The 121473-nt window shown below is 43.5% G+C and overlaps 4 protein-coding genes across 14 annotated transcripts; all 4 read left to right on the top strand.

Annotated features, from left to right (window-relative positions):
- Positions 1-1853: 1853 nt before the first annotated feature.
- LOC109676046 (uncharacterized) lies at positions 1854-9978 on the top strand. Of its 4 annotated transcripts, none has more exons than XM_074058540.1 (4): positions 1854-2103; positions 2649-2687; positions 6146-6230; positions 7750-9978. In XM_074058540.1, exons 3-4 carry the CDS (start codon positions 6197-6199, stop codon positions 9279-9281), a joined length of 1566 nt encoding a protein of 521 aa, XP_073914641.1. In that variant the 5' UTR covers positions 1854-2103; positions 2649-2687; positions 6146-6196; the 3' UTR covers positions 9282-9978. The 4 variants fall into 4 exon arrangements, with proteins under 4 accessions (XP_073914641.1, XP_073914639.1, XP_073914640.1 ...); XM_074058538.1 differs by having other exon boundaries at positions 2649-2717; XM_074058539.1 differs by having other exon boundaries at positions 1855-2103; positions 6104-6230.
- Positions 9979-36727: 26749 nt separating this feature from the next.
- LOC109674637 (uncharacterized) lies at positions 36728-50770 on the top strand. Of its 3 annotated transcripts, none has more exons than XM_074058536.1 (3): positions 36728-36875; positions 46162-46285; positions 47530-50770. In XM_074058536.1, the coding sequence occupies exons 2-3, from the start codon at positions 46255-46257 to the stop codon at positions 50046-50048; spliced, it is 2550 nt and encodes an 849-aa protein (XP_073914637.1). In that variant the 5' UTR covers positions 36728-36875; positions 46162-46254; the 3' UTR covers positions 50049-50770. The 3 variants fall into 3 exon arrangements, with proteins under 3 accessions (XP_073914637.1, XP_020007165.1, XP_073914638.1); XM_020151576.2 differs by lacking the exon at positions 36728-36875 and adding an exon at positions 37064-37258; XM_074058537.1 differs by lacking the exons at positions 36728-36875; positions 46162-46285 and adding an exon at positions 37065-37258.
- A 32371-nt stretch (positions 50771-83141) lies between these two features.
- LOC109674635 (zinc finger protein 772-like) lies at positions 83142-87935 on the top strand. The gene is made up of 5 exons (XM_074058535.1): positions 83142-83382; positions 83825-83863; positions 86363-86489; positions 87398-87426; positions 87826-87935. Exons 2-5 carry the CDS (start codon positions 83831-83833, stop codon positions 87895-87897), a joined length of 261 nt encoding a protein of 86 aa, XP_073914636.1. The 5' UTR covers positions 83142-83382; positions 83825-83830; the 3' UTR covers positions 87898-87935.
- Positions 87936-92039: 4104 nt separating this feature from the next.
- On the top strand, positions 92040-115191 carry LOC109674636 (uncharacterized). 6 transcript variants are annotated; one of them, XM_074058530.1, is made up of 9 exons: positions 92040-92227; positions 92578-92647; positions 92727-92917; positions 95965-96047; positions 96668-100121; positions 100626-100664; positions 104990-105097; positions 111523-111649; positions 113170-115191. In XM_074058530.1, exons 5-9 carry the CDS (start codon positions 100089-100091, stop codon positions 114693-114695), a joined length of 1833 nt encoding a protein of 610 aa, XP_073914631.1. In that variant the 5' UTR covers positions 92040-92227; positions 92578-92647; positions 92727-92917; positions 95965-96047; positions 96668-100088; the 3' UTR covers positions 114696-115191. The 6 variants fall into 6 exon arrangements, with proteins under 6 accessions (XP_073914631.1, XP_073914633.1, XP_020007164.1 ...); XM_074058533.1 differs by lacking the exon at positions 92040-92227 and adding an exon at positions 92251-92404; XM_074058532.1 differs by lacking the exon at positions 92578-92647.
- The last annotated feature ends 6282 nt before the right edge of the window (positions 115192-121473 follow it).

Here is a 121473-nt window from a genome sequence, read left to right as displayed (position 1 = left end):
TCAATGTGACTGGCAGAAAGAACAGCAAAACCATTAAGTTTTAAAATAAATCGTGGATTCCAGATGTCCAATAGAAACAGAGCTCTTCTTCTCTAAGATGTACTTCAGAGTCTAATTCCTCTCTGTTCCTCTAAACGTTTTATCTCACAGGCCTCATCATGTGTATTCAAGAGAACCCCAGGACATCCAGAGAATCCTGCTGGTGCAGGTGATAAAGTACAACTTAACTTTGACCTTTCTGCTTTCATTTGCTGTCCTGTTAACCACTAAGTGAGACAGGCACCTTGAGGGGAAAACTCCTATATTAAGGGACCTTCAAAATATCTGTGCAGATAGAGGACATAATGATATGTACTGAAAGCTTCAGACTAATGGGAGGTGGAGAGACTGGGTAAGGAAGAGTAAAAGAAAGAGTTGAACTGACCAAAGTAAAGCATATTCACAGCTGGGATACAGTGAGAAACCCCTTTGAACTTTGACTCTGGAATTAAGAATGAAAGTAAAGAATGTAAAACAGGTACAGTGTGGGATGGAGTATTTGTGGGAAGGGGGTAGTGAATGGGGAAGATTAAGATGAAGCAATAGGGTTCATCAGCTTCATATACATAAAGAAAAGAGAACAGTGAAACCTCTTGTAATTGTTTTAAGTGGAACAGGGAAGGGATGGGGGAGGGAGATAGAGGGGGCAACTTAACCAATGTACATTGTAAGGCTATTCAGAATTGACACACCAAATCTCTCCCTGTACAATGAAATACGCTAATGAAAATGAAAAAAATCCCCCCAAAAGTCTTTTTTCAGCTAAAATTTCCAGAGGAAAACTGAGCATGCCCAGAAGTGTTCCAGTCCTTGATCTTTGCAATGAGTTGAGTACACCTTGAAGTGTTTCTGTTGGACAACTCTATGTCACTTGTTGAGTATGCCCAAAATTGTTTCTGTCCACCACTTTAACTTTTCAAGCATATGTTCATGAGTTTGAGCTAAGATTCCCCAAGTGTGAAAGTGTGTTTTCCATAGGTCCTTCTTTACTGCCACTTAAAAGGAGCATATTGAAGAATGTACTTCCTCTTGGAGCATGGGCAGGAATTTGTCCACCTGCAAAATGCCTTCTTATATGAATATGTGTATTTCCCCCAAATAAAATCTCCATACTTCCTTTGTTTGCAGAGGGCATTGCTTTGGAAATAGTTTTCCTACTCTCCTTATCTGCGACAGGTACTAAGTCTATCTCAACTTTTATTTCATAGCTTGGCTCGCACCAAAATGAAATCAACTGACACAAGCACAGCCTGTGGGATGGAGGGCACGGGGTGGGGGTGGGATGCGAGGGCTGCTTCTGACCCCTGGGCACGGTGCTGCAGGCCTCCAGATCAAGGGCATGAATTGAGTAGGCCAGAAAGATACTCTTAGATCCATCCATAACTCCTCCTTCCGCCCACAAGTAGAGGCTCCCCAGGGCTTGGTCAGTGCTCTGAAACCTGACAAATGAAGACTGTCCCCAGAATGTCCCCTTCCTGTCTTCAAACACCTACAGTACAACCACCTGATCCAACGGGCATGAAGAGCATGAAGAGGTTGGCAGAAGACAGCCTTGCTACTACTGGACTCCAGGCACCACAGTATAGAGCACCTTCACCTGAGAACTCTGGACTTTAAAAAAAAAGAGAGGAGAGAGAGGGAGGAGAAGGGGGAGAGGGGAGGAGGAGGGGGAGGAAGAGGAGGGGAGCAGGAGGGGGAGGGGGAGGAGGAGGTGGAGGGAGAGGGAAAGAACTACATTACCCACAATGCAGCGAGCCGAATGGCAAAAGATTGAGCCAATGAGTCAGAGAATAGCCCTTTCCGTTCTCTGAAAACAGCTTCGAGGCGGGACTTCCGGCGTTGCTCCTCCTTGGTCTTTTATAGCTGGTCTTGGTTTTCTCCACACTTTCAGAGTTTTACTGAACTAGGTACTGGGATCAAGGTAATGAGGATGCGCAGACTTAAAAGAACGTCATCCCCTCTACTCACCGGCTGGTTTTAGTTACAGTGACAGTGGCGGGGGCCATGCCCTGGTCCCCGCTGCGCTAGCAGAGTACGATGGCTGCTGCCTCATTGAGGCACCGGGTAAGTGTCGGGTTCCTTGGGCTTCACCTGGGTCCTAGAGCCGGATGAGAAGCCTGATCGTGTCACTAGAGTAGAGATGCCTGTGTGGAGAACAGTGCCCAGCTCGTGGGTGGCCCCCATTTCTGACACCCGGTGTGATGAGGTGTGGGGCAGTGGGACATGCAGGGGACTGGTTAGTTTGGGCTCTGGAGCCGGGAGCATTGACCCCACCATGGCAAGGTGAGGAATTCCACCACTGTCCTCAGGCTCCCGGAGCTGGAGCCGTGGAGGCTATGATGGAGGAAGAACGTGGTCTGGGTTAGGCTGTTCAAGTTTTCCAAATGCTGCACAGAGTTAGAGCAGCCTGGAAGGGGGTGACACCGAGGCCCAGGAAGAGTGAGTCCTTGTGTCACATCCACAAGTGGAAAGAATTAGTGCTGAGGACTGAGTTCTGGAGAGAATCCAGGCATCGTGATGTCACTTAGCTCCAGGCTGGGCAGGGGGCAGAGGGGCCTGGGCCCACGCAGCCCCAACATGGTCACTGTGTCACCTCTTTCTTCCCACAGGTTCCCATGACTACAGCCGCGCTTACAAATGGTACTCAGGTGAGTGGAAGATGTTCCAGGGCCTCACAGGTGAGACACCACTCTGTTTATGAAATTGTGTTAAGATTTCCTGACATTCTTTTGCTACACTGGCCTAGGGACTGTGAAGAAAAAAAAAAAAAAACAGGCTGGAGGTTATATGAAATGGTTTCTATTGCAAGTCTTAGTAACCAGTGGATGAGAGGTGAAAGGTTTCCCCAGCATAGGTCCCAGAATGTGAAAATGCTGGAATATGAGACTGAATTTTGTTAGCAACCACATTTCCTTCCTATCTCATAGTAAATTTGAGCAGTGGGCAGAAATCAGGCCTGGAATGTTAGGTGTCTGTTCTGGAGATATGGGAGGTTTGGAAAAGATGAGGAAGGTGATTCGACCAGAGACCACAGGAAGGAGAACAGACTATGAGTATGAGCAAAGGGGCAGAAAGTCCAGGGAAGAGGCAGTTACAATAGTCCAGGACACTTAGTCTACTCTTTAGAAAACTAGAGTAATAAGTGACACATGTTATCCCAGCATTCCTTTGCCAGATCTTAAGTTCAGAGCCAGTCTGGGCTATGTAGCAAGTTCAAGGTCAACCTGAGATAAATAGTAGGACCCTATCTCAAGAGAAAAAGAATATTACTTATAATGCTTATAGTTTTTGTGTCACAGAGAAAACTGTGTATGGGTTTGTGTATACACAGGATTTTTTTCGTTAGATATGTTGAGAAACAGAAATATGCAAAGTTAGGCTTTTATTTCTCTAATCCTTACTTCTCCAAGTTCAGATCAGTAGTTTAGTTTCAGCTTGGTGTGTTGAAACATTTGTTTGTGAGTAACCCCATGTCAATTTATAATGTGATCATTTGGTGCTCAGTGCAGGACCTTAATCCAAACCAGTGGCCTCTTATGATTGTTATTTAACACCAGATTTTCTGATTTTGAGAGGTTGTCAAGGATGACTCTGAGTTTTGTAGGTATTAGGAGTTGGGTTTAGAAGCTCCATCCATTGACATGACAAAGTCACTAGTACCAACTGTTGGACTGAAGACACGCATGGAAGAATAAACAGGAAGCAGCTCAACATCAGCACAGACTTTATTCGGGAAAGAGAGCCTGTGGAGAGGGTCTCCAGCAAGAGAGATAGAGCCCACTGCCCTGTACAGGCTTGGAGTAGATACAGGGGAAGCTGGTGGAAAAGTAACAGGAAGGTCACTGGGTAGGAAAATGTTCTTGTGGGTTACTATGGAGTGCTATTGCTGAGCAACCAAGGAAGATAAATTGTGGTTAGGTCACTTGTCTGCTCAACTGTCCTTGATGCCCACCTGGAGATAAAGGTTAACGACTGTCCTTTTGTCAGTCTTTGGGATCAGGTGGGGAGTTTCCAATAAGCCACCTGCACCAGTGAGGGGGACAGGTCCTAGCATGGCTGCCCTTACTGATAACCCTAACACCAGCAACTTTCACTGAGGATACCAAAAGCTTAGATTTTTACCAGCTTAAGAGTATGAACATTTCCAAGAAGCATTAATGGAAACATGAGGAGAGCAGCTCCTCCTGTATGGCAGACCTGGCCATACAGGTCTGGAACTCTGGAACAGACTTCATGATGGAGATACTCAAAAGGTGGTGGCCAGTGTTTGCCTTGGGGTGTATCTGTAGATACCAATAAGGAAGGGTAATCCTAATCAGGGGATAATTATGCTTTTAGCAATCTTGAAAGGGAAGTGTGGCCAAATGGGTTTCAATTAGAGTGCCTAGATGGGGTAGAACCCATCACAAAAACAGGTATGTGACAGACATGGCATGGTACGTTGTAGGAGACATGATAGTCTGGCAGGTTCCAGTCCTTTCAAAGGATGAGTAGCATGACATAGAAACAGAAGCCTGGTACAGCAAGATGCCACTGAAACCACAGATATTGGTTCTATTCACTCTGCTACAGACTTACCGGAATTTTGTTGTGACTCTCCATGTGTCTGAGAAATTTCACCATGGTGGGAATTAGAGGTACAAGTAGTCACCTGAGAGACTCACTTGCCTCTGATGCAATGCCACCAGGGACAGGACTCAAAATGAAGATTAGGAAGTGAGGAAGGCTGCAACTGGTAAAAGGCATTAAGTGCATTACTGGTGAGAGACATGGGTGTCTGGGATCCACAGATGGTTCTTTTTGAGGAATGTAACTTCAAGGGACAGAGTCAGGCAAGGTGGCCTTCAGAGCAGTGTGCAGTTTCCTCTGGCAGTGGGAACTACTGTGACCTGTTTGAATGTGCCAACTATACTCTGGATCCCTCGTGCTGGGGTGTGGGGAGTGGATTAGGAGAAGCCTATGAGAACCTGACATAAGCACAGCTGTGTGAAATAATCAGCAGGCTGAGTTTGGCATGGCCCCAGCTGCAGAAGAGAGCGAGAGCAAAATGCAGCACAACTGCTTTTCCTAAGATGTTTACATTCGGAGAAGTAGGATCGCAGGTTTCTTTTCTTACCATGTCATGCCCCTCCCTGAGAACTGTTGCTCCACCTACTTGTTTATAAAAGACTTGCTGAAGGAGGAGGATGGATGGATTGATGGATTAATTGGCTGGCTGCTGCTGATGAAAATGACACTGCTGCTGCTGTGTGTCTGCAAGCCTGAGCACCAAGACTTTAAGAGAGATTAAAGAAAACCTGGGACAGTGTGAGTCTAAGGAAAGAGACTTTAAAGAATAGAAAAGAAGCAAGGTTTTAAAGAATAGTAAAGAAGGAAGGCCTTAAGAAATAGAAAAGAAAAGAAGTAAAAGAAGAGTTAATAGAGGAACAAAGTAACGAGGCTATTGTGCTTCTCCATTCAAGCGCCCAGCACACCTGATCCCAACTTTGTGCATGTCTGTCTTCTATCGTTTGTCCTTTCTGCATCTCCAGTCACCCCCAGTTAGGTCAGTAGAACAAGAGCTCATGAGAAAGCTCGCAACACTGGGGAGAATAGGAAGGGTAGAGAAGTACCTATACTGTGGGACAGGATGTTGGAAGTAGCAGTGGAAGTGTTTTGAGAGAGGAGTGTCCAAAATGTGATGTGCACCTAAAGAGAGCATGTGAAATGATTGTCCTATAGCCTTTCTTTTGTCAATATGAAAGTAAAAGGGCAGCCCAAATTAGATTATATCTGTGAGTACCATCTGGAAGACCCTTGGGCAACTGTCTAACAACAGTGAATGCAGCCCTACAGGCAAGGTCCAAAAGTTAGATGGTGTCTCCTTGCTTATTCACTTGTCATTACAGTGGGAGGAAACTGTGATCAAATATACCACAAGGAGAGACTTGGCATCAAGGGGACTGCAGCCTGGGGAGGGTGGCACACAGGGTAAGCAGATAATAGGTACAGAGAGATAGACTGGGTCAACTTGGAATTTTAGGGGGAAAGCTGATCATAGGATGTTCTTTTCCCACAATGGCAGGCCTGTGCGACCTTTGAGGATGTGGTCATTTTCTTCTTCCAGGAGTAGAGGGACTTCCTTAATGCAACTCAGAGGTTCTTGTATCTTAATGTGATGCTGGAGAACTTTGCACTTACAACCTTCATAGGTAAGACTGTCACACCCGAGTCCTTGTCTCTACCTTCTTTTCCCCAGAGGTTACTTCACCCCTTCCACTACTAGTCCTTTGTCTATGCTAATTCTCCACTTTTTAGCATGTGTGATGTGGGTGCTACTGCTGACCTATGTGCACTGTCCTGAGCAGCCCTAATTGCTGCTGCTCTAATGGGTGCAGGCAAGGATTTGGGAAGATGTCTGGCAGTCAGCCCAATGGATCTCCCCTTCCTTATGCTTACACTTTCCCTGAGTGGGTGACTGTGCAGATCCATGACATCATTTGCACCTAGTTCTTCCCTTTTCCTCTCCTGGATATTTCCTCACAGTTGCCTATTTTAAGGGATTCCAGGCATTGTGATTGAGGTCCCCATTGACCACTTTCCAAACCCTCCTTCCAGTCTTCTTTGTAACATTAGTTTTCTGTTCTCTGGTCTCTTGTGACCTGAGTTGCTCACTTGTGAGGGTCACTTGTGAGGGGTCACCTGCCCTTTCTCATAAGACTCAGTTGATGTACCCCTCAGAAACTACAAGTAGGGTACATAAAGAATCCTGGTTCTTCATAGGATAGACATGGTAAAATGATCTCAAAAAAGACCTATTCCAATTACAGGGCACCAGTGGGAGGTCACCACATCCTGTGTCCTTATTGTTTTAGTGCAAATGTCACTGAACACATCTCATTTCTACCTTCTCATCCACATACTTGACATTTTCTGACTTGTCATATCATCTGTGCATCTGGACTTTGGCTGCTCTCAATCTTTCTGGTCTCTATATATCACTATATCTAATCCACTGTGCCTTCTGCAAGCTTCTCCAGCACCAACCCACACCTAACGTGTTTTGAGGATGCACATAAATATTCCTAAGCTCAAGTTCAAGTCTGTTTTCTTGGGCCTGGATTCAACCATCATCTACCCAGCATGCACTGGTCCCCAACTGATAAGTTTTTACTAAAATAAATAAACAAATAATAAAAATTGTGTGGTAAGCTTGGAATTTCATAGCAGTTCATGGATAATTTTACCATAAAGGGGCAGTACTGAAAGACTGTTTGCAGAGGCGTGGAAACACTGCCTTCCTCTGTGTATTACAGCTCATCCTTGTGTGTTTGTCTGATGAGGTTTGCCAGATTCCATTGTCTTTTAAAGACCCAGTGCAGGTTAGAGGCATAGCTCAAGTTGTAGAGTATCTGCCTCATAAGTGCAAAGTCCTGAGTTCAAATCCCAGTACTGCCAAAAACAAAACAACAACAAAAAAACCTTAAAAATCCAATGCTATGATGCAACCCCTTTGGCAAAATGACCCCTGCATCTACAACTGTCAAACAATACTGTGGGGCTAGTTGTTAACTCAGTGGTAAAGTGCATGCCTAACATGTGCAAGGTCCACAGTTTTATCCCCAGCACCGACAGTAAACAAAACAATCCAATGAACCTTTTCTTTGGTGGGACTTGCTCCCCAGCTCACCACAGTTTACATGCTTTTCATAATGATTTCTATGATTTCAGGTTGTAGACACAGAGTAGAAGATAAAGAGGCATCTGTGAGGAGTGTGTCTGTGGAAGGTGTGTCATACTTGAAACCTACAAATGCAGGTGCATCCATCCAAAAGACTCATCCCTGTAATATCTGTGTCCCAATCTTGAAAGACATTTTGTACCTGGCTGATCCAGCTGTTCAGAAACTATCCTTGCTTGGGGAGTGTGAAAGCCTTCCCCAGAAGCAGAACTGGGCAGAGACTTCCATATTCAGGAGGAACATGGGCAGGACTTCATTTTTGAAGAGTTATAAGTTTTGTGTTTCAGGGAAGTCCTTCAATTGTGATGACCTGTGGAAGGATTTCCCAGGGTTACTGGAACTTCTCCAGCCCCTGAACATTCCAAAAGGTGAGGAGCCAGACAACTCTGAGTTTGGGAAGGACTTTCACTATGAACACAGAAAAGATTCCAGCAACAAAACTATGGCTTTTCATAAATCAAGAGTCTACACTCAAAAAAATATTTCTGAAGGTAGCAAGTCTGAGAAAGTGTTCCATAGTAAGCACTTACTTGCTCAACACCAAAGACTCTACATAGTAGAAAGGCCTTATAAGTGTAAAGAATGTGGGAAATCCTTTAAGCAAGTCCGTGCTCTTACTGTACACCAAAAAGTTCACACTGTAGAAAGGCCTTATGAGTGTAGAGAATGTGATAAGTCATTTAAGCGAGGAGATGCCCTTACTGTACGCCAGAGTGTTCACACTGGAGAAAGGCCATATATGTGTGGTGAATGTGGGAGATCATTTACTCGGCGTGCCCACCTCATTAGTCACAGTGGAATTCATACTGGAGTAAAGTCTTATGAGTGCAATGAATGTGGGAAAACCTTTAGGCAAAAGTCTGTTCTCCTTAGACATCAGGTAGTCCACAATGGAGAAAGACCTTATGAGTGTTTAGAATGTGGAAAATCCTTCAAGCAAGGACGTGACCTTACTGTCCACCAGAGAGTCCACACTGGAGAAAGGCCTTATGAGTGTAGAGAATCTGGCAAATCCTTTAAGCAAAAAGATGCCCTTACTGTACACCAGAGAGTCCACACTGGAGAAAGACCTTACATATGTGGTGAATGTGGGAAATCTTTTACTCAACATGCCAATCTTATTGGGCATTCCAGAATTCATACAGGAGAAAAGTCTTATGAATGCAATGAGTGTGGGAAAGCCTTTAGGTATAAAGCCAATGTTGTTCATCACCAGGAAACTCACAAGGGAAAAAGGCCTTATGAGTGTGGCCAGTGTGGGAAAGGTTTTAACCAAAGAGCTTACCTCATTATACACAGGAGAGTTCACACTGGAGAAAGGCCTTATGAGTGTGAAAAATGTGGAAAAGTCTTTGGGCATAAAACAAGTATTATTCGTCATAAGAAAGTTCACAGTGAGAAAGAGCCTGTAAATGTGTTCAGTGTGGGAAATACTTTTGCCAAAGAATGCCCCTCATTACATATGAAGCAATTCACACTGGAGAAAGACCTTATGAAAACAGCAAATGTCAGAAATGATTAGAAAACACTCTGATTTCTTTCAACACTGAAACTGTTACACCATAGAAAGGCCCAATGAAGGTAGCAATTATGGGAAACCTTTCAATCCAAAGTCTAACCTTATTAAATAGCAGAAAGTTCTACTTGGAAAGAGCCTTAAACCTGAAGGGAATGTGCTTTCTATGGCATATTCAGGCTACAGAGTCTTTTATGATCCATCTCCCTGAAGTTGAACTGCACATTTCCAAATGTTAATGGGTAAGAATCGCATGAGTTCAGTCACAGGATGAGGCTACAGGAACTGCTCTGTGCACTCTGAACTTTTCAGAGCTTTTGACACAGTGAGATCATTGCCATACTCTTAAAAAGAAGCCATCAGTCTGTACCATCTTTCACAGTGGGCAAAAGCCACCCTTACGAGCTGATGCAAGGCACATAGGCTTCTGCTGTCTCATTCTCTGGTGCAAATCTTATGTACCTTGAGCCATTAGGGTAACTTTATTCTGTTTGATCTGTGACCATGCATGGTATAACCTCATTAGGGCCAAAGGAACTTCACCTGGTTCTGGTGAAGGACTGCAAGGAAAGCCAAGTATCTTTGTGGAAGTTGTTGGTGTCACCTGACAGTTGTAGTTGACATTTCCAGCCCCCAAGTCACTAACTGGTAACTGCCTGTCTCACATTGCTGTTTGTACACGAATAAATTCCTTACTGATGAATCCACTTTGAATAATGCTGATTCTTGTAATTAGGCTCTTTTTGTATGAGGGAATTGACAATTTTTAATGGAAACCCCAACAATATATACCTCTTAGGGAGAGCATAATGGCAGAGAGTAGTTCTTGCTTCAGATTCCACACAATGTGGATTGCTGTGTTAAACTTCCAGTGAAACAATGCAGGGCTTTCTAATTCTAATTTGTTACCTGGAAGCTTCCATATTTTACAAAACCAGAGGTTACCTGAAGAGTGATCAGATGTTGTGACAAGCTATATTGACTTGGGAAATAGCATGAATATTTTCCATTTCTTGGAGCACATATATAATGGCAGGACTTTTGAGAGAGCATTTCACCAGATTATAGCAAAAGACATGGTCTAATGTCCCTAATTCCACTACTTCCAATAGCACTTCTCTATGGGTAAATTCTTAACACGTGGGTCATTGAAGGATATCAAAGATCCAAACTGTAGTTTGGTTGAGGATGCTGATATTGGAGTCCCCATGGGATTGAAACACCCCATATTGTTTCTAGTCATACAGTTAGTATCAGATGTTCTATGGCAGTATGACACAAGATTTGGGGACCTGGACTAGGGAGGAAGTATGCACATCCTTTGTGTTGACACTTACTACTTTGGGACAACAGGATTGATATTTACCTTCTTTTAAACCTAAGGTTAACATTACATATTTAAACAATTGTTAAAACTTGCTAAGTTGCCAGCACTCATGTACAATTAGAAAACATCCTTAATGTATATTAAACCAGGAATGTATTAATATCTTTCATTACTAAATACTGAAAAAAAACTGAAATTATTTCTGCAGAAGATTCATCCTGGCAATGATAACTTCACAGCAGGCTGACATTACTCAGCTCACATTTCAAAAACAATGGAAAGAAGATCCATGCTGGTGTTAGAGTATGATCTTGCCCTATACCTGTCCTCGAGTCACAGGGTTCACTTTGGATTATATTTAATAAGATGAACAACCAAAAAAAACCCAGATGTCCCATGACTGATGAATGGATTGCATCATGGAATCCACACACAATGGAATTTTATTCAGCCATAAGAATGAAATGTTGTTTGCAGGAAAGTGGACGGAACTGAAGAACTTCATTGTAAGCAAAGTAAGCCATGCTCAAAAAGTCACAGGTCACATGCTTTCCCTCATATGTGGAAGCTATACCTATAAGTTAAATGTCTACATAAATACATATAGGATCATATTTATATGTACATATGCATTTATATATAGTGAGAGAGAACAAGATTGTATTAGGTCTGTCTGAGGGGACAATGGGAGGCAGGAAAGGGAAAGAAATGTTAAGAGAGTGAAATATAGTGAAACAACTCATCAATATACAAATGTAATGTATCATAAGCTGCTGAATATTAGAGGAGCATGGTGATAAAAAGTAATAAAGGGTTATTTTGATTAAACCACGATATATACAGGCCTGAAGTACCAAGGTGAAACTCCCTTGGAATATCAACATACACTTAAAAATTTTAAAAAGAAGGATGGGAGGGTAAAATAAGTCTTTTCTAGGGATGGATACCAGTGGAAGGGGGTGGGCATAGGAAAGGGTGAATGAATGGAATGTAGTGGATATATTTTGTATTCATCTATGAAAATAGAAGAATGAAACCTGTTGGAATTGTTCTAAGAAGGGAGGAGGACAAGGGAGAAAGAAGGGGGAAGAGGGAGAATGATGGAGGGGAGAATCTAAGATATATTGTAAGCACATATATAAATATCACAATGTATCCCCTGTACAACCATTATATGCTAATAAAAATAAATTTAAAAATATGAACTGCATACAAAGATTACAACAATTATAAAGACAAAAAATGGTCCTATTGTGTGGTCTCAACAATAAACTCAAAGTCTATGACAAACAGGGGCTCAGATGAGCTGTTTATAAATACTTTAGATTAGGTACAGTTATATTGAAAGTCAATTTATCTGAAATCTTCCAAAAAAAGTTTCTGTTAATCCACAAATGTTGCTTGTTACTATTTAACATCCCTGTTAAGTGTGTGTGTTGAATTACTTATTAGCCAAGGGTAGCAGCTGCTCCTTACCATTTCTCCTTAAGGATTTAACTGTCTTCAACTCGCTTTTTTTGACCATTCTTGACAATTCTGTTGGTAGTGATTTTCCTGCTATTAACTATTTTACTGGAAGTTGATATAGATTTGAAGTTGACCATCCACTGCCATCAAATGATGTGGAAGAGAATGAAGTGAAGCCCCAGTGACACAGTGACACAAATGAAGTAAATGCTGTACCACAGGAAGGGAATCCACCTCAAAAATGGAACTCCACTGAAAGCAGAGATAAACTAGCCCACACCTAGGCTTCTGCTTCCTTGAAGAAGGTGCAATGGTCACTGGTCCTACCCCACCTGGACATAACAAATCCCATTGCCAGAGGGTCACTGAAGAAACAGCATAAAGCCTGTGACTGGTAGAGTGCTTGGCCTCCACGAGCTGCCTGCTGACTGCAGCTGTGGGTGTTTGCTACCAGCTGGGGTTGAGAGCTCTGAGCACAGGAACTGGGAATCATGTAATCTCTCCAACCCTCCTTCCCACAGGGCAATGAACTGCATGAGTGTGGTCTGAGAGCACCTGAGTCCCTCAGCTTTCTCCTACCAGTACAGAATTCAAATCTCTCTTTGATCTCTGTCTCTTTGCTTTCCCCACTTTCTGACACATTTGGGGGACACCCCTATGCCTGCATGCTTGCTGCCTCAGAGGGGAACAAAAAGTGGGCCACTGCAGCAAATGGAAACCTTCCTGGTCCACAAACGGGAGAGCTCTGTGAAGCCAGCAGCAGGTCCAATATACAAAGAAGGGAAGCTTCTAAAGTGAAAGCAGCACAGAAGCAGACTTGATTAGCCCCACCCTCATGCCACATACAAGAACAACCTATACATAAGGAGCTAAAAGAGACTTCAACTAGTATGTCCCTGAGCACATGGGCAAAAGTTTGGTTACTGAGCTATCCCTCAGTCCAGTGGTGAGAAACTATACTTCAACCCTGCCATTACACAGTCCTGTCTGAACACTGAAAACACATCAGTTGAAAGACTACAGATTAAAATCTCCAAGCAATGACTTGGCCTCCAGTGTGCAAAACCAATGAAGAAACATAAAAAATATGAAAAATGAAAGCAACATGTCTCCTCCAAAAGTCAACAATGCCACAGTAATGGACACTAAGGATAGTTAAGTAGATGAAAACCCAGACAAAGAATTTAAAAGAATGATTATGAGACATTGTTTTAACTTAGTGGTATATGAAATTTTTCTGTTATGTATTCTGTTAATCAAATATTTATAATAATCATAATTTTTTTTCTCCTCCACCATTCTTTCTAAGGATTGGATTTGCAAGGAACTACAAATTTGTGTGTCAGGGAAGCCCTTCAATTGTGAAGAACACTGGAAGGATTTCTCAGCTTTTTAAATTTTTCTATACCCCCAGTTCATTGCTAAAGATGAGAAATGAAATAACTCTGATTTGGTGAGGCCTCCCACCATGGGAAAAATGATTACAAGTGCATTAGGTGCAAAGAATATTCCAGCCATAAAAATATGGCTTTTCATAACCTGAGTCTAAATTGGAAAAACTTTTATGATTATATGAAGTATTGGAAAGTATTCCATGCCTGGTAGGGTTCTCAGGCCTGTAATCCCAGCTACTCAGGAGGCAGACAGGATGGCATTCCATTGATAGCCCTGTTCAAAAGTGAGAGATCCTATCTGAAAAGCAATGTAAAGGGAAATATCTGTGTTATGGCTCAAGTGCTAGACTTCATGTCTAGCAAGAAAGAAGTCCTGAATTCAATCCTCAATACTAGAAAAAACTTCCACTTGATCAGCACCAGAGTCCACACTGAATAAACGTCTAAATGGTGTAGAGAATGTGGCAAACCATTTAAGAAAAGAAATTACCTTACTGTACACCACAGAGTTCACACTAGAGAATAGATGGTGCATATGGGAAACCTACTCAACATACCAATCGTGTTGGTTCCTGCAGAATTCATAATGGTGAAAAGTCTTATGAACACAGTGAACAATATATCCAATATTGTTCAAAACCAGCAGACTCACACAGAGAAAGGCAGTATCAATGTGGCCAGTGTGGGAAAGGCTTTAATAACAGAGCTTATCTCATTATACATGAGAGTTTACACTAGAGAAAAGCCTTTTAAGTGTGAAGAATGTGAGAAAGTCTTTGGGCACAAAATGAGTATTATTTGTCACCAGAAATCTCACAATGAGGAAATCCTATATATGTGGTCAGTGTGGGAAGTGCTTTAGATAAAGTGTTCACCTCTATACATAGAAGAGAGACCAAGCTGCAAAAAGGACTTGTGACTGCAGCGTATGTCAGAAATCTTTTTACACAACATTCTGGTCTCCTTCAACTGCAAAATATCAAACCATACGTGCCTCATGAAGGCAATAATTATAGCAAAGCTTTCAGCCCAAGATTCAACCATTCATCAGCAGAAAGGCCCTGCTTGGGAATTACCTTATATCTGGAAAATCTGGGGTTTTTTTTCTGTATATCCACATTAAAGAGACTTTGTTAAGGATCCATCTGCCTGAAATTGAACTGAAAATGTCAAAATGTTTAGTGAGTGAGACTGAAGGCTGGAAAGAGTAAAATAGTCCAATATAAGAAATGGATGTTTCATCAACAGGAATGACACCAAGCAAGATGTCTTTGTAAACTTGACTGGCATTAAAAAAATGAACACTAGGAAGCACCTTCAAAGAGAGTGGAGTTTGATGTTGAAGGTGAAAATGGTGGAGACAAAAAGTGTTACAGAGCTTGGTAGAATTCTGGTTCCAGGTAATAAATTTGCAAAGATCACAATCATTATAGGCACTACCCATTTTATGGGATTCTTCCACAAGAGTACCATCAAAATAGAATAAAGAGACTGGGAGAACGAGTGAGGGATCAGATGGCCAAGCCCCCAAATCCTATGCTCTACTGTTGTCAAGGTGTCTTTGTCTTTTGTGTTTCTACATGTGGAGGAATGAAGGTTGCTGGCCACAGTATTTCAAGACACCAGTGCAGGAACAGCTGACAGAGGTGCTGACAACCAAGGTAGACCAATGATACAGAATGTATATCAGGGTTATAAAACAATTCCACAGAAGCCCATCTTTTAAAAAGACTCCCTAGATAGGTAGAAATGAAGAGGATAAAGAAACCTTAGATGGCAGAAGGTCAAAGGTCATGTTTTCCCCTATTTGTGGAAGCTAGACCTATATACATAAAAACATGTATAATCTTAAAAGAGAAAGAACATGATTTTTTTAGTGGGTCTGTCTGAGAGGACTACAGGGAGGCAGAAGAGGGACAGAGAATGTTACAGACTGAAAAATATAGAAACACTGCATCTGTGTATAAAGATAATATAACACAATGCACTGTAAGTTGTTGAATAATAAGAGAACAGGGCAATAGAGAAAGAGTAATGAGTGGTTAATCTGGTTTAATTAAGATATAAGCAAATATGTAATCTTAAAGCATGATATATACATGTCTGAAATATCCAAGCAAACCCTCCTTGAACTATCAATATACACTTAACAAAATGAAGGACAGGAAGGTAAAACAGGTCCTGTCTTGGGGTGGATATTAGTGACGGGGGGGGGGGGGGCAGTAATAAGGAGAACATGAAGGAGGGTGGATGAAACCTGTTGAAATTGTTCTTGTCTTTGCAGTACTGGGGCTTGAACTCAGGGCTTTCAACTTGAGCCACTCCACCAGCCCATTTTGTGAAGGGATTTTTTTGAGATAGTGTCTCGAGAACTATTTTCCCAGGCTGGCTTCAAACTGTCATCCTCCTGATCTCTGCCTCCTGAGTAGCTAGGATTACATGTGTGAGCCATCGGCACCCAGCTGAAATTGTTCTAAGAAGGGGGGAAGGTGATGAGAAAACAATGGAAGGAACGACTTTAATTAAGATATATTGTAAGCACATATGTAAATTTCACAATGTATCCCCCTGTACAACTATTCTATGCTAATAAAAAAAATTTTTTTGAGAAAACCTGAGATGAGGCTCAAGCTCATTGTACTGCTGCAACTTGAGTTCTCAACATGTATTCCCAGAACACTTTAAATCACAAAACAAAGAGTTAAAAGCAACAGATTCACCAGCTTAGAGTTAGTCCACCCCTGGACACCCTCAGGGGGGAAAAAAAAGAATTAAAAGGATAGAGACCTCAACCGTCTTTTCTGTTTTTTTCTCTTACTGCAGCAAAAAATTAAATAAATAAAAACAATGCCTTCAGACACTCCCTATCTTTTCATAAAAAATATATGTATGTCTCACAGGATATATATAGAGGGACAAAAATCTACCTCATCGGGAGTTCCCAACCACATCTTCGCAGGGGTCCTCATTCTGGTCATGCAAGCCCTCTTGATAGAGTTGTTTTTAAATTATAAGCCTTCAGCTGGTAGAGGAGAACCAGGTACCTGGGTCACAAGGCAAACAGGCAACTCAAAACAAATAGATAAAAAATTGAACAGGGGGCACTCCAGTGGGGTGGCTGTACCTAAATGACTTCCCCACAACCTTAGCCAAAGGTGGCAGTGGTGGAAGAGCATGGGACAGAGGGACACTCTCTCCCATGTACAGGATTTCCTCACCTAGGGATGTCTAGGTAAAAGGAGAAAACCTCTGTTAAGTTGATCAATTTTCCCTTGATTACTTTTTAGATGGGGAATCAAGCTTCAAGTATCCCAGAAGGATACCCCCTGCCTTCTTATTACAATATTAATTTTAATGAAAGCAACTCAAATTTTACTACACCAAGCCCTGGCCACAGTATCCTCTGGGAGATGGGGGAAAATGGCCAGAAGGAGGGAGCATTAATTATAATACCCTTCTTCAATTAGCTATATTCTGTAAAAAGGAGGGAAAGTAGATTGAAGTCCCATATATTCAACTTTTCTTTTTCCTAAGAGACCACCCAAAATGGCTGAACAAATGCAGGCTAGATACCCAGACCATGGTGACCCTTTACAAAAAGCCCCCAAACTCCCTTGAGGAACCAGAACCAAAAAAAAAAGAAAAAAACATCTAATGCCCAAGGGCCCCCAATAATGTCAAAGGGGACCTACCCTGTGACAGAAATCAAATCTCCAGTGGAGCAACAGGGGAAATATCCCACCCTGAGGAGACTGGTTGATGCCTCATCAGTTCCCCCTCTACCCCGTTTCTCAGCTATGTTGCAACCCGACATCATCCCACAGGACTCTACCCCCTCCAGTTAATTCCTGGAAGGGATAGGACTCCAGTTTCTTTTAGATTAAGTGAACTTAGGTAATAAAGGATTTAGGAGATTACACAGAAAACTCAGATCAGTACATCCAGGCATCCAGAGAAGTCAGCCAAAACTTTGAACTGAGCCAGAAGGATGTAATGCTATTGTTAAATCAGACGCTTACTTCTCTGGAGAAACAGTGAGTACGAGATAAGTCAGCTGCAGCTGGGGATGATTATCACTTAGATAAATGTAACCCTACAGGTCTATCTCAGACTGGGCCTTCAGAGGAGGAGGAGGGGGAGGGAAAAGAAAGACAAAGATACTGGATATCTAAAAGGGAACCCTGATTCCCAATTGTGGCAGGAGATCTGGCAGATCCTAAGTGGGTCTCTGAAGTTGACAAGGATGAGTGGACCCATAACCACTTCATCCACAGTATTCTTGAGGGTCTAAAGAGAGCAAAGATAAAACCCCTTAATTACTCCCAAATCACAGATGTACAAGGACCCTTAGAAACCCCAGTAGCTTTTCTACAGAGACTTAACAATGCTTTACAAAAGCATACCAACTTTGTACCGGAGTCACAGGAAGAGGAGATTGTCCCAAAAGATAAATTTCTAACACAGTCAACCCCAGATATTCATAGAAAACTTCAGAAACTGGTGGCTGAAGGTAGCAGAGATCTACACCAATTGGTCTGTGTAGCACATCCATATACTATAATAGGGACTTAGAAAAAGAAAAAAAGAGGCCTAGAGAGGAAAAAGAGAAAGGATAAAAGGCAGGAGATTGATCACAGCACTCAGACAGGCTCCCCGAGGGCAGAGTCCAAACCTGAGGACATGCTTTTAACATGGACAGGCATTTTAGAAGGAAGTGCCCCTGGAGGAAGCCACCTCCAGGACCCTGCACCATTTGCCAGGGAAATCATTGGAAGGCACACAGCCTCCCACCCAATGACAGTCCTAGGGCCTCTCATCCAGGCTCCTGTAACCACAATAAAAGCAGAGGAGCCCCAGGCAATACTTACTTTTGAAAAGCACAAGGTCATCTTCCTTATTAATACTAGAGCCAGAATTGCAGCTATTCCTTTCTCTCCCGGACCCAGGTCCTCCAAGAAAATTACTGTTCAGGGCATGTCAAGCCTCTAGCCTGCTCCTGGGGAGATTTCCACTTCTGTCACTCCTTTTTAATTGTCCCAGAAACCCCTACCCATCTGTTAGGGCAAGACCTTCTATCTAAATTAGGGGTACAGCTCCTTTTACCCCCCAGGAGAGTACATTTGCTTGCCCCTGATAGAGTAACAAGTAGACCTTATGGTGTGGATGGATGGACATATGGGCATGAACAGTGGTCCCAGTCCTCATTCATTTCAAGGACCCCTCTTGGTTTCCCCATCAAAAGCAATACCTTTAAGACTGGAAGTTAAGGACAGGCTAATTCCCATAATCAAAGACTTAAAGAGAAAAGGACTGCTAATAGAATGCTCCAGCCCATATAATACTCTTATTCTTGGTGTCACAAAGGAAACTAATAAATGGAGGCTAGTCCAAGATCTCCACCTGATCAATGACACAGTAGTGCCTCTCTACCCTTTTGTTCCAAATCCCTATATGCTTTTAGCACAAATTCCTCCAGGTACTACTTACTACTCTGTCCTGGATTTAAAAGATACCTTCTTTTGCATTCCCTTACACCCTAAAAGTCAACCTATCTTTGCCTTTGAGGACCATGCAAGAAAGTCTGGACAGATCACTTGGACTGTCCTCCCCCAGGGATTCAGAGGCAGCCCCCACCTCTTTGAGTTAGCTCTAACCCAAGACTTGGCAGAATGGCAATATCCACAAGCTACTCTGCTACAATATGTAGATGAACTCCTGCTCTGTGGACCAAATGAGCCTGTCATTTCATGAGCCACCGAGTCCTTACTAAACTTCTTAGCAGATAGAGGTTATAAAATCTCTAAAGAAAAAGCCCAATTGTGTCAGTCTAGGGATACATATTTAGGTCTTGTCCTGAAGATAGAAATGAGGTCTCTAGGAAAAGACAGAATCCGTCCAATCCTGATGTTTCCTCTACCTGAAACTCTAAAGCAACTGAGGGCCTTTTTGGGGGGTCACAGGATACTATAGAATTTGGATCCTGGGATATGCAGACCTAGTCAGGCCCTTATATCAAATCCTTAAGGAAGCACAGAAGGATACCCAGCCCTTTACTGAATGGGATGACAAGTCAGAAAATGCATTCCACTGGTTAAAGAAGGCTCTTATGACAGCTCCCACCCTGGGTCTCCCAGTATAAGACAAGTTTCAATTATATGTCTATGAAAAGGGAGGACTGGCCTTGGTTGTGGTAACTCCACTCCGGGGCATCACTCCCCAGCCTTGTCAATATTGGAGCCAGCATCTCAGCTATTCCTTTCTCTCCCAGACCCAGGTCCTCCAAGAAAATAACTGTTTGAGACATATCAGGACAGCCTCCAGAGGGTTATTTCACTCAGCCTTTAGCCTGCTCCTGGGGAGATTTCCATTTCTGTCACTCCTTTTTAATTGTCCCAGAAACCCCTACTCCTCTGCTAGGGCAAGACCTTCTATCTAAATTGGGGGTACAGCTCCTTTTACCCCCAGGAGAGTACTTTTGCCTGCTCCTAATAGAGGAACAAGTAGACCCCAAAGTGTGGATGGATGGACACACTGTGGGATGGGCACGAACAGCTGCTCCAGTCCTAATTCATCTCAAGGACCCCTCCTGGTTTCCCCATCAAAACAATATCCTTTAAAGTCAGAAGTTAAGGAGGGGCTAATTCCCATAATCAATTCTTAAAGAGTCAGGGACTGCTTATAGAATGCTCCAGCCCATATAATACTCCTATTCTTGGTGTCAGGAAGGGACCTAACAAATGGAGGCTAGTCCAGGATCTCTGCCTGATCAACGAGGCAGTAGTGCCTCTCCACCCTGTAGTTCCAAATCCCTATATGCTTTTAGCCCAAATAACTCCAGGTACTGCTTCTACTCTGTCCTGGACTTAAAGTACACCTTCTTTTACATTCCCTTACATCCTAAAAGTCAACTTATCTTTGCTTTTGAGGATCCCACATGAAAGTCTGGACAGGTCACCTAGACTGTCCTCACCCAGGGATTCAGAGACAGCCCCCATCTCTTTGGGTTGGCTCTAACCCAAGACTTGGCAGAGTGGCAATATCCACAAGCTACTCTGCTACAATATGTAGATGACCTCCTCCTCTGTGGACCAACTGAGCTTGTCATTTCATGAGCCACTGAATCCTTACTAAATTTCATAGCAGATAGAGGATCTGAAATCTGGAAAGAAAAAGCCCAATTGTGTCAGTCTGGGGTTACATATTTAGTTCTTGTCCTGGAGAAGGAAATGAGGGCTCTAGGAGAAGATAGAATCCATCTGACCCTGATGTTTCCTCTACCTAAAACTCTAAAACAATTGAGAGCCTTTTTGGGAGGTGACAGGATATTGTAGAAGTTGGATCCTGGGATATGCAGACCTAGCCAGGCCCTTATATCAAATCCTTAAGGAAGCACAGAAGGATCCCCAGTTCTTTATTGAATGGGATGACAAGTCAGAATATGCATTCCACCAGTTAAAAAAGGCCCTTATGACAGCTCCTGCCCTGGGTCTCCTGGTACAGGACAAGTTTGAATTATATGTTTATGAAAAGGTAGGACTGCCCTTGGGAGTGGTGACTCAGCTCTGTGGCATCACTCCCCAGACAGTGGGCTACTTAAGTAAAGAATTAGATTGGGTAGCCAAAGGATGGCCAGGATATCTTTGAGCAGTCACTGCAGTTAGTCTTCTAGTGCCTGAAGCTCAAAAACTGATCCTAAACCAGCCCCCCGGAGGACCTAACGGAAATTTTAAACTCAAAAGAGAGGTTACTCTAATAGTTTTAGAGATAACAACATTGATTACAGCCCTCACTGGAATCAGCTATGGGGTGATTGCCAATTGTGTAACTGCAAAAAAAACTAAGCAACATTGTAGAGGGTACCTCAAACCAGGTAGGTCTTGCCATTAAGGACATCCAAAGGTCTTTGCCATCCCTTGTCTGTATGGTCATGGACCACTGTCTGGCTCTAGATTTTCTTTTGGCTAAACAAGGAGGGGTATGTGTCATTGCCAATACTTCCTGTTGCATATATATAAACACTTCAAGCATCATAGAGGAACATGCAAACTAAATTCTCCAACAGGCTAAGTGGATCTGGGAACAGTCTCTCAAAACTCGGGTTTCTACCCAGGTATGGGACCAAATACAATCCTGGCTCCCCTCCACGACATGGTTCCTACCCTTTCTGGGGCCTAGAGTTGCCATTATTCTCTTACTTGTGCTTGGGTCTTGCATTTTAAACTTACTTGTCAAGTTTGTTTCCTTTTGCCTAGAATCCATCAAACTACAAATGACCCTGGTTGAGATGAAAATGCAGTCCCCTCTAACTCCTCTCTCGTGGTCAGCCCTGATGCTGGAGGCCCCTTCACCACTCCCCTCCCCATCAACAGGAAGCAGTTACAGAATAGACTTCATTCTTATCCCTAAGAACAGTTAGGGTGATCATTGATAGGGGGGACTTGAAGGACAGGCTTCAGGAGGCCCCAAAAGGTGATAATTGACCAAGAAACTTCTCCTTCCCTGGAAACATCTGCCTGCACCTGAGAGAAATCTCCACCTTTCAGCAATACAAAATGGCTATAAAACCCAATTTCCAACCTGACCCAAGAGACCACCAGTTTTCAGGTCCCGCTGCATGCCCCATGCAGCCTTTCTCTTCTCTTCTCTTCTCTTCTCTACAAATAAATCTGACCTCTGCTGCTACAGTCCACCTGTGCTTTCATTCTCATAGTGGACCCAAGAACCCTGAACACCCAAAAATTCCTGCATGTCATCTGTGCATCAAGCCCACTTTCTTTGACGGTGTACAGTGGTAGTGACTGAACTCAGGGCCTGGCCCAAGCTAAGCAAGTACTCTGCCAATGAGCTTCATATAAAGTACAGTCAAATTTTAGAGATTCAGAATAATAGTTTCTATGTTACAAAGGTGTGTTTGTGTTTATTGAAATGTACCAAGGTTGTTTTTTTCTTTTTTGCCATACTTCAGATTGAACTCAGGGCCTCACACATACTAAGCAAATGTTCTATCATTCAGCTACAATACCAGCTCACTGCAGGATTTGTTTAAATTAGGTACAGTATGGCACATAAATAAAGGCATGATTGACACAAAGCAAGTTCTCACTCAAAGGTCCCTCACGACAGGACTAAATCCAATCATCACAGGACCACATTTGTCAGTAGGTCAGGAAGCAAAGGAGGATAAAGAAGTTCACAGTCAGAACCTATTTCTAAGTTTTTTTCCTCAGGGAATGGGCAAGGCACGGCATGTGAGTTGATTAAAGATGGTGTAGCTCCAATAATTTCTGTAGGTTCTAACATGTAAGAGTTTTCCCTTTTCCAACTCCTTTTACATCTTGATAGTAAATTTCTGACCAAGTAGCAACATGACAATTTCTATTATAACCCCTAGAACTAGCCAAACATGGTCAAGCAGGAAGGGGGACACAGAATTATTCACACAGATGGCATTTTTCTGGGAAGGTTATGAATATACCAACTCTTTTTATTCCACCTGACACTCTCCATTTTAAGAAATCATCTCACTTCTGCTTGCTGGGGTCTGATTTGTGAGCTGTCTCTGGGTTGCCTCTCTTCATTGTACATTAAGTAAAGCCCTGAATCTTTCCACCAGTAACGTCATGTGGATATGTTTAAGAATAGAGATTTGGCTCTGAGAAAACTGAGTAACAGATGGAGCGATGAGGCAGGAGCCACAGACCCCACTCCCCACCCTGGCCCACAGGATCACCAGTTTCTGAGTCCCCCTGCATTCCCCAATATGCAGTCTTTCTCTTCTCTTTTCTCCAACTAAATTCTCTACAATTAAAATCTTTCCAACTTCTGCTGTTAGAGTCTGTCTGTGCTTTCATTCTCAGAGCAGGCTCAAGAACCCTCAGCACCTGAAATTCCTGCACGTGTCATCCATGCATCATATTTGGTGATGCACGAAGGGACCAGCCATCACCTGAGGTCAGTATAGGTTGTGCCAAACTGGGAAAGACTGCCTAGGAATGTGACCGTGAGTGTCCAGCACTCTGGTGGAGTCTGTTTTCCAGGAGAGACCCCCAACCATAGCCTAGCTAAGGTGGAACTCTCAGGTCAACATTTTCTCCCTCTCCCTCTGTCTTGTTAAGGAGGGTTTCTTCCCTGGGAAACTGAGGAAAAGCTCCGAGCCCAATACGGCTATATGGCAGGCAATCTGAGGAAATGCAGAGGCCAGGCAGGAGTTTATACTGCACTGCCAATGCTACGTGGGTGGAACTCGACTTCAGTGCACCAAGGCTTTTTCCTTTTTCCTTTCCTTAAATGCTAACTCTCTCTTTCAAGATCTGACCAGCTTAAGGAGAGGTCCGAAAACAGCCGGTGGAAAGGAAAGTTTGTCTTCAAGCCACAAAAGGTGTTCTGGCCGGGGCACTCCCTGGTGTCACCCAAAGGCTGGAGACACAACTTCCTGACCCACCCTGAAGCCCCAAAGATGGCTAAGTCTCGGACCTCCAGCCATTGCCGCAGCAAACAGACAATCAGATCTCTTACACTTCCTTCATGGTTTCCATGGCCCAAGAGTGAGGTCACCTCTTGCTTCCAGTGCTCCAGTACTGCCTTTGGGCAGGATCAACCTGGACAGCAGGGATGATCAATAATCCCTCATGCATTGAGCCTGGAAACTCTCTTTTTCCCCAACCCTCAGCCTTTCTTTCCCCTTTCCCAGGCAGTTCAGGATGAGTGTCCCCCTCCCCACTTTGCTTTAATTGCAGTGAGCTTCTTTCTTTAGAGAGTTTGGGAAAAATCCCTACAAGCACCAGAAAGTGATAGTCTCCAATTTAGGCTTAACTGTCTTTGTCAAGCATCAGGTTTTCTGGTTAAACAGGTTCCACAGCCTGCCCTCAGGTTGGGGGGGGAGTTAAAAGGCAAAAACCGCAGGTCTCAGTTTTGCCCCTTACCAGAGCAAAAGCCTCCAGATGCTCCTCTCTCTCCTTTCATAGAAAGCATATATGCCTCACAGGATATATAGGGAGACAAAAGTCTACATCATCAGGAGTCCCCATCCATGCCTCTAAAGGGGTCCTCCTTCTGGCCATGCAAGCCCTCTTGGTTACTTTGATAGAGTTATTTTTTAATTACAAGCGTTCAGCTGGTAGAGGAGAACTAGGCCTACCTGAGTCGCAGGGCAAACAGGCAAGTCAAAATAGATGAGAGATTGGTCAAAGATCATCTCAGGGGGGTGGGTGCAACTGAGATATCTATCTGTAAATTCTCCATGACTCTACCCATGAGTGGCAGTGGAAGGAGCAAGGGAGAGTGGGACGCCCTCTCCCACTAGAGTTTCTCCTCATTTGGGGATGCTTAGATAAAAGGAGAAACCTCTGTTAAGGTGACCAATTTTCCCTTGTTTCCCTTTTTAAATGGGAAATCAAGCCTCAAGGATCCAGGAAGGATTCCCCCTTGCCTGATTATTAAAACATTGGAAAGATCTTGATCCAGAAAGCCTTCAGCAAAAGTGACTCAGGTTTTACTGCACCCAGGCTTGGCCACAGTATCCTCTGGGAGATGAGGAAAGATGGCCAGAAGGAGGGAGCATTAATTATAATACCATTCTTCAATTAGATATGTTCTGTAAAAAGGAGGGAAAGTGGACCTAAGTGCCATATGTTCAATTGTTCTTTTTCCTAAGAGACCACCCAGAATGGCTAAACAAATGCAGGCTAGATACCCAGACCATGGTGACCCTTTGCAAAAAGCCCCCAAACTCCCTTGAACCAAAAAACCCATCTAATGCTTCATCAGTTCCCCCTCTCCCCCCTTACCCAGCTACCTCACACACTAGACATTGTCTGACAGGACTCTACCCCCTCCAGTTAATTCCTGGAGGGGACAGAGCTCATGTTCCTTTTACAGTGAGTGAACTTAAAGAAATAAAAAAGGATTTAGGAAATTACACAGAAAACCCAGATCAGTACATCCAGGCGTTTAGAGAAGTCAGCCAAAAATTTGAACTGAGCTGGAAAGATGTAATGCTATTGCTATCTCAGACCCTCACTTCTCTAGAGAAACAGCAGGTACTAGATCAGGCAGTCACAGCTGGAGACAATCATCACTTAGATAAAAGCAGCCCTACTACAGCCCTGTCTGGGCCCTCACTGGAGGAGGAGGGGTAGGGAGAAGGAAGACAAAGACACTGATTACCTAAAAGGGAACCTCGATTCCCAATTCCAACAGGAGATCAGGCAGTGCCTAGGTATTACCCTAAATGGGACCCTGAAAATGATAAGGATGAATGGTGTTGTAACCATTACATCCACTGCATTCTTGAGAAAGGAGAGCCAAGGTAAAGCCTCTTAATTACTCCCAAGTTATAGCTGTACAGCAAGGACCCTTAGAAACTCCAGTAGCTTTCCTACAGAGACTTAAGAATGCTTTACAAAAGCATACCAACATTGTACCAGAGTCACAGGAAGAGGAAATCATTCTAAAAGATAAATTTCTAACACATCCAGAACCAGATATCTGTAAAAAGCTTCAGAAATTGGTGGCTGATGGGAGCAGAGATCTAGACCAATTGGTCCATGTACCCATATCTGTATACTATAACGGGGACTTAGAAAAAGAAGGGAAGGACCTGGAAAAGGAAAAGAGAAAGGATAAGCGGCAGTAGGCTCTGATCGCAGTGCTCAGAGAGGCTCCCCTGGGGCAAAGTCCAGACCCCAGGACATGCTTTCAATGTGGACAAGCAGGCCATTTTAGGAGGGAGTGCCCCTGGAGAAAGCTACTTCCAGGACCCTGCTCCATTTGTCAGGGAAAACATTGGAAGGCACACTATCCCCAGTTCTCAGGGGAACCGAGATCAGAGACTCCCACCCAATGACAGGTCCTGGGGCCTCCCATACAGGCTTTGCAACCACCATAAAAGCAGAAGAGCCCCAAATTAAGCACAAGGTCAGCCTCCTTATCAATACTGGAGCCAGCATCTCAGCTATTCCTTTCCCTCCTGGACCCAGGTCCTCCAAGGAAATTACTGTTAGTAGCATATCAGGCCAGCCTCTAGAGCGTTATTTCACTCAGCCTTTAGCCTGCTCCTGGGGAGATTTCCATTTCTGTCACTCCTTTTTAATTGTCCCAGAAACCCCTACTCCTCTGCTAGGGCAAGACCTTCTATCTAAATTGGGGGTACAGCTCCTTTTACCCCCAGGAGAGTAATTTAGCTTGTCCTTAATTGAAGAACAAGTAGACCCCACAGTGTGGATGGATGGACACACCGCGGGACGGGCACGAACAGCTGCCCCAGTCTTAATTCATCTCAAGGACTCCTCCTAGTTTCCCCACCAAAAACAATATCCTTTAAAGTCAGAAGTTAAGGAGGGGCTAATTCCCATAATCAAAGACTTAAAGAGACAGGGACTGTTAATAGAACGCTCCAGCCCATATAATACTCCTATTCTCAGTATCAGGAAGGGACCTAACAAATGGAGCCTAGTCCAGGATCTCCGCCTGATCAACAAAGCAGTAGAGCCTCTCCACCCTGTAGTTCCAAATCCCTATAAGCTTTTAGCACAAATTCCTCCAGGTACTACTTACTACTCTGTCCTGGATTTAAAAGATACCTTCTTTTGCATTCCCTGACACCCTAAAAGTCAACCTATCTTTGCCTTTGAGGACCATGCAAGAAAGTCTGGACAGATCACTTGGACTGTCCTCCCCCAGGGATTCAGAGGCAGCCCCCACCTCTTTGGGTTAGCTCTAACCCAAGACTTGGCAGAATGGCAATATCCACAAGCTACTCTGCTACAATATGTAGATGAACTCCTGCTCTGTGGACCAAATGAGCCTGTCATTTCATGAGCCACCGAGTCCTTACTAAACTTCTTAGCAGATAGAGGTTATAAAATCTCTTTTTCTATTGAAAAAGCCCAATTGTGTCAATCTAGGGATACATATTTAGGTCTTGTCCTGGAGATAGAAATTAGGTCTCTAGGAAAAGACAGAATCCATCCAATCCTGGTGTTTCCTCTACCTAAAACTCTAAAGCAACTGAGGGCCTTTTTGGGGGTCACAGGATACTATAGAATTTGGATCCTGGGATATGCAGACCTAGTCAGGCCCTTATATCAAATCCTTAAGGAAGCACAGAAGGATACCCAGCCCTTTACTGAATGGGATGACAAGTCAGAAAATGCATTCCACAGGTAAAAGAAGGCTCTTATGACAGCTCCTGCCCTGGGTCTCCCAGTACAAGACAAGTTTCAATTATATGTCTATGAAAAGGGAGGACTGGCCTTGGTTGTGGTAACTCCACTCCTGGGCATCACTCCCCAGCCAGTGGGTTACTTAAGCAAAGAGTTAGATCAGGTAGCCAAAGGATGGCCACAGAAAGCCTTCTAGTGCTTGAAGCTCAGAAACTTATCCTAAACCGCCCCCTAATGGTTTATACCCCACATGACTGAGGGGGAGTTTTAAACTCAAAAGGAGAACTTTGGCTACCTGACAGCCGTCTATTTAAATATCAGGCCCAGCTTCTGGGAGGGACAGAAATAACTTTAAGGACCTGTCAGAGCCTAAATCCTGCATCACTTCTACCAGAGGCAGAGGGAAATCCTGAGCACTTGTGTGAGGAGGTACTTATGGAAAATTATGCTGCCCAACCTGACTTATCTGATCACCCCTTAAAAAAACCCAGATCTAGAATTATACACTGATGGCAGTGTCAAGAATGGTGTCAGGCATGTAGGGCTTGCAGTTGTGACAGAATTTGGCATCCTCAAATCAGGTCCTCTTCCTCCTAATACAAGTGCTCAACTTGCAGAATTAGTGGCCCTAACAGAAGCCCTAAGACTGTCAAAAGAACAGAGAGTCAACATCTATACAGATTCTAAGTATGCCTTCCTGATCCTACATGCTCATGCAGTCATTTGAAAGAAAAGAGAAATACTAACTACAATAGGAGCTGCTTCCCATAGAAATAAGAGGGAGATTCCAAGATGGCAGCTAGAGGGAGGAAGCAGAAAGTGAGCCTCCTATGGTGAAATCTTGGAGAGATGCCTGAGACACACTTTTCAGGCACAATCATTGAGAAAAGTCATAACTTTGACCCCTCCACACCTCCTGCTGGCGCAGAGAATCTCCACTTCATGTTAAACAGAGAAACAAGGAGGGCCCCTGGGCCCCCAGTCGCCAGTGCCCAGACGGCTTGGGAAGACGCGGACCAGGTGAGCTTCGTGGTACCACAGTACTCCCACAGACAAGCCTGGGCCAGAGCAGCATAGCCCCCTGGACAGACTGACCTCCACCCCAGGGAAAAAAGAGAAACTGAGTAATAAGCAATAAGAACAAATAAGACACAAGGGAAAGAGGGTGGGGCGCACTGAGCGCCAATGAATGGGGGAAGGGAATCCTTCCCAGGACTGTAAATAAACAAGCCGGGCGGGCCGGAGAGCCTCTGGCTGGAACGGGGCAACCAGGAGTGGGAAAGCTGGTGAGAGTGGCGGAGGGAGGGAAGACCCACTTCCCATGTGAGCTGTAAACAAACATGGCAGCTGGCAGGAGCAGCAGCATTGCCCAGTAACCAGGAGCAGGAAAGCTTGTGAAAGTGGAGGTGGGAGGAAAACTCCACAGGAGAGGGGGGAAGACCCACCTCCCACATGAACTGTAAATAAACACACAGGTCTGACAACGCAGGTGCATTGTCACCTTTCCCAGTGCTTGGAAAGGGGAAAGCTTGTAGCAAAGGCTCATGCACAGAAGAATTCTGAGCAAACAAAGCCTGCGGGGCCAGGTGAATGCTAATCTCACCCCAGAGATCTGCATAAATAACGCCTCCAGCAACAGCAGGCTGACAACAGCAGGCAGGCAAGCCACAGTTGCAGAAATCATTCTCAGAACTGTCTCCAGACTCATTTTTTTTCTTTGTCTCCCTACCTTTGATGAGAGAACAACCGAATTACGCCTGCAAGCTGAAAAACGTACTGAAACTGTATTGCATTTGAACTTGGGACACTTGGTGGGGTTATTTTTGTGCGTGTGTGTGTAGTTTTGTTCTTCTTTATGCGTCCCCTTTGATGAGACAACTGCAGAACAACATCTGAGGCACCATCCCAAGGATTGGAGACTGTGATTTCACTGCATTTGAACTTGGTGGTTTTTTGGTTTTTTGGGTTTTTGTAATTTTCTATTTTTTCATTTTATTTTAATATATTTTTATAAATAGATTTTTCTTTCATTTGCTTATTTTTTATTTTTATACTTACCTTTATTTTTTTATTTTTGATTTTCAATCCTCTCTCTGTCTCTCTAATGTCTGTTCAGCTTACTGTTGATTAGTACACTAAAGCTCCCTGTTTATACCTTTGAAATCTTCTTGTCTGACACCCTGTTCTGTTTTCTCCCTCCAGTCTGTGTATTTGTTTTTCCCATTTCTTTAACTTCTTGCTTTCCATCTCAGCTCACCCTTCCATTCTAAATATTACCATTGTTATTATTACAAGCTAGAAAATACTTAATTGCACACAGTACAGGGACAGTAACAACACCAAAGACAATGACGGGAAGACAGAAAAAACAGGGAAAACAGTTTCCCCACAGCAAAAAATTAGTACAGGAACCAGAGGGGAATGAAGAAAACAGGTACTCAGATCCAGACTCCACAAAATGAAGATAAACTATGCCAAAGTACCCAATGAAGCCCACAAGAATAATTTAAAAGAAGACATACTACAGGTACTCAATGAGAATTTTATAGAGATGATACTGGATAGAGTTAACCAAAATGTACAGGAGACACTCAAGAAATTCCAAGACAACAAAAATAGAGAATTTGAAAAAACAAAAGAAGAAATAAAGGAAACCATAGAAGCACTGTATAAACACCAAAGTGAAAGAGAGAACACGATGAATAAACAGATAAATGAACTCAGGACAAAAACACACAACATTAAAGAGGAAAACAGCCAGGATATGGAAAACCTCAGAAAAAAGAATGAAACAGAACTGCAAAACAAAATGGAAGGCCAATCTAGCAGAATAGAACAAACAGAAGACAGAATCTCAGAACTTGAAGATGAAATGGTAATTAAAGGAAAAACCAAAGAACTATTAATTAAACAACTCAAGACCTGTGAAAAGAAAATGCAAGAACTCACCGACTCCATCAAAAGAGCAAACTTGAGAATCATGGGCATCGAAGAAGGAAAGAGGTGCAAGTGAAGGGAATTCATAATATATTTAACAAAATAATAATGGAAAATTTCCCAAATCTAGAGAAAGATATACCCATACAGATGCAAGAGGCCTCCAGGACACCAAACAGACCAGATCAAATAGAACTACTCCACGACATATCATCATTAAAACAACAAGTTCAGAAACTAAGGAAAGAATATTGAAGGCTGTAAGAGAGTAAGAGAGAAAAAACAAGTAACATACAAAGGTAAACCCATCAAAATCACAGCAGACTTCTCAACAGAAACATTAAAAGCAAGAAGACTGTGGGGTGAGGTCTTCCAGGCACTGAATGAAAATACTTTCAACCCCAGTATACTCTACCCAGCAAAACTATCATTCAAAATAGATGGAGCAATAAAAGTCTTCCATGATAAGCAGAAACTAAAACAATATGTGACCACAAAGCCACCACTACAAAGGATTCTTCAAGGGATTCTGCACACAGAAAGTGAAACCCAACTTAACCATGAAAAGACAGGCAGCACCAAACCACAGGAAAAGAAAAAGCAAGACAGTAGAGAGTAACCTCAACTTAGGTACATACAATCAAACCTTCAAACAACTAAGACAACTAAATGACGGGAGTCACCACATACCTATCAGTACTAACACTTAATTTTAATGGACTTAATTCACCCCTCAAAAGGCACTGCTTGACGAAATGGATTAAAAAGGAAGATCCAACAATTTGTTGCTTACAGGAGACCCATCTCACCAACAGAAATAAGCAGAGGCTTAGGATGAAAGGCAGGAAGAAGACTTACCAAGCCAATGGCCCCCGAAAACAGGCAGGAGTAGCAATACTTATCTCTGACAAAGTAGACTTCAAACCTACATTGATCAAACGAGATAAAGGACATTCCATACTAATAAAAGGGGAAATAGACCACAAGGAAATAATAATCATCAACCTGTATGCACCCAATGTCAACGCACCCAATTTCATCAAACATACCCTGAAAGACCTAAAAGCATATATAAACACCAACACAGTGGTTGTGGGAGACTTTAACACCCCATTATCATCAATAGATAGGTCATCCAAACAAAAAATCAATAAAGAAATCCAAGATCTAAAATATACAATAGATCAAATGGACCTAATAGATGTCTACAGAACATTTCATCCATCTTCTACACAATATACATTCTTCTCAGGAGCCCATGGAACCTTCTCCAAAATAGATCATATCCTAGGGCACAAAGCAAGCCTCAGCAAATATAAGAAAATAGAAATTATACCGTGCATACTATCTGATCACAATGCAGTAAAAGTAGAACTCAACAACAAAAGTAAAGACAAAAAAACATGCAAACAGCTGGAAACTAAATAACTCATTACTTAATGAACAATGGGTCATCGATAAAATAAAAGAGGAAATTAAAAAGTTCCTTGAAGTCAATGAAAATGAAAACACAACCTACCGGAACCTGTGGGACACAGCTAAGGCAGTCCTGAGAGGAAAGTTTATAGCCATGAGTGCATATATTAAAAAGATTGAAAGATCCCAAATCAATGACCTAATGATACATCTAAAACTCCTAGAAGAACAAGAACAAGCAAATCCCAAAACAAATAGGAGAGAAATAATAAAAATAAGAGCTGAAATCAATGAAATAGAAACCAAAAAAACCATACAAAGAATTAATGAAACAAAAAGGTGGTTCTTTGAAAAAATAAACAACATTGATAGACCCCTGGCAAACCTGACTTAAATGAGGAGAGAAAAAACCCAAATTAGTAGAATCGGGAATGCAAAAGGGGAGATAACAACAAACACCATGGAAGTCCAGGAAATCATCAGAGACTACTTTGAGAACCTATATTCAAATAAATTTGAAAATTTTAAAGAAATGGACAGATTTCTAGATACATATGATCATCCAAAACTGAACCAAGAGGAAATTAATCACCTGAATAGATCTATAACACAAAATGAAATTGAAGCAGCAATCAAGAGCCTCCCCAAAAAGAAAAGTCCAGGACCTGATGGATTCTCTGCTGAATTCTATCAGACCTTTAAAGAAGAACTGATATCAACTCTCCTTAAACTGCTGCATGAAATAGAAAGGGAAGGAAAACTGCCAAACACATTTTATGAAGCCAGTATTACACTTATCCCAAAACCAGGCAAAGACACCTCCAAGAAGGAGAACTATAGGCCAATCTCCTTAATGAACATTGACACAAAAATCCTCAACAATATAATGGCAAACCGAATTCAACAACGCATCAAAAAGATTATTCACCACGACCAAGTAGGCTTCATCCCAGAGATGCAGGGGTGGTTCAACATACGAAAATCAATAAACGTAATAAACCACATTAACAGAAGCAAAGACAAAATCACTTGATCATCTCAATAGATGCAGAAAAAGCCTTTGATAAGTTCCAACACCATTTCATGATAAAAGCTCTAAGAAAACAGGAATAGAAGGAAAGTACCTCAACATTATAAAAGCTATATATGACAAACCTACAGCCAGCATTATACTTAACGGAGAAAAACTGAAATCATTCCTTCTAAAATCAGGAACCAGACAAGGATGCCCACTATCTTCCCTATTCAACATAGTACTGGAATTTCTAGCCAGAGCAATTAGGCACGAAGAAGGAGTAAAAGGAATACAAATAGGTAAAGAAACTCTCAAAATATCCTTATTTTCAGACGACATGATCCTATACCTTAAAGACCCAAAAAATTTACTCAGAAGCTTCTAGACATCATCAATAGCTATAGCAAGGTAGCGGGATATAAAATCAACATAGAAAAATCATTAGCATTTCTATACACTAATAATGAGCAAACTGAAAAAGAATACATGAAAATAATTCCATTTACAATAGCCTCAAAAAAAATGAAATACCTAGGTATAAACCTAACAAAAGATGTGAACGACCTCTACAAGGAAAACTATACACTTCTGAAGAAAGAGAATGAGGAAACCTATAGAAAGTGGAGAGATCTCCCATGCTCATGGATTGGTAGAATCAACATAGTAAAAATGTCTATACTCCCTAAAGTAATCTACATGTTTAATGCAATTCCCATCAAAATTCCAATGACATTTATTAAAGAGATCAAAAAATCTACCATGAAATTTATATGGAAACACAGGAAGCCACAAATAGCCAAGGCAATACTCAGTCAAAAGAACAATGCTGGAGGTATCACGATACCTGACTTCAAAGTATATTACAAAGCAGTAGGAATAAAAACAGCATGGTACTGGCACAAAAACAGACATGAAGACCAATGGAACAGAATAGAGGAGCCAGATATGAAGCCACACAACTATAACCAACTTGTCTTTGACAAAGGAGCTAAAAATATATGATGGAGATATAGCAGCCTCTTCAACAAAAACTGCTGGGAAAACTGGTTTGCAGTCTGCAAAAAACTGAAACTAGATCCATGTATATCAACACCAAGATTAACTCAAAATGGATCAAGGATCTTAATATCAGACCACAAATTCTAAAGTTGATACAGGAAAGAGTAGGAAATATTCTGGAATTAGTAGGTATAGGTAAGAACTTTCTCAACGAAACCCCAGCAGCACAGCAACTAAGAGGTAGCATAGATAAATGGGAACGCATAAAACTAAAAAGCTTCTGTTCATCAAAAGAAATGGTCTCTAAACTGAAGAGAACACCCACAGAGTGGGAGAAAATATTTGCCAGCTATACATCAGACAAAGGACTGATAACCAGAATATATAGGGAACTTAAAAAACTAAATTCTCCCAAAACTAATGAACCAATAAAGAAATGGGCATGTGAACTAAACAGAACTTTCTCAAAAGAAGAAATTCAAATGGCCAGAAAACACATGAAAAAATGCTCACCATCTCTAGCAATAAAGGAAATGCAAATTAAAACCACGCTAAGATTCCACCACACCCCTGTTAGAATAGCCATCAGCAGCAGCACCACCAACAACAGGTGTTGGCGAGGATGCGGGGAAAAAGGAACCCTCTTACACTGTTGGTGGTGTTTCCACTCTGGAAAAAAATTTGGAGGCTACTTAAAAAGCTAGACATTGATCTACCATTTGATCCAGCAATACCACTCTTGGGGATATACCCAAAAGACACTGACACAGGTTACTCCAGAGGCACCTGCACACCCATGTTTATTGCAGCACTATTCACGATAGCCAAGTTATGGAAACAGCCAAGATGCCACACCACTGACGAATGGATTAAGAAAATGTGGTATCTATACACAATGGAATTCTATGCAGCCATGGAGATTAACAAAATGTTATCATTCGCTGGTAAATGGATGGAATTGGAGAACATCATTCTCAGTGAGGTTAGCCTGGCCCAAAAGACCAAAAATCGTATGTTCTCCCTCATATGTGGACATTAGATCAAGGGCAAACACAACAATGGGATTGGACTTTGAGCACATGATAAAAGCGAGAGCACACAAGGGAGGGGTGAGGATAGGTAAGACACCTAAAAAATTAGCTAGCATTTGTTGTCCTTAACGCAGAGAAACTAAAGGAGATACCTTAAAAGCAACTGAGGCCAATAGGAAAAGGGGACCAGGAACTAGAGAAAAGGTAAGATCAAAAAGAATTAATCTAGAAGGTAACACATATGCACAGGAAATCAATGTGAGTCAATGCCCTGTATAGCTATCCTTTTCTCAACCAGCAAAAACCCTTGTTCCTTCCTGTTATCACTTATACTCTCTCTACAACAAAATTAGAGATAAGGGCAAAATAGTTTCTGCTGGGTATTGAGGGGGTGGGGGCAGAGGGAGGGGGCGGAGTGGGTGGTAAGGGAGGGGGTGGGGGCAGGGGGGAGAAATGACCCAAGCCTTGTATGCACATATGAATAATAAAAGGAAAAAAAAAAGAAAGAAAGAAGAGAGGTTACTTTAATAGTTTTAGGGAAAACAGCATTAGTTGCAATCCTTGCTGGAATCAGTTATGGGGTGATTGCCAATCATGTAATTGCAAAAAACCTAACCAAAGTGGTAGAAGACACCTCAAACCAGGTAGGCCTTGCTGTTAAATGACATGCAAAGGTCTTTGTTGTCCCTTGCCTATATGGTCATGGACCACCGCCTGGCCCTAGATTTTCTTTTGGCCAAACAAGGGGGGGTATGTGCCATTGCCAATACCTCCTGTTGCACATATATAAACACTTCAGGCATTGTAGAGGAATGTGCAGATTACATTCTCCAACAGGCTAAATGGCTCCAAGAGCAATCTCCTGAAACTCAGGTTTCTACACAGGTATGGGAACAAATAAAATCCTCGCTTCCCTCCAGGTCTTGGTTCCTACCCTTTCTGGGGCCTATAGTTGCCATTATTCTCTTGCTTGTGTTTGGGCCTTGCATTTTAAACTTACTTGTCAAGTTTGCTTGTTCTCGCCTGGAATCCATCAAACTACAAATGCCTCTGGTGGAGATGAAATCGACCTACTACCTTGGTCCCCTTGACAACCTGTCTCATGGTGAGCTCTGAAGCTGCAGGCCCCTTCATCACCCAGTCAGCAGGAAGCAGTTACTGAATAGACTTCATTGTCTCTATTCCTAACAGCAGTTAGGGTGACCATTGAGAGGGGGGAATGACTGAAGGAGGGACTGCTGGAGGTCCCAAAAGGTGATAAGTGGTCTGGGAGACACTTCTCCTCCCTAGGAAACTTTCATTTGCATATGAAAGACATCTCAGCAATCAGGCAATGCAAAAAGGCTATAGAACTCCACTCTCCACCCTGGCCCACAGGATCACCGGTTTCTGGGTCCCCCTGCATTCCCCAATATGCAGTCTTTCTCTTCTCTTTTCTCCAACTAAATTCTCTACAAATAAAATCTTTCCGACCTCTGCTGTTAGAGTCTGTCTGTGCTTTCATTCTCAGAGCAGGCTCAAGAACCTTGAGCACCTGAAATTCCTGCACATGTCATCTGTGCATCAACTCCTGTGCCTGTCACATAGAAGAGTTGTCCAAGACAACAGGAAGGCTCCCCAGAGAGGAAGAGCCCCCTGATTCCCAGAAGGGCACGTATCTTTCAGGGGCAACAAAGATGGCGGCAACCCAGAGAGCTAGAATGGCTTGCCTGGTTCATGTTTTCCAGATACCCACTTTCCACTTTTCCTCCTGGAGCAACGGACTCACTTCCACCACAGAGTTGTTGCGGCGGGGCGCCGGGGCATATTCTGAGCTGCACGCAAAACCCAGAACCTTACTGCTCAAGACCAGGTAACAGTGGGGCTCCGGAGTAGAATCCCAGCCTATGCATTCCGACTATTGGGATGTGGCGTGCCCTGACTCAGCCATTGACCTCCACAAACTACACTACCCACAAAGCCCCACGCCAAGTGACAAAAGAATGAGCCAATGAGCAGAGAAAGGCAACTTCCGGAATTGAAGCAGAAAACTAGGACGGGACTTCCGGAATTACTCTAATTATATTCAGTTGCTATAGGGTCGTTTCTCATCTTCTGAGCTTTAAGAGAGCGTAATAAAAGGACCCTCCTGCTGCTCACCCGCTGGTCTCAGGTTTGGAGGTGGAGGCCTTACCGGGGTCCCCACAACAACTTCCGAGTGCGATGGCGATGGCCACTCTAAAGCACCAGGCTGAGGTAACTGCTGCGTCACCTGGTCGCGTTCATCCCAGAACCCTGTGAAAGGGCCTGCTTACCTTGCTAAAGTTGTGACGGGGGTGTCCCCAATTTCTGACATCCGTCGTTGTAAGTTGTGGACAGTGTGGTAGGGGACTGGTTTGTTTGGGCTCTGGAGCCGGGAGCATTGGCCCCTCCATTGAAAGGTGAGGAATTCCACCACTGTCCTCAGGCTCCGGGTGCCCTGGAGGCTGTGATGGAGGAGGAACGGGGTCTGGGTTAGGCTCTTCAAGTTTTCCAAACGCTGCACAGAGTTAGAGCAGCCTGGAAGGGGGTGACACCGAGGCCCAGGAAGAGTGAGTCCTTGTGTCACATCCACAGGTGGAAAGAGTCAGCGCTGAGGACTGAGTTCTGAAGAGAATTCAGGCATCGTGACGTCACTTAGCTCCAGGCAGGGCAGAGGGCAGGGGGGCCTGGGCCCACGAAGCCCCTACAAAGGGGCCTAACCTAGACTGGAAGGAGGGATGGGGGGTTGTTTCTATTACAGCTTTTAACAACCAGTGGGAGATGAGAATTTACCCCAGGCCTAAGTACACATATGTGAGGTGTTGTGGGAGTTTTTCTAGCTGAGATACTTAGCAAGTAGCAACATTTTATTGTGCCAGCACAGACTCAGCGGACTCGTGTCCAAAGGCTGAGCCCCAAGAACAAAGGGGTCTCACTTTATATGCCCTTGCAAGCAGGTTACAGAAGCAAAAAGCAAGGTCTAATGCATATATGGTTATATTTAATTTTATTGGCTACTTTACCCTAGTGCTATGTGACTTTCCCCTCCCTGGTGCTACATGACCTATCTCATGTTCAGATTTCTCAGGTTTTATCTCTGCTATGCCATCCCTACCTCCCTGCTACTTTCTCAGGACTCAGGCCTAGACTGTTTCTTCTGATCCTCCTCCCTGCTACATTAGTACCCTCTTTGATGCTTGGACCCACTTAGGGTCAAAGACCATCATCTTAATTTATGGGTTTGTCTTTTTATAACATCATTACATGTAAGGCCATTTATCATCTTTTTCTCAAGTCCAGTGGTCTTCCATGTTGATCCCCCCTCCCCCAACATAGCATGAAGTGACATTTAGTGTCTGAGCTGTAGACTCAGCCAGTGAGAGGAATACTCATGGGTGACAGTTACTAATTTGAGGTATATCAGACTGTCAGGGTCAAGACCCTTTTTATCTGTGTTTATATTAATTACTTTTTCCCGTGTTTAATCAGATGGCTTAAGTACAGTGAAATTTATAGGGTTACAGGTGCCACAGGTGTAGTTAGGGGCAGCTTCCCTTTGTGGAGGAGGGCTGTGTGTTTTGTCCTTTGTTAAACCAGATCAGTAACAATAAATACTAATTATGCATCCTGTTCAAAAGAGACAGAAAAGAGCAAATAAAAACCTTTCACTGAGCCCAGTCAGCAAGGCAGTTTCTGCCAAGCCTATGGTGAAGACTAGGGTGAGAACTACAGCAGCAGATACAGAAGGGGTGACGATGCATTACAGTGAGATAACTGGGGTGGAAAACACCAGTTTGTCCTGTTGGAGAGTTGACTCCTCAGGCTTCTGCCATGCATAGACTTCCAGTGGTGACTAGCACAGGGCTGTCATTCCATTGTTTTTGGTCCCTTGTTTGCTGGGAAGTAGAGTCCTGGCGGGGGAGGGCACTCAGGTTCTGGAGGGTGATCCTGCATGGTGAAGCTGGATCAGGGATGCACTCCCACTCAAGAGAAGCTGGCTTGACTCAACTGTGGTGGATCCAAAGGGCAATCACTGCTACTTTAACTATGGTGGGAGTAGAGAAGATAACAACAAAAGGGCACCTCCAGTGTGGTTTTAATGGTTGGGTATTTTATTTTATGTATTTTTTTTACCCAATGTCTTTTTTTTTAACTGAGTAGAATTACTATGGCAACAATATACTGTCAAGTGTATATGTCCAAGAAAACTCATTGTTTAAAAAAAGTTAAAACCACCATCTTTAAGTATCAAAGGACATGTTTAGAGCCAGTAAAAATAATTATTTTGTCTCTAAGTAGAAGACCCTGTCCAAAAATGTGAGTTTGTGTCTGGAAGGGCTTTAACGCCAGATAGCCACACATGCATAAAAACCATTTCTTTAATCCTCTAGGCCTTGGTTATTTTTGAGAGGTCTGGCACCAGTGACTCCGTTTGAACTTTGATGGCATTCCCCCCTTTGTCTCCAAACTGCTTGTCTCTGAGCAGTCTTTTCTGAAGATCTGTTTTCCATCCAAGTGCTAACTGAGCCTGACCCTGCTTAGCTTTTGAGACCAGACGAGATAGGGCACGTTCAGGGTTATATGGCCTTAGACTGAAGATCTTTCTTGATTGGTCATCGTCAGGATTTGCTTTTTCCTGGATTTTGTTTGTTTGATTGGTCTTGGTCCCACGAGGGAATAAAAAGTAGATCAGGTGGGAGTCAGTGCCAACTAGACTCTTTTTGCCAAATTTAAGCAAGAAAGAGGCTTAGAAGGAGTGGCTCTTAGGCAGTGGGCTTCTAAACAAGGACAATATAAAACAAAATCTAACAAAAGCAGATGTCTAAGCCAACTTGGGTGACACATAAGTAGTTATTAGAGTCATTTTTTTTTAAGGACTTGATTGTAAATGTCCCAGAAGGATCAGGACTGTAATGACAAAAACTTAAGAGCCATGGTTAAAATTCTGATGGAAAATTTAGCAACTAATAGAACAGTATATCAGTACTACTAACTTTTTGTTACCGTGCTTATCTAAATTTTGCATTTTAGAAGGCTTGATATACTTGAAAAACATAAATATATTTAATATACAGCAACCAGCAATAGCATCACAGTTCTATAGAGGTTATATGTACATATTAGTTTAGTTGTTTTTGAAGTAAAACCTTAGATTTTTTTCATCATTTGGGGGAAACAGTGTCAGTGACCACAAATGCCCAGTCACAGACACATATAGGGTACCAACTGTATTAGAATCTCCCAAGACAACAGTTGTTTAACCATGAGTCATCTAGAAAGTTTTATATAAACTGTTAGAAAATAAGAGGTATGGAAGAGGCAGAGAGATGGCTCAAACATCAGTACAGGGTTTATTGTTTAGGCAGGAGCCCTGTGGAGTGGGACCCCAGCAAGAGAGCTAGAGCCCATTGCCATACACAGGCTTGGGCTAGATATAGGGGGCTAGTGGAAAAGTGTCAGGAAGGTCACTAAGGGATATTGTTGCTGTGCAACCAAGAAAGATAAGATAAGTTGGTCACTGTCCAACTGTCCTTGGCATCTATCCAGGAAGATAAAGGTAAGCAATCTGAAGGGGGAGGAGGTCCAGGCCTAACATGGCTGTCTTTATTGTTAACCCCAACATAAACCAACTCCTAAGTGAACATAACTCAGTTACCTTGATAGTTAAAACCCTGACAAAAATCACCAGCGTACACAGGTAAATATTTATGGGGACTAAGTATGGAGTTAGGAAACACAGTGGCCAGGAATCATGGCTCAGATATTGATAAGGGATTATCAATCCCTTGGGATCTACATCCCAGATTGTTGACATTAACATATGACTCATGACATACAACAGTATAGCACCAACTTGTAGTCAGTGGAGCCCCCTTCCCCCTAAAATAACAGGCCCAATCTGGACATCCCAGGCCAAATATTTCCTCTATCCAATATGTGGAAGGAGTAGGACTAACTCCTTCACTCTGTTGAGTCCAATAAAAACTGGATGTCTTGACTTCCAGTGTAGTTTTTTTTTTTTTTTTTTTTTATAAATCCTATCTGGACAGTGCATTTTGACTTTACATAAGTAAATTTGTTTTAACTCTCACATTAGTGTAGCAGTATTCCCTGTGCTCAGTAGCCTCTTGTTTTTCTGTGTTTTAATAAACTCATGTTGTCTTGCCAAATTTGTGGATTAGCCTGTTGCACCAAAAATTCCCTGATAGTTATCTTGACAAAACAAAAACCACTTTAAGACAATTTTTTTGTAAATGTTATCAAGAACAACACCATATTTTAAAGATAGCCTTGTTATTATGAGCTTAGAGAATCAAGTTTTTAGCTTAACATTAGTACATTAAATTTTGACCTTATAAAACCTTTAATGTAACTCTTAGATTTTAGTTAACTTAATCACTTACATAAGCATCTATAAGCTCCATCTTTTATGACAATTTACTCTGTACCTTTATGACAACTTACTTTGTATCCCCTGGAGGAGCTTGTATTTATCCAAAAGTATTTTTTATTCTTTTATTTTTAAAAATCATATCTTCAATATCATGTTACTTGTTGAAGTTAACTTATAAAACCTTTTAGCTTAGAACCTTATATTTGTATGGGGGAAAAAAACAGAAAGAAAGGAACCTTTAAATTATTTTTTGTATAAAAACAATTTATAGAAAGTCCATTTGTTAATAGGCCCCTGTATTATAAGAGAGAATTAAATTCCAGATTGTAATTATGACAGTATGAAATATGTGAAGATCATTTCTTTACCCAAATTCCAAGATTTTTGTTGCAGGCTGTGGCCTCCCCCTTTTTCTTCCCACCCCCCTCTCTGGTCTAAGCCAGAGTGTTAACCCCTGAATGCCTGCATCTTAGTGAGACCTGATTGAAATGACTTTGATAACCTGTTTTCTTAAAAGTAGCAATAGAACAGAGTAATAACTTCTACATTGACTCTATAATAAGAACCATTCTTAAGATGTTTAAATATTTATGTGTAAAAAGCCTAAGCAGTTTATAATAGAGATCTTTAAAATAAATACCCTGGGGTTTTTTTGTTGTTGTTGTTACCTTGAGTAGCATGTTAACCTTATAGCAGCATTTTAAGAACCATTTTGAAGATGTTTACATACACATACACACTGTGAGCATACCATTAAATGGATGCATAATCTGTCCAGCCATTAGCAAGGGAAACATAAGCATCTCATGACTGTCTCAATATCAGACTAACCTTACTGCACCAACCTTTTGGAACAGTCTCTTTTTTTCCAGCAACAGTCAAAGTTGCTCCTTTTCTTTTTACCCTTTAAGGTAGGTTCTCCCTGTTTATACTCCCTAGAAGTAAAGATGCCAACAAGTTCAGTATTTCTGGCATATTTTAATAATCCTAAGTTGTTTTTTATTTACTTTTTATTTTTAAGACATAAAAACTCAAGGAGTGTATTAAACTTTTTATCCTTTTCTGTCTCTAAACATTTTTTTTCTCTCTCTCCCCTCCTTTTTTCTCCTCTCTCTTTCTCCCCTGTCTCTCATTTCACCCATGAAGACCTCATCCCAATTTTGTTTCCATTTCATTTCCCTCTCTCTACATTCACAACCCTTCTGCAACATTCCTTTTCTTTCAGTCTGACCAGATCCTATGTATCAGAAGTCCATCCTTCATGTGTTAATTTTTGTAAGAGCTCAGTTAGTGCTGAGCCTCAGTCCTCCTTCAGGGTTCGCATTTTGAGTGGAGATGTACAAAGTGGGGTACCAAAGCTACCCATCAAGACTGAAAGACTCTGATTTCTCCTCAGTCTGCCTAATAAATTGCTACCTGAACTTAAATAAACAACAAAGTCTGGTCTTTGAAGACCAATTTTAGCCTCTTGGCTTTTCCCATTCTCCTGGGTGTTAGGGTTTTTTTTTTTTTTTTTTCACAATTACTCTGTAAACTTCATTAATCACAGTTTTATCTAGTGACCCTTCCAGAGGCCATCCTACACCAAAGGAAGGCCAATCTACTTCACAAAGAACTGTTAGCTGGGCTGGTGGAATGGCTCAAATGGTAAGAGCACCTGCCTAGCAAGCATGAGGCCATGAGTTCAAACTCCAGTACACACACACACACACACACACACACACACAAAAGAACCTTTAGCTTGTTAGGAGTTAATTTAACTCCATAGTCTCCATTAAATCCCTTTTTAAAGTTACTAATCATATACTCCAAAGGAGTGCTTTTACTCTGATTTCCACCCATCTCCCGGAACCAGACAGGAAGACAGACACAGCGGGAGGGAACTCCTCACTCACTTCTCAGCTGGGCTGTGTCTCAGCTCGCATTTTCATATACTCTCATACAACACCATACTTCCATACCACTCCCTGAACCTGAGACATGATTTCACCCCAAAAATGGCAGTTACTAAGATGTCCCATTGGGAGGTGATCAGTCTCCCCTTCTGCCTCCAGGGGCAGGTCTGAATTTGAACCTGGGTTCTTACCAGTCTGGTGAGTGGTGCTTCCCTTCCCTTGCTGGTTCCTGTGCCTCACTGGGTTCCGTTGTGCATCCAAGGCCCTCACCCAACTCACCAGAAGGATGTATCTCCCTCTGGTTATTGGCACCTGGTGGGATCTCCTCCTGGCAGTCTGGGGTGGGGGGGTGGGATGCAACCTGGTGACAAGGGAGGTGATAACTCACCATCTCCACAATCCCAGATAACAAGCCCCCAAGAAATGTTGCGGGAGTTTTCTAGCTGAGATACGGGACTCTTGAGGCAATTAGCAGGAAGCAACGTTTTATTGTGCCAGCACAGATTCAGCAGACTCATGTCCAAAGGCTCAGCCCTGAGAACAAAGGGGTCTCACCTATATACCCTTGCAAGCAGGTTACAGAAGCAAAAAGCAAAGTCTAATGCATATATGGTTATATTTAATTTTATTGGCTACTTTACCCTAGTGCTATGTGACTTTCCCCTCCCTGGTGCTACGTGACCCATCTCATGTTCAGATTTCTCAGGTTTTATCTCTGCTATGCCATCCCTACCTCCCTGCTACTTTCTCAGGACTCAGGCCTAGACTTTTTTTTCTGATCCTCCTCCCTGCTACAGAGGTTGCAGGAATGCAGCTCAGTTTGCTTAGAGGTCACAGGTTTTCTGTCTTTCTCATCAGAAATTGGAGCCATGGGTAGAAATCAAGACTGAGATATTCAGGTATTTATCCTGGAGGTGATGGGAGCAATGGGAAGTTTGGAACAGAGGAGGAAGGTGATTTGACTAGCTCTGTTTAGGCTCCCCCACTGCATCAAGGAGAACATACCGTGAATAAGAATGAGGAGACAATCCAGGCAAAAAGCAGCTGATGATTGCTGTGGCTGCCAAAGAAGCAAAAGTTGTGGTTGGGTTCTGGATTTATTTTTCATTAGGATTGTCTGGATTTTCCTATTTGAGGGCCAGAGAAAGGTAGAAAAGTTGACTGAGTTTAAGTTTTTGGTTTTACCAACTGAAAAAATAGAAGCTCAACAAACTGGATTTTAATGTTGGCAAGAGCATCAATTTTTATGGAAATAACAGGGAGTTTGTTTTGGCCATCTTACAAATGGGATATAATGTAGGGCATGGAGGCTTATGTCTACAGACATGACTTTAGAGGTAGAGGCAGGAGGATCAGGAATTAGAGGTTAACCTGGGCTACAGTGAAAAACCCTATTTCAGAGCTGGGCACCTGTAATCCTAGCTACTCAGAAGGTAGATATCAGGAGGATCACAGTTCAAAGCCAGTCTGGACAAATAGTTCCTGAGATCCTATCTTGAAAAACCCATCACAAAAAGAGGGCTGGTGGAGTGACTCATGGTGTAGGCCCTGAGTTCAAACTCCAATACCACAAAGAAAAAGTAACTCAGAAAAAAAGAGATTTACCAAACAGTGGTTGTAGAGATAATCAGTTTTTAGATGGCCCAACAGATTTGGGACTCTGGGAAGAAGTAAACATGGAGATAATAACAGAGGTGATGGGTGATGTATATCTTGAGTTACAGTGAGGGAAAAGAATTATTGGGTTTTTTGTTTTGTTTTGTTTTTTTGGCTCTACTGGGGCTTGAACTCAGTGTCAGGGGCTGGCGCTCTACCGCTTGAGCCACTTGGCCAGCCCTTTTTGTGTTGGGTTATTTTCAAGATAGGGTCTCTGGAACTATTTCCCTGGGCTGGCTTCGAACCAGTCTCTGCATCCCAAGTAGCTAAGATAGAGTAATTGTAGGAAGATAATACTGTGTCCAATACCACTGTTCATTCACCACCCTGGCTCCCCAGCATTTACAGTGAGTATAGGAATGTGGGGAATTTGAGTCATACTGGTAGACTGACTCTTGGGCACAAGTAGAATGGTCACTAGGTCTGGATTGCAGGTCCACTAATGATGGGCATTAGATTGTGGTAACAGAGAGGAGTGCAGTGACTGCTGCTGGTGAGACTACATTAAGTGCAGCACAGATGGAGGGATGCCATGGGTGTCTGATTCCCCATGTGGTTTTTTGTGGCTGATACTGGAACAAGATACGGAATCAGACAAGGAGGTCTTCATACAGGATAGATGCTGCCTCTGACATGAGGAACTATCAGGAGGTCTGGGTAGAAATGGATTCTGCTTAAGTTTGCCAGGTTCCCTCTGGATGCCTTGTGCTAATTAATTTGGTTAGACTATGGAGATACATGTTGTGTGGAGCAGATGATTGGGGAGACTGTGGGAGTGAGTGTGAGAGAGAGATGTGGTTGATCCAAGAAAATATGGAAATGTATGAAGAAAAGGGGACTGTGAGTTTATTATGTGCATGCACTGATATTGAGGACATAAGGGTAAAGGGTGAGCTCATATTTGGTTTTTTATTGGAGACACAATCTATGAAGCCCTAAGATAATTGGCTAACAAAAGTAGTAGTCCATTATTGAGAGCTCCATTACAGGGTTCCTCTTGACCCATCTATCTCTTGGTGCTATAGGGGACATAGTTACACTGGAATTTGATGAGAGAGTTGAACTTTAGTGGCACTGGTTCTCATATCTTACATGCAAGATAGGGAGGAAAGTGAGCCAAGTATGTGTAGGTGCCAAACTTGAGTCCCCAAGAGAGAAGTTGATCAGTGAATGATGTGTTTGCTTCATGACAGGGCTGTGTGACCTTTGAAGATGTGGCCATTTACTTCTCTCAGGAAGAGTGGGAAATCCTTGATGAGGCTCAGAGGCTCCTGTACCTTTATGTGATGCTGGAGAGCTTTGCACTTACGTCATTGGGTAAGGTCCTTGAACCCAACTCTGTGTCTTGTTTTCTGACTTCTTTTCCATAGATGCTATTCTACCATTCCACAGTCTATAGGCCCTGTGACTTCTGCACTTTCTTGCCATGTGTGTTATGTGTGCCAGCACTGAGCTGTGCACTCTGCCCAGCGCTGCCTAACATCTGGTACCCCAAAGATTGTGGACAGATATGGATAGCTATTGTCTTGAATCACCTGATGGATCTCATTTGCCCTGACTTGGGCAAATAACTGTGTTCACATCCATGAAACCTTTGGACTAAGTTTTGTCCGCATGTAGTTGATCCTTCCTTACAGCTCTGTCTGTCAAGAATCCAGGCATCTCATAATCATTACTCATGTGTACTATAGACTTTTTTGCCAGAGCCTGCTTCTGGGCTTTTTTGCAGTACTAATTTTCTTTCTAATGATCTTTAATGTATTGAGGTGTTCTGAGCCACTACTGATTGCTTACATATCCTGGTTTTCTTTAAGGCTTTCATCCTTCAGTTCCCATGTTTTTGGACAAATGGAGGTGTTAGGTGACTCCTGGTTCTTTGGTTGAATGGACTGAGCAAGATGGTCTGAGGGAAGCCCTGGCCTTTATATGTCACAGCTAGGGGAGAGCAAGACTCTAGGGTTGTATTCAAATCATTTCATGAACCTGCAGTTGTACTATGGTGTTTTGGTGTGTCAGTAGCCATGTCTCATTTCTTTTCTTCACCATACTTGATACTTGGCTGACATGTCATTTAATCTGTGGCTTCTGGCTCCAGGCTATGCCCTAACTTTGTGGTCTCTGAGCATCATTTGTGCCTTTGCACCCCCAATGTTTTTCATAGTATATGGATATTCTGTAATATTTGTCAGCACAGTTGAGGTTGTTTTCCTGAGAAAGTACTCAGTCTATTACACAGCATGCAGTAGTAATCAACCAGCATGTTTTTACTAAAGGTTGTTGAGTTTGGGGGACTTCATGGTAGGACATTATTAATAGTACCTTGAAGTTGCTACAACTTCAGGCTGTTTGTTGGTAACCCTGTCTTATCAGCAATGTGGGTGCTCATCCTTGTGTCCTCCATCTGGTGAGGTCATCCAGATTCCAGCATCTTTAGAAGCCCAATATTGTGAAGTAAACCCTTGTGTCAGTTGATCTCTGCTTCCACATCCTCTAAACAATTCTTTGGGGTGAGGGTATAGCTCATATTCTACATGTATTCATCATCTGTTTTCTGATTTCAGGTTGTGGACAAAGAGGAGAGGCTCAGGAGGCATCTTTGCAGAGTCTTTCTGTGGAAGGAGTGTCACACTTGAACACTAAAGCACGTCCATCCACCCAGAAGACTCACCCCCATGAGATCTGTGCCACAGGCTTGGAAGACATTTTGAACCTGACAGCTCCAGCTGTGCTGAAGCAGTTCTTAGTTGGGGTATGTGCAAGGCTTCCCCAGCACCAGAAACATCCCAGTGCAGAGAAACACTTGATGAGGGACGTGCACAAGAAACCATTTGAGGAGAGCTATGAATTTTGTGTGTCAGGGAAGACTCTTAATTGTCTAGAACTTTGGGAGGATTTTCCAGTTTTTTTTGATTTTCTGAAGCCCCAGTTTATTCATACAGATAAGAAGCCAAGCAACAAGTGCAGAGAAGAGTCCAGCCACAAAAATATGTCTTTTCATAACATTTTAACTTATCCTAGGAAAAATCTGCATGCATATAGTATGAATCTGAAACTGTTCCATGATGAATACTCACCTGTTCAGCAACAGAGTCTCCATAGTGTAGAAAGGCCTTATGAGTGTAGAGAATGTGGCAAGTCCTTCAAGCTCAGACATACCCTTAGTGTACATCAGAGAATCCACACTGGAGAAAAGCCATATGAGTGTACAGAATGTGGCAAATCATTTTGTTACAAAAGTTCCCTTACTCTACATCAGAGAATCCACACAGGAGAAAGGCCTTATCAGTGTAGCGAGTGTGGAAAATCCTTTGCAGGAATGTGTGCCCTTAAGGCACACCATCGGGTCCATTCCGTAGAAAGACCTTATGAGTGTAGAGAATGTGGCAAGTCCTTTAAGCAAATACAAACCCTTAGTGTACACCAGAGAATCCACACTGGAGAAAGGCCTTATGAGTGCACTGAATGTGACCAATCATTTCATCAAAGGCGTTCCCTTATTCTCCACCAGAAATTCCACACGGGAGAAAGGCCTTATCAGTGTGGAGAATGTGGGAAATTATTTGCACGAGATGATAGCCTGAGTACACACCAGAGAAGACACACTGGAGAAAAGCCTTATGAGTGTAGAGAATGTGAGAAATCCTTTGCAGGAATATGTTCCCTTAAGAATCACCAGCGTGTGCATACTGTAGAAAGATCTTATGAGTGTAGAGAATGTGGTAAATCCTTTAAGCAAGTACAAACCCTTAGTGTACACCAGAGACTCCACACTGGAGAAAGGCCCTATGAATGTACTGAATGTGGCAAATCATTTCATCAAAGACGTTCCCTTATTCTACACCAGAAAATCCACACAGGAGAAAGGCCTTATCAGTGTGGAGAATGTGGAAAATCATTTGTGCGAGGTGCTAGCCTGAGTATGCACCAGAGAATCCACACAGGAGAACGGCCTTATGAGTGTAGACAATGTGGGAAAACATTTAGACAAGGAAGTGCTCTTCATAGACACCAGAAAACTCACACTGGAGAAAGGCCTTATGAGTGTAGAGATTGTAGCAAATCCTTCAAGACAAAAGATGCCCTTAATGTACACAATAGTGTTCACACTGGAGAAAGGCCTTATTGTTGTGATCACTGTGGAAAATCTTTTAGTCGACGTGCCAACCTAATTAGTCACTGCAGAATTCATAGCGAAGAAATATCTTATGGATGCTATGCATATGGGAATATCTTGAAGCAGAATTCTGCTATCAGTGGACAACAGGTGGTTTATTCTGGTAAAAAGCCTTATCAATGTAGAGAATGTGGGAAATCGTTTTGGCATGTAGGTGCCCTTAATGTACATCATAGAGTCCACACTGGTGAAAGGCCTTATGAGTGTAAAGAATGTGGGAAATCATTTAAGGTAATAGGCACTCTTACTGTACATCAAAGAGTCCATACTGGTGAAAAGCCTTATAAGTGTTTAGAATGTGGGAAATCTTTTAGGCAAATGACTGCTCTTAGAGGACACAAGAGAATTCACACTGGAGAAAGGCCTTATGTTTGCAGAGAATGTGACAAATCCTTTAGGACAAAAAATGCACTTAATGTACACCAGCGCCTTCACACTGGAGATCGGCGTTTTAAGTGTGAAAAATGTGGAAAATCTTTCATTCAACGTGCCTCCCTTATTAGTCACTGCAGAATTCATACTGGAGAAGAGTCTTATGAATCCTATGAGTATGGGGAAACATTGAGGCAAAATTCTATTGTCAGTAGATGCCAGGTAATTAACAATGGAAAAAGTCCTTATCAGTGTAGAGAATGTGGGAAATACTTTGCACGACCAGCCTACCTTAATGCACATAAGAAAGTTCATAGTAAAGTAAGGCCTCACGAGTGTAGAGACTGTGGAAAATCATTTAAACTACGACACACTCTTACTATACACCAGAGAGTCCATACTGGTGAAAGACCTTATAAATGTATAAAATGTGGGAAATCTTTTAAGCAAATAGGTGCCCATAAAACACACCAGAAAATTCACAGTAGAGATGGTCTTATGAATTTAGAGTGTGTGGTAAATCACCCAAGCTAGGAGATGAACTTTTTGTCCCCCAGAGAATCTGTACTGGAGAAGGACTTACAGATGCAGAAAATGGGCCAAACCTTTACACCACTCTGTGGTCTCCACCAAAAGTATCACACCAAAGAAACTTCCCATGAATGAGGCAATTGTGGGAAGTTTTTGGGTCCCACCTTTTTGAGCAGCAGAATGTCTCTTGCTTGAGAAAAGCCCTAGATGTGAAAGGAAAGTGATTTTTTATGCAGTATATTTGCACTAGAGAACCTTTAAGATTCCCTCTGCCTGAAGTTGAGCAACCTATTTCCAAATGTCTAGTGGCTGAGGTGCCCCATGAATCCAGGCACAGGATATGGCTCACATGCATGTTCTTCACATTCTGCATTTTCCAATGCACTTGCTGAATTTTCTTACTGGAGTCATCCTCCTCAACCACCTTGCACAGTGGTACCCAGCTACACTGTCAAATTACATATATTTGTTCTCTCCTTCCTGGAAGGAAATCTTGAGTCACCTTAGCCATTAGCACAACTTTGTTCTGCTTTTGATAGATCATGTCATAAGAAAAACTCCATTAGGGTCACAGGGACTCAATTCAACTGAAGGCTTGCAAGGAAAACTTAACCTCTTCATTAAAGTCACTTGTCTTACATAACATAGCCTCTAGTTCACTGATAACCTTCTGCCTCACATTTCTTTTGTTTGTACAATAATAAAGGCCTTATCGTTGAATCTACTTTGATGGTTTGTTGTTACTGTAACTGTTGTTTGACATTATATAGAATTATGTTCTTTTCATATGAGGAGATGTATCATTTTTATGAGACACCCCCCCCAACAATATGTACCTCAATAGGAAGATCATAATGACGGATCCTTTTCCTGATTTTCCCCAATGTAGGTGGCTTCCTAAGACCTCCAATAAAACAATCCTCGAGTTTCTGGTCCTAATTTGTAGGCTGGAAGCTTCTGTATTGCATGGTACCAGAGTTTACATGAGAAGGGATCAGTTGTTAACAGGGACGCAGACTCTGAAAATAGCGTGAATCTATTCATTTATCAGAGCAGATGTCACAACACCAAGTACTTTTGAGAGGGGTGCTTTCCCCAGATCATAGAGCATATGGCCTAATGCCCATAATTCTACATCACAATAGCATTGCACTGTATAACAAGTTAACACATGGCCCTTTGGAGGATGTTAGAGATCCAAATGTATCACCAGGCCTAAAGATGCATGTATTGGAGTCAAGATGGAATTGCTGAACTTGGTAGTCACTCACAAGTATTTTTTCTCATATTGTATGTATCATGTTCTGTAACAGTATGACACATGCATTGGGTACCTGGATTTGGAGCAAGTGTGCACCTCCTTAGTGTTTTTACTACCTTGAGAAAAGGGAAATGATATTTAATATCTCTAAAATCCATTATCCTAATCTACAGGGTAGATGAGTTGACGTTTACAGTAATGGATTTTGTGTGGTCGTCCAGCCTCATATCCCATAGCAAAGCACAGTAATTGTTTTCATGTGCTCAGATTTCAGGTGTCACCAATATTTTGCTTAGTTTGGGAGTAGCTATACTCATTATTCTACTACCCGTCTTGAAATTCAGACTGGATGTTGAAGTATTTTCTCTTCACAGCACTCATTTCCTGTTTCTTTTATCATCAACGTGGCATTTGGTTCCCAAACTAGATACCATTCACTCACTGTAGCATGGAGCATTGCTTTGAATGATAAAGAGGCCTCTCACATGATCTCTGCCCATTCAAACAATCAATAGTTGATCATGACTTAAGACAGCTTTCAGGATATGAGGTGACTACTGCCTCTGAATCTCTGTGTGAAGCTTGTTCTGAACTCCCTGGGGCCTGGTTGTTTCTGACTTGCATCAAGATATAGTGTGGATCAAGCAGGTGAGCTCTGCACCACAAATTTAAACATCCAGCTGGCATCTAATGTGATCATTTTTGCAGTATGGGATTTGAACTCAGAGCTACATACTTGCTAGTCAGGCAGTCTCTGAATTGAGCCACGTCCTCACCCCTTTTTTTGTGTTGGATGTTTTCAAGATGGGGTATCACAAACTATATGCCTGGGCTGGCTTTGAACTACGATCCTCCTTATCTCTACCTCCTGAGTAGCTAAGAATATAGGAATGAGCCACCAGTGCCTGGCTCAGTCATCTTTCAATTGCTCTGTCTGTAGCTGACTGGTGGGAAATGAGAGGTTGAGAAGTTGCACACACACCCTTCACTTCCACATCTTTTTTAACAGAAACTTTACTTGGACAAACCTGGGCGCTTAGCACTGGGAAATGTGGCTCTGCTGTGTGCTGTAGGAAATTGAGTAAGTGGGCTGGATTGCTTGACTTCAATCTAGTCAGTTTACTTTGTTGGGAATGTGGTGCTTGTGAATTGAACCCAGGACACAAGCTAGGGAAGTGTGTTACCACTGGTCTTCACTTCTAGCCCAGCCTACTATTTAGAGAATCAGAGCGATGATTTCTGTGATGAAGTGGTGTGTGTTTCTTAAAATGTACCAAGGTTTTTAAAATTTTTGTCAGGCTGGGAATTGAGCCCAGGACCTCCCACCTGCTAAGCAAATGTTCTCCTATTCACTTCCTCTACCTGCTTAGGTCTGTAGGGCTGATCTGTTAGCTATCTACCAATTGCGTCCCTACACCACCCCCTAACACACACACACACACACACACACACACACACACACACACACACACACACACACACAGGTGTGGTTCTGACTGTGGTCTGAAGTGATAGAGTGGCGATTTGACTGAGAAAATTGGGTAACAGAGAAGGCTGGAGTCACATACTGCAGTCGGGGAGCTTCAGCATCTCTAAGTTGGATTTAAGGACACTTCACCAGGGCTGAGTCTCCCTCAGCCCTGTTGATTTTAACCCGCAGCATCCATGGGCCTCCTGTGCCTGTCACAGAAAGGGGCAGACCAGTACTTTAAGAAGGCTTCCAAACAGGACAAATTCCTGATTCTCAGATGGATATGCAGTGCTTAAGGACGACATGGACGGCAGCGACCCTGACTGCCCAACAGGATCCCCCTGGCCTATTAGGCTCCAGATGCTTTTTCCACCTTTCCTCCTGGAGCAAAGGACTACTCACTCCTGCCACAGAGTTGGTGCAGGCGGGGCGCCAGGGCGCTGAACCTTGAGCCTTCCTGCTCAAGACCAGGTACCAGGGGAGCTCTAAAACAGTCGCGCCATGGAAGTCCATCCATTGGGGGGTGTGGAACACCCGAGAGGCGGCCATTGATGTCCACGAACTATGTTACCCACAATACTATGAGCCGAATGAGAGCTAACTGAACCAACAAGCAAACAGCTTCCGCGTTTGGAAAACATCTGAGGGGCGGGACTTCCGGCATCGCTTCCTCTCAGTAAAAAGAGCTGGGCTACGGTCTTTTCTCGCCTTCAGAGCTTTAGGAAAATCGGGAGAGAATCAGCTGACAAGAACGGTCAGGCGCGATTAAAGGGTCTTCCCTGCTATCCACTGATTGGTCTGAGGGACAGGGACGGCGATGCCAGGGTCCCCGCTCCAGCTTCACACTGCGATGATGACGACTGCCCTGAGGTGCTCTGTCCCCAGGGTTCCATCCATCCCAGAGCTCTGTGAGGGGCCTGCTTATGTCACAAGGTAGTGAAAGGGGAGGTCCATTTCTGACACCTGTCGTGATGAGTTGTGGACAGTGTGACAGTTGGCCTCTGAAGCCGGAGCATTGGCCCCTCCATGGAAAGGTGAGGAATTCCACCACTGACCTCAGGCTCCCGGAGCCCTGGAGGCTGTGATGGAGGAGGAACGGGGTCTGGGTTAGGCTGCTCAAGTTTTCCAAACGCTGCACAGAGTTACAGCAGCCTGGAAGGCGGTGACACCGAGGCCCAAGAAGAGTGAGTCCTTGTGTCACATCCACAGGTGGAAAGAGTCAGCACTGAGGACTGAGTTCTGGAGAGAATCCAGGCATCGTGACGTCACTTAGCTCCAGGCCGGGCAGGGGGCAGGGGGCCTGGGCCCACGAAGCCCCACCATGGTCACTGTGTCACCTCCTGCTTCCCACAGGTTCCCATGACTACAGCAGCGCTTATGGACGGCACCCAGCTGAGTGGAGTTTGTTCCAGGACCTCATGGGTGTGACTCCACACTTTGTCTCTGGACTTGTGACCTAAGAATCTTTGCCTGCCACTCTTCCACTCTGTGAGCCTGGCGACCCTAAAGAAACCACAAGCCAAGGGATGTAATCCCAGGCTAGTTAGTTAACAGAATGGTTTCTCCTGCAATTTGTAGCAGCTAGAGGAATGAGATAAAAAGTTACCCCAGGTGAAAAATTTGTAATACGAGGATAAACTTGATCATGGATCATAGGTTTCCTTCCCTCTCATGGGAAATTAGAGATGTGTGCATAAATCATGCCAGGATGGAAGGGGAAATTTTAACTATGATATATTGTAAGAACTTTTATAAATGTCACAATGTACCTCCAGCACAACAATAATTTTAAATCAGGCCTGAGATAATAGGTGTCTATTCTGGAGGTGATGGGAGCAATGAGGGATTTGGAAGGTGATTTGACCACATCTTATCAGACTCCCAGGGACTCCAGCAAGGTGAACACCATGAGCATGAACAAAGACAGAAATTTCAGGCAGGAGGCTTCTGTAATAGTCCAGGTGACAGCCAGTAGAGGCAAAATTGTGGTTGGGTTCTGGGTTTGCTTTCATTAGGGAAGCCAGGGTGATCTTTTTTGAAAAACAAAGGTAGAAAAGTTGAGTGATTCTAAATTTTTGGCATTAGCATTTGGGAAGATGCAAGCTCCAATAACTAGATGTTAAAGTTGACGATAGTATTAGCTTTCCTGGGAATAACAAGGATTTTGTTTTGTCCATTATAGGAATGAGATACAATGAAGGGCATGGAGGCTCATGCCTGCTATCCTAGAACTTGGGTGGTACAGGGGGGATCAGGAGTTGGAGACCAGCTTGGGCTACTGTCAGAGACCCTGTTTCAAACAAAACGAAACAAAACAAAACAGATTTTCTTTTGTTTTGAAAGTTTTAGTAATGATTTATTTTAGAATAGGATAAAATAGGGAGACATACAAGGGGGGGAGCAGTGAGAAATATTTCCTGCCCCACAATCAGGAAATGAGAGTAAAGACTCTAGACAGAGATTTTTCAAAGAGTGTTCGTAGAGATACACAGTTTTTAGGTGAACAACAGAACAGGAACTCTGGAGAGAATTAAGCATAGAGATGCCTACAAAGGTGGTGGTTGATTTTTGCCCGCAGTACATCTAAAATTAAAATTATTTTCCTTTATTCCTTCCTTCCTTCTTTCCTTCCTTCCTTCTTTTCTTTCTTTCATCTTTCCTTTTTTGTTTTTCTAAAATGGGTTCTTGTTACCCTGCCCAAGCTGATCTTGAATTCATGAGGTCATGTGGTCATCCCACTTCAGCCTCCCTATGGCTCAGACTATAGACAGGTGCCACCATGCACAGCAGAATCCTGGTGTTGGTAGTAATGCCATTTGAAGCCCAAGAAAGCAAGGGTGGGGTCTAGGACTGGGTCTTACACTTGAGCTTCTTCTGGAAGGAGTCAGTGGGCATCACAAAGGCATCCCAGGGAACAATATGAGAAAGTGGATGATCTGGCAGGTGGCTAAACTTCCATAGGAAGAATGGATATTAGTCAGAAATAGACACTTAGAATAATTGAGGCAAGATAACAGTGTTTCTAAAACTAGTATCTGTTCACCAGGCTTTGGGCTCCCCAGCATTTAGGAGTGATTGTTGGAATGTCTGGGAGTTTTGGTCATACTGGTGGCTTCGCTCTTGGGCATAAGAGGTCACATGAAATGATCACTACATGTGGAGTGCAGGTCCACTAGCAACAGGCATTTGGATCATGGTTATAGAAAGAAAGGCTGTGACTGATGCTGATGAAAGGACATTAAGTGCAGCAAAAATGGAGGGATGCCATGGGTATCTGTGATTTCCCAGGTGTTTGTTGGTGACTGATGCTGAAACAAGACACCAAGTCAGGCAGGGAGGCCTTCAAAAAGGGTGATGGATACTGCTCTGACACTAGGAACTATCAGAAGTCTTAGTAGGAATAGATTCTGTTTCATCCAAGCTCTCTCTGGATGACTTGTGCTAATTAATAAGGGAAGACTATGGAGATGCCTGTTGTGTAGGGCAATGGATGAGGATGCTATAGGAGTGAGAGTGTTGGAGGGAGATGTGTTCCAACAAAGTACATGGAGATGTGCAGAGAGAGGGGATGGTACTGGCATGGAGGGTGAAGGATGAGCTCATATTTGGTTGTTTATTCGAAGCACAATCTGGGGAACACTAGGAAAATTGGCTGGCAAAAGTATTATTGTGAGCCTTTTAGTTACATGGCTACTCTTGGCTCACCTGTCTCTTGCTGCTGTGGGAGGACACAATAGTACTGATACATGATGAGAGAGCTGAGCCTCGGCGTCACTAGTTTTCATATCTCCTCACCTGCAAGACAGGGAGGAGACTTATCTCCTGAGCAAAGAAGGATGTGTAGGTGGTGAACTTGAAATCCCAGAAGAAAACTTAAGCATTGCATGATGTGGCCCCATCATGACAAGGCCTTGTGACCTTTGAAGATGTGGCCATTTACTTCTCCTCAGAAGAATGAGGGTTCCTTGATGAGGCCCACAGGCTGCTGTACTTTTATGAGATGCTGGAGAGCTTTGCACTTGAGATCTCACTAGGCAAGATCCTTGAACTTACTCTGTGTCCTGTCTTCTGACTATCTTCTTTTCCACAGACACCACTCTACCATTTTACAGCCAGTCTATAGGCTCTGCATCTTGTCTACTTTGTTGCCCTGTGTGCTGTGGGTGCCAGTACTGAGATGTGTGTTCTGCCCAGAGCAAACATCTGCTGCCCCAAAGATATCATAGACAGAGTCAGGTGGCTGGAGTCTTGAGCCACCCAATGAATCTCACATGCCTTCCCCATACCTTGGGCAGGTGACTGTGTTCACATCCATGAAATCTTTGGACTAAGTTTTGTCCCCTCATAGCTGACCCTTCCTCATAGCTCTGTCAAGAATTGCAGGCATTTCATAATCAATACTCATATGGACTATGGACTGTTTTGCCAGAGCCTGCTTCCAGGCTTTTCTGCAATACTAACTTTCTTTCTAATGATCTTTAGTGTATTGAGGTGTTCTGAGTCCCTGTTTATTGCTCATCTACCCTGTCTGTTTTTAAGGCTTTTCTCCTTCAGTTCCTATGTAATTGGACAAATGGGGATGTCAGGTGACTCCTGCTTCTTTCATTGGGTGATAGACCTTCGACTATCTTTTAGCTGAGGAGGAGAAGCATTTAGTTCTTTAGCAATCCTTTCTGCCAGGTCTACAAAAAGATTTTTTCCTATTGTTGGGAGGTTTAATCCTCTGCCTAATTCACTTCTGATTAGCAGCTGGCCAATCAGTGTGCTGTCTCTCTAACAAGTTGTTCCCGAGCTAGGTCCTGGACTCCCCCACTATCAGAGCTCCCCAATATCCCAAATAAATCCAGCAGACCCATTCTCCCTGCTTTCTGTGACAAATGTAGCCTTACTCCAGTAAGGGACACATCCAGTATTGCCTATCAGCAACCTCGCAAACCTGAGGAGTGTACAAGCAGATGTAACATCTGACCTGTTGGCGGGCGTATGATACAAAGTATGGCTGTGCGGAGGTCCCAACTAAGTTTCTCTTGTAACATTCAGTATATATGAGGGAAGCCTCTCAAGGACCAAACCAAAAGGTAAGAGTCCAAGTATGTAGAGGAAAACAGGAGTGTGTCCCATGTTCAAGCTTCCACCATGCATAGACTAGTCAGCTTTCAGAGTGACTAGAGCAGGCTATAGTCCCACCATTTGTGGTCCCCTGCTGTCTCCTGGGGAGCAGAGTCCTGCCGGGGAAGGGTGCAGGCATTCTGGAAGGTGATCTTGCATGGTGAGGCTAGGTCAGGGATGCATTCCCATTCAAGAGAGGCTGGCTTTACTCAGCTTGATCCAAGGAGCAATCTCTGCAACTTTAGCTGCTGAGAGAGTAGATGAAATAACAACAAAAGGACCCCTCCAATGAGGTTTTAACAGTTAGACATTCCATTCCTTTACCCAAACAGCATCCTCTGGCCTGTAAGGGTGAGTGGAATTTGTTAGGCTGACAGGAAGTCTCTCCTGGACCAGTCATTGATCTTTGAGAGCATCAACCCGAGGGCCTGCATCTGTTGCATCAAGGTGAGGTCACCTATTTCTTTGAGGTCCCCTGTATGCCCTTGATTAAGAGGGGTGGGTGTCCATAAAGGACTTCAAAAGTGAAAGCCCTGTCCGCTTTGTGGGACTAGACCTAATCCTCAGTCATGCTATGGATAGTAATTGATCCCACTGCAGATGGGTCTTCTGACAGTATTCCCAACTGTAATTTTAGGGTTCTACTTTTGTGTTCCATTTTTCCTGAACTGTGGGGGAGGTAGACTGTATGCAACTTCCAGGTGATTCCTAAGCCTTAACTACCAGCTCTACCACCCTGGCCACAAAGGTTGGCCCATTATCTGACCCAAAAGACACAGGTTTTCCAAACTGAGGGATGATTTCCTTTAGCAGACATCTGGCCACCTCCTGGGCCTTTTCAGTCCATGTGAGGAGGGCTTTCACCCATCCTGAGAAGGTGCAGATGAACAACCAACAAATATTTGCATCCTCGAACTTGTCACATTTCGGTGAAGTCCACAATCAAGTTTTCAAAAGGAGTTCCCCCAATGCTCTGCACCTGGGGAGGCACCTTTGGCCTTGCCTGGGACTGTTTTTAGCACATAGGCTACATTTTTCACATACTGCCTTACTTATGCTGGAGAGTTTGGGGACATAAAAGTACTAGGCCAGGGTAGTCTCAAAGGCTGTTCACCCTGAATGAGTTCTTTTGTGGAAATGCTTGACAAACGTAGGAGCCAGCAACTCAGTTATGGCAATGTGGCCATCAACAAACTTCCACCATCTGTCCAGTAGAAAATTTCCCTCTTTAGTCTTAAACCAAGCCTGCTCTTGTTCTGTGTGCTATGGGTCCCATTCAGCTAGGACATGGGACATGGGAACAAGACAGTCAGGGCTGGTCCCCTTGTGAGGGCCACTGGTTTGGTTCCCTGTCAGCTTTCTGGTTTCCCCAAGTAATTGTTGCATCTCCCTTTTGGTGCCTTCTGCAGTATATAACTATCACCTGTTTAGGGACCCATACAGCATCTAGCTGTTTGAGGATGTTCTGCCCATACCTGATACTTTTTCCTCTCGTTATAATATAATGAGTCTATTCTCTTTATATAAAGCCCCATGGACATGAATGGTTGTGAAGGCATAGTTAAAGTCAGTGTAGATGTTTACCTGTACTCCTGCAGTGAGCTGGAGTGCCTGCATAAGGGCAACAAGTTCTGTCTTTTGTGCAGAAGTTCCAACTGGCAGTGGGTGAGCCTCAATGACTGAGTCCAGAGTTACCACCACATACCCAGCAAAGCATGTGCAGTCCTGGACAAAGCTGCTGCCATCTGTGAAATATTCAATGTCAGATAGCCGATAGTCTGATTGGTTAAATCTGGCTGGCTCAAGAAAATTTCATCCATAACCTCTAAGCTCTGGGGAGGCCCAAATCAACTGGCAATAGGGTGGCCAGGTTTAGAGTCTTAACAACCTCCAGTCAGATCCGTGGGTTTTCACACAGCATACTCTGGTATTTGACCATCCTAGAGTTGGTCAGCCAATAATTTCCCTTGTACTCCATGAGAGTCAGGATGGAGTGGGGAACCTGACAGTAAGTTCTTGCCCTAGGATAAGCTTGTTTGCTTCTGCAACCAGGGCGGAAGTGGCTGCTAGGGTGTGCAGGCAAGGTAGCCAGCCTTGGGAGACAGCATCAAGTTGTTTTGACAAGAAAGCCACTGGACAGTGCCAGGAGCCTGGTTGCTGCATCAAGACCACAATAGCTGTCCCCTTTCACTCATGGACATACAGGAAAAATGGCTTCATCACATCTGGCAGGTCTGGAGTGGGGGCATTTGTGAGTGCCCTCTTGATTTCTTTAAAGGCTTTCTCTTGTTCTTCCCCCTATACTAAGTATTCCCATTCTCCCTCCTTTGTGGCTTCATAGAGAGGTCTGGCCAAGAGGGAGTAGTTAAGGATCCAGATTTGGCAGAAACCTGCAGCTCCAAAAACTCTCTAATTTGCTGGTGGGTCTAAGGGGCTGGGATAGAACAGACAGCCTGTTTCCTCTCAGGGCTGAGACTGTGTTGCCCCTGGGATAGGTGAAAGCTGAGGCACTTGACAGTGCTTTGACAAATCTGGGCACTTTCCCTAAAGACTGTATTCTTCTTTCTGTTAAAGAGAAAGGAGGAGGAGAGTCCCTTCCATACAGTCCTCCTGAGTTGGTCCAGCCAGCAGGAGATCATCTACATACTGAAGGAGTGTACAGCCATGCTGGTAGGCTGAGAAGCTTTGAGAGGTTGGATGCAAAGGCAGTTCTGAAAATAGTGGGTGAATTTTTGAAACCCTGTGGCAATCAAGTGCAAGTTAGTTGCTCCTTTTCTCCATTATTGGGATTTACCCACTGGAAGGCAAAAATTGGCTGGCTGTGGGGCTAGGTGGATGCAAAAAAATGCATCCTTAAGATCTAGGCAAGTAAATAACTTTGCCTTGTCTGGGACAAGGCCTAAAAGTGTGTATGGATCTGGGACTATGGGGTGCAATGTGACAGTTGCTGAATTTACTGCCTGGAGGTCCTGAACTGGCCTGAAATCCTCAATCCCTGTTTTCTGGACTGGTAATAAGGGGGTATTCCAGGATGACTGGCAAGGTTGGAGGATCCCATATTTTAAGAGCCTGTCAAAGTGTTTTTGAATTCCAACCTGGCCTTTGTGGGGGATGAAGTATTACATTTGGCTGACAGGAATGGCTTCTGGCTTTAGTTCCACCACTACTGGGGGCACAGTTTGGGTGAAGCTGGGGGGTTATCCTCAGCCCATACACCTGGAATCTTGAAAGGAAGCTCAGGAATCTCAGGAGGCCTTTCCTCAGGGGCATAGAGCCACCATTCCTCTTGTTGTGCAATTATGAGGATTAGGGTTTTTGCCTCAGGTCCTCTCAACTTTAAGGCTGCTGTACCATTCAAATCAAAAGTTATCTGTACCCACAGTTTGTCCCTGTTCATCAGACTCATGGGGCAATCAGGAAGATAAAGAACACGTGCCTTACTTCATGACTCCCAAGATTGCATTTTCTGGACAGTAAGAAGGGGTGGCATGCCAGGTCCCCTGTGGTCCTGATAATAGTTGTATGCTCTTGGAGATAGAGCTCACTGGTTGGGTCACAATAGAATGTTCAGCACCTGAGTCCATCATGAGATCAATGGGATGGCCCCTTATTTTCATTTGGACCACAGGCTCCTGGGGTTCCAATAGAATGGAGTGCAGTCTGTCCTCTTCTTCCTTGTAGCCTTTCAGGCCTGCCAGTCTGACAATGTTTTCCTCATAGAGACCAGCCTCCCTGCAAACAGGCTTATACTTTCCCTTAATAATTTGGCCTCTGCCTCTGGCCTGGGGAGCCTTCTGGGAATCCCTGGCCCATTGGAGACATTCATTTTTCCAGTGCCCTTCCTGATGACAGTAGGCACATTGATTTCACCATAGTTCCTCCCTAGGGCAGGGGCATTCTGGGGGCACTGATCACTGACTGCAGTTATTGCCTCTGCCTGTGCCTGGATTAGCTCTTTGGGACCCACCTGACTGTTCAGGAAGGGCTTCTGCAAGGAGGTCCACTTTCCTTTTCATCTTCCTGCCAGCCTCCCATTTAGCCTCCTGATCTCAATTAACAAAGACCTTTGTGGCCACCTCCAGAAGCTTACTGGCATTCATTCTAGGGAATCCCTCCAATTTTTGCAATTTTTGCCTTATGTCTCCCTGGTACTGGCCAACAAAAATAGCATTAATCACCCACTGGTTTTCAGTGGCCTCCAGGTTAAAGGAGGTGTACAAATGGAAGGCCTCATACAAACGCACATAAAACTGGTTGGGATTCTCATCCAGCCCTTGGAGGACCTCTGATGTTTTGCTCATGTTTATGGCCTTTTTCCCTCCTGCCTTCATGCCCCCTGAAAGTGCCTCCTGATATCTCTCATTAGGGTCCCAGTGGGGTCCTCCTCAGGGAACTGAGCCTGAGCATAGACTTGGGCACTTAAAGTGTTGACAGGGGCATGATCCTTCAACCACCTTAGAGCCACCAACTTATACAGAATCACTTTTCAGTATTAAATAGTGTCAGAAGAAGCTGTTGATAGTCTGTCCAGGTGGGTTTGTGAGTCTGGATCATAGAATGCAACAAATCAATCAGAGCCTGAGGTTTTTCTGTGAAGGAGTGGGTGTGTTGCATCCAGTTTAGGAGGTCTGTGGTGGTAATGGGCTGGTAGATGAATGTTCACCCTTCTCTTTGTATTTGATAGTCCTGGTCATAATACATTGGGCCTTGGACTTCCCTCAGGGGTATTTTCAGGGCAGTGTGAGTCTGAGGTGAGGAAGTGCCCTCATGCAGACTGGTTTGGTGCCCCCAATTGAATGGGGGATGTGGGGTGAGCACTGGCAACTCGGAGTGGGTATGAGGTGTCAGGAGAGTTGAGGCTACAGAAGCTTCCAGGCTAGATTTTACAGGTGAGCTTTCCCATTAGATGTCAGAGGCAAGGGTGTGGAACTGGGTGTCAGTGGCTGAGGTAGATGAAATGGCACATAGGGCAGTGGCATTTCCTCAGGTTCCTTGGCTAGTATTGACTCCTTTGTTTTGTCTCTACACTTGTAAGTTGCAGCCACCTAGCTACTATAATCCTACAGGCCTTTTCCAGACCAAGGCCTTAGCCATGTGGGCCAGCTGATGACAGAATCCTGCCAGCAGTCGATAAAGGGAAACTGATATGGGTGCTCAGGATTCCCTACAATTGCCCTATAAACTTCATTAACCACAATTTTGTCTAGTGACCTTTCCAGGGGCCACCCTACACTAAAAGTGGGCCAATCTACTTCATGAGGGGCCTTAAGCTTGGTAGGAGTTAACTTACTCCATAGTCTCTTTTAAATCCCTTTTTTAAGTGTTAAACATACACTCCAAAGGAGTGTTTTTATTCTGTTTTCCATCCATTTGCTCCCATTACAAGATGACAAGACAGAGATGAAGGGGTAGAGGTTTTGGAGGAGAGGTAAGAGGTCCTCTTCTCTGACACACAGGGAAGAACAATATGTGCCCCTTACCAGAGACCTGGATGTGGCCACTTGGCCAGGAACTGCACCTACACAGGGTCCTCACTTGCTTCATTTGCCTCTCTTCTCATGGGGATTTAGGCATCTCTTACTCATAGTGAGTCTGTATAAACCTTGGACTGGAGGCCCTGTTAGGGCTAACCCTGGACCATATGAGTTTGCCAAGGACCTGTGGATCAGGACTCCACACTCACTTTGCAGCCAAGCTACTTCTCATTTACACATGTTTACACTCAGGCATCCAATGTTTTGCTCTGTTCCCAGTGCCTAGCGTCAAGGTTTTGCTTTCACTTAAAGTTACTCTGTAGTGACTCTGGGAGGTTATCAAGCTCCCCCCTGCCAATAGGCCTAATATTTGAACCTGGGTTCTTACCAGTCTGATGGACAGGGCTCCCTTCACTGGTTCCTATGCCTCACAGGGTTCTGTTGTGCATCAAAGGCCCTCACCCTGACTCACTGGGAGGATAAATTAATCCCTCCTCCAAATCATATCACCCGTTGGTACCTGGCAAGATCACTTCTCCTGGTGGTCTAGGGGATGCACTTTGGTGACAAGGGTGGTAAAAAACCACTGTCTCCGTGCTGGGAGCCATGAGCTACAATCTGACAAGGTCATTGTGACTTAGCAGGATCCTGACAAGGTCAGAGACTGTAGGTGCACCACATCTCTCACTGGCATTTTAAGGAAACATGGAGTGGCTCCCTTTGTCTGGAGAAAAAAAAACATTAACCTGAAGGTATTTGTTTATGAAAGGTCAGGAACAGGGCACATGCCCTTGGCAACCAGGCCTGGGTTTTTGCATATGTGAAACTAGGTGAAACTAGGAGGGTCTGAGTTTTAGAGCGAGGACATTGTTTTTCAGGTAGAGGTCATTGTTTCCCAGGCATAGAAATTCTTCTTGCATTGTATAACTTCCTGTTTTGTACTGCTTATAAGCCTAATGCAAAAATAAAAAAATTTCCAGTTAGGTCATTAGCCTTCTGGTCCTCTCAATTTGTGTCTTGACTGTTTATTCCTTTCCTGAGCCCTTTTGGGTCAAGGACCTCTGCAATTCCAGCAAGTGGCACCCTGAACAGGGACCCAGGCAGAGGTTTAAGGTAAGGAAGGTTCCGGTGGCAGACGCATATGTTTTAGTTTCAGTTTTAGGTTATGGAGCAACATCAACAGCAAGAAAGTAGAAAGTGGGCTGTGTTTACAGAAATTTTGTGTTCGATGTTGCATGGTTGAGCATGTAAAGTGTCTAAAAGTCAGCTTGAGCATTTTTTGTCTCATGTCCAAGAAGTGTGTCCATGGTTTCCTGATGAGGGAACCATCAATTTAAAAACTTGGGAAAAGGTTGGTCAAAAATTAAAAGACCATTATACTAGTGAAGGACCTACCTGTGTCCTGGTAGATGCATTTTCCTTGTGGAATTTAATTAGGGATTGTCTTGATCCACATCATGAGATCACAACTATTTCCTCACCTTAAGTTGAGATTTCAAAGCAGTAGGTAGATGTTCAGACTTCCCCAGTTGTGTCTCTTTTGGAATTAAATTTTCTGCCTCCAGACAAGTTCCCCAATCATCCTCATGATGATTCTGATGTGGAAGTTTTGTCTCCTGAGGAGGAGGAGGAGTTGGAGGAATAGGCAGCCCAATATCATCACCATTCTCCCAAATTGCTAAAATTACTCAAGTCCTTGTCTATTTCAAAACCTGCCATCTCCTCCACTTCTTCTAACTTACCTCAAGTTTTTCCTGTTACCAGCAGTGGCTCAAACAGTAATTTGTCCCCTTTACAGAAGGCTATGAGATAGGCTAGACAGGTTGGAGAGGATATGAGAGAGTTTCACTGTTTCCCGGTGAGAGAGCAAAATGATCAGAGGATTTATGAGCTCTTCCATTTAAAACACTTAAGGAACTGAAGATGGTGGTGGTACAGTATGGGGCCACCACCCCTTTTACCTTGGGGATTATAGAGGGTCTTGTTAATGAGCCTTTACCACCCTCATATTGGAAGACAATAACTAATGCATGCCTCTCAGGAGGTGACTACTTGTTATGGAAATCAGAGTTTCAAGATCAATATTTGGATCAGGCAGATAGGAACTGTGGCACACAGCAGCCTTTTACTGCTGACCAGCTGGCAGGGGAGGATCAATGGGGAAGTGTACAGCAGCAATTAAATTTCCCTGGAGAATATTATGCACAGGTCAATACCTTGGCTGAGCAGGCTTGGAGAAGGCTTCCCTCTTCAGGTTTAAAAACAGAGGAGCTTAGTAAAATCAGGCAGGGTCCAGATGAACCTTATCAGGACTTTGTATCCTGGCTGTTACAAGCCATAGGTAGATTGGTAGTTGATGGAGAGGCCGGAATTATTTTAGTAAAACAGTTGGCTTTTGAGAATGCCAACACAGCTTGTCAAATAGCCATCTATCCTTATAAAAAGAGAACTTTGGCAGGCTACATTCAGATCTGTGCCGATATAGGACCTTCCTATTTACAGGGAGTGGCCATTGCTGCTGCCATGAAGTGAATGTCACCTCCTCAGTTGTGGAAAGCCATACAACAAAATGGTCAGTGGCCCCGAGGAAATTGTTTTGTTTGCGGGAAGCCAGGACACTTTGCTAAACAGTGTACTCAAAGACAGGGGCAAGAACAACAACAGAAATCTATGCCTCAGGCAACTGCAAATAGTGTGCCACCTCCACCTGCACTTTGTCCAAAGTGCCATAGAGGGCGACACTGGGCTAATCAGTGCTTGAGATTTACCACTGATGGCCAGCCCATTAACCCCACTCAGGAAAATTAACCACAGGGAAACTACTGTGGGGGCCCAGCTGCCAGGCCCCTACAAACAATGGCAGCTATGACTTTCAAGCCAGCTCAGAATCTAAACGGAGGGTTTCAGTTCTTCAAAGAGCCACCCCAGGGAGTGTCAGATTGGACCTCAGTCCCTCCTCCAGAAGCGTATTGACTCCTGAAATGGGGGGTCAGGCTATCCCTACTGGGATTTATGGGCAGCTGCCTGCAGGCAGTGTGGGGCTATTGTTGGGCAGAAGCAGTTTAACCATGAAAGGTCTTCATGTTTTCCTTGGACTTTGATTTTCAGGGAGAAATTGGAGTCATGGCTCATACTCTTAAAACTATCCTAACTCTTACTCCAGAATAAAAAACAGCACAATTGATTTTAATCCCTTATCTTTTGGGCTCTACCAAGGTCCTGTTAGAACAGTCCCATGGCACCAAAGGTTTTGGATCATTGGACAGGGCTTATTGAATTCAACAAATTGGACAAAATAGGCCAGAACTAGAACTTAAAATTAACAGAAAAAAATTAAAAGGCTTATTTGATACTGAGGCTGACATTTCTGTGATTTCTTTGACCCATTGGCCTGCCACTTGGCCAATGCAACCTGCTGTTACACAGCTTTATGGTATTGGACAAAGTCAATCTCCTTACCAAAGCTCCTCATTGCTCCAATGGGAGTACTCTGAGGGAAACAGTGGGCAGTTTCAGCCATATATCTTGTCCCATCTCCGTGTTAATTTGTGAGGATATGGGAATGCTGATCCTCAGCCCCAATCAACAAGTCACTCAAATGATGCTGTCCCAGGGCTTTGATCCTAGAGTAGGCTTAGGAGCTCAACATCAAAGGATAACACAGCCTATAGAGCCCATCCAAAAAACTGATCACCATGGTTCGGGGTTTCAAATTTTTTCATAGGGGCCCTGATGACTCCTCCACCACAAACTGCTGATGCTATTACTTGGTTATCTGAAGAACCTGTCTGGGTGGATCAGTGGCCCCTTACAAAGGAGAAACTGGAAGCTGCTCATCAATTAGTATAGGAACAATTACAGGAGGGACATATAGAACCCACAAGTGCCCCCTGGAATACTCCAATTTTTGTAATAAAAAAGAAATCTGGAAAGTGGAGGCTGCTACAGGATCTAAGGGCCATTAATGGAGCAACGTAAGTTATGGGTCCTTTACAGCCTGGCCTGCCTTCCCCTACTGCCATTCCTTTACATTTTCACTTGATAGTTACAGGTTTAAAAGATTTTTTTTTTAACCATTCCTCTCCATCCTAATGATTGCCAGAGATTTGCTTTTAGTTTGCCTGCTATAAATTTTAAGGAACCTATGCAGAGATTTCAATGGAGGGTTTTGCCCCAAGGAAGGGCTAACAGCCCTACCCTGTGTCAGAAATTTGTTTCCCAAACCATATCTCCAATTCGATCTCAATTTTCTGACATCTATATAATTCATTACATGGATGATATCTTGCTTGGCCACCCAGAAGAGCATCAGTTAAGTCTTATTTTTAAAGCCTTACAGCTGTCCTTAACTGCCTCAGGACTATGCCTTGCTCCAGAAAAGGTCCAAAGAAGGGACTCTTACTCTTACTTGGGACATTTATTGAACATTCTCGGATAAAACATTTACACCCACAAATTAGAAACGATAATTTACAGATATTAAACGACTTTCAAAAGCTATAAGGTGATATCAATTGGATTTGACCCACTTTGCAGCTGACAAAAGGAGATCTAAAGCCTTTATTTGACATCCTCAGAGGAGACTCTAATCCCTCCTCCCCTAGAATGCTCACACCAGCCACAAAGAAAGTGTTACAGATGATTTCAGAAGTGCTTCACTTTGCCCAGGTCACCCAGGTGGACCCTGATAAACCTCTTTACTTGCTTATGTTAGCCACAGACCACACTCCTACCACATTACTGTGGCAGGAGCATGGCCCTCTGGAAATGGCAACATCTGCCAGTGGTTTCTGTGTACTTATGCCATATTATATCCGGGTATCTGCCTTAATCATTAAAGGGTGCACTCATGTGTGACAATTGTTTGGTATGGAACTAGATGTTATAGTGGTCCCACTTACTAAATCACAATTATTTTAGTTATATCAATCTTCTGAGGACTGGCAAATATCATTGGCAGACTTTACTGGACAAATTTCTTTTCATTACCCTGCTGATAAATTGGTTCATTTCTTTAAAAATAATTCCCTTATATTTCCTCAGATTGTGCACAAAACACTGATTCCCAATGCCTCATTGGTATTCACTGATGGGTCTCCAAAAGGAGTGGCTGCTGTAGTTATTGATGGCCAAACACATATAAAGCATTGCCCTCCGATGTCTGTACAGTGAGTTGAATTGCATGCTATCTTTCTTGCCTTTTCTTTACTGACTAATCAAGCTTTCAATCTATATACAGATAGTTCTTACTTTTACCAGGTTCTATATAAAATCGAGACAGCATTGATTTCTCACACAGCTGATGAAGAATTGTTTCACTTATTTTTACAATTACAGGGCCTAATTCATTGATGATCTGCTCCCCGCTTTGTAGGACATCTCCGAGCTCACACTAACCTTCCCGGACAATTGGCTCGAGGCCATGCTGTAGCAGAGGCTGCTACTCAGCAACTTTTCTTTTGGCAACAGACCCAGGAGTCCCACGCTCTTCATCATCAGAATGCTGATACCCTAAGAAAACAGTTTCATATTTCCAGGGAGCAGGCCCACCAAATTGTCCATACATGCACTTCCCGCACGCAGCACTTCTCTGTTCCTACTTTTGGCATCAACCCTGGAGGTTTTTTACCTGGTCATTTATGGCAGATGGATGTTACACATATATCTGAGTTTGGCAGATCTTGGTTTGTACATATTACTATTGAAACCTTTTCTCATTTCATTTCAGCTACTGATCGTACCAGGGAAGCAATAAAAGATGCCATTGCCCATTGCTTACATAACTTTTCTGTTAGAGGAATTCCACAATGTATCAAGATGGATAATGCTCCAGCCTATAACTCTAAAAACTGAAAGCAGTTTTGTTTGCACTTTGGAATTATCCTTAAAACATGGATCCCTTATAACCCTCAGGGTCAAGGAATTGTTGAACAGGCACACCATTTGACATTGAAGGCTAATTGTCAAAACAAAAAGGGGGAATAGAATATACTGCCCCTGCTAACAGGCTTAGCCATGCTCATTTTGTTTTAAATTTTTTGAATGTTGATAAGCAGGGAAAGTCTTTCACAGAACAGTTTTGGGGCCCCTCAGAGCTGCAGCATCCCTTGATGATGTGGAAGGATCTGTTGACAGGGCAGTGGATTGGTCCTGATCCTGTTTTGATGTGGGGAAGAGGTTTTCTTTGCATTTTTCCCAGGGACGCTGACTCTCCTTGTTGGATTCCAGAAAGGTTGGTGTGACAGCATGAACTCCAACAAGGAGCCCAGAGTGGTGAGCAACATCAAGTGGGGAGTCAAGAGGGTGAGAATACATCAGGAGTCTCCTGTGCAGCCAATGAAGAAGAAAGCACATAACACCCACATTTCTCCTTTGCCCTCTTGGGACCAAATCAAGTGGCTGGTAGCTGAGGGAGAAGAGCTTCTCCATCATACTTCTCAATCTTTGACACCTAAGGACTTGTTGCTGGCTATGGTAGCTATATTTTCCTGTCAGGTGCATGGAACTTTGGGAGAGTCTTACTGGGCATACATCCCTGACCCTATTGTTCACCCTGAAACTTGGAGTGATACCAGAATTAAGATATCTACCAACAACGTTACCCTCTTGGGAGGCTCAGACTCCAGTCACATCCTTCATCAATGGGCCTTTTTAAATTATTCAGCCCAGTCTCACTCTCCACCCTTGTGCTTGTCTAGGAGGGATGGCGTTTCCTGCTTAAATGTGCAACTGACCTCACAGATGTCTAGTGCTGTTGGATCATTGGATAATTCTGCTAGCCAAAAACATTTGTATACTATTGTGAAAGTGGGTTTTCCAGGTTGATATCCCATTGATCAGTGAGGACACCCTGGAACGCTTCCTCTTTGTCCTAATTTTGAGGAGAAATTCTTTGGAGTCATTCCTCCTAGGCTGGATTGTGCCTACCCAATTCCAGTCATACATGGTTTTGGGACAAATAGTTATTTGTGGGATTGTTCACATAGGCACCCTACCTCCTCTAAAGAAGGGGATAAGGTGACCCCTACAGGCTGGATTTTGCCCATTCTGGTTACTTACTTGGCTGTTATGCAACAGGACATTTGGTGACTTGCTGCTGCCATGGGTCCAGTCAAAGTGTTATCAAGTCATAACTCTGAAGAAGTTTGCCATAACATTACTGCTTGTATCTCCCCACCTTATCTTCTATTGATGGGTGATGTTAATATTGTGAAATGTACAGCTGGAAGGGAACCTTACTATGAGATTCACTGTGAGCATTGCGTTCTGACACACTCTATTAAAAATTCTCAACCTTTAGATCTATGGAGGATACTGATAGTAAAGCAATCTGCTTTTGTGATGTTGTCACTACATGTAAATGATACGTGGTATGACAACCCTAGGATGTAAATCCTGTTGGAGATTGAAAAATCATTGGTTAGAAAAAAGAGGGTAGTTGGACTCATTATTGCGGGGGGGTATTGGCACTAATGATGTTGATCGCCTCTACTGTGGACTCCACAGTAGCATTAATGCAAGGCATTCAAATGGCACATTATGTTAACAACTTAGCCAAAAATACCTCTTTGGCCTTGAATATACAAGAAAACATTAACAGTAAAATAGAAACCGACTTGATGTGCTGGAATCAGTAGTCACAATGATTGGTGATGAGGTGCAGGCCCTAAAAGCCCGAGTATCATTAAGGTGTCATGCATCTTTCCAATGGATATGCGTTACCTCCAAACCTTACAATGATTCTCATTGGGATTGGGACCACATCAAACATCATCTGCAGGGAGTTTGGTCCCATACAGATTTAAGTATAGACTTGATGGCTTTGCATAAAGAAATCTTGGATATCCAAAATAGCAAACTGCCCATTATCCACCCAGGGGAAGTAGCAAATAGAGTGCTAAATGCATTACAAGGACTTAATCCCTTTAACATTTTAAGACACTCTTTTTGGATATTGATCGGGATCATTATTCTTTTGCTCATTGTGTTCTTCTTGTTCCCAGTCTTCTGCAGATTTGGAATGTCCGAATGTCCCAGATCTTCTGGCTCAGAGCAGAGCTCCACCATGTCCACTTAAAATACAAGAAAGGGGGAGATGTTGGGAGCCATGAGCCGCAATCTGACAAGGTCATTGTGACTTAGCAGGATCCTGACAAGGTCAGAGACTACAGGTGCACCATGTCTCTCACTGGCATTTTAAGGAAACATGGAGTGGCTCCCTTTGTCTGGAGAAAAGAAACATTAACCTGAAGGTATTTGTTTATGAAAGCTCAGGAACGGGGCAGAATGCCCTTGGCAACCAGGCCCAGGTTTTTTGTAGTGAAACTAGTGAAACTAGGAGAGTCCGAGTTTGGTTTATGAAACCAGGGTGTTTTGGAGAGAGAACATTGTTTTTCAGGTAGAGGTCATTGTTTCCCAGGCATAGAAATTCTTCTTGCATTGTATAACTTCCTGCTTTGTACCGCTTATAAGCCTAATGCAAAAATAAAAAATTTTCCAGTTTGGTCATTAGCATTCTGGTCCTCTTGATTTGTGTCTTGACTGTTCATTCCTTTCCTGAGCCCTTTTGGGTCAAGGACCTCTGCAATCCCAGCATCTCCAAAATCCTGGAATCTGGTGACAAGGGTGGTAAAAAACCACCATCTCCAAATGTTGCAGGATTCTTGGACAGACACATGGGACACTGAGGCAGTACAGCAGGAAGCAACATTTTACTGTGCTGGCACAGACTCAATGGACTTGACTCCAAAGGCTGAGCCCCAAGAACAAAGAGGTCTCCCCTTATATACCCTAGCAAGCAGGTTACAGAAGCAAGAAGCAAGGTTTAACCCATATATGGTTGCATACAACTCTATTGGCTACTTCACTCCCCCTCCCTGCCCCACCCCCCAGTGCTATGTGACCTTCCTTCATGTTTAGCATCTTTAAGTTTTATCTCCCTGCTATGCCATCCCCTCGCCCCTACTACATTATCAGAACACAGACTTGCTTGCTTCTTTTCTGGCTCTCCTCCCTGAAACACTGTAGAAATATCTTGTGAATGTTGTGAATATGGGAAAACTTGAGGCAGAATTCTGATTTCAGTAGGTACCAGGTAATTCACATTGGAGAAAGGCTTTATCAGTATAGGGAATATGGGAAATCTTTTCTGCAAAGTATGTGACCTTAATGTACATCATGAAGTCCACAGTGGAGAAAGTCTTATGAGTGTAAAGAATGTGGGAAATCATTTAAACTAGAAGGTGCTGTTACCATGCACCAGAGTCCATACTGGAGAAAGGCCTTTTAAGTGTATTTGGTGTGGGTAAATGAATGTCCATAGAAGACACCAGAGAATTCACACCTAAGGAAGGCCTTACATGTGTAGAGAATGTGACAAATCATTTTCACCCTGACCACCTTGCACAGTGGGCACAAACTACACTGACATAGTAAGGCAAGGCACATATGTCTATTCTAATTCCTTGAGGGAAATCTGGAGTCACCTTTCCAGTATCCCAACTTCCTTCTGTTTGCTGGGAGATCCTGCCATGATAAAACATCATCATTTAGGTTACAGGGCCCCAGTTCAACTGGAGGTCTGCAAGCAAATCTTAGCCTCTTCATGAAATTTGTTGGTTTCACATAACATTTGTAGTTGATGTCTGTAGCCTCCAGGTCACCTACTGATTATTGTGTGCCTCACATTACTCTGGTTTGTGTAATAATAAAGGCCATATTGTTGAATCCACCTAGAATTATCATTCTTGCATTATCTGTATGGGGCAACATATAGAATTAGGCTCCATTTATATAATGAGATAAGCCACTTTTTTTTGCAACCCCTCCCTGTTCCTCAACATATGTACCTTAGTGGAGAAAGCATAACAGCAGAGAGCAGTTCCTTTTCCTGTTTTTTCCCTTATGTGTATTGATACCTATAACCTACAATAAAACAATGCATGAATGCCAGGCAGAGTGCATCAACCCTGTAATCCTAGCTACTTTGGTGCTGTCACCCAGCTATGTCAGGAAGCCCAAATAGAAGTTCAGAGTCCAGGGCAGCCAGGCATAAAGAGAAAAATAGCTCAAAAATGAGCAAAACAGTAGGGCTGGTGGCATGGCTCAAGCTATGGTAGAGAACCTGCCAAGTAGGCATGTGGCCCTGAATTCAACACCCAGGACAGCAAAATAAAAACAAAACAAAACAAATAGAAAAACCCACAACTTACTACCTTGAATTTGTTGCTTGGTTTTTCATTTCTGGTCCAACCAACTATTTAGAGAATTGGAATGTAATAATTTCTGTGATAAAATTGTGTGCGTGTTTATTAAAATGTACCAAGGATTAAAAAAAATTCTTTTGTCAATCTGTGGATTAAAACCAGGTCCTCACACACACTAAGAAAATGCTCTCCCATTCCACTTCAACACTGGACCACTCAGGGATTGTTTAAATCATATACAGTGAGACACACAGACACAGGAATATTGAAATTAAGCTAGATTTTCCTCACAGATTCCTGGAAACAAGGCATTCATGACAGGGTCACATGGGGAAAAACCATGATCAGTTTTCCAGGAAGCAAAAGAAGAGCGAGTATTGCATAGAGCTTTTGCTAAAGTCTTTTCTACAAGGAATTGTCAAGCCAGGGAATTTATACTGTTTAAGGTTTGTGTAGTTCCAATAATTTCTGTGGACCCTACTGCACCAGAGTGGCCCCTTCTCCAGCTTGATTTCAATATCTTTATAGTACATCTCTATAGTAAATTTCCCATCCATCAGTACATTTTTCAATTTCCACAACATTCCCTGGAACTGGTTACATATGGCCAAGCAGGAAGAGGAAGAACAAATTCTTGGAGAAATGGTCATGCCTTCCTGGATAGGTTGTGAATATTCCACCCACTTATTAATCTATCTGATCTTCTCCATCTAAAAACAAATAACCTCACCTTGCCTGCTAGAACTTGGGGCTCTGATCTAAGAGCTGGAGTATCATTTGCCTCCCTTCACTGGACACTGGATAAAATCATGACTCTTAATTCCAATGACATCTTGTGTGGATACTGGCTATGCTCTGGAGGTTTAAAGAATGGAGACTTGTCTGTGAAAAAATTAGGTAATGAGGGTAGAGGATGGTGGGAACCATAGAGCACAGTGGACAAATGTCAGCACCTCACCGTGGACTTCTCCTTTGGGAAGCAGTGTAGCTCTTTGCTCAGTGGAAAAATCTCGACTTTCATAGGCACTCTTGAGTGCTCCTAAGCCTGTTTCAGACTGGGGATAGAATTCCAGGAGTGCTTCCCAGGCAGGAGGAACCCCTGACTCCTGAAAGCCCTGTGTCCTTCAGGCTCTCAAAGACAGCAGGATCCTGGAGGGCCAGGTTCCTCTGGCACAAGTGGGATGCAGGGCTGAGCCTCCACTGTCTTCTGCTCTGCTGCCTCAGAGTAGTCCCCAGTGCAGGGAGGAGTCTATAACATCCAGAGAAACAGGTGACTTCCTGCTGCAGGACAAGCTCACTGTAAGGTTCCCACCCCTACACTTGAGCCATCAGGGTGTCTCCCCACCTTGGAGGCAGCTCCAGCAATGGGAATGTCATTATTCACAATGCAGAACCTTGATTTGCAGAAGCCGGAGCCAATGAGCTCAAGGAATGGCTGCTTCCATCCTTGGATGCAGTTTCAGGGCTGGACTTCCGGTGTTGCTCTTCCATCTCTTCTTCTGTTTACTCATGTGAGTTTTTAGTGTCCAATTCATCCTCTCAACCTTGCTGAACTCTGACGCTGGTATGTTGTTTGAAAATTTTAGGTTATTTTTATTCCCTTTGTTAGTTGTTTAACAACTTTTGCTACAAAACCTGGTCCATTGTCTGATCCAGTGGAGATGGGGATCCCATACCTGGGAATTATTAATAAGGCATGGACCACTTTTTGGGCTCTCTCTGTTCAAGTGGGGAAAGCCTCCACCCACCTCTCTCTCTCTCTCTCTCTCTCTCTCTCTCTCTCTCTCTCTCTCTCTCCCCCTCTCTCCCTCTCTCTCCCTGTCTTTCTATATATATATATATTATATATATATATATATATATATATATTCCCATGTACATGAAGAGTGGTTAAAGCATAGAGTCTGTATGTATGTCAACAGTCCTTTTAGTTGCCAGTTGTAGGGTGCATATCAGCACAATGAGCTCTGCCTTTTGTGCTGATGTGTCCAGAGCCAGTGCCTGAGCTTCTAAGACTAAGTCCAAAGTCACTACTGTATAGCCAGTGTAACTTGTTTCCTCTTTGAGGAAGCTGTTCCCATCTGTGAAAAGTCTGTGGTCAGGCTGAGCTAGGGGTTGGTCACAGAGGCCAGGGTGGCTTGAGAAGACTTCATTAATCACCTTAACACAATTATGGTCTGGAGGCTCTGCAGCCTACAGAAAGAGAGTCGCCAGGTTTAAAGTCTGGACAACTTCCAGCTTTACTTGTGGATTTTCACAAAGCACACTCTGGTATTTGACCATCTTAGCCTTTGTCAACCAATATTGTCTTTTATATTTCATTAAAGTCATAACAGAATGTGGGACCCAGTTACTTCCCTTCCCAGTATTAGCTTTTTTGTGTGTCTCTGATACTAGCAAGGCTGTGGCTGTGAACATGATAAAAGCTAGAGCACACAAGGGAGGGGTGAGGATAGGTAAGACACCTAAAAAACTAGCTAGCATTTGTTGCCCTTAATGCAGAGAAACTAAAGCAGATACCTTAAAGCAACTGAGGCCAATAGGAAAAGGGGACCAGGAACTAGAGAAAAGGTTAGATTAAAAAGAATTAACCTAGAAGGTAACACCCACGCACAGGAAATCAATGTGAGTCAATGCCCTGTGTAGCTATCCTTACCTCAACCAGCAAAACCACTTGTTCCTTCCTATTATTGCTTATACTCTCTCTACAACAAAATTAGAGATAAGGGCAAAATAGTTTCTGCTGGGTATTGAGGGGGGGAGCGGGAGGGGGTGGAGTGGGTGGTAAGGGAGGGGGTGGGGGCAGGGGGGAGAAATAAACCAAGCCTTGTATGCACATATGAATAATAAAAGAAAAAAAAAAAGAAATTATGCAACTCACTGAAAAAAAAAAAAAAAAGGCTGTGGCTGTGAGAACTCACAGGCAGGGAGTCCATCCCTTTGCCACTGAGTCCAATTGCTTGGAAAGATAAGTCATCAGCTGATGCCATAAGACCAGGTATTGGTTCAGTACTCCAATTGCCATGCTGCTTCTCTCATGCACATAGAGAAAGAAAGGCTTCTTTACATCTAGAAATCCCAGATGGCATGGAAAGCCTGTTGCTGTTTAGACTCCCAGGTTAGGGGCTCCCTTTCACCCCCCTTTGTGACTTCATACAAAGGCTTTGCTAGCAATGAGAAATTAGGTATCCAAATCTGGCAGAACCCAGCTGTTTCTAAAAACTAATGGATCTGTCTTCTCCAGCTTGCTTTTGTTCTGCACAGAGGCTCTGCTGGCCTTGGGCTATGTGGAATCTCAAGTATTTAACTTGGTCCTAGCAGATTTGAGCCTTTTTTCTTTTTAGGATACTTTGTATCCAGCCTCCCATAGGAAACAGAGTAAAAGTTCTGCTCCTTTAAGATATTCCCGGTGGTTAGTTGCTGTGAGAAGGAGGTCATCTACATATTGCAAGAGGGTAAGGCCAGCTTCCTCTGTCAGGTATGCTCACAATCAGATGCCAGGGCAGTTTTAAAGATAGTTGGGGAGTTTTGAAGCCCTGTGGGAGACAGGTCCAGGTTAATTGCTGTTGCCCCCCTGATTGGGGGTCCTCCCATTGGAAAGCAAAGATGGGTTGGCTCACAGGTGCCAACTGGATGCAGAAGAATGCATCTTTTAAGTCCAAACATGAGAAGTAAGGTGCTTTTGCTGGTATCAGGGCCAACAAAGTGTATGGGTTTGGAACCACCAGGTGCAAAGTTACTATTGCTTATTTGACTGCTCACAGATCATGCACTGAGTGGTAATCATTGGTGCCTGGCTTTTGGACTGGCAATTAGGGGGTATTCCAGGCAGACCGGAAAGGTCTCCAGATTTCATAGTTTAAGAACCTCTTTTTTTTCTTTTTTCTTTTAACAGTTCCAATAGTCGTTGTTTCAGCATCAGAATTTTACAACTGTCCTCAAAGCACTTTTTAAGCCAGGGAAGAGGATGAGCTGCCAATGACTACCATATGTCTATGTAGGGGAACCAGTTGGCATGACCTAGTGATCTTGTCACTACCTGATAAACCCTACAAATGGTTTATTGATCTAGAGATCCCTTGGAAGGCGATCCCACTTTACAGGACACCCAATCTATCTGACAGAATTTTTAAAGATCTTGGGGTGTGAGCTTTACCCCATAATCACTTGTATATCTTTTAAAAATGTTTATATATTTTTATAAATAATGCTTTAAAAATTAGACCACATGCAGAAGAATATGTACTCAGGCTATAACAAAACATAAAACTACCATATAATGAAGTTTAAATTAGCACCTCTCAACATAGTGCAAGGTAGCATATAAAAGAGGAATTAAGTTAACAACACTTTTGATGTTTAACATACAAGTTATATGTCCCTATCCTTTTCTAAAAGTTGTCAAGCATGGTTGTAAAGGAGTCAGTTTACTCTGGTGCATTGTAAAGGAGTCAGTTTACTCTGGTGCATTGTAAAGGAGTCAGTTTACTCTGGTTCCCATCCATATTGAGATAAAGAACAAGCAGATCAGGGAGTTTAGAAATGATGTGGGGGGGTCCTCAATTTCCGACACAAAGGGGAGACAGACAACTTTTGCTTCATCTGTCCCTAGCCTTTCACCTCACAGAGCTATTTTAGACACCTCTTGGCCATAGCAAGTCTGTATAAGCCCCAGACCAGTGCCTCCAAGGGGGTTGCCCTAGACCAAATGAGAGCATGCCTGGCTTCTGGGAATGAACTCCACATACCATGTGTGACTGAAGTCACATTCTTTTCATGCACTCAGTTGCACATCACACATTCATCCAACCCAACAAACTTAGTCCAAAAGGTATCACAGCGTCCTCCTGAATAACCAAAACCCAACAAACCAAATTCAGGAGTACTGGTGCATACCTAGGGGGTAATCAAGCCCCTCTTCTGTCCTCTCATGAATGGGCCTATTGTGATGGACCTGGGTCCTACCTGTTCCAGATGGGTGCTGCTCCAAATTTTCCTAGTTCCTGAGGCCTCTACCCGTTGGCATGTACAGACCTGACAACTCAGACTCCATGGGAGGCTTCCCTAGCCATCCAGACTAAGTGTCCAGAAGCATGCCTTGGCTGGATTGTATCCCCAGGAGTCCAGCCACAGCCCAACAGCCAGGGAGGCAAAAATGACAACTGTGGTCTCTTCCATTCCCAGCCAATGCACCAGAAATGTTGTGGGAAATGAGGGAAACAAAGTCACTGAGATTATTTTTACAAGAAGCAGGGAGTTTACTGTGCTAATGGACTCAGGGGAGATAATTTCTCAAAGCTCTGAGCCCCGGACTGTGACAGGAGTTGAGTTAAATACTTACAGAGTTTTCCCCTTATCCTCCTTTACTACCTCCCCACTTTTTAGTGTGTGGTTACAGTTGCTAGAAAATTTGCAAAGCTAGCAGGTGGCTGCAGTGTTGCAGAGCTAGCAGAAAGTGCTTGTAGACTCAGGATGGGGAAACCAAGGTGAATACCAGACACAGTAAATCCCAGGAAAATAGCCAAGCTACAATAATACACTCATTCCCAGGTCACTGGGCTTCTAGGTTGGGCAGGGGAACAGGGACCTGACTCATGGAGCCTACCATGATTGCCTGCCTGTCGTGAACCAGATTCTCATGAGTACGGAAGTGCTGTTAGACCCTACACAAGTGACCGCAAATGTTCCTACCTTTCAGTCAAGGGGACCACACCTTTGCCCTGTATGATTCTCTTGATACTTTTCCAGTAGTTGAGCCTGAGGACTCAATTTCAAGATTGGACTCATTCGGGATGTCTTGCAACTAGTGGAGTAAGGTTTGAATGGTTTCCCAAGGCATAGGAACTAGAATATGCAAGTGTTTGGGGAGTGAGGCTCAGCTTGTGTAAGGAAACAGAATTTGACTTTCTTAAGGGAAATGAGAGCAGTAGTGCAGATGACAGAAGTGGCCTGGCATTCTCAGGTGGTGATGTCTATTCTAGAGGTAATGGGGATAGTGAAGGTGGTAGAATAAAGGAGGAGGAGTTGTGCCCTGCTTTCACCAGCACATGTGGCTGTAGCATGGAAACCAGATTGTGTAGGGAAGGAAGTAGGAAAAACAAAGAAACTACTATAGTTATCCAGGTGACAGTACCAAAGTAGTACCACATGTGGGAAATATGGTTGGGATTCTGAGTCAGCTCTTTGGGTCTGCCTGGATTTTAGTGACACAGTGTCACCACAAGGTTTTTGAGCTTAGCAAGGAAGGATTGAAGTTCTGTTATGTGGGATGGTGAAGTTCATAGTAGGAATAATTATCATTTTTGTTTTGTTTCAGTGATACTGGGATTTGAACTCAGAGATTCATGCCTGCTAGGAAAGTGCTGCACAAGTTAAGACATGCTTCCAATCCATTTTGTTCTGGCTATTTTTGAGATAGGGTCTCACTTTATTATGCTTAGGCCATCTTGGTCCAGGATTCTCCTATTTTATGCTTTTCACTGGAGTTGGGATGATAGGTGCATGCCAAAACATCCAATTTTTTCTGCTGAGATGGGGTCTTGTGAACTTGTATACCCAGACTGGCCTCGAACCTCCATCCTTCCATTCTCAGCCTTCCAATAGCTGGGATTACAGGCATGAGCCACTTTGCTTAGATGTGATAACTGTCATTGGAGATAGAAGTTTTATTTTTGGTCGTCTAAGGAGTTTGAGCTGTCTTAAGGAATAATAGTAGAGACATGAGGCAGGTATCTAACTTGAAACTGAGGAAGGGAGCAAAACGCAGACATCCAGCATTTGTAGCCAGCATCTGTACCACAATGTAGCTGTGAGTCACAGTGAAGAGTAAGCATCCTGTTCATGGCAGTAATGCCCAGGAAAGGAATGTTAACTGGGTCCTAAGTTTGGGAACCTGAGTGTGTGTGGGTAGTGAACATCATAAATATGGTTTGAAGATGTGACCCTGGAAAGGTGGGGAGAGGATGATCTGGTTGGTGATCAAGGATGCCAATGGATGAGGCATATGACATGGAAGCTGATGCCTGAGTATAACTGAGCAAGATGACTCAGATTCCAGGATGTGTGCTTTTTAGCTGTACTTTGAATGTAGGTTACTTTATGTGACCCCTGGCATATTTGGGACCTTTTGATAATGTAAATGGATTGCTTTAGGATACAAGTGGTCATGAGGAAGGAGTATCTCTGTGTCTGTGGAAGAGGAACACTCAGACTGGTCTCAGAATGAGGATTAGTAAGAACAGAAAGTCTGTGACTAGTGTAATGTGAGTAGGAAAGGTCCAGGGTTGTGTAAGATCCGTAGGTGATTCTTGGTGGCTGAGGTTGAATTGAGGAACAGGATCAGGCAGAGAAGCCTCCATATCAGTATGGGGATGCCTGTGGCAAAGGGGGCTGGCAGTATTTTGGAGTTGCCTTGGATCATATTTCTGTTTTCCATGTTCTCTGGGTGCTTGCTGCTGAATTACTTGTTGAAAGATCAGAGATAATACTGTGAAGTGGGCAGAGGGTAGAGATGTTCTGCTGTGTGAGAGAGGGGTGTTACAGAGACTGATAAGCACAGGGAAGAGTAATGTGGATGATGTCCACCAGGTCCTGTAACAGAGGTTATGAAATGGTCCCATTATCTTCAGCTGTGTGTTGGATGTATAATCTGGGGTCCTATGGAACAGCTTTATGAGAACCCTCTGAGTTTGGATGCAAGTTTCTGAATTTAGAGTGGCCCTCTGCCCACATCCCTGTTGCTGCAGAATGACAGTGATTAGGCATAGGTGGCATTGTAGCCTGTTATCTCTGTGAGGTAGAGAGATGGGAATGCAGGTCTGAAGAGAATGGTTGAATCAGGCAGTGAACTTGGGGGTCATAGGAGAGAAGCTGGTCATAAACATTCCTCATTGTGGCTGGGCTGTGTGACCTTTGAGAACCTGGCCATTTACTTCTTCCAGGAAGGGTGGGGTCTCCTTGATGAGGCTGAGAACTGCTGTAACTCAATCAGTGTGACCATACTTAGTGTGATCTACTCAACTGTCGGTTTTGCTTTTTTTTTTTTTTTTTTTTGGTGATGTGTGGGACTGGTAACTGAACACAGAATCTAACCCAAGATAGCAAGAGCTCTACTACTAAGCTTCACGTTGACTTTAGTTTAATTTTTATAGAATTAGAGAGATAAAGGTTCAGTGTGTTGCTGGCAGAGTGGCTCAAGTGGCAAAGTACCTGTCTAGCAAGTGTGAAACCCTGAGTTCAAACCCCAGTACCACCAAAAAAGAAGTTTCTGTGTGTTCAAGTGACATGTGTGCATGTTTATTGAAATGTATCAAGGATTTTTTGTTTCATTTTTGCCATAATGTTGATTCAACTCAGGGCCTCACCCATGCTAAGCCAATGGCCTACCATTCAGTTACAACACCAACTCACTCAAGGATTTAATAGATATTGTAAGATACACAGACACAAATGATTGACACTGAGCAAGTTTTTACCCACAAATTTATCAAAACAAAGTGGATTGTATATTCGTGATACAGCCACATTTGTTAGTTGGTCTGGAAGCAAGAGAGGATAAGAAAGTTCACAGCCAGAGCTGTTTTGTGGTCTTTCCAGACAAGGAAGGGTATGTGTGCTAATTGCGGATAGTGTAATTTTGTAAATTTACATAGGTTCTAGTATCTAGGAAAGGTCCCTTCTCCAGCTTTATTTCCATCTCCTGCAGTACAGCTGTATAGTAAATTTTTCCACCACAAACAACAAACAGATTACGATTTCCATTTCAACCTCCGGATGTGGCCAAACATGGTCAAGTAGGAACAGAGAGACAAAATTCATGGAGACAGTGGCATATCCTGGAAAGGTCAGGAATATTCCAACCGGCTGTTAATCCTTCAGACCCTCTCCATTTTAGGAACGCTTTTTAGGAAAGTTGCCCTCTTCACTGTACATTGAATAAAGTTCAGACTCTTTCCTCCAATGTCCTGTTATGTGGTAATAAAGAATGGATATTTGGCTCTGAGAAAACTGAGTGACAGTCGTTAAAAAGAGGTGCAATGAGAGTGTCAGCACCTCTAAGATGGACTTGAGGACAATGGGCTGAGACATCCCTGGCTCAAATTTTCAGTTTTACCCAGGGAATTCAGGGGGATCCTGTGCTTTTCACCCAGCGGGGGGGTGGGGTGGGGGAGGGAGACAGAACTCCAGGAGAGCTTCTGAGACTGGAAGAGCTCCTCATTCCCAGAGGGCCATGTATCTCTTGGGGCATCAAAGACATCAGAGACCCTGACAACCCAGCAGGATTCCTTTTGCTGGGCACATGCTAAGTCTGCATCCTCCCGCCAGGGGTGGAAGACTCACAATCTAACACAAGAAGGTGCAGGCAGGAGACTGGGAGGAGACTGCGCTGCCTTCTATAAGAAGAGCCTTCCTGCTCAAGATCAGGGATCAATGGCGCTCTGGAGGATAAGAGTCCCGCCCTTAAATTCCAGCCAAATCATGTGGTACGCCCCTGCAGGCGGTCGTTGACTTCCATAAACTACGTTACCCACAATGCCGCCCGGAGAGTGAACGCGGAGAACGACTGCTTCCGGGTTTGTGCACAGATTCTAGGCGGGACTTCCGGCATCACGGCCTAGGGGGAGACAGAACGGCTCTGAAATCAGGTCTCGCGATCAGAGTTCTTGTCTCGCCCAGTCAGGATCTGCTGACCAGAGCTGTCAGTTCGATTAAAGAGTCGTCCCAGCTGCCCACCGACTGTCTGAGGCACTGAGGAAGTGCCGCGTCCCACGAAACTCACCGTTCCAGAGCTCCACGAGGGGCCTGCTTACGTCACCAGGTAATGATGGCGGATGGCCCCCATTACTGACACCGGTGTGGTGGGGTGTGGGATAGTGGGACAGGCAGGGGACTGGTTTGTTGGGGCTCTGGAGCCCGGAGCATTGGCCCCTCCATGGAAAGGTGAGGAATTCCACCACTGTCCTCAGGCTCCGGGAGCCCTGGAGGCTGTGATGGAGGAGGAACGGGGTCTGGGTTAGCCTCTTCAAGTTTTCCAAACGCTGCGCAGAGTTAGAGCACCCTGGAATGGGGTGACACCGATGCCCAGGAAGAGTGAGTCCTTGTGTCACATCCTCAGGTGGAAAGAGTCAGCGATGAGGACTGTGTTCTGAAGAGAATCCAGGCATCTTGACGTCACTTAGCTCCAGGTCGGGCAGGGGGCAAAGGGGCTTGGGCCCACGAAGCCCCACCATGGTCACTGTGTCACCTCCTTCATCCCACAGGTTCCCATGACTACAGCAGTGCTTATGGATGGCACCCAGGTGAGTGGAGGATATTCCAGGACCTCATGGGTGTGACCCTGCTCTGTTTTTCTGGTTGTGTATTTATTTTTTCTGCCATTATTCCACATTATTGCCCTGAGAGGAGGTGGGGCACGGGTGGAGGCACTTAATAAAATGGTTTCTATTGTAACTTTTGGCAACCAATGATGAGATGAAAGGCTACCCACCTAAGTCCACATATGGGGAAATGCTGGTATATGAGGCTAAACTTGCTCCTGACCTCATTCCTCTTTCTTATGTGAAACTAGAGCAACAAGCAGAAACCAGGCCTAGGATGTCAGGTGTCTATTCTGGAGGTGATGGGAGCAATAGGAGGTTTGGAAAAGATGAGGAAGGTGATTGGACCAGATCTCATCAGGCTCCCTGGGACTGCAGCAAGAACAGACTGTGTAAGAGTTAGGGATGCAAAGTACCTAGGAGAGGCTGCTAAAAAAGTCTAATTGTTATGGCTGCATCAATGTGGTGGTTGGAGAGGTAGAAGATGAGGTTGGGTTCTGAATGGTATTTTATTAGGAAGCCTAGATTTTCCTCTTTTGAGGTTGAGAGAATGAGACAAAAATTGAGTTAGTCTAAGTTTTTGGAAAGCAACTGGGAATATGGAAGCTGTATAACTAGATGATAAAGTTGTCAGTAGCATTAGGTATTGGGTTGGGGTGTAGCTCCTAGGTTCAGTTCCCAGTACTGCAAAAAAAATAGCAATTTTCATTGGGAATAGTAGGGATTTTGTTTTGACCATCTTAAGAGTGAGATACAAAGCTAGGTTTGGATGTACATGCCTATAATCCCAGCTCTTCTAAAGTGAAGGTAGGCGATTTGGAATAGAGTCCATCCTGGGCTTCAAAGAAACAAAAAACACAGATTTTTCCAAAGAGTGTTTGTGGAGCTATCCAGTTAATAGAGATGGCCAAACAGAAATTAGGAGAATTAATCATGGAGACATTCGCAAAGGTTTGCCCTGCCTGTATCTTGAGTTACAATAAGGAAATGGAATCAAGTTTTTATGTTTTTCTTTTGTATTTTTGAAACTGTTCTTTTTACTAGGGTTTGAAATCAAGGCTTTGCACTTGCAAATCAGGTGTTCTACCATTTGAAGCATACCTCCAGCCCATTTTACTCTGGTTATTTTGGAGATGGGGTCTTTTGAACTATTTGCCCAACCTTGCCTTGAACCGTGATCCTCTCGATCTCAGCTTCCCAAGTAGCTAGGATTACAGGTATAAGTCCCAGCCTAAAATTAGTTCATGTTATTTTGTCCAGGCTGACTTTGAACTCTTGTGGTCTGTGGTCATCCCAAATCAGCCTCTCAAGATCTCCGATTATGGGCATGAAGCACCATGCACAGCAAAATCATGGTGTTGATAATAATCCCATTAGCAGCCCAGGACAGGATGGTGGGGTCCAGGACTAGGCCTTATACTTGAGTATCTGGGTGTTGTTTTGGGGCATCATAAAGACAGCTGTTGCAGTAAAGTAGTTGTAGGAACAATGCAAGAAATTGGATGATCTGGCAGGTTGCCTAGGCTATAGGAGTAGTGGGACATTAGTCACATTCAGAAACATAGAGTAAGTGGGGCAAGATGAAAGTGTGGTCTGTACCAGCATCTATTTGTGAGATTTTGGGGCTCACCACATTTAGGAGTGACTGTTGGAATGTCAGGAGAGTTTCAGTCATATGGGTGAATTGGCCCTTGGACATAAATAGTAATTTGGGATGATTATTCGGTCTGTAGTGCAGTATCTCTCACAACAGGCATTGGGTTACAGTTAAAGAGGGCAAGGCTGTGACTGCTGAAGGGATATTGCAACACAACTACAAGAAGGACTTTGCTTGTCTTGAATCCTGAGGTGACATGATAGCTGAGACCGAAGCAAGGAACAGAGTTAGGCAAGAGGCATTCAGAGCAGGGTGGAGGCTGCCTCTGACAAAGGAAGCATCAGAAGTCTGGGGAGCAGTGGGTCCTGCCTCAATTTGTGGATGCCTTGTGCTAGTTAGTTTAATGGAATAGGAAGACGCCTCTGATGTGGGCAGGAGGACAGGAGTGCTGGAGGGCTGAAGGTGGCAGCAGGAGTGAGTGTGTGTAAGCGATGTGGTCCAAAAAAACATGCAGATGTTCAGGGAGAAGGGGACAGTGAGCCTACCACTTGTTGGCATTGGCATTGAGGACATAAGGTGAAGTGTTGTATGTTTGAGGCACAATCTAGAGAATTTTCATAAATTGGCTAACAGAAGTAGCCCATTTTTTTTCCAAGGTCCCTAGTTACCTGGCTTCTCTTGGCCCAACTGCCTGTTGGTGTTGTAGGAGGACACAGTGATATCCAGGACATCATGATTGGTGAGCTTCAGTGGTCCTGTGCCTGGTTTCTCTTCAGAGGTATGAGAGAGGGAGGAGAGTAAGCAATAGAACAATGTGTGGGTGATGAACTTGAAATCCTTGAAAGAGAAGTTGATCATTTGATGATATGTCCCCGTCATGATAGGGCTCTGTGAACTTTGAAGATGTGGCCATTTACTTCTCCCAGGAAGAGAGGGATCTCCTTGATGAGGCTCAGAAACTCCTGTACCTTGATGTGATGCTGGAGAACTTTGCACTTACGATCTCACTGGGTAAGGTCCTCACATCAATACTGTGTCATGTTTTCTGTCTATTTTCATTTTCCCCAGAGGCAGCTATGCTCTTTCCTTAACCAGTATGTAGGCCATGGTGACTTTCCCACTTCCTTTGCATGTGTGCTATTGGTATGAGTGCTAGCTGTGCTTACTGCCCCAGATAGCCCTGACATCATTGCCACAAAGATATTGTGGAAGGGTCTGGGTGGCAGAAGTCTTGAGTCAGCATGATGGATCTTATTTGCATTGCCCTCTTCTTGGTCAGATGACTGTGTTCACATGTGTGACACACTCCACACTAAGTTTTGTCTCCTAGATATTCCTCATAGCTCTCTTTTGTCAGAAGTTGAAGGCATTTCATAATCCAACACTATTGGAGACCAGACTTTTTTTTGCCAGATCTGGCTTCCAGGCTTTAGTGTAATACTTTCTTACAAATTTTTGTATATTGAGGTGTTCTGGGCTACTGCTGATCACGCATCTGTCCTGTGTTTCTTTAAGGGTCACATCATGCTATCCCTATGTAGTTGGACAAATGGGGGTATCAGGAGTCTCCTGGTTGTTTTGTAGGGTAGACATGGCAAGATAGTGTGAGAGGAGGTGTGGTCTTAATGAGTTGGTACTTGGCAGGACTCCAGGTTTATATTCAAGTCATGCCAACAACCTTCAGTTTGTACAACAGTATTGTATTTCTCCCCCATACTTGACACTTGGCCCACTTGTCATTTCATCTCTGACTTTGGCCTCTTGCTGCACCAAACTTTGTGGTCTCTGAGTATCATTTATTCCTCTGCAAGGCCCCCTCTCAGTGCTCTCCAACACTGATCCACTTCTAGTTTGTTTTGAAGTGTGCACATATTCCTAACTATTTCTCACCATAGTTCAAATTATTTTCCTGAGACTAGACCCAAGCACTCTTACACCGAATGTACAGGTAACCAGCCTGCAAGTTTTTACCGATTATGACTTTGGGGATGCTGCATGGCATGACATGGTTGGTAGTACCATGAGATGGTTGCACCTAAAGTATGTTTGTCCTTAGTGAGTGGGTAATCCTGCCTGTTCCTGTGCTACAGCTTATCCTTGTATCCACTGGACTTGAGGCCCAGTGCTGTAAACCATCCCTTCTATAAATTGAATCCTGCTTCCATACCCTCCAGTTTTTTTGGGTCAGGGGGGTAGCTCAGTAATAATGTACATCTCTAGCATGTGCACGGTCCTGAGTTTGATCCCAATACCACAAACATACCAATCCCATGCACTTCTTTTCTTTGGAGCGAGTTTCCCTTCCCCCATAGTCTACATGCACTCATTATCATTTCTTTGACTTCAGGTTGTGAGTATAAAAGAGAGTGTGAAGAAAAATCTGTGCAGAACATTTCTGTGGAAGGAGTGTTACACTTAACTGCAAAGGCATGTCCATCCACCCTGAAGACTCATGCCTGTAACATCTGTGTCCCAGTCTTGAAAGACATTTTGCACCTGACTGATCCACCTCTGCATAACCTGTATGTAACTGGGGTATGTGCAAGCAGTTCCAAGAACCAGAAGCATGACAGTGCAGAAAAAACCTTGAAGAGACACATAGGTGGGACCTCATTTGGGAAGAGCTATGAATTTTGTGTGTCAGGAAAGACCTTTAATTGTTTGGAGCTTTGGAAAGATTTCCCAGCTTTTTTTGACCTTCTGCAGCCCCAGTTCATTTCTAAAGGTGAGAAGCCAAACAGCTCTGACTTGGCAGAGGCTTTTCACAGTAGAAAATGTAATGACAAGGTGTTTAAATGCAGGGAAGAGTCCAGTCACAAAAATACAGCTTTTCATAACCTGTTATTATACATTGGAAAATCTCATGAGCACAGCAAGAGTCAGGTAGTGTTCCACAATGAGTGCTCACCTGTTCAGCTCCATAGTGTAGAAAGGCCTTATGGGTGTAGAGAATGTGGCAAATCCTTTAAGCGATTAGATGCCCTTACTGTACACCACAGAGTCCATACTGGAGAAAGGCCCTATGAGTGTGCAGAATGTGGCAAGTTATTTACTCGAAAAAGTTCCCTTACTCTACACCAGAGAGTCCATACAGGAGAAAGGCCTTACCAGTGTGGAGAATGTGGCAAGTCCTTTGCACGAGTAGGTGCCCTTACTGCTCACCACAGAGTTCACAGTGGAGAAAGGCCTTATGAGTGTAGAAAATGTGGGAAATCATTTAAGCTACGAGGTGCTCTTACTGCACACCAGAGAGTCCATACTGGAGAAAAGCCTTATCAGTGCATGGAATGTGGCAAATCTTTTAAGTTGGAAGGTGCACTTAAACTGCACCAGAACATTCATACTGGAGAACGGCCTCATAAGTGTGGCAAATGTGGAAAATCTTTTCTTCGACGTGACAGTCTTCTGAATCACTGCACAATTCATTCTGGAGGAAATTCTGTACAGTGCTGTGAATATGGGGAAACCCTGAGACAGAATGCTAGTCTCATTAGATATCAGGTAGTTCACCCTGGAGAAAGGCCTTATGAGTGTAGAGAATGCGGAAAGTCATTTAAGCTACGAGGTGCCCTTATAGTACACCAAAGAGTCCATACTGGAGAAAGGCCTTATGAGTGTAGAGACTGTGGAAAATCTTTTAAGCAAGTAGGTGCCCTTATAGGACACCAGAGAACTCACACAGGAGAAAGGCCCTATAAGTGTAGAGAATGTGGAAAATCATTTAAGCTAGGAGGTGATCTTACTGTACACCGTAGAGTACATACTGGAGAAAGGCCTTATGAATGCAGCAAATGTGGGAAATCATTTACACAACTCTCTGGTCTCCTCCATCACCAAAAGCATCATAGAACAGAAATACCCCATGAAGAGAACAAGGGTGGGAAATCTTTCAACCTGAAGCAGCAGAAAGTCTCAGCTTAGGACTAGCCCTAGGTATAAAAGGAAATTGCTTTTTGTTCAGTATAGTTGCTCTAGTGAGCCTTTTTGGGGGATCCATTTGTCTGAAGTTGAACTGCACATTTCCAAAAATGTCTAATGGTGAGATTCCGGACAAGCCTTGCATAAACTACTCTGCACTTCAGGAACCTTGCCAGAGTGAAATTGCCACACTTACAGGAGCCATACCCCTCACTCAACCAGTTTGTACAGTAAGCAGAAACTACACTGACTACTAATGCAAGGCACATAGGTCTATTTTCTTTGAGGGAAATATTGTGTCATCTTAACCATTAGGGCAACTTTCTTACGTTTCCTGGGTGGTCATGCCATGATAAGATCCCATTAACACCGCAGTTCGACTGGAGGCTTGCAAGGAAAACTTAGCCTCTTCAAAGTTTCTGGTCTCACATAACATTTATAATTAATGTTTGTAGCCTCCATATTACAATCTAATAACTACCTTCCTCACATTACTCTAGTTTTTGCCATAATAAATGCCTCATTGTTGAACCCAGTTTGAATTATGGTGGTTGTTTTAAGTGTATTGGGTGACAGTATATGAATTAGATTTTGTTCGTTTGAGTGGATGGACCATTTTTATGCAACCCCCCAGCAATAGGTATCTCAGTAGGGAGAGCATAATAGCAGACAGTAGTTCATTTTCCTGTTTTTGCTTATTATGGACTTATGAGTAATTAATCTATGACTTTCTGGTTCTAATTTGTAACCTGGAAGCTTCCGTATTTTATGAAGTCAGGGGTCTCCTGAGGAGGAGTTAGTTGTTCTGAGAAGGTGCATTGACTCTGGAAGCAGCCTGAATCTTCCAGTTGTCACAGGAGATATCACAAGTGCCAAGTACTTTTGAGAATGGGGCATATGGCCTAATGTCCATGATTCTACCACCTCCCAATAGCATTGTACTGCAGAAGCTTTTAATACATGGATCTTTGGAGGATGTTAGAAATCCAAGTTGTATCACCAGGACTATGGATACATGTATTGGAGTCAACATGGATTGCTAAACCTAGTAGCCACCCACAAATATTTATTCTCATCAAAGTGTAAGAATCACATATTCCATGGCAGTATGACACACAAATTGAGTATCTGGATTGGGGTAAGTGTGAACATCCTTATTCTTCACACTTACTCCATTGGGAAAAGGGGAGTATTATTTAACTTCTGTGGGACCTATTTTCCTAATTTATATGATAGAAAAAATAGTAGTACTGGCCTCATAATATTATTGTGAGGTGGAAAGTGGATTAATATCGGTAAAGTTGGAAGACAATTTTTTGGGGGGGTGGGGTTTGAACTCAGGGCTTTATGCTTACAAAGTAGGCACTCTACAGTTTGAGCCACACCTTCAGTCCATTTTGGTGTGGTTATTTTGGAGATGGGGGGGTCTCATGAAATATTTGTGCAGGCTGACTTTCAATTGCTATCCTCCCAATCTCAGCCTCCCAAAGTCCTCACACATGCTAAGCAATAAGACTGGTCCCTTTTCCAGCTTAATTTCCATCTCCTTTAATACCTTTTTTTTCCTTTTCGTGGTGTTTGGGTTTATACTCAAGGCCTCATGCTTGCTAGGCAGGCACAGGCAGGCCACTCTACCACTTTAACCACTCTGCCAGGCCATCCTGTAGTACCTTCTTCATAGTAAATTTCCTACTCAGTAGGACTATGACAGATTACAATTTCTATTGTGTCTCTAACCAGAAATTTGGCCAATCATGATCAAGTAGGAACGGGTAGGCAGAATTCTTGGAGAGATAGTGGCATTTTCCTGGAAAAGTTCTGAATATTACAACCCTTTTTACTCCACCTGACCCTTTTCATTTTAGGAATGCTTTTTAGGAAAGGTTATATATTCTCACTTCTGCTTTTGGAATCTGGAGGGCTGATCTGTGAGCTGGTCTCCCAGTTACCTGTATTCCACTATACATTGAATAAAGTCCTGAATCTTTCCTTCAATGACCTCTTGTGTGGATACCAGCTCTGCTCTGGAGCGTTAAAGAATGGAGATTTGGCTCTGAGAAAACTAGATAACAGTTGTGGAAAGGAAGTAGAATTCACAGACCACAACGAGAGAGCATCAGCATTTCTAAGGTAGGCTTCAGACGCCTCCGTCAAACTGAGTCCCCCTGTCTGCTCAGTAGACAAACATTGATTTTCCATGGGCTCTGCTGCCTGTCACAATCGGACCAGGACTCCAGGAGGGCTTCCCAAGCCGAAGGCGCTCATGATTCCCAGAGGGCCACGTGTCCCACAGGAGCATCAAAGAAAGCAGCGACTCTGACTACCTAGCAGGATCCACCTGGCCCTCTAGGTTCCTGATGCTGAGTCTCCACCGTCCCTCCAGAGGTGAGGGACTCCTGCCAGGCAGGAGTCTGCGCTGTCCTCTGGAAGAGGAGCCTTCCTGCACCAGATCAGGGATCAACGGTGCTCTGGAGGAGAGGCCCGCCCTTGAATTGATGCCATTGGAGTGCATTACACCTTTGGAGGCGGCCATTGACCGCCACAAACTACGTTACCCACAATGCCGCGAGCAGAGTAATAAAAGAGCGAGCCAACATACGCAGAGAACGGCCGTTTGCCGGCTTTGGGCGGGTTCTGGGCGGGACTTCCGGCGCCGCCTGCTCGCTGTAGCTAGAGCTGCTGTCGCATGATTTCTCGCCTTCCGAGCTTTAGGAGAGAGGATTGGCTGACCGGAGCTGTCAGTCCAATCGGACTGAGAGTCGTCCCCTTTGCCCACCGACTGAGGGACAGGGACGGGGATGGCGGCGGCCGCCCTGAGACACCGGCCTCAGGTAAGTGCCGCGTCCCCGGAACTCACCATTCCAGAGCCCAGTGAGGGGCTTGCTTACGTCACCAGGTAGTGACGGGGGATGGCCTCCATTACTGACACTGGTGTGGGACAGTGGGACAGGCAGGGGACTGGTTTGTTGGGGCTCTGAAGCCCGGAGCATTGGCCCCTCCATGGAAAGGTGAGGAATTCCACCACTGTCCTCAGGCTCGGGAGCCCTGGAGGCTGTGATGGAGGAGGAACGGGGTCTGGGTTAGCCTCTTCAAGTTTTCCAAACGCTGCGCAGAGTTAGAGCAGCCTGGAAGGGGTGACACCGATGCCCAGGAAGAGTGAGTCCTTGTGTCACATCCACAGGTGGAAAGAGTCAGCGATGAGGACTGAGTTCTGAAGAGAATCCAGGCATCGTGACGTCACTTAGCTCCAGGTCGGGCAGGGGGCAAAGGGGCTTGGGCCCACGAAGCCCCACCATGGTCACTGTGTCCCCGTCCTCCTTCATCCCACAGGTTCCCAGGACTACCGCAGCGCGTATGGACGGTACTCACGTGAGTGGAGGATGTTCCAGAGATTCAGGGATGTGATCCCCCGGTCCCCACTGTTTCCGTATTTTTGTGCTAAGAATCTTTGCCTGCTGCTCTTCCACTCCGTGAGCCTGTTCTCCCTGAAGAATCCCCAAGCCAAAGGGCATAACCCCAATGTGAGTGTGTTAATGGAACAGTTTCTCTTGCAACTTTTAGCAACCAGTGGGATGAAATGAAAGATTACCCACATAACTCCACATATGTGGAAATGCTGGTATATGAGGCCAAACGTCTCAGGAGCCACAGGTTTTCTTTCCTTCTGATGGGACATTAGAGCAACCAGACAGAAATCAGGCTTGGGATGTTAGGTGTCTATTCTGGAGGTAATGGGAGATTTGGAACAAAAGAGGAAGGTAATTTAGAATAGATATTGAGTAAGAATGAGGAGATACAAAGTCCAGGAAGAGGAGGTCTTAAAATACTCCAGATGAGGGGTAATGTGGCTGCATCATTGTGGTGAGCAGAGAGACAGATGGTTGGGTTGTGGATTGGTTTTCCTTAAGAAAGGTAGATTTTGCTCTCTCTCTCACTCTCTGGTACTGGGGTTTAGGCAGGTGTGCTACCAGTTAAGCCCCACATCTAGCCCATAGTTTTTCATTTTTCAGGTTGAGAGAAAGGTAAAGAAGTTGAGTGATTCCAAGTTTTTGGTTTTAACAGCTGGGGGAATAAAAGATTCACTACTGGGATGTTAAAGTTGACCATTATTGGGAATAAGAGGAACTTTTTTGTTGGGGGGGGGCATCTTACTAGTGAGATATAAAGCATGGCATGTAGGCAAATGCCTGTAAGCCAGCCTTTGGGAAGTATAGGCATTAGTTGTAGACCAGCCTGGGCTACAGTCAGAGACCTGGTTTCTAAATAAATAACTAAAAATTTCCAAACAGTATTTGTGGAAATACCCACTTAGAAGATGGCTCACCAGATCTGGCACTCTGCAGGTTATTAACATGAACACATTCACAAAGGTGATGGGTGATGTTTGCCCAGGAGTATATCTTGAGTTACAATTAGGAAACGGAATAAAGTTTTTCCTTCTTTTTTTTTCTCTTATAGTTTTGGAACAGGTTCTTATTTGCTCAGGCTGGTCTTGAACTCATGGGATCATGTGGTCATATCACATCAGCCTCAGACTATAGGCATAAGCCTCATGCACAGCTGAACCCTGGTATTGATACTAATGCTATTAGAAGCCCAGGAAAATGAGGTTGGGATCCAGGACTGTGTCTAATGCTAGAACATAGGTAGAATTGGTGGCTTCACAAAGACACCTCATGGAGTGAGATAGCTGTAGGAACATATGAGAAAGTGGATAATCTGGCAGGTAGTTAAGATGGGTGGATACTACTCAGTTTCAAAAACTTAGTCATTGAGTCAAGATGACTGTGAGCCAAGTATCAGTGTCTGTTCATGAGACTTTGGATTCTCCAGCATTTAGGAATGACTTTTGGAATGTCTGGGGAGTTTCAGTCAGAGTGGTATATTGGCTCTTGAACACAAATGGTCACCTTGCAAGATCACTACGTCTGGAGTACAGGGTAATAATAGGAATGGACTATGGTTAGATTAAAGAAGGATGTGATTGGCAAGTGGACATTATTAGGTGCAGCAAAGTGGAAGAAGGACAATGGGTATCTTTGAATCCCCGGGTGGTTGCTGGTCACTGAGGCAGAAGCAAGGTATCATCAGGCAGAGAGGCATTCAGAGCAGGGTCGATGCTACCTCTCACACTAGGAACCATCAGAAGTCATGGTAGCAATGGATCTTGGCTAAATTTACCAGGCTTTCTCTGGATGCCTTGTGCTAATTAATGTGGGAAGACTAGGGAGATTCCTGTTGGGATGGGGGATGGAAGTGATTGAGGTAATGAGTGTGTGAGAGAGAAATGATCCAAGAAAGCATGTAGATGTGCAGAGAGAGGGGGACTATGAGCTTATAACCTGCAGGTATGGGCATTAAGATCATAAGGGTAAGCCCATATTTGTGCAAGGCACAGTCTAAGGAGCCCTTAGAGAATTGGCTGACAAAAGTAGAGCCCATATTGTGATGTCCATAATTATATGGCTTGTCATGCTCCACTTGCCTGTTTCTCCTAGAAGGACACAGTAATAGTGGAATATGATGAGAGAGGTGAGCCTCAGTTTCCCTGGGTCTGGTGTTTCCTCAGAGGTGTGAGATAGAAGATTGAGGAAAGAAAGAATGGGTGGGTGGGTAAACCTGGAATCCTAGGAGACAACTTGATCATTGTTGATGATGTGTCCCCATGACAGGGCTGTGTGACTTTTGAGGATGTGATTCTCCCAGGAAGAGTGGGGGTTTCTTGATGAGGCTCAGAAACTCCTGTACCTTGATTTGATGTTAGAAAACTTTATACTTACGAACGCTCTTGGTAAGGTCCTCAAATCCACTCTGTTTCTTGGTTTCTATATGTCCTCTTTTTTCATTGTCCTTTCTTTAGTCAGACTATAGGCCCTCTAACTTCCCTACTTTCTTGCCATATGTACTGTGCTTGCTAACACTGAGCTGTATGCCCAGTGCCCTGAGAAGCCCTAACATGTGCTGTTCCAAAATTTCATGGGAGTGTCTTGGTGGCAGAAATCTGAGTCACCTGATGATCTCACTTGTCTTGCCCTCTCCTTTGCCAGGTGACTATGTTCACATCCATGATACCTTTTGCACTATGTTTTGTCCCCTTCTAGCTCACCCTGCCTCATAGCTCTCTCTATCAGGAATTACAGGCATTTCATAATCCAGTACTCATGAGGATTGACTGTTTTGCTAGACCCTACTTCTGTGCTTTTGTGCAATATTTATTTTCTTTCTAATAATCTTTTGGGTATTGAGGTGTTCTGAGCCACTGCTGATTACCCACCTGGTTTATCTTTCTTTAAGAGTTGCATCCTTCATTTCCCATGAAGTTGGACAAATTAGGTTTTGAGAGAATCCTATTTGTTTCAGAGGGTGAAAATAGCAAGATGGTCTGACAGGAGTCTTGGCTTTGTGAGTGATAGCTGAAATATGGCAGAACTTGGGTTGTATTTGAATCATGCTAGGAACCTGAACTGTGTGCAACAGTGTTTTGGCATGTCACTAGCCTCCCTTATTTCTAACATTTCTTTCCCGTACTTAACACTTTGCTGACATGTCATTTCACTTGTGACTTCAGGTCCCTCGCTGTCCCATTTGCACCTCTACAATGCTTCTCCTTCAGTGTTCTCCAACTCTGACCTTCATTCAAAGTGTTTTGAGGTATGCATATGTCCTTAAGTGTTTCTCAACAGAGTTCAAGTTGTTTCCTTTGGCCCGGACCTAGCTGTCTTTTTTGGGGGTTTGGGGGGCAGTACCAGGGCTTGAACTCAGGGCCTACACCTTGAGCCACTCCACCAGCCCTTTTTGTGTTAGGTATTTTCAGAATAGGGTCTCTCAAACTCTTTGCGGGGGCTGGCTTCAAATCACAATCCTCCTGATCTCTGCCTCCTGAGTAGCTAGGATTACAGGCGTGAGTCACCAGCACCTGGCATAATTGAAGACTGTTTGCAGAGTAGTTGGTAACCCTGCCTGTCTCCTTGTGCTGCATCTCATCCTTGTGTCCCTTGTCTGATGAGATTTGCCAGATTTTACTGTTTTAGCAGCCCAGTGCTGTGAAAGAACCCCTTCTGCAGATTGACCCTGGCTGCCACATCCTCAAAACTATCTTGTGGGGCCAGGGGTGCAGCTCAGTGGTAGAGTGAATGATTAGCAAGTACACTGTCTGAGTTTGATCTAATACCACCCCCAAATAACAATTGTATAGATTCTTTCATTGGTGGGGCTTGTCCACCTTCCTTCCATAGTCTACATGCATTTTATCTCCATTTTTCTGATTTCAGGTTGTGAGCATAGAGGAGAGGATGAGGAGGCATCTCTGCAGAAAGTTTCTGTGGAAGGAGTGTCACACTTGAGAATTGTAAAGGCAGTCAAGAAGATTCACCTCTGTGACACCTGTGTCCCAGTGTTGAAAGACATTTTGCATGTGGCCGGTCCATCTGTGCAGCAGCAATGCTTGGTGGCAGCATTTGCAAGGTTTCCAAAGCACCATAAGCATCACAGTGCAGAGAAATACTTGGTGAGGGACATGGATAGGAACTCACATGGGAAGAACTATGGATTTTGTGTGCTAGGAAGATCTTAATTGTTTGGAACTTTCTACAGTCTCAGTTCATTCCAGAAGGTGAGAAGGCAAACAACTGTGAATTTGGGGAGGCCTTTCACCATGGAAAAAGTTATTACAAGTTATTTAAATGCAGAAAAGTTTCCAAGAACAAAAATGCGGCTTTTTATAACCTGCTATTACGCACTGGAGAACACCTTTATGAGCACAGTAAAATTCAGAAAGTGTTCCATGATGAGTATTCACCTGATCAGCACCGGAGTGTCCATGATGTAGAGAGGCCTTATGACTGTAGAGAATGTGGCAAATCTTTTAAGCAAGTACAAGCCCTTACTGTACACCAGAGAATCCATGTAGAAAAGCCTTATCAGTGTAGAGAATATGGGAAATCCTTTAAGCAATTGGATGCCCTTACTATATACCAGAGAATCCACACTGTATAAAGGCCCTATGATTGTACAGAATGTGGCAAGTCATTTAATTGCAGAGGTACCCTTATTCTACACCAGAGAATTCACACAAGAGAAAGATCTTATAAGTGTAGAGAATGTGGGAAGTCTTGTGCAAGTATGTGCTCTTACTGCACACCACAGAGTGCACACTGGCAAAAGACCTTATACGTGTAGAGAATGTGGGAAATCATTTAAGCTACAAGGTGCCCTTACTATTCACAAGAGTGTCCACACTGGTGAAATGTCTTATCAGTGCACAGAATGTGGCAAATCTTCTAAGGTGGGAGGGGCACTTAAACTACACTGGAACATTCACACTGGAGAAAGGCCTCATAAGTGTGGCAAATGTGGAAAAACTTTTCTTCAGTATGCCAACTTTATTAGTTACTGCAGAAATCATATTAGAGAAAATTCTTTAGAATGCTATGAGTATGGGAAAACCTTGAGGTAGAATGCTAGTCTCATTCAACACCAGGTAGTTCACCCTTGGAGAAAGGCTTTATGAGTGTAGAGGATGTGGAAAATCATTTAAACAGGCATGTGCCCTTACTGTACACCAGAGAGTACACACTGGAGAAAGGCCTTATGAGTGTACTAAATGTGGGAAATCACCTACCTAACTCTGGTCTCCTCACCAAAGGCATCATAGCATGGAAACACCTCGTGAAGGGAACAAGGGAGGGAATCTTTCAACCTGAGGTTGAAACAGCAGCAGAAAGTCTCTACTTTGGAGCAGCATTATTCATGAATGGAATGAACTTTTTGTTCACTGTATCCATATTAGGGATCCTTTGTTAGTGATCCAACTTGAAGTACCCATTTCCAAATGTCTAGATAGTGAGATCCCCCATGAGTCCAGGCACAGGATGTGGCTCATGATAGATGCTCTGCACATTCTGAACTTTCTGGTGTACTTTTCATATTGATGTCATTGCCATACTTTCTCATCAGTTACCCCCCTCAACCATCTTGCACAGTGGGCACAAGCTACACTGACAAAATAAAGCACAGTACATGTCTATTCTTCCTTCAGGGAAATGTTGAGTTGGCTTAACCATTAGGGCACCTTTCTTCTGTTTGCTGGGAGATCATGCCATGATATGACTCTGTTACGACCACAGGAACTCAGGTCAATCAGAGGCCTGCAAAGAAAACAGCCTCTTCATAAAAGTTTCTGGTCTCACATAACATTTGTAGTTGATGATCAAGGTCACTAACTGAAACTGCCTGCTTCACATTATTCTGGTTTGTGCAATAGTAAAGGCCTTATTATTGAATCCACCTTGAATTATTTTTACAACTGTATTGTTTGGCATATGTAGAATTAGGCTCTGTTTATATGAGAGGATGGACCACTTTTATAGGACCCCTATAAAAGTACCTCACTGGGGAGGAGCATAGTGGCAGAGAGTTCATTTTCCTGTGTTTCCCTAACGTATATTGCTGCCTAATACTTCCAGTGAAACAATCCAGGAGTTTTTTGTTTAATTTATAGCCTGAAAACTTCCATATTTTGTGGGACTAGGGGACTTCTGAAGGGGGTCAATTGTTCTAAGAAGGTGCCTTACTCTGGGAATAGCATGAATCTGTTCCTTTGTCATAGGCTGCAGGAGAATTAGGGGGACACAAGAATGTGCATTAGGTTGTAACCATGATTCCACAGGGGCCCTCTTTGCCAAAGACAGCAAAAGAGGATGGAAATAAAGAGGATAATGAAACAAAAAAAAAAAAAGCTGAACAGTACTGCCACTACTTCACTTAACACATATTCTCTGAAAAACTGAAAGCACAAGATAACAGGTGTCAAAAGCAGCCAATTCAGTAGCTAAGAATTTGTCCACTTCCAAATCGAGCAGGGTAGTGCTGACTAATGTAGGCTTACTGTCTTTACCATCATCTCATTCAGCCCTACACTGGAAAAACTGAATATGAAATTCCAGCAATAAACAATGAACAAAAGATTACAGCTGAGGACCTTAAGATTATGCTTTTTACCTGATAAGGTAACTACAACCAGTCAGGCACTGGTGGCTCACACTGATGGGAAATGAGAGAGGTGGAGAGAATTGTACACGTATTTCACTTACACATCCTTATAACTAGAACTGTATTAGGCCAAACTTGGGTGCTGAAATTTTGTTCTGCTGGTGCTGTAGAAAATGAGTAAATGGGCTGGTTTTCTTGACTTCAATCTATTCCACCACTTCTCCCAGGAACTAAGGATTTTCTCGCTCTAAAGTTGGCACAGGCGTTGCAGGGGTCTGTCTTCAAGGTCCTTTGAAACCACTTGCCTTCCAGCTGCAGGACTGCTCCTTGCTCCTCTTTATAGAGTCCCCGCCCCTGGACCCCTGCCTGGGAGGTGTAGAACCATCCTTCTGGGTGGGTACTGAGCTTTCTAAACTACATTACCCATGATCCTCTGAGACGAGCGGCAAAAAAGTGTGAGCCAATGAGCTGGAAGAAAATCTCTTCCGAGCTCTGGGCGGGACTTCCTGTGTTGGAGGGACGTCTTTACAGCTGCTGTTGGGTCAGTGCTGGTGGTCAGAGGTTTAGCAGCGTGGATCCGCGATCAAGGTGAGAAGAGTAGGCAGCCCTGAGCTGGGGAAGGTCGTCTCCACTGTCCACCAGCTGTTCTGACGAACGGCGGCGGCGTCGACGGCCATTCCCGGCTCTCCGCCCCGCCCGCCAATGGCGGCCGCCGCGCTGAGGGACCCGGCTCAGGTAAGTGCCGCATGCTTCCCTCTCACCTCACTGGCCTGCTAGAGCCCACTTGGGGTTCCTGATTAACCCCACTGGGTCCAGGTCATTGGGCGAGGTCGTGAGTGAGATCTAAATTTCTTAAGGTTTTGGGGAGTGTTAAAGGCACAGGGCAGATTTTTGTGACGTTTCGGAGGGGCCATTGAGCCAGGTGCATTTGTGTCCTTAATGGGAGAGTCGGAGTTTTCATTTTCAGACGCTGGGAACCATGGAGGGTTCTGAAAAGAAGAGGCTGATGGTCTGAGTTAGGCTTTTCAGGTCCCCAAAAGTTGCTCAGTTTCAGAGAAAGATGACACGGAACAGGCAGAAGGAGGTTGCGGCCTTGTACAATTTTGCAGTTAAATCATCACCAAGGAAGAAGCTCAAGAGACAGTGCACTCATTCCCAGTTACCTGGCTCCTAGATCGAACGGGGAAACGGGGAACCTACCATAATTTCGTGCCTATCGTGACCTCCCTCTTCCCACAGATTCCCATGACAGTGGAAGTGCTGGTGGACCCTGAACAGGTGAGTGGAAGATGTTCCTGGCCTTCCGTTGAGGTGACCACACCCTTTGCCTCTGTGACTGCGTTCTAGGACTTCTGCTGCTCTTCCTCTAGTTCTTGAGTTTAAGGGCCCTAAGAAAAGTCCCAGTATCCAGTGAAGGCTTGTGCTTCTGTGAGGAGTTTTGTATTCCTTGGAGCCAGTAGAATAGGGTATGAAAGGTTGTCCTAGGCCTAGGTACTGTTGGGCAAGCTTGTGGAAGTGAGCTGGCTTAGGGAACCAGAGTTTGCCCTTTTTTGAGAACTGAGAGCAGTGGTGCTACTCAAAAGTGGACTGTCTATCGCAGATATTGATGTCTATTTTGGAGGTGGTGGGAACAATAAGGAGGGTGGACTAGACGGACCATGTGGCTATAGCATGTAAACCAGATTGTGTTGAGGGAGGCAGTAGGAAGACAAAGGAAGAAGATGCTGCACTAGTCCAGGTGAGTGTTGATGGTAGCTGTACTGAAGTAACGGCTGTGGAAGTGGGAAATGAGGTTGGGATTCTGAACCAGTCTTTTAAGTAGGGCTGCCTGAGTTTTTGATTTTAAGGTTAAGTAGAATGTTGAAGTCATGTGTGCCTGCAAGATTTTTGACTTTAGCAAAGGAAGGGTAGGAGTTCTATTAACTGGGAATGTAAAGTTTATAAAAGCATGAATTGTTATTTGATATATCACAAGTTTAGAATGTCTCACAGAACAACTTTGGAGACATCAAGCAGGCAGCTAAGTACACAAGTGTGAAACTAAGGAGGGGTTCGAGATGCAGACATCCAACAGTTGTGACAAGATTCTGTGTAGCTGTGAGTTACAGTTTGGAGGAAGAATCCTGGTTATGGTAGTAATGCTAAGGAAAATCAAATCAACTGGGTCTTAGGCTTGGTCACCTGAATGTGGGTAGTGGCAACACAAGCATGGTGTGCAGATGTGGTCATGGGAAGAGTGTGGAGGAGGGAATGATCTGATTTGGTGGTCATGGTGCTAATAGACAAGGCACACAACATGGAGGCTAATACATGGGAGTAATTGAGCAAGGTGATGCAGAAGCCAGGACTTGTGCTTTTTTCTTCATTTTGGACTCAACAATTTGGTTGTTGCCCTTGGTGTATCTGGGGCCTTTTAGTAAGGTGAGTGGATTGGCTTAGGGCCCAAGTGGTCATCAAGAAGCGTCACTGGGCCTGTGAAAGAGATCCACTGAGAATGGTCTCATGGGATAGTGGAGAGAGAATGTCTATTACTAGTGGAGGACATCAGGTGCAACATGAGTAGTAAAGGTCCAGAGGTGTGTGAGATTCACAGGTGATTTTTTTTTTCATTTATTCATATGTGCATACAATGTTTGGGTCATTTCTACCCCCTTCCTCCACCCCCCGGCCTCTCGCTTTTCCCCAACCCCCTCGCTTCCAGGCAGAAACTGTTTTGTCCTTATCTCTAATTTTGTTGAAGAGAGAGTATAAACAATATTAAGAAGGACAAAGGGTTTTTGCTAGTTGAGGTAAGGATAACTATACAGGGAGATTCCTCACATTGCTTTCATGTAAATATGTGTTACAGTCTAAGTTGATTCTTTTTGAACTGACCTTTTCTCTATTTCCTGGTCCCCTTCTCCTATTGGCCTCTGTCGCTTTAAAGTTTCTGCATTAGTTCCTTTGCATTGAGGACATCAAGTACTATCATGTACAGGTGATTCTTGATGGATGAGTTTGAAGCAATGAACAGAGTCCAGTAGGGAGACCTCCAGAGCAAGACAGGGACTGTGGCATTGGGGTCTTGTAGTGTTCTGGAATCATGTTGGATCATATTTTCATTTTCTATATACTTTCCAGATGTCTGATGCTGAATTACATGTAAAAAGATCAGGGGTGTTCCTATGAAGTGAGCAGAGATTGAGAGTGGCTATGGATGTTGGACCCTGTGACATAGGGGTGATGGAAGGGCTAAAAGGCATGTGGAGAAGTCATGTCACATGTCTTCAGGGTCTGGCCATTTATAGGATATGACATTTAGGACCCCACATTTGCCTGTATAGGGGAAGTATGGTCTCAGGTCCTATGGAACATTTTTGAGGGGCTAAAATACAAGAGAAGCATGAAGATAAAAAATATCAGGTCAGATAGGGGCTGGAAATCATGGATAAAACAGCAAGACTGTAGTGTCAAGTATGGGGAAGAAAAGATAGAAATAAAGTGTATCCTGGGCACTTGCACCAAAATACTAGGGTAGTGGTTAATTTGCAAATAGCCAGGGTGTAAAGAGTTTGAAGCTATCAAGGGAAGAAGTCCTCCAGATCTTGTTGCTAGGTTCACCCTGTGAAGTAACCAGGGCTCTCCCTGCACTCCTAGCTGTTTCACTACATGAACCTGCATGAAGCAAGTCCTAAGGGAAAGACAGGATAGGCGAGCCTTCAACATTGGCCTAGAGCAACTGAGTACCCTAGATACCACAGGAAAGAAAATTAATCTTAAAATCATCCTTGAAGAAGGTTTTGGCAATAGCCCATAGTCCATGCAAATATTTGTAAGGAAAATGCCCCCAATTCCTGACACATATAGTCACAGAAAATATCACCTGAAGGACGTGAAACAAATTGGGGCACAGTGCCATGGGCACAACTACCCAAAGGTGAGCAAATAAGCAAACTAACATCTATTAGTCTATTCAAGACCCTAACTCCCATAACCTCCCCTGCTAACTTCAGCCCAGGAGGGGCTGTGGCATTGGGGAGTTCTCAGGGCTATGCACACAGTTCATCTCTATACATGTGCCAAGATAGTGAGGAATTCACTTGATGTCTCCAAAGTTGTTCTGTGAGACATTCTAAACTTGTGATATATCAAATAACAATCAAATAACAATTCATGCTTTTATAAACTTTACATTCCCAGTTACTAGAACTCCTACCCTTCCTTTGCTAAAGTCAAAAATCTTGCAGACACACATGACTTCAACATTCTACTTAACCTTAAAATCAAAAACTCAGGCAGCCCATACTTGACACTACAGTCTTGCTGTTTTATCCATGATTTCCAGCCCCTATCTGACCTGGTATTTTTTATCTTCATGCTTCTCTTGTTCCCGTTTTAGCCCCTCAAAAATGTTGTGCAGCACTGACCCACACCTATTATACTGAGATGTTCACATGTCCTTAAATATTCCTGAGTACTTTTCACCAGTTCCATTTGTGTATTCCTGGGCCTTTACTCAAGCAACCTTCTGTGTGACTGGCACTTATCACCAGCAGATGAGGTTGGTGGTGAGTTACAGTAGTTCAGGGCTTCTCATAAGTAACTCTCATCTCTTGGGTTTGGATCATGAGACAGTAATAGCTGAAAATGGTTTGCCAAAGAATGTGTTGGAGACCATGCCTCTTCTTGCCATTCTGCATCCTGTCCTTGTGTCTTTCAGCAGGTTTGTTCTTCTGAATTCAATGGTCTTTAGAGACTAACCTGCCCTTAGGTCTCATCCTCAAGATGTTTTGGCTCTTTTTGGTGTGTACATGATGAGTCTACCACTTCTCATCAGAGTCAACATTCATCTCATTACTATTTCTCTGATATGCAGTATGGGCATAGAGCCAGAGTGAGGACACACTTTTCATGCAGTGTTTCTATAAAAATGTCATTCATCTGGGTTTCAAAGGCAGGTCCATCCTCCTAGAAGAGACAACCCTGTGACATTTGCAGCTCAGTCTTCAAAGATATTTTGCACCTGGCTAATCCTCCACCAGCACAGAGAAACCTTTGAAGAGTGATAGAAGTGATTGATTTGTGAAGAATCACAGATTCTTTGTGTTAGGAAAGGCTTTCACCTGTAAGGAGAAGAAAGCCTCCCTGCTCACCTTGGGCCTTCTCCAGCTCCAGGTCATTCCTAAAGATGAAGATGAGTCTCAAAGTATGCAGAGAGCTTTCCTGGTGGAAAAAGTTAAGTGAACACAGAAAATGTGCCAGTCCCAAACACTCCATTGTCCACCACCTATTTCTGCACTGGAAAAAGGTTTCATGAATATAGCGTAGCAAGTACTCATTTGCTGAGCACCAGAGACCTGACATTGGGGAAAATCCTTATCAATTTGGGCAGTGTGTGAGATCTTTATCAAAGAGTTCAACTCAACATACACAAGAGAGTTTGCATTGGAGAACGGTCTTATCAGTGTGGACAGTATGGTGTTGGTGTGCCACTTAAGATGTTTTTAGGTCTTGGGAGTGCCACATCATGAATGGATTAACACTGGTATTGTGGCAGTGAGATGGTTCTTTGTGTGAGTGGGTTGTTATGACATCAAGTTCAGCCCTCTCTTGCCTTTCTTTAGCATGTGAGCTCTTTTTGCCATGTGGAGCCATCTGCCATACTACAGTGCAGCACAAAGCTCTTCACTAGATGCAGCCTCTTGAACTTGCGCTTCTCAGCCTGGAGAAATGTAAGATGTAAATTTGTATTCTTTATTTATTACCTTACCAAGTTTATGATATCCTATCATAGTCATAAAAAATAAACTGAGACAGCCAGCGTGAGACATCTTTTAAACCCCGTTAGTCTCTGGAGAGATCACATTAGTCAAAAGCCTTACAGCTGTGGCCACACAAATGCACCAATACTGCCTGCAAATCTATGGGAAAAACATACCAAACAACCACTCCCGAGCCTGCTGTGTGGGTCACAAGTGGCCACACCAACAGACTGAAAATGCATGCAGAGTGTTAAGTAGAGTGGGAATGTGCCTTTCTGTAGAGATAAGTCCAGTGTAGCAGAGCCTAGTGACAAACACACAGTAATTCCCTATGACAAGAATGTGAAACTGACACACCTGAACCCAGCCTGTACTCACACAAATGCCACATCCACCACAGAAAACTAGATGAGGGACACGAGAAATGAATCAGATACTTTGCAAAGCCTTTCAGGGACCCATGAGATAGGAAAAAGTTGCCGAAACCACAGCAGTTGTGGCCACACAATGCACCAGTTCTATGCACAGATCTGTATGACAAGCATAACAAATACGTACCCTCAACTTTGTGGAGAGGGTACAAATGTGCACACCAGGAGACTGAATGTGCAGACAAAGGCCAGGCATATGAAAACAGAACTTGACCAAAACCTAAGCAGTTGTCAGCCCTTGATAAGCAGGACGTGGTCAGTAACTGCCAGCTGCCAGTTGCCAGTAAGCAAGGCCTCTCAAACTCTCCTTTAGGCAATTGTGAAGAGCAGGGTGTGTAAGAGTCATGAAGTTGAGTCATTACCATCTTGAAGGAGGGGGTGATTTTCCCCTTCTTCCCCTCCTTCACTGTCCCATATCTATGTGGGAGTAATACATACCTGAACAGTGTTGGCATCTGTATATGGAGTTCAGGAAGGACGAGTCCTGTGCAGACACTCATCTCCATCCTCCACAGCTGTTAGAGAAGTTATTGTGTCTGTGTTCTTTGGTATTCAAGTTTCAGATCAGCATTTTCCTTAGTTTACGAGCAATTTTATTCACAGATAGGTCTCTGTCATTCATGTCAAGACAGGTTAGAGAGGTTTCATTCTTTACAGCTCTGAAGTCCTGTTTGTTTTGCCTTCAGGAGACAGAGCATTGATTTTTGTAAACAAGAATATATTTATATATTAGAGCATTGGTAAGACCTCTCTTCCCAGGGTGACCATTACCTCTGATTTTTTTTTTTTTTTCCTGGTACTTTGGTTCAAACTCATACTTGCTATACAAGCCCCCAGTCCTTTTGTTTTTAGTTTATTTTCGGAAAGGGTCTCATACTTTTTCCTGGGCTTGCCTTGGACCGTGGTCCTCTTACCTGTACCTTCCAAATAGCTGGGATTACAGGCATGTACCGCCATGCCCAGCAAGAAATTTTGCATGAAACTCCTCATTGGCACTTCCTGGGATGTGAGGTTATTCCATTCACTTCATCAGATGAGCTCTGCCACAGTCATACTGAGGCACATATGACTACTAAGGTGAATTTGGTAGTTTTAAGGTTTCTCTGACATGATTCAGCTAGCAGAAGGAAAATGAGAGAGGAAGGGGAGAAGTGATATCAAGTTGCTGACATAAATTACCTGTACATATTCTTGAAGCACTAGACATTTGACCAAACCTGGGTTCTCAGCATTAAAAAGTATTTCAACTGTATGCCTAAGGACAAGAGCAAATGGGCTCTGTTTATATCACATTCATAGGTTCTACTTAGCAAACTCTTAGAGACTGAGAGTGATAAGCTGGTCAAAGGTTACCCATGCCTGTAATTCCAGGACTCTGTGGACTGAGGCAGGAGGATTATGAGTTCAGTGTTACACAAAGAAACCATGTCTCAAAAAGGAAAAAAAAAATTAAAAAATTTAAAAAGAGAAACTGAATCAGAGTGGTATAGCTTCTGTCATCGAGCACTGTGTGCTTCTGTATGTCAGAACGTAGCTAGCATTTGTTTAGTTGGATGTGATACAGTACATAGAGATATGAATGATTGTCAGGAATAAAAATTCTCCACAGAGCTTCTCAGAAACAGGAGAGATGTCATGCCTGTCAGGGCCACATGGGGAAAGACCAGGGTCATTCAGTCATATAGGGTAGAAAGAAGACCATAACTCACTATTTATCTGAATATTCACTAGAAAAAATGGGGAAGGTAGGATAGTTTCATTAGTCAAGCTAAGGAATAAATAGTTCACATAACTATTTTGGACTTCAGGCTGTTTTCCTGTTGTCCTGTATATAGCCTTGGATTACTTTAGGATAAGGTGAGTCAGCTTTCTGTAAGACAGATTGATAAAGGAACTGGCTGAGGATGTGGGCTCTACATCACTTAATCTTTCATAAAAAGGTATGCTCCTAGGCTAGTTAGCCTTTGGTCTCTTAAAAATTGGCCAGCATCCCTAGTCACCTACAATTGTGATCTTTTCATTTCCAAAGGTAGAGGAGCCTCAGTGTGTAAGGGTCATCCCCTGTTGGTACTGTTAGAGACCCTGATACTATGAATTTATATGATACACTCAGGATTGCAATCGTATGTTCTCCCTCATATGTGGACATTAGATCAAGGGCAAACACAACAAGGGGATTGGACTATGAGCACATGATAAAAGCGAGAGCACACAAGGGAGGGGTGAGGATAGGTAAGATACCTAAAAAACTAGCTAGCATTTGTTGCCCTTAATGCAGAGAAACTAAAGCAGATACCTTAAAGCAACTGAGGCCAATAGGAAAAGGGGACCAGGAACTAGAGAAAAGGTTAGATTAAAAAGAATTAACCTAGAAGGTAACACCCACGCACAGGAAATCAATGTGAGTCAATGCCCTGTATAGCTATCCTTATCTCAACCAGCAAAACCCCTTGTTCCTTCCTATTATTGCTTATACTCTCTCTACAACAAAATTAGAGATAAGGGCAAAATAGTTTCTGCTGGGTATTGAGGGGGGGAGCGGGAGGGGGTGGAGTGGGTGGTAAGGGAGGGGGTGGGGGCAGGGGGGAGAAATAAACCAAGCCTTGTATGCACATATGAATAATAAAAGAAAAATGAAAAAAAAAATTAAAAAAAAAAAAAAAAAAAAAAGGATTGCCTGTAGGGCAGGATGGCCAGTTGGTCTGGAGTCTTAACTTTGTTCTAAAGGAACACACTAAAGAACCCCAGACCGAATCCAGCTCTTCAGTGAATGACAGGTGAAGTGCATTTGCCTTGCAGATAGGACACAGGGACATTGGGTCTGACTGAGTCTGTACAGGACATGTCCTTTGTTAACCCCTAGAAGCAGCTGAAATGATATCTTTAGCTTTTGTGAACATCTGATCTTGCTGAGTATTGAATGATATGTCACTAAACACTTGACTGCTCAGCGGTAGCTGCAGCTCTCCAGAAATCCACATGTTGTCCCTTTAAGGCAAGCAAATCCCTCAGTCACTTTAGATCTACACTGCAATATCCAGGCCCTTTGTCAGTCACCTGACCTTTGGATTACTGGTTGAGTACACTCAGTTGTGGCCAACATTGACCACAACTGGTCCCAGAAAGGGACCTCGTGAACTATTTGCCCAGAAAGGCCCAGACCCCTTGGAGAAGTCCCTGACCCAATGATTGTACAGCAAAGTGTTGCTTCTGTAATTGGATGGCTCATTCTGGTGGTACTTCTGGCTTTTCTCTAGGGAGGTGCATTATAGCAGGTTAGATTCTTGTGAGCCATTTGTTCCTTAAGAGATGACAACAGCACAAGAACCAATAGGAGAGGTTGTCTGCTTGTACCAGTGTCAGAGCTACCAGTGGAGTCTGACCCCTGTTACCTGTTCTACTGCAGAGTCTGATGATGGTGGTCATGGTAAAGGATCCAGCTTTGTTGAGTGTTGTTTTCTAGGGCCATTATCCTCACTGAACCTGAGTCCTCTAGAGCCTGGCAAGGGGCCTCTTCATGTCATCACATTTCAGGACCCTATATTCAGAACAGTGAGAACCTAGAGTGTGAATGCATCAATTTAAACCCAAGTTTGATGAGGTATTGGGGAATGTTATAGGTAGGGCTGGAATATGTAGTCTTATTGACTGAATTGGGAACATGCATGCCAGGTTGGGCAGGAGAGAGATGACATGGGTAATCAGAAAACACCAGCGTTAGGAACCAAGACTAAGGAGACTAAAGCAGCACGGTCACATTAATCCTTGAAGAAAACCTGTGAATTCTTTCCATCACACTCCCTTCCTTTAGGTGTTAAGTGAGTTACAATTCCCTTAGATTAATTCTTTGACCAGAAAAGAATACTCAGGTCATAAGGAGCAGACACAGTATCATAAGACTTTGGTAAAGCCTCCCTATACCCCTTGTCTCCATGTTTGGATGATAACATCAAAACAGGAATTTGAGCCAGGCATCTATAATCCTAGCTACATAGGAGGCAGAGATCAGGAAGATTGTTGTTCAAAGCCAGCCTGGGCAAATAGTTCAGGAGACCCTATCTTAAAAATATCCAATGCAAAAAAGGGCTAGCAGAGTGGCTCAAGTGGTAGACTGCCTGCCTAGCAAGCATGAGGCCCAGAGTTCAAACCCCAGTACTCAAAAAAAAAAAAAAAAAAAAAAAGAAAAGAAAAGAACAGAGAACAGGAACTTAACAAAATGATTATAGTTGCCAGGTGCTCACCTGTCTAGAAAAAGTTTAAACCAGACTCCCTAGCTCAGGTTAGATGGTGTAAATACTCAGGTTGAGGACCACCCATTGAGCCCTTAGTTTCCACCTTCTGCATGTCAGAGGGTGCTTCTTTACCCCTTTCTATATTTTATTCGACTGTATTAAACAAAATTTTGCTGGCCTCTTAGCTTCTGAGTCTCCCTTAGGTATTTCTCCAAACTTCTTTTTGTCATTGCTTTCAAGAGCTTAGGAACTGGAGGGTGATTGGGGAGTTAAATCAAGGATTCCTCTGTCATAAAGGGAATCCTTCTCCATGATATATCTAAGGAGTTTAAAACTGATGGGTAAATTTAGGTGCATGAGTGGTCATCTTGTGAATCACTTGCCTGTGGTGGAGAGCCACTGGGGAAGGGCCCCGGAGTTAGCAGGTAAGAAAGGTTGACTGGTGAGTCATTGTGCCCTATTAGTGGTAAGGGCTATGGGAGTCTGGCATCTACAGGTGTTTCTTGGTGTTATATAAGTCAAGATGACCTTCAAAGCAGAATGGGGGTACCTTTCAGTAAGAATCACTATTGTCCTATTTGGGTTTTGAGGAAGTCACTAAAGGGAGTGGAACTCAACTTATCACTCCCAAATTCCTTCTCTTCTAATGTGGAAAAGAATTTCAGTTTGAAACATGAGGCAAGATAGACCAGAGCAGTTTTATTCAGCAAAGCAAAAGAACAAAGACTTATAGGTGCTATGTGGGGATATGTGAGAGTTTAACATCAGGGGGACTTACACTACAAGAAATGGGGTACCTAGTGTTCCTTTGTTCTAGGTAACTGGCATATTTAATAACCCTTATTGGTATGGTGTATTGACATTACTGACTTGGCCTGGGCAACTAAATATTTTGGCTTCCTGCATGCTTTGGTCCTTGCAACACGTATGCATGCTTATTGTAACTTTTATGAGATTCTCTCAAGATTTTCTCTGTTCTAAGGATGAAGTGACACCAGGCATTCTCAAGGCAATATTTTTCTTTATGATAAGGTTGCTTAGTTACCAGGGAACACTGATTACCTGGGACAAATACACAGGGTTTGTCTTTTGAATACATGGCTATAATTCAGTTGAGGACATGTAAAACTGAAGGAGAAAAGTCTGCATGCTCTTAAGTATTTCTTAATTCCTGGCTGCCATTTTCCAGCTTAAGGTATCTAGACTGTCCATGTCCTCTTTTGTTATGTTAAGTCTACTCAGGATACTATGTGCCAAGAAGACTAGGGCAGGCAGATAAACACATGTGTATTAGGCAGGAAAGTGGAGATACTGTGGGAGTGTGCATGAGAGGTGTGCTCAAAAAAATAATGTGCACCTGGAGAAAGCACATGCGATGGTGGTGTTGTGACTTTGTTAGTAAAATGAAGGAGAAAGGTGAGTGCATATTTAGAGGTAACTGAGCACAATCTGGGGGACTCTTGAGCAATTAGTTGTCAAGAGTGGATACTGCCCTGCATGCCAGGACCAGATCTCAGGTGGTGTCTACATGCTACTTTCCTATTAGTACTGTTGGAAAGACATACTAAGCAAATATGCCACAAGAATAGATTGGGGACAAGGAGCACAGGGTCTGGCATCTTCTCTAAGGTGGGGAGGGTGGCACATAGGGTAAACAGAGGATGGGTATGAGATTAACTTAGAATCCTAGGAGTGAAGCTGATCATGGAATACTCTGTTTTGACCATGACAGGACTGTGTGACCTTTGAGGATGTGGTCATTTACTTCTCCCAGGAGGAATGGGACCTCCTGAATACATCTCAGAGGCTCCTGTACCTTAATGTGATGCTGGAGAACTTTGCACTTATAACCTCTCTAGGTAAGGCTGTCATACTCTCCCACACCTTGGTCTCAGTTCTTCCTATTTTCCACAGAGGCAGTTTCCCCCTTCTGCCACTAGTCCGGGTCTCTACTAACTTCTCCACTCTTTGGCATGTGTCCATGGATACTGTTGCTGAGCTGTGGCACCACCCTGAGAAGCCCTAAGAGATGCTGCTCCTGTGAGTGCAGGCAGGGATTTGGAAGGAAGGTGTCTAGCAGTCAGCCCAACGGGTCTCTCCTTGCTTACCCTCCCCTGAGTAGGTGGTTATCTAGATCCATGACATATTTTGCCCTTCTCACTGGTACTTCCTCACAGCTGCCTGTTTCAGGAACTCCAGGCATTGTCATGATCAGTAGCCACATGGACCATGCACTACTCTTACCAGTTCCTCCTTCCATTCTTCTTCGTAGTACTAGTTTTCTTTCCTCTTCTGTGCTGAATTGCTCAGGGCCACCACTGAGAGCCCTCCTGCCCTCTCTTTCCCTTGGGACTTGGTTTTGTGCCTCTCCGATCTGTGCAACTGGGTTTCCAGAAGAATCTTGGTTGCTCCATAGAGAAGACATGGAAAGAGCTCAGAATCTTTCCTTGTCTAACTGAAGGGCACCTCGTTTGGAAGCGCTCATGACATCTGGGCTGTTTTCCTATCACTCCTGGGAATTGTACTGTTTGCTTAGTGTTTGTGGTGCCACTGAACCCGTCCCTCCCACCACCCAACACACACACATTTCTACCTTCTCATCCCCATACTTGACACTTTCTAACTTGTCATTCATCTATGCCTCTGCACTCTAGCTGCTTCCCCATCTTTCTGGTCTCTGTATATCACTGCACCTCTGTAATGTTCTCCCTCACTGACCCACATGTAATGTGTTTTGCATTGTGTACATATATTTAAATACTTTTTTTTTACTTAGACTTGAACCCAGGGCATCATGCTCTACCACTTGAACAAGCTTACTGGTTTACATTAAGTACTTCTAAATGCAGTTCCAGTTGTGTTTTCTCAGGCCTGACATCAAGCAGGTTTTTTTTTGATCGTGGGACCAGGGTTCAAATTCAGGCCCTTGCACTTGCTAAGCAGGCACTCTACCACTTCAGCCACTCTCTCAGCTCTCACGTAGTCTTTTTAGTCCCCTGGTCACCAGCTGGCAAGTTTTAATGGATGACATTGTGTGGTGAGTTTAGAGTATTTTATGTCAGATCATTGGATAGAAGTACCATTTGGTTATACCATCTATAGACTGTTTATAGAGAGGTGTGCTCAAAAATCTGCCTCCTCCTGTGCAGCAAGTCCTTTTTCTGGTGCTGTGAAGTACCCCCATTTTTCATTGACCTCAAAACAATCCTATGAGACTTGGGGTGTAGTTCAGTGTTGGAAGGCATTCCTGGCATGTGTACAGCCCTGGGATCCCTCTCCAGCACCACAAAAAAACTATGGACTTTTTCTTTGGCAGCTTACTCCATCTCCTCTTCTACAACAGTGTACATATAATTCACTGTCATTTCTCTGATTTCAGGTTATGGGCATAGAGAAAATGATCAAGAGGCATCTGTGCAGGAGGTGTATGTGGAAGGAGTGTCACACTTGATGACTCCAAAGGCTGATCCAACCTCCCAGAGCGCTCACCCTTGTGATGTCTGTGTCCCAGTCTTGAAAGACATTTTGTACCTAGATGATCCACCTATGCAGAAGCCGTACCTGGTTGGGGCAAATGAAAACCTCCCCCAGCACCAGAAATATCATAGTGCAGATAAACCCTTGAAGAAGGATGTGGATAGAAACTCACTTTTGAAGAGTGATGAATTTGGTATGTCAGGGAGTTCCTTTAATTATGAGGATCTTTGGAAGGATTTCCCACCTTTATTGGATCTTCTGAGTCCCCAGGTCATTCCTAATGGTGAGAAGCTAAACATCTCTGAGTTTGGTGAGTCCTTTCATCATGGAAAAAGTTATTACAACTTGCCTAAGTGCAGAACAACTTCCAGGAACTTAAGTATGTCTTTTCATAACCTGAAACTCTACTCTGAAAAAAATATTTATGAGCACACCAACTGTGACAAAATGTTCCATGATGAGTACTCACTTGCCCAGCACCAGAGAGTCCACATTGTAGAAAGGCCTTATGAGTGTAGAGAATGCGGCAAGTCCTTTAAGGAGAGATTTTCCCTTACTGCACACCAGAGGGTTCACACTGGGGAAAAACCTTACAAGTGTAGAGAATGTGGGAAATCCTTTAGGAGAGGATGTTTCCTTACCATACACCGGAGAGTCCACACTGGAGAAAAGCCTTACGAGTGTAGAGAATGTGGGAAATCCTTTAGGGAAAGGTGTTCCCTTACTAAACACAAGAGAGTCCACACTGGAGAAAGGCCTTATAAGTGTGGTAAGTGTGGGAAATCTTTTACTCAACGCACCCACCTTGTTAGTCACAGCACAATTCACACTGGAGAGAAGTCTTATGAATGCAATGAATGTGGGAAAACTTTTAGGCAAAAGTCTGTTCTCATTAGACACCAAGTAGTTCACAATGGAGAAAGGCCTTATAAGTGTGGTGAATGTGGGAAATCTTTTAATCAGCGCTCCAACCTTATTTCTCACTGGGGAATTCACACTGGAGAGAAGTCTTTTGAATGCAGTGAATGTGGCAAAACCTTTAGACAGAAGTCTGTTCTTATTAGACACCAGGTAGTTCACAATGGAGAAAGGCCTTACGAGTGTAAACAGTGTGGCAAATCCTTTAAACGAGGATACGCCCTTACTGTGCATCAGAGGGTCCACCTGGAGAAAGGCCTTATCAGTATAGACAGTGTGGCAAATCCCTTAAGTGAGGATACACCCTTACTGTATAGAGAGTTCACCCTGGACAAAGACCTCATGAATGCAGAAAATGTTGGAAATCTTTCACACAACATTCATCTCCTTCAACCCCAACAGCATCGCATCTTAGAAAGGCCTCATGAAACTAGTGATTATAGGACAGCTTTCAGCCCAAGTTCCAACATCATTGAGCAGCAGAAAGTCCCTGCTTGGGAACAACTTTAGATCTGACAGGAATGTGCTTTTTGGTCAGTTTATCTATACTAGAGAGCCTTTGTGCCAGTACTTAACCCACACACTTCCAGATGTCTGGTGGGTGAGATTCCTGGAGTTCAGACACTGGGTGAGACTTCCAGAAACTGTTCTGCACATTATGAGCATTCCAGGGCCTTACCAGAGTAAAATCATTCTTGGCAAAATCCACCCTGGTGTGGTAAAGCAAGCCACATATGTCTCTTTCCTCCCTGGAAATCTTGAGTAGCCTGCTCGATTGGGGGAACTTTTCCCTTTTCTGAATACTCATACCATGATACCCCCAATAGTGCCAAAGGGACTCGCTCCTAGTTCCACTTGTGCTTCCAAGGCAGGCCTCATTTTCCATGGAAATTGTTGCTCTCACACAGCTCCTGTAGCTGATGTTTCTAGTCTCCAAGTTGACTGGCTACTGCCTGCCTCACATTTATACGCTTGTACACTAATAAAGGCCTTATTGTTGAATCCATCTTGAGCCATGATTGTTGTAACCATATGGGGTGGGCTCGTATAGAATGTATTTCATTTATGTGAGGGAACATACCATTTTAAAGGAACCACAACATATGTGCCTCAGTAGGGAGAGTATAACAGGAAAGTAATACCTATTCCAGTTTTGACCTATGTGGATTGCTATCCAAGACCTCCCATGAAACAATGTGAAACTTTGTGGTCCTAATCTGTGACCTGGAAACTTCCCTATCTTATGAGGTCAGCGGTCACTTAGGTGGGGTCAGTTGTGACAATTTGCATTGACACTGATTACCATGAGTTTGTTCCATTTGTCACAGTTGATATTGCCTGAGACCAGGCACTTTTTTGGGGGGAGGGGGCAGTACTGGGCTTCAAACTCAAAGGCTTTGTGCTTGCAAGGTAGGCACTCTACCACCTGAGCTGTTTTTGCTGTGGTTGCTTTGGAGATAGGACCTCACTTTTTGCCCAGGCCACCTTGGGCCACGATCCTCCTATTTTACACGTTCTGCTTTTGCTGGGATAACGAATATGACCATGGGACCCAGTTTTTTCCTTTTTTTTTGCATTGAGGTGAGGTCTTGCAAACTTTTTTGTGAGGGCTGACCTGGAACTGGGATCCTCCTGACCTCAGTCTCCTAAATAACTAGAATTACAAGTGTCAGCCACTGGTGCCTGCCTGCTCAAGCACTTTTTGGAGAAGACATTTCCACAGATTATACAAACAGGCACATTGTCTGATGTCCATAATTCAACCACCTCCTAATAGTTCTCTTAGGCCTTTGTAGAGCATCACAGGCCCAAACAATAGCAGTAGGCCTAAGGATGCAGATTTGGAGACAATACTGTGTTGCTAAATCTGATAGCATCCCACAAATGTTGGTTCTGATCATGTTGTTAGTATCAATGTCCCATGACAGTGTGACACAGAAACTGAGCACATGGCTTCAGGAGCAAGCATGCACATTCTTAGACTATATTATTTCTACTACTATTATTGACACCACCAGGTTTTGAACTCAGGGCCTCACACTTGCCAGGCAGGCACTGTTACCACTTGAGCCACTCTGCCAGCCCAAAGTGAGGGATAGGAGAGATTCTCTCTCTCTCCCTCTCTCTCTCTCTCTCTCTCTCTCTCTCTCTCTCTCTCTCTCTATATATATATATATATATATATGTATATATATATATATATATATATATTTTTTTTTTTTTTTTGTGGGACAGGGGTCTGAACTTAAGGCTTCATGCTTGCAAAGCAGGTACTCTATTGCTTGAGCCACACCTCTGATCCAAGCATGCACATTCTTAATGTAGATATCACAAAGACAATGGAACTGATATTTAACCTCTTATGGCCCAGTTACTTCATCCATGTAACAGGAATAATAATACTGACCTTAATAGCACTTCATGTGGTCCATATGAATTGATAGCTGTAAAGGTGGAGGCATAGAAAATGATATCATAACAAGTTCTAAACACACTTTTCTTAAAATAAAGTAAATGAATATTGAGTTCTCTTCACTTCATTCCTGGAAGCCAGCTTATCTAGAAACTGGTCTGATGGAAACAATGAGGAGAGTGCCTTTACAGTATGAAAAGGCCCCGTTTACAGGGTTCCTCTGATCACTTTACCCTAGAGCTTTTCTGTAGGTTAGGTAAGAGGTTCCTATCCTTTCTCAGGAATAAAGGGGGAGCCTTGGATAAGTTCCATCATTGCCACTTGTCAGCTGTGTAGGAGAACATTCTGTATCCTGAGAATTCCCATGCTTCTCATGACTTCAGCATCTACCTCTGAGTATGTCTGACTGCCAACTGGACACATCTTCCCACATTTCCCTCTTTATCTCTCCCATTTGCATCTCCTCTTTCTTCTTCTTTCTTGTTCTCTTCAGTTGTGGGGTTTGAACTAAAGACCTTGTACTTGCTAGGCAGGCGCCCTACCATCAGATCCATGCCTCCAGCCCGCTATTCCCCCTTTCTATCAGCAAATGATCTCCAGGCACCATGCTACATTCATCTGGCAAAGACTACTTGACTTCCTTTTTGCACTGTGCAACCCCATCATTCTAATCCACTGAAAAGATACAGGCAACTCCAGTAAATATGCACATATTTTATAAGGATTCTGGGTGTGTATGGGGAGAGGGGAACTGGAGTCTGAATTCAGTGCTTCAGCACTCTAGTGCTTGAGTCAGACTCCAGTTCATTTTGCTCTGGTTATTTTGGAGGAGTATCTAGAACTATTTGCACAGGTGGGCTTATGCATCAGAAAATCAAAGAAATCACAGCAGACAAAAGGGTACCAATGTGATTTTTCTTTTAATTTTATTCTCTTTTGTTTTTTTGGTGCTGGGATTGAACCCAGGACCTCACGCATGCTAGACAAGCAGTCTACCACTGAGCTGCGTCCCAGCCCAAGGTGAAGTTTAAAGTTCACTACAGCAGATACCTTTATACCTTGGTCATCAGGACAAGGAGAAAGTGGAGGGCATGAAGTAGTTCCCTGCCCCCAGGTCTGGCAGTGAAGGAGGTGAAATGAACCAGACACACAGAACTGAATTAAAATTTTGAAAAAAAAGGAGCACCCTCTCTTGGGACTCTCCCCACTATCCCCTGCAACTCTGGGGACTCAACTCTCTCACTTTAATCTTTTCTATCTCGTAAACTCTCCTGCTTTACATTTTAAAAAAGAAAGAGAAGTAACGGCCTGGGGGCACAGGTCAAATGATGTACGGCTTACCAACCATGAGTTCAAACCCTAGAACCACCAAACAATAAAAATAAGAATTCTGATGAGCTGTAGAAAGGAGAAATGTTGGAAATTTAAAATATGTCATGAATATGAAGTGTCCCGCACAGGCTCATATATTGGGGGCTTGGTTGCCAGCTGATAGGCTTTGGGGAAGTTATTAGGACTCTGACCTTGTTAGTGGATTAATCTGTTGAGGCATTCATGATATATTCATGATATTCACGGCAGGATTGGAAAGTGGTGAAAAGTAGGAGTTGGGGCCCAGATTGAGGTAGGTCATAGGGTATATCCTTTGAAGCTATATCATGCCTGACATTTTTCTGTATTAGCTTTCTCTGCTCCCTTGCTGACATGATGTGAGCAGCTCTGCTATGCCCTCCCTGCCATGACAGCGTACATCTTCTGAAATGGTGAGCCTCCTTTGAACTAACCCAGTCACAGCAAAGGAAAATCTGACTAATATGACACAATTACTTCCACCGGTGGAACTGGAGATCATTTTCTTAAGTGAAATCAGCTAGGCACAGAAAGACATTCTCATATCATCTCACATGTGGAATCTGAAATGTTGATCACATAGAAATTAAGAGTAGGGTGGTGATTAGGGGAAAAGTTTCATCAATGGGAATTTAAGTTACAGTTAGATCAGAGCAAGAAATTCTCTTGTGCTATTACATGCTACAATGACTCAAAAGTAACATACTGCACGTCAAAAAGCTAAAAGGAAGGATTTTGTTTCCACCATGAAGAAATAACTGAGGGGATAGACATGTTTAATGTTATTTAAACATCACATAATCTGTACAGGTCTCAAAACTTTGCATGGTACCATATTAACATGTAGATTACTTTTGTTTTAATCCAAAATAATTTTTAAAATAAAATGTATAATAGATTCAAACTCTTTTATGGATTCTTTAATGAAAATGTCTGGGGAAATAACATCACAGCTGAGACTTGAAGCCTGAGTAGTAGTAAGCTAGGGGGTTACTTTGAAGAGGAAGAATGAGCCAGATGGAGGAACAGAATTGTGAAAGACCCTTAGGTGGCAAAAGATCAAGTCCTTGATAGAGGTAACATAACATCTGACTTGTTGCTCCATCCCTGAGCGTGGCAACAGGCAGGTGGTGGCACACACATTTGTGAACATTTCCTGAGTGGTGTTTGAGTGAAACCTGGCCTGCAAGTCAGATACCCTGGTTGATATTTCTGTGGATCCTGGTGAATTCCATTGTTGGCTGTCTATACAGAACCTTCCTGTCCCATTTTCTACATCTATTAAAATATATTTAGCTGCATGTATCAGAAAACTGGCTTCGCCCTGAAGGAAATTTACCTCACCCACTAAGAAGCTCCAAGAGGCAGCTGGCTTCAGACTTGTTTGGTGCAGCAGCCTAGTGATGGGATTAAGAGCAGCAAGGATCTCTCTATTCCTCTCCCTAGTACATCCCTCTAACTCGTCTTCAGATTGGCTTCCTTTTAGGGAGGGATATAGCACAGTGCTGGGACATCAGGCTCCCCTGTTCAGCTTTCTGCACTCTCACTGCAATAAAAGTTTTTTCTTCAACTGAGGATGCAGTTTAGGTTAAGCATACCTTCCACTAATTGATTTACAGTTGACACTTGAAGAAGATGGGGTTGAACTATGCAGGTCTAATTATAGGTAGGTACTTTGTTTTTAGAACTTCGCTGCCCTTTGAAAAAAAAAAACTCACAGATGAAGTATGTATCCTAGAAATAATAGAATTTTTTCAAGAGTTATGTACTGAAGACAAAAATATATGTAACTAATAACTATAGTTCTCCATCATAAAATGTACACAAATAAGTTATGAAAGGTTAAAATTTATCAAAACATAGGTATACAAACCATGGATGATGTCATTCATAGTTGAAAAAAATATAAAAAACTTGTATTAAATCATAATTCCATAAAGTAACAATCTTGTATTGCTGCAGTTTCATAGTCACTTCTGGTTGCTATTGCAGTGACTCCACATTTTTTGAGTTGTGCTTAAAAACATGCTATTTATGGAATTATCACAATGAAACCCACTCATATTATTACTGTATTCTGACTCAAAACTAAAATAAAAATTAAAAAGAAACCCACGATGCTAGTCATCTTCACTCAGATAGTTCATGTCCAGTAAATTGTGTCTGACAGTAAAATTTTATTTCTCAGTATGTATATGTATATGTATATGTATATATATTATGTAACATTCAAGCTATGTGTTGATTGACTGTGTAATTGGTAAGTCTTCTTGACGACAGTTGGCTTTTCAAGAGTCAAAGTTTCACGGACTTCAATTGGTGGGTGAGTGGACCCATGAGACCCCCGAGCAGCCTCTCAGCTAACCCACTTACTATCACCGCTGGGCAGGAGCCTGAGCTGCCACCTTTGGCCTAGTCACCATCAGCAGCAAGGTGGACACCCAGCAGCCACCCACCACTCCCACTGTCAACACTGAGGTCACCAAGTGTGGGGACATGGCACAGGGACTGGCAGCCTGGATGACCGCAAGTTACTGCATCTCTGTGTGGTCACAAAATGCCATATGGATGAAACTTTGAGAAGAGTGAAATGATCCAATTTAAGAAATGGATGTTTCATCAACAAAAATGGCACCAAGGGTGATGACTCCTCTAAACCACGTAGCTAGAATTACAGGTGTGTGCCACAATGTCTGTCTTCTTTGCTGAGGTGGAGTTTGATTAACTTTTTTTGCCTGACCTATCCTCAAACTACTATCCTCCCAATCTTTGCTTCCTGGGATGTCAGGTGTAAGTCACTGCCTCGACTTCAATTTTAATTTCTGATAAAAGTTTACAGTTTGAGTTTTTCAAACATATTCAACAAACCGAAAATACCTATTAATAAAGATCTTTAATAATTTAAAACATGTATATGTAGATTTTCACCTGCACAAGTGGTCCATGTCCATAACACTGTGGTATTCACAGGCCAACTGTACACCTACATTTTAACTCTGTCTGCATTCCAGAATCCCTTGGAAAGCTTTAAAATCTACTGATGCTGAAGACTCTCCAGAAAAGGATGTTTTGTTTTGCCTTGAATATCTAGCCAGGCATCTCTAGGTGACTATTTTGAGAACTAATGACTCACATTAATTAGGAAGCACCCAGAAGGAGGGCTTACTTTCCTAGTGTCCCATGTCTGTATGAACGTGATGCGCTCCTGAACAGGTTTAGCTTCTGTAGTTGGTGTTTACAAGTAATGGGTTTTGTGTAGACAGCCAGCACCATCCTTCATAGAGGAGAAAAGTAATTGTGTTCATGTGCTTGGATTTCTGGTTTCATATTTTTACCAGAAGGTCAATATAGCTATCTCAATTCTTGCTTTTGGTGAGAGAAGAATTCAGGCAAGACATCTAATATAGTGAAAGTGAGAATAAAATTTATTAGGAAAATAATGCACTTTTAATAGACTGAAAGTAGGAGGTCTCTATGGCAACAATTACTTTAACTACTGTTGTTCCTGCAGTTTTTGTTTCATTT

The sequence above is a fragment of the Castor canadensis genome, chromosome 16 (genome assembly GCF_047511655.1).
Source record: "Castor canadensis chromosome 16, mCasCan1.hap1v2, whole genome shotgun sequence".
NCBI lineage: Eukaryota > Metazoa > Chordata > Mammalia > Rodentia > Castoridae > Castor > Castor canadensis.
This window is presented reverse-complemented; position numbering and strand designations above follow the sequence as displayed.

Coding starts and splice junctions, on each gene's coding strand:
- LOC109676046 (XM_074058540.1), top strand. CDS start 6,197: ATGCTGGAGAACTTTGCACTTACAACCTTCATAG. Junction 6,231..7,749: donor TGCACTTACAACCTTCATAG/GTAAGACTGTCA, acceptor CTATGATTTCAG/GTTGTAGACACAGAGTAGAA.
- LOC109674637 (XM_020151576.2), top strand. CDS start 37,226: ATGGCGATGGCCACTCTAAAGCACCAGGCTGAG. Junction 37,259..46,161: donor CTCTAAAGCACCAGGCTGAG/GTAACTGCTGCG, acceptor GCTTCATGACAG/GGCTGTGTGACCTTTGAAGA. Junction 46,286..47,529: donor CTTTGCACTTACGTCATTGG/GTAAGGTCCTTG, acceptor TTCTGATTTCAG/GTTGTGGACAAAGAGGAGAG.
- LOC109674635 (XM_074058535.1), top strand. CDS start 83,831: ATGACTACAGCAGTGCTTATGGATGGCACCCAG. Junction 86,490..87,397: donor TGCACTTACGATCTCACTGG/GTAAGGTCCTCA, acceptor TCCTGAGACTAG/ACCCAAGCACTCTTACACCG. Junction 87,427..87,825: donor CTCTTACACCGAATGTACAG/GTAACCAGCCTG, acceptor CTTTGACTTCAG/GTTGTGAGTATAAAAGAGAG.
- LOC109674636 (XM_074058532.1), top strand. CDS start 100,089: ATGGCGGCCGCCGCGCTGAGGGACCCGGCTCAG. Junction 100,665..104,989: donor TGCTGGTGGACCCTGAACAG/GTGAGTGGAAGA, acceptor GCCTTTCTTTAG/CATGTGAGCTCTTTTTGCCA. Junction 111,650..113,169: donor TGCACTTATAACCTCTCTAG/GTAAGGCTGTCA, acceptor CTCTGATTTCAG/GTTATGGGCATAGAGAAAAT.